This window comes from Aricia agestis, chromosome 11 (genome assembly GCF_905147365.1).
Source record: "Aricia agestis chromosome 11, ilAriAges1.1, whole genome shotgun sequence".
Taxonomy (NCBI): domain Eukaryota; kingdom Metazoa; phylum Arthropoda; class Insecta; order Lepidoptera; family Lycaenidae; genus Aricia; species Aricia agestis.
In genome coordinates this window covers 7,631,869-7,758,887 of record NC_056416.1, presented here as the reverse complement: position 1 = coordinate 7,758,887, position 127,019 = coordinate 7,631,869, and the positions used below count along the sequence as shown (strand labels likewise).

The 127,019-nt window shown below is 36.1% G+C and overlaps 8 protein-coding genes across 10 annotated transcripts; 4 read left to right on the top strand and 4 right to left on the bottom strand.

The window, feature by feature from the left end:
• Positions 1 to 10,725: 10,725 nt before the first annotated feature.
• Positions 10,726 to 35,005, bottom strand: LOC121732021 (RNA-binding protein FUS-like). Its single transcript, XM_042121763.1, has 13 exons — positions 34,858 to 35,005; positions 34,396 to 34,573; positions 31,743 to 31,824; positions 31,552 to 31,671; positions 30,937 to 31,087; positions 29,470 to 29,638; positions 27,738 to 27,922; positions 17,386 to 17,543; positions 16,682 to 17,015; positions 14,939 to 14,970; positions 13,496 to 13,641; positions 11,496 to 12,136; positions 10,726 to 11,184 (listed from the first exon to the last, which is right to left on the bottom strand). The coding sequence occupies exons 1-13, from the start codon at positions 34,920 to 34,922 to the stop codon at positions 11,157 to 11,159; spliced, it is 2,289 nt and encodes a 762-aa protein (XP_041977697.1). The 5' UTR covers positions 34,923 to 35,005; the 3' UTR covers positions 10,726 to 11,156.
• A 2,364-nt stretch (positions 35,006 to 37,369) lies between these two features.
• Positions 37,370 to 40,314, top strand: LOC121732020 (nuclear cap-binding protein subunit 3-like). Its single transcript, XM_042121762.1, has 3 exons — positions 37,370 to 37,823; positions 37,931 to 38,225; positions 39,280 to 40,314. Exons 1-3 carry the CDS (start codon positions 37,719 to 37,721, stop codon positions 40,293 to 40,295), a joined length of 1,416 nt encoding a protein of 471 aa, XP_041977696.1. The 5' UTR covers positions 37,370 to 37,718; the 3' UTR covers positions 40,296 to 40,314.
• A 2,508-nt stretch (positions 40,315 to 42,822) lies between these two features.
• Positions 42,823 to 59,786, bottom strand: LOC121731775 (MICAL-like protein 1). Of its 3 annotated transcripts, XM_042121394.1 has the most exons (16): positions 59,337 to 59,786; positions 59,029 to 59,213; positions 58,739 to 58,800; positions 58,276 to 58,609; positions 56,660 to 57,042; positions 56,366 to 56,629; positions 55,616 to 55,755; positions 55,397 to 55,477; positions 52,049 to 52,241; positions 51,597 to 51,729; positions 50,679 to 50,767; positions 50,138 to 50,225; positions 47,055 to 47,169; positions 45,840 to 45,939; positions 44,905 to 45,043; positions 42,823 to 43,357 (listed from the first exon to the last, which is right to left on the bottom strand). In XM_042121394.1, exons 1-16 carry the CDS (start codon positions 59,486 to 59,488, stop codon positions 43,182 to 43,184), a joined length of 2,634 nt encoding a protein of 877 aa, XP_041977328.1. In that variant the 5' UTR covers positions 59,489 to 59,786; the 3' UTR covers positions 42,823 to 43,181. The 3 variants fall into 3 exon arrangements, with proteins under 3 accessions (XP_041977328.1, XP_041977326.1, XP_041977327.1); XM_042121392.1 differs by having other exon boundaries at positions 56,366 to 57,042; XM_042121393.1 differs by having other exon boundaries at positions 50,144 to 50,225; positions 56,366 to 57,042.
• A 13,917-nt stretch (positions 59,787 to 73,703) lies between these two features.
• On the top strand, positions 73,704 to 75,578 carry LOC121731788 (flocculation protein FLO11-like). Its single transcript, XM_042121414.1, has one exon. The coding sequence runs from the start codon at positions 73,847 to 73,849 to the stop codon at positions 75,422 to 75,424; it is 1,578 nt and encodes a 525-aa protein (XP_041977348.1). The 5' UTR covers positions 73,704 to 73,846; the 3' UTR covers positions 75,425 to 75,578.
• Positions 75,579 to 79,824: 4,246 nt separating this feature from the next.
• On the top strand, positions 79,825 to 90,650 carry LOC121731587 (G-protein coupled receptor 143-like). Its single transcript, XM_042121079.1, has 7 exons — positions 79,825 to 80,122; positions 81,305 to 81,413; positions 83,699 to 83,793; positions 84,221 to 84,399; positions 85,129 to 85,288; positions 89,195 to 89,362; positions 90,292 to 90,650. The coding sequence occupies exons 1-7, from the start codon at positions 79,970 to 79,972 to the stop codon at positions 90,496 to 90,498; spliced, it is 1,071 nt and encodes a 356-aa protein (XP_041977013.1). The 5' UTR covers positions 79,825 to 79,969; the 3' UTR covers positions 90,499 to 90,650.
• A 1,800-nt stretch (positions 90,651 to 92,450) lies between these two features.
• Positions 92,451 to 94,395, bottom strand: LOC121731585 (A-kinase anchor protein 10, mitochondrial). The gene is made up of 3 exons (XM_042121077.1): positions 94,254 to 94,395; positions 94,072 to 94,170; positions 92,451 to 93,952 (listed from the first exon to the last, which is right to left on the bottom strand). Exons 1-3 carry the CDS (start codon positions 94,276 to 94,278, stop codon positions 92,523 to 92,525), a joined length of 1,554 nt encoding a protein of 517 aa, XP_041977011.1. The 5' UTR covers positions 94,279 to 94,395; the 3' UTR covers positions 92,451 to 92,522.
• Positions 94,396 to 100,966: 6,571 nt separating this feature from the next.
• Positions 100,967 to 105,675, top strand: LOC121731589. Its single transcript, XM_042121081.1, has 3 exons — positions 100,967 to 101,303; positions 101,663 to 102,072; positions 105,577 to 105,675. Exons 1-3 carry the CDS (start codon positions 101,148 to 101,150, stop codon positions 105,644 to 105,646), a joined length of 636 nt encoding a protein of 211 aa, XP_041977015.1. The 5' UTR covers positions 100,967 to 101,147; the 3' UTR covers positions 105,647 to 105,675.
• A 664-nt stretch (positions 105,676 to 106,339) lies between these two features.
• On the bottom strand, positions 106,340 to 107,369 carry LOC121731588 (malectin). The gene has a single exon (XM_042121080.1). It carries the CDS (start codon positions 107,195 to 107,197, stop codon positions 106,400 to 106,402), a length of 798 nt encoding a protein of 265 aa, XP_041977014.1. The 5' UTR covers positions 107,198 to 107,369; the 3' UTR covers positions 106,340 to 106,399.
• Between the last annotated feature and the right edge of the window lie 19,650 nt (positions 107,370 to 127,019).

The following is a 127,019-nucleotide window of genomic DNA, read 5'->3' as shown; positions in this document are numbered from 1 at the left end:
GAGTTGCATTTTGCGATTTTAGAAAAATGAATCATGTCATGAGTCATATCATGATTCTTCAAAGCGACCATTTTAGCCCGGCAGCCATGGAGGTATTATACTATTGGAGGGAGCCTTATATTTTGACAGTTGATAATGTTACTATTTCTAACTAACGATGCAGTAAGTTGAGTGAAAGAGAAAGCTCATATCGGTGTGTAAACCTCAAAAGCCTGTAATGTTATGTCCGACCCAGTAGAACATAACAAAGGAATCGGTCTGCATATTTCATGTTTGAAAAGTGCTAATAAAAGTGTTTAGTGAACGTTAAATGCAATATCTTGTTGGGTTTTGTGGTTCCGCTAAATAATAAACCATAAAAACGGCCAAGGAATGCTTCAAACACGTGGATTTAACTTGTCATACGTAAGTTTTCAACAACGTTTTATGGGCTTATCAATCGGTATTTTTGTAAGCTAAAAAGAAAATTTATAAGTTTAATAATCCCTTAATCATGCTGTTTATGGCATTAGTGATAAAAATGTCACATCAAGTAACAATTTGGCTACAAATATGGCATAGATTTTTACGTGTGCTTTAGGGATGCACCTTGCTTGAAGTATATATTTATATCGATAAAAATATTGTCATGGACTAAATTATGCTTTTTTTTCAGCTGGCCGATTCTGTATCGTACATTTGTGAGTTAATAACAGAATCGGCCAGCTGGATTTGAAAATGCTTCAAAATAGACGACGAACAGAAATATTTAGACGCAAGTTTCATGCAAGTTTTTAATCCTTCTCCCTTATGAAGGCATCACAATATTGGGATAATTAATCATTTCAAACGTAAGAAACAATGATTTTATTGAAATAAAAAAGTTCTAACGGAGAGTAAAATGATCAACAGCTCTTACACCTCCCCCCTGTAAGTAGTCAAATCGTTACTTGGATTTACTTTTTGAAAATTTATCCTGGCATTACTCTTTTTTAATAAATACCAGACACAATAGATATTCAGTTGTTATGCGGCACCTGGGTTCCGCTTGGGGCTTGGTGGGTTAAGTATGGAAAACATACATAAAGCATATTGCCCCGTAAACAATATTATATATACAGTATATCTTTTATAGTATTAAGTACATTTAATGACACTAAACCAACTATTTTTTTAGGTTTTTGGAATGCTAGAGTTCAATATGATGGTGATGAAGGAGAGACCTATAATGAAGATAATATTATTTTTAAGTTTAGATTATAACCGAGTATTCTGATGGTGAGATGGAGTGAGGAGGGATGGTTTAAGTGAAGAAAATTTTCGAGGCATATTAAGGTTAGCTAAAGTTTATATTTTTATAATATGAATTTAAGTATTCAATACTCATATACTCGCAGTTAAGCATTAATTGTGGATCAACCCACATTTTTTTAAGTTATGGATGCCATTTTAAATGATCTAAAGAACATGACTGCATTCATATCTCAATACGTAACTTTTTGTAGCATGATACAGAAATGCAGTCATTAAACACAGTCCAATAATTACAAAGCAGACAACCTTCCCCGTAAACCATATATAATTAACAAAAAATTAAAACCGACTTCCAAGGTAAAAACAATAATAACATCCTTATACTATGAACTAAAAAGTATTAAATATTTTTTCTTATCTAATAGTGCCTTTTTCCGAATTCGGCTAAAACTCAACTGTTTCTGTACTCAATCTTCATCATTTTGAAGTCGGTACCAGATATAGCTGAATTTTGAGTCTGCCAGAATATTTGAAACTTTTGTAACTGGCACTGACTTCAAAATGATGAAGATTGAGTACAGAAATAGTTGAGTTTTAGCCGAATTCGGAAAAAGGCACTATTAGATAAGAAAAAATATTTAATACTTTTTAGTTCATAGTATAAGGATGTTATTATTGTTTTTACCTTGGAAGTCGGTTTTAATTTTTTGTTAAAAATAATAATTTCACTCTTTTTAGTTACCTAGTAAACTATCGCGTACTATACGTAGAATAATACACGTATATTATTCTACGTATCTTATTACAAGCTCACCGGTGAGCGAGACACAATAGAATAACAATAGATTTCCAAGAATCCACGATCGAAGGATTAATCTATACTAATATTATAAATGCGAAAGTATCTCTGTCTGTCTGTCTCGCTTTCACGCCAAAACTACCGAACCGATTGTAATGAAATTTTGTACACAGTTAGTCTAAAGCTTGAGAAAGGACATAGGCTACTTTTTAACTGGAAAAAAGGGATACGAGCGGTTACGTGTGGGCAGTAACGAATCGGAATTTGTCAGTAAGAAATCTCATTCTAAGCAGTTCTTCAAACAATGAGGTGGTAAAAACTAAAATATAATAAAATCGGCCAAGTGCGAGTCGAACTCGCCCATGGAGGGTTCCGTACCGTTATAAAGCGAAAGTAAGACGGTCGCGGGCTGCTGCCGCAGCACGCTCGCTGCGCTCGCTCGGCTCCCTCTGTGTTGTGGTCTAAGTTCTAACTTAACCTAACCTACTCTTGGACTTTCTGGATTGTGTTTGTTTTTGTTTTTGCGCCCCCCCCCCCCCGTCCCCCCGCTACGGTGTAGGCCTTTTGTTAAATCGTTATCGAACCGCTCATTCCATCATTTTTACCGCATATTCATTTATCGAACCGCTCATTTCATCATTTTTACCGCTCATTCAGTTATTGGACTGCTCAATTATTTTTTATTACTGTCCATGTTTTACAGTCGCAATAGTTAATCAACCGCCTTAAAATTAAATAACTGCTCAAAAAATTAGTTCCCACATTATAATAAACGTAATTATCCTAAAACGTATATAAACTACATAATAGAACAAAGGTCTGATAAAATTTTAATAGTCTAATTCAGCTATTCCACAGAATACACATTTGTACAAGCAACTCTAATTTAACGAAATTATAAATAGTTTCTTTTAAACACATTAATTTATAAAAAGGGAATTATATCGTAAAAGAAACAAGCACGAATATTTGTTCGTAATTTATTTATTTTACAACTACTTTGCTACATATCCACCAATAGGAGGGTGTATTTGTGTACGATTTCGGACATCTACCGGTCACCGGCACTTGTATGACTCGAGCGATCTTTATACGAAATATTTCGAGTGTGAAGTTTTGAGAATACACAAACTATTAGCAACAAACTATATCGTGCAGGAAACCGGTCTCGAACGCTTCAACTCCCAAGCGGCCACATGTGGTGTACGAATTTGGACATATTCTAATAACCGTGTAAAAACAGCTACGTACAAAGGTGTGCGGCCCGAACCTACTGCCAATACAACATCTGGGCGTAAAACTGGATCGACTGCTTCTGGCGTAAATCAGTCTGAGCCAGGAAGTTTATCTGGCCAAGCTAAAGTAGTTGGAAAGGATGTTACAAACTCTTATGACACTTCCTCTCAACCTCTAACAACTGAACAACCCAATAAATCTTTGGAGAGTACCGAATGGACCGAAGTTCGGCGCAAGCGGTCTCGGTCATCATTGAACTCCGTGCTGCGTGGAACTGCTGCACCAGAAGCAACTGGTCTACGAGCTAGTGAAAAGTGGCAGTACTTACACTTATTCTACGTCCAAAAAGGTACATCTGAAGCTGAAATACGCGCACATCTTGATAATATCCTGGATGAAAAAGATGCATGCACAGTAGAAGTTCTCAACTCTCGAGGTAACTATGCGTCTTTTAAATTAGGTGTACCATCAAGATTGACTGTCAAGATAATGGCTCCTCAAAATTGGACTGAAAACATCTGTATCAAGCCATGGCGAAGAAATTTTTTAGGAACAAAGAAGTAACTACTACTACTCGCAATAAGCTTACCGTTTTTCCCAACACCAATAAAGTGAATCTGCATATCATGTACCAAAATGTTAGAGGTATCAAAACCAAACTATCAACATGGCGGTCTAATTTGTTGCTGACGGAACATGATATAGTTGCCGCAACAGAAACTTACCTGGATAAGTCAATTGAAGACTCTGAGATCTGTCCTGACGGCTGGTGCGCACTTCGTAGGGATAGAATGTCGTTGGGTGGTGGAGTTCTTTTAGCGGCGCGTTCCGGAATCACACTAACAAGATGTCATCAACTTGAAACGAACCATGGTGAAGACCTGTGGGTTTCCTTCCTCTATCATGGCACCTCGGTGCATATATGTGTAGTTTACATGAAGCCATCTGCGACTGACGACGATTATATGACATGGTTTTGTAACGTTGAAGGATTTATACTGAATATAAAAGGACATGTTATAATTTTAGGTGATCTAAATTTAAATAGTGCCTCTGTCTCTATAAAAAATTATTACTGTTATTTCCTTAGTTTTTGTAATTTATTTGACGTGAATGATGTGATGAACATGCGTGGGAGCAAGTTAGATGTGGTGTTGGTGCAGAGGGGTATTGATGCAGGTTGTGACTACGTCCCAGGTATGGAACTGGTTCCGATCGACCTCTACCACCCACCCCTTGATATTTTAGTTAATACTTTGTCAAGTAAATCTAGAGAGACCATAGAGCCTAGCAACATTGATGGACTTCGGGATTACAATTTTAGTAGAGCTGATTTTCTCCAGCTATATCACTCCTTGAATTCCACTCCATGGCACGAGGTCCTAGATTACACGCACGTTAGTTTGGCTACTGATAAATTCTATAGCTTATTGTACAACTCTTTTGATGCATCAGTTCCTAAGAAAAAGAGGCGAGTCTCAGGCAATAGCAGCAATAGTAAATAGTATTCGCTTGAAAAATCGTCTGCACGCTAAATGGAAACGTACACGCTGTGAGCTCACCTACTCTGACTTTAGATCCTTGCGATCACAACTAAAAATCGATATTCAAGCCGCGTATAACTCACACTGCTCTTCTATTGAAGAGCAGTGTGAGTTATACGCATATATAATTATATATAATAATTGAATTGTTCAAAAATCCCAAGCAGTTCTGGCAGCACATAACCAACCTTAAATCAAAAGGAGGTTTCGAACCAACAGTGTCATTTCAGGGCGCCTACTACTCCGGAACGAAAAGTGCTGAAGCATTTGCCCAGTACTTTTCGAGTGTTTTTCTGCCTCAAGTACCAAAATTGGACCCAGATTGCTTGTGTGAAGAAGGTGTGGGTTTCGATATTCCTCTTCCTTCTTTGACTCCTAATGTTGAAAGGGCGATTAATAGGCTCAAGGCACAAAGCTCTATTGGTCCTGACAGCGTACCTCCATACGTTTTGAAAGCGTGCAAAAGTCTTTTGGTCATTCCTTTATGTCACCTTTTTAACAGATCGCTCCGCTCTGGAATATATCCGAGGCAATGGAAGCTGTCGAGAGTGATTTCAATCCCCAAGTCAAGTAACACACAATCTGTTGAAAATTACCGTCCTATAGCAGTCATGCCCACTGTTGCAAAGGTGTTTGAGCTGGCGCTTCATAGTATATTGATGGAAAAGTTCACGAATTGCTATCGGATGCTCAGCATGGTTTTAGACCGGGTCGTTCCGTCAGCACAAATCTCTTGTTACACATTGATATCATTTCTGAGGCCATCGACTCCGGCTATCAAGTCGACGTTTTGTATTTTGATTTCTGTAAAGCATTTGACAGAGTCGATAATGATATTCTTCTTAATAAGTTGAGATCTCTGGGGTTTTCATCTGCCTTTGTCAGATTCTTCGCGAGTTATCTGCGAGACCGAATACACTTTGTAAGATACGGCTGCTTTGAGAGTACTACTTACAGCACACGCTCTGGTGTCAGTCAGGGATCAGTATTAGGCCCTCTTTTGTTCCTGATCTTCATAAATGATCTTCCAGCAATAATAAAGTATGCCAGATTCTTATCATATGCCGACGATCTGAAGATCATCATGGTAATAAAATCTTTGCACGATTGTTTACTTCTCCAAAAGGATCTGGATGCTCTCCACCGATGGAGTATTTTGAACAATCTGCTGTTCAATATGAGCAAATGTACTGTTATGACATATGGAAGGAAGTTACGACCTCTTGTATTTAATTACACAATGGATGGACATCCCTTGTCTCGAGTCCACAACACAAAAGACTTAGGGGTATACTTCGATAAAACCCTTACATTTAAAGACCATATTGCTGCTATTGCTAAAGATAGTTATAAACGCTTAGGATTTGTTCTCCGAAATGTTAGGGACTTTAAAAATCCCAAAGTAATTAAGTTACTGTATAACACATTAGTACGCAGTAAATTAGAAACGGATGCCTGTGTTTGGAGCCCTCATACAAGCGCATCAACACTGATGCTTGAAAAAGTACAGAAAACTTTTCTCAGATTCCTGTACAAAAGAGTTAATGGATATTATCCTTATATGTACCCCACTAACTTCCTTTTAGGTACCCTAGGATATCACTCACTAGAGGTCAGGAGGGGTGTGGACCTCGTTCTAATAATTTTAAAAGCTCTTCGTGGAATTATAGACTGTCCGGAACTTCACACCCTCGTTTGTCGTTTGTTCGTGCCCGACAATTATCGCAGGCACCGCTCTTGCCGTCGGCCCAAACTATTTGCCTTACCTATATGCAATTCTGTCGCGAGAGCCGAGTCCCCACTGTGTCGTGGGTTAGACGTGCTCAACGCTCTCCTGTCTGCCAACCCCGAGTGTGACATTTTTGCTGATAAGTGGACGGAAATAAGGAAAGTATGTGTGAAATTCTGTGAGGGAAAGTATGAAAGAGCTTCTACCGTTGTCTATTAGTTAAGTTGTTATTATTATTATTAGTTTTTAATTACTATCAATGTGTATTATTATTGTGTAAGTTTTAGGTTAATTAATGTAATTGGGGTCACCCGTTTTAATTAACTGTAAATAAATAAATAAATAAACCGGTCCCACTCGTTCGACTCGAGCGATCTTTGCACGAAATATTTTGAGTGTGAAGTTTTGAGAATACACAAACTGTGTTACGCTCGTAAAAATCTCATAATTCGGTATTTGATTCGAAGATGAATTCTTCTCACATCCTGAGAATTGGGCCCCAGGTGCGCGTGGTCTATGGCGGTTGCATACTAAGGTATCTATCTCGATGGCCGCCGCGGTCTGGCCGCTGCGGCTCTTGTATGGAAGTGAGACAGACATGTTACTAGTATTATCGAAGCAGCTTCTTCTCTGAAGTAATGTCAAATTTGTGCCTTACGCTCTGGAGTTAAGGCTGAATTTGTTATGTTCAATTTTGGTGACATTGGTGACCTTGACATGGTAATGATGATGATGATGATGAATGTAATTTGCATAGTAGCATATGGTTTCAGTTCTTAAAACAGCGCCTAAACCCCCAAACTTGTGTCTATAAGGAATCCGGAGTTCTCTTAGTATCTTCGGAACCATAGTATACCTCGGTGCAAAATCTTTGCACCGAGGTATACTATGGTTCCGAATATGGTTTGCGTTTTGGTAGCATATGCTTAGGATGCTTCTCATAAAACCAAAATCACCATATGTTTCCATATAAATTTCGAGGAGTTCCCTCGATTACTTCTGGTTCCCATCATCAAGCCCCACTTTTGTAAAAATGGGACCAAATTGGAGTAAAACCTAATACAACAAAACAAAAATTTCGAAAATCGGTTCACAAACGGCGGAGTAATCGTTGAACATACACAAATAAAAATAAAAAAATATCTACAGCCGAATATATAACCTCCTCGTTTTTTGGAAGTCGGTTAAAAATTGCTAATTTCATATTTTTTCATATAAATCTTGACATGTCCAAATTTTGTAATGTGCAACAAATGGAATACTTAAATACTTTTTGAATATTGATACTAAACAAAATATTTTTTAGGTTAAAGAAATGCTCCTAGAGATGAGGTCAATGCACAGTGTGATAAAAACCTCGATTTTGTTTCACCGCGTTTTTCTTTCAAAATACTATAGTTGATAGCTATATAAACATTAGAGTAAAACTCCGAGATCGATATTCTTTGTAGTTATTTTTTTAAAGAGTGTCAAAGTTGGCGTTTTTCCGGGTCAAAAATTTGCATAAAAATTAATAGAAAAAAAACTAATCAAGTAACATTAATTTTGTTTATACCAATTAAACAAGCACTTAATACTTGACTTTTTCTCCGAATTTGGTTAACCTACTGTGATCAAGTAGGGAGATATTTATTTATTTAGTAATTTTAGTTTTTTATTTGTTATTTCGCGATTCCTGAGTGCCTGTTCTTTTTAATGGCTATAAATAACCAGAATAAATGCCAGTGTCAAGTATTAAGGATGTATAAAACATTTACAAATTCAAATATTTTGACCTAAATTCGAAATATGTAGTAGAATAAAACATCCTGCATCGATTGATACCAAGAAATCAATACCTTACCGATAAGTTAATTGAAATAATTCATTTTAAAATTTCCATGTATCATACGTAAACGTGTCGGAAGTGTTACAATTTTTGAGAATGGGCATTGTCCAAAAAAAATCACATGTACTTTTTATATATTTTTTTCGTTAAAATAGGGTATTTTAAGAATATAAATTAAATAATTTTGAAATTCATTGGCTAGTTTTTTCTCAATAAATTTTTAAAGTTTCGCTCTGACGTCATCACCGGCCGCCAATTGACCTCTGCATATTAAAATTTCCGTTCAATCTTATTTATAATGGCTGGTTCGTCAAATGCAAGTTCTCATTGTGTGAAAGCTGATACGAGAAGCTTAAAAAAAGGTCGAAACGTAATGTTGGTCGAATTTATTGCTAATTTAACGCCATTGAAGGTCAAACAAAGGTTAAACGTATTTGTTCAAAAATATAAGTAACTAATGGGTATTTTTTTCGTTTGTACACAGAAAAACGATCACTGACCTTATTCCTCGAAATGTTTTTGTAATGAGCAAAATTAAAAAAAAATGGACAATCCCCATTCGTCAGAATTGGGAACATTGTAACAAACAGAAACTCCTAAAAAAACTGCTATCAGTTTCTTTATACGATTTGCGATTTTTTACATGATTTTTTTCATTCTTTTAGCATGACTTTTTCATTCTTTTAGCTTTGGAGGGTCCTGGTTCTTCCTGTCATTTGTTCATCCTCATTGGTAGGCGTTTCTTGAAGCTCTTCATCATCATTATCGTCTTCTTCATTAAAAGATACGCCGTTGAGGCATTTTCCTTCACAATGAAGGCATGCCGCTGAACAATTGAGCATTGCTTTTCTGCACCTACATTTGCCACTGCTACAGTCTTTTGTGCAGCGGCAAAATATTGTTTGTAGTAGTGTCTCGGGGGCTGGTGCGTCTTCAGTTTTTATGGGTTCAAGTATGTTTTGTGTAGTGTGTGGGAGTGAGCTAATGTCTGGCTTTAATTTTGCCACTGACCTCATAAAACACTGGAAGCGGTAATGATTGAGGGAGGTTGCTTTAGTTGGAGTCCCATACCATTATAAAAAGCTCCAACTAAAGCAACCTCCCTCAATCATTACCGCTTCCAGTGTTTTATGAGGTCAGTGGCAAAATTAAAGCCAGACATTAGCTCACCTCCACCAACTGAAAGTGCAGCTAAACAACATTCCCGGCGCACCTACTACCAAGTGCAGCAGTGGCTCGGAAACGAGCTGCCTCCAGAAATGTGGGGATGGAAATCTACACAAAACATACTTGAACCCATAAAAACTAAAGACGCAAAGAATGAAAAACAATCATGTGAGACACCGAATTTATAAAGAACCCGATGATCAGATGTAGATTAAAGTGTTAAAGTCCAGGTGTAGGGTAGGGTAAGGATAGGGCAGGAATAGAATAGGGGTAGGGTAGGTGTATTTACTGGTCAGGATGACGTATGCCGGGCCAGCTAATAAGTTAGAGACCATCAGCTAATAAGTTAAAAAAAACTCATTTTCGAAAAGGTGTAACTCGAAAACGGTAGGATATTTTTAGAATGTTTAAGGTGCAATTTGTAGATAATTTAATGGTCTTTTAACTATTCTGTGAAAGTTTTTCTCTAGAATGCACCAATTTTGAGATATGACTGAAAAACACAAAAATGGGCATTTTCCCCATTTTACCCCTACTTTTCGAAAAGGTGTAACTCGAAAACGGTAAGAAATTTTATAAAACATTTGAGGTATTATTTGTAGATAATTTTATGGTCTTTTATCTACTCTTTGAAAGTTTTTCTCTAGAACGCACCAATTTTGAGATATAAGCGAAAAACACAAAAATGGCCCCTTTCCCCCCCTCCCCCACTCCGCCAGTACCCCTAGTGTCCAGGACTTTTAGTATGTTTATGAACTAGTTACTCTGTACACGTTTCCGCTAACACTGACACTAGTTTTTAACTTTGCGCATGCGAAACGAACATTGCCATGACGACCATTGTTTATAATTTAATAGCGGTGGTCAAATTACATCTCAATTTTTTTCAATAATTATTAAATATCGAATAATTCCTTAAAAATCTATTATAAATAATCATTATAATTAATAATAAGTGTCTGGGTGTCCAATTTTTTACATATTTAGTACTTTCATAATTTAATTGGATGTAAGTACGGAATTTGACCTTATATACATCCTTAAATGGCGAGGAAAAAAATTTCGTATGACGTTACTCTCGGCGAAATTGACTACGTGACAAAACCTAGACCCCTAAATGGGTCACGTAGTATGGGTATGTAGCCTTATCTATTTTGCACCGTCTAGAAGTAAATAGAAACACAAGGACATTAAAAAGGGAGTTTTATTAGCGACAGTAGTTCGAGTCAACATAGAGATTAATGTTGTACAATACATAACTTAAACATTAAACACTAATTTCGACAACAGTCTCTTTGTAATGTGCTACAATGCTTTAAATGAATGTAATTGTTGTATGATGGCAGCGTTAGTTCTTCGTTCGCCACGTTCATTTAAAGCCTTGTCGATATCTAATTCAGTTACCTATTACTCAATTACATGTGCAATCAAGGACAAACGACATCACAACTAACCAAGCAAGCAAATGTCAAAATCACAGTCAATAAATACAATGCACATACATAAAGTAATACAAGTTTTCTTGAAATTAAATCTTATATTTTCATGGTCTGAATTAATTAAATCTCAGAATTAAATTTACTTAATAATACATTTAGCTTATTATTGTAACCTTATAAATTAATAGGGTCTCTGCCGGTCTCTTCCGCTGAAAAAAAAGAGAGTAAATTTGATTAGCTATTTTAACAAATAGGTTTTTGATGAAGGAATTTCAAATTAAAAAAAATCTTTATAGCTGTATATCCAGTATGTTAGTTTTTTTGCCCTGTGCTTAAAGCTTTAATGAGACTATTCATTTAATCAATCAAATAATTTCTGGGCCAAAACCTCTTTGAACATTAAAATATACAGTACATAATAGCAGTAAAAATTGCAAAATCACGAAATAAAGCTGTTCCTGAACTTGTGTGTTAATGATCATAATATCTTAAGAAACAAGACTTAAATGTAAATATTTACCCTCCGTCGCCCCTCATGGCACCACCGCTAGGGCGATCGCCGGAGCCGCGCCGGTCGCCGCTGCGGTCGCCGCCCCGGTCACCGCCGCGGTCGCCGCGCCCACCCCAACCCCCGCCGCCTCCACGCGGGCCACCGCCCCCGCGCCCCCCGCGTCCGCCGCCTCGCGGGCCCCCGCGGCCGCCACCGGGCGGTCCGCCGCCGCCGCTACCGCCGTCCGCGCCCGGAGGCTTCTCCTCGTTACATCTGTTGCAGTTCTTGCGCCACGAGAAGTTTGTGTTTCCGCAGCTGGGATTGGTGCACCGCCAGTCCCCGGCGCGGTTGCCGCCGCCGCTGTCGCTGCCGCCCCTGCCGCCGCCGCCGCCGCCTCCTCCTCCTCGCCCACCGCCGCCCCGGCCGCCGCGGAATCCACCGCCGCCGCCGCCGCCGCCGCCGCCACCGCCTCTACCGCCGCTCCACGTGTTCTGCCTTTGCGCTAGGGATACTTTTATCGTAGCACCATTGAAGTCTTTCCCGTCGAACCATTGAATGGCTGAGGAAGCAGCATTCGAGTCTTCGTAGGTGACTGTGGCTTCGCCTTTCGGTTGGCCGGTAGCCTTATCTTTGTACATCCAAACTTTTGGTCTCTGAGTCTTCTTGTCGGTCTGAGAACAATTTTTTATATATTTTAAACTATTGCAATGCACAATAAGATCTTGATTACAATAATATTATGTTACTTCTGTGATTTTTTAAAGCTTTTGTATGTAAGTATGCTAAAGCTTTTGTACCTATATAAGTAAGTTATGTTGGTTTGGGTGGAAACTTTGAACTCAATTTTGAAGTACATATCTTAAACTGATTGATCTGAAGTTTTGTATTATGCACGCTTAGTTTGAATGATAATGCATAATACGTGATGAAAACATTGTAAACCCAATATGGCGGGCCATCCAAAATGGCGGAGTTGTTATTTTTAATGCACATCTACAATATGGGAATCAAATGGGATGTGGTCCTGGATCCCAGAAGGATAAGACATAACTTACTTTCTGATGGATGAAACCATAAGTTCTTAGTAGTGCCTCGTTTACTTAGAATATCTCATCTCATATTCGTCACTTATGCCGACGTGGACGAAGTCGCGGGCAACGGCTAGTAGAAAATAAATTCTTGCAATATTGTTTTCTAAGGTGTTTTATTAGTTTATAAAATAACAAAATAAGTAAAGTAAGACTAATTTTTAGTCCACTTTGGTACCTGGTCCTGACCAGGTGTCACACGTAGAGCTACACAAATATTACAAGTTATATCACAAGTATTCTAAGTACACGAGGCACTACTAAGAACCTATGGTTTCATCCATCAGAAAGTAAGTTGTCTTATCCTTCTGGGATCCAGGTTTAATGGTTGAAACTAGCTCTAAAACCAAGAAGCTTTGTTAATTTAACAAAGCTTTTGGTATTGTAATATGAAATTATGCTTCTCTAAAACTAATATGACGTCATTCTAAATACAATATGGCGGATGATCCAAGATAGAGGAATAGTTAGTATTTTTATGCACCTTTGCAACATGGGTATAAAATGAAAGAGCGTATTGGGGGTAAATTAAAAAGAAAGCTTCAAGCTTCTTCTTTTTCTGTACACATTTCTCCTATTTTGAGGGTGAAATCCAGACACTTTAGTTGAGAGAAATTCAACACTTTAGTCATGCAGAAATAAACGAAAGCTACGTTTTAGCAAAAATTTCATGAGATAAACAGACTAAGACCGGTATAAACAGTCAGTACTTAAGATACATCTCGGTATCAAGACACGGTTCAGGCTCTGTAATTGGTTGGCTGTCGAAATTTGGACAAATCACAGAGCTGAACCGCGTTTTGAGACCGGGTCGCATCTTAAGTACTGACTATTTGTACGGGCCTAAGTAACCTAGCCAGAGATAACTTAAAAAATAAAACTTTTGTTTATGTTACACATGGCTTTTCTACAGTGAAAAATTAATGTTACTACTAATTTTACCTTAATAATGCCAATGGCACCGAAGTGTTGGCACAGTTCATCCTCAGTAGTGGATGGGTTCATGCCTTGAATAAAGACGGTGTCCTCCTGTGTGACCATGTCACCACTACCACCCCGGTCTCCGCCAAAGCCACCTCCTCCGCCACCTTCAATAATAGTACAGTGTAAGAAGAATATAATATGAAAACCATACAAAAATGACACCTACTTGGTTTTTGACCCATACTCAATGTTGAAACACTTGACAAAGTACATGTTTTAATATCTATATTGTGAATACAATTACAACGAAACCCGAATTAATAAAGACGTATTAACCACCTTTTAATATTTTACAACCATCGTGTTAAAACGTCAACCCTCCAAGTCTTTCGACTTGACGCAATATAAGTACCAACATACCCAAAATTTCAAAATGTACCAATTTATATAACCTTTCAATGAAAATAACACTTCCTAAGTACATAAAATGCAAATACGTTTTAAAATTTCAGGGCTGCCAAAGTTATAGTCACACACCTTACATCGTTGATTACAAAGATGGGTATTGAGTTATTAACCCATCTAATGTCTAAGACTATTTACACTTTGTATTGTATATTATGTAAAAAAACCATAGACTGCTGACAATTAAATTGCATCAGCCAAGCAGAAATTGCTGTACCACAGAGGCTCTTCTCTATTATACCTTCAATATATCCTTGAACCTTAACTCAAAATGCTAATGGCAACTATGAATATTATTAATACCCCGAAAACCAGATCACAATAAGTACTATTATTATTAAAAGTGAATTTTTTTTGTTTGTCTTTGCTACCAAATTTAACATATCCATCAATTGTGCTTTACATCTTACAAATGTGACACCATAAAAAGTTTTTAATTTTTGCTCTGCTTCGAATAAATCGACAACCATTAGCTTCCACATACAATTTTTCAGAATATGAAATTGTCTGGTTTTCTTCTAAGGTCTATTTTGTCAGTAAGTCATTAGGATCATGGTGAAGATATGAAACCTGTTTGTAAAGTACAAAATATGATTCAATGTACTTACAAATATCTAATAAAACTTTAAATAAATTTACTATAGTAGTCGATAACACGATCAAAATTAACACCATTGTTTTAAATACAAAATTATATACACACACCAATGTTGTAAACATGTTACTCTTAAAAAACCTTTTGCAATGCTGCAATGGAAAATATTCATTTATGTACCTGAAAATAGGTTTCTTGAAAACACTGCCACACCTAACTTTGTCATTATAAGAATTTTTCTGTTTGTGCTCTATTCATCCAACACCAGACATTTTTGTCAACAGCCGAAAAGTGAAGACGCTTAACTTAATATCGACGCAACGCATAATTTGGCAGCCCATCAATAGTAACAAAATAAAAATATGATAATAGCACCATTCGCTCGTAGCGAGGAGCTTTACCTTTATTAAAACCACCCCCCCTGCCGCCGCCACTAAAACAATAAAAACACCATTTAGTTCACTCGGGCAGGCTGGGGGCACACTGAACGAAGAGCGCAGAAACAACTAGGATCACTTTTATCAGTAACCATAGTCCGTGTCCTTGTCATTTGGGTAATGTTAAACCTCGATACCTTGAAAACCTTCAGAACAATGTTTTGTAACACTTTTACATAATTATAGCAATTTTATACATGCACAATAAATAGCTTATTGGTCTTGAAAAAGTGTCTTACAAAAAGGGGAAATTTAACATAAAAAAACCTCAGGAACTGTTTTTCAATTTCTTGATAGTATAATAATATGTATTATGTAGAGTATAGACTATATTGTAGAGTGTAGACAACACACTGTATGTATATTGTTGTAGGTATATTATTAATGGTAAAATAATATTCTAAAGACAACTTATAAGTTACAAAGAATAAACTTACTGTTTTGATCTATATTATAAGAAACACATGCAATGTTGAAACAATGCATGTGTATTGAAGACTGAAATAATGATTGGGTTGTCTAGGTATAATCAATAAAATTATGATTAAGTAAGACCACTGTTTCAAGACACAAAATTATTATTCTCTTTAAAAATGTATTTAGGATCCTTTAATTATATTATCAACATTGGTACACATTTAAATCCTGCACACATACAAAAGTTTAAAATTGTATAAGACATTTTAATATAAAAAAATGTATATATGAGGTCTCAGTATAGTTGCTATTATATTACATGTTATTCAGCACTTGTTACCAAGACTAGCGTAAAAAGGAAAAGTCAGTCTCAACATTCCTTAAGGCTACACAATTGGATGGTAAATTAGTCTTGATAACAAGTGGTGAAATAAGAGTCTTCATACTGTTTTCTAGCAATTTATATTTTTTTTATCACTGTAGTTAATTTGGAATACAAGAACTTTATACCTCTTGTTATGTTATGTTCTTACTCAAAGTAGACATATTTTAATTATAATATTAACAGTTTACCATCCTTGTCAGGGCATCACCAGTTTTTGTTAGTAGAAGTCCAATATTATTACCTCTTATACTTTAATACCACTGAGTACTTGATTTTAATCACATAGATGATTATCCTGGCATCATTTACCTCACTTATTCAATACTAATTCATATTATAACAAGTAGTTTGTGCAATAAAACATTATTAACACAACACTCTGCCTGACATTGACCTTTTTAAACCATTCATTGAACCTTTCCTCACAGAAGCCCTATTACAATGTTGTGTCATTGTAATTCATAGGCCGCAGGCATTGTTTTATACTGGTATAATTAACTTCAGTAGTTTTTTTAACAATACCAATTTTGCCACCTACTGATACACATTTATACAAGATGCTGTTCCATACCACACCAGAACAAAAAATAAAGCAAAATAGGCTTTTAAAATAAAAATCCATTGAGGTGTACGAATATGCCAAAGAATTATACAAACACACATAAATACATAACCCTCCTTCTGGCACAGTGTAAAAAAATAGCTGTTTTTTCAACATTTGTCGACTTGGCATAAAATTGCACAGGTATATTTTTTGTATACTTGCAAAAAATATTTTAGTTAAAAAAATGTTGCAGAACAAATATTTTATTTTGAAGAAATTATCTAATGATTTTTTAATGTAATTTTTAAGACAACATTAATTAATCATTAATCAAAACATTGGTATAAACAATGATGCTTACCCATAGCCTCCATCTCTGCTGTAATTTGATCTATCACCTCCACCGCCATAGCCACCCCTGTCTCCTCCCGAGTAGCCACTGCCTCCTCGGTCTCCACCGTAGTTGGATCCCCCGCGGTCCCCGCCTCCGTAGCCACCGCTACTTCTCTCGCTACCATAGTTGCTTCCGCCACGGTCATTATTGCCATAGTTGCCACTGCCTCGGTCACTACCACCAGCGTTGTAGTTGCTTCCATTATTACGGTCAAAACTGCCACCGCCATAATTTGATCCATAACTTTGATTAAAATTACTACTATCTTGTTGACCTCCACCATAGCTTCCGCTGCCTCCATCTGAAAATTGCATTCACAATAAAGTATATATTGTAGTTGTTTTTAAAGTAATGTAGTATGAATTTTTTAAACCTGCTGTTGTGTATAAATGATATATTATTACTATTATTAACATCCGTTAGTGTCCCACTGTTGGGCAATGGCCTCCCCTCCCTCTTTCCACATATAATAGAGACACTATTCTTCGCTGTATTTGGCCACTCTTTGTCTGCAGCGTCTAGCTCGTAGCGCCACCTTTACTTTTGTTTGCCCCTGTTTCGCTGACCGTTCGGTTGCCACTCCGTAACTAGACGCGCCCAACTGTCCGGGTACATGCGGGCGACGTGTCCTGCCCAGTTCCATTTATAATAACATAAATTGTAACACTTACTTCCAGCGGATTGTTGATTCCATGATTGTCCTGCGCTTTGGCCAGGGTAAGATCCAGATTGATTGTAATTTCCTTGTTGACCGCTTGCACTAAAATTGGTGTCTCCTGAACCAAACGAGGGTGGCGGCATAGAATACTGAGCGGGATATCCTCCGCCGCTATAATCACTCGAGGAATAAGCTAAAACAAGCGCCATTATCATAATCGCTGTTATACCTTTCGGAAATCGAACATCACACAAATATTTCATTACTTACGGTCACCCATTTTGTAAATTGAACTAACTCTGCTTTATATTAAAGCACATACACTAAAATTACAGTAAAGTTTAATCACTTATCACGATTCACGCACGGCGCCGCTTTGGGAATTTTAAAAATGGCCTCCGGATACACGTTACTTGGCGGCCTCTTGTCATTGTCAATTTTGAAATTTATACAAAATAAATTGTCTATGGTTATAGCGTTCCGGACCGGAAAAGGATTTTTTTTAATGATTCATAAAGGCTTGTCTACACGTGCGAGAAAACAGCAGTCTGCATTCTGCAGCCTCAGTGCCTCACTGACGCGGACGGTGACCTCTAAAGTCTATAAAGAATATATAATAGAGGTCAGTGTGCAGCCTGCAAACAGTTTTATATAGAACAGCTGCAGTACTCAACCTTTTTAGGGTTCCGTACCCAAAGGATAAAAACGGGATCCTATTACTAAGACTTCGTTGTCTGTCCGTCTGTCTGTCTGTCGCCAGGCTGTATCTCAAGAACAGCTATAACTAGACTTCTGAAATTTTCACAGATTGTGTATATCTGTTGCCGCTTTAGACAGAGTAGACAGAATTTAGAGTTCGACAAGGCTGTTGAACGTGGCGAGAAAAGGAACTAACGCTTCTATCATACGTAAAAACGTCATTTTTGACAGTTCTCCTTTACCAGCACTCAGCAGCCACTGATCTCCATTATACATGTACTAGATGTCCCGCGGGGCTTCGCCCGCGTAAATTAGGAATTTTGAGGAAACCGTACATTTTCCCATAAAAAATAGCTTATGTCCCTACTCCCTTCACTTGGTAAAACTTATTTCAGTGTTAGATAGCTCATTTATCGAGTAAGACTATAGGTAATATATTTTCACGCTAAGACTAATACGGCCGAAGAAACTCAGGAAAATGTGGGAAAAATGGGGGAAATATTAGAAATTACGAACTACTGGAGCAATTTTTATGGCAATATTAAGCACAGATATAGAGTAGTCTATATCTATAGAAATTACGAACTACTGGAGCAATTTTTATGGCAATATTAAGCACAGATATAGAGTAGTCTATATCTGTGCTTAATATTGCCATAAAAATAGCTCCAGTAGTTCGTAATTTCTAATATTTCCCCCATTTTTCCCACATTTTCCTGAGTTTCTTCGGCCGTATTAGTCTTAGCGTGAAAATATATTACCTATAGTCTTACTCGATAAATGAGCTATCTAACACTGAAATAAGTTTTTAAGTCGGACCAGGAGATTAACGCGTTCAAGCAAACATACTCTTCAGGTAGGTATAGATTTTTTAAATTATCGCTTGACAAACTCGAGTCTCGATCTAAAAGACTATGAAAAGTACCAATAACAGGGTCATTTTAGGCTCATAAGCCATGGGACGATGCATGGTATAATATGGTAGTGATTTTTATTTTATTTTTATTTTTTATTTTATTGATTTTTGGAAAACTTACAGCTAACATACACATAGAATCTAAATATACAATACAAGAAGGCCAATTAAAAGTTTCCACAGATAGAAAAATGCTAATAAAAACAAAGCAGCGTTATACAATGGTCACAATTATTTAGAATTTTAGAAAAAAATTAGAAAAACAGAACAAGAATTATTGTAATAACGTATTAAGTAATAGAATTGCGCAGGTTACAATTAAAATAGAAATTATTAAATTCTTTCTTAAAAGTTGTTACATTGGTAAAGAATAGGTCCACATCAATTATTCGAGATATTTCATTAAACATTCTACTAGCCCTGATCATATAAGAATTTTGGCGATAATTAGTACTATAGTGTTGAATATGCAGTAGGTCACGCTTTCTTCTCGAGGCTGCTGGAACGCGAAGCTGGATTTTGCTGGTGAGATCAGCGCAATCCACTGAGCTGTTGGCTAAATTAATAAGAAGAGCCAGGTCTGATACTTTCCGTCTAGCAGATAAAGGCAGTAGATGGAATTTTTTGCAGCGATCGAAATAGTTGTTCAAGTACGTTCCAGATCTGAATTGCACGTATCTAAGAAATTTCTTCTGTATGTTTTCAATACGGTTAATATATATGTCATAAACTGGGTTCCAAACAGACGAGCAGTACTCGAGATGGCTGCGCACAAAACTACAGTAAAGGATTTTAAGAGTTTTAATGTGTCTGAAATTAGCCGAGACGCGTATTAAGAATCCCAAAGCTTGAGCGGCTTTTTTAATGATATCGTCTATATGACAATCAAATAAAAGTTTTGAATCAAACGTAACGCCCAAGTCTTTTATCTTGGTAACTCTAGTTAAGGATATATCTGTAATTTTGTAGTCGTAGTAAATGAGGGTGGTCTTACGAGTAAAGCTACATACGTAACATTTGGTGATATTTAGATCTAGTTGGTTACGACGGCAGTAGTCAAGGAGTCTATTAAGATCCTCCTGGAGGCGAATAGCATCGTCAATGGTTGTGATTTGGCTTAAAATTTTCAAGTCGTCAGCAAATAGGAGTACCTTTGAATATTTGAAACATTCGATAATATCGTTGATAAAAATATTAAATAACAAGGGTCCCAATAACGAGCCCTGAGGTACGCCTGATGGTATGAACATAGGCCTAGAAGTGTAACCATTAAGAACAACAGATTGACATCTATTGTCAACGTAAGAGGAAAACCATCTAAAGAGGTTACCCCTAATTCCTATCGCAGACAATTTGCGCAGCAATGTGTGATGATCCAGACGGTCAAAACATTTCGTAAAATCAGTGTAGATTATATCGACCTGCGTGCGCTCAGACATACACTCAGACAAATAGTCGCTACAGAGTATGAGATTGGTAGCAGTGGACCGCCCACGCATAAATCCGTGCTGACACGTAGTGATAAATGGACTTAGGATAGGATACAGCTGATTATAAATTATTCTTTCAAGCAGCTTTGCAAAAAGACACAACTTGGATACAGGCCTATAATTACTAACTACGTCCTTCGGCCCTTTTTTGTGTACAGGCGTTATGAAGGCCGATTTCCAGATAGACGGCACGACTCCCTCGGTGAGTGATCTTCTATAGAGTAACGTGAGCGGAGGGGTCAGGGATTCAGCGCATTTGCGAATTAGGATCGGTGGAATGTGATCTGGTCCCGCAGATTTGTTTAAATCAATCCCTTTCAATAGTTTACATACTTCCGATTCACGCACATCAATAGTATGGATGTCAGACACACATATCGAAGTGTCATTCGAGATCGAGGAGCGTGGGTGATTTAAACAATTACTAGTGCTGGGCCGAGATAGAAAATTTGAGTGAAAGTAATTGCTAAACATGTTTGAGATATCCTCGCCGTCACTGGTACTTATGTCTCCTAATTTAAATAATGCTGGATATGCATTATTTATTTTTTTAGATTTTACATACGACCAAAAGGACTTTGGAGTTTTTAATATGTTGTCTTCAATACTCGTAATGTAATTGTTGTACATGTCGCGTTCGATATCTTTAGCGCGCTGTCGTAGTAAAATAAATGAATTATAGTCAGAAATGTTTCCGTACTTTTTAATTTTTTTATGAAATTTTAACTTCTCCTTTAGTATTTTTATTAACGGTTTCCTGTACCAAGGAGGATATCTTTGACCAGGGGTTACAATTTTAGTAGGTACGTAAGAGTCCCGAAAGTTATAAATGGTGTCATAGAAAAAGGAGACGGCACCTTCGAATGACCTCGAATTAAATTCATGTCGCCAATCAATTTGGCCAATTCTATCGTTTATCGAAGAAAAGTCGGCGGAGTAATAAACATATTTAACGTAAGATTTAGTAGGCAAAAATGGTACTTCAGCAAAGTCTACTTGTAACGTAATAGCCCTGTGGTGTGGGTCCTCGAGTACCAAGGGGTCTGTGCAGTCATTTACTTGCACTACATTATTGCAGAAAACTAGGTCCAAAAGTCTATTAGACGAATTCAGGAAAGAGTTGTATTGTAAAAAATTGCATATCGCCATGTTATCAAATAAATAATTTTGTACATTACCTTGTATATTATCTGGTGAAAGAGAAATCCCGTCGCCCGAAGCCTTCCACTCAATATTCGGTAAATTAAAATCACCGAGCACTAGAAACTTGTCTAAGGAACACGCACTAACAATGTCGAAAAGATTTTTCGAAAAGTTATAAAGCTGGGCTGACTGCGAATTACCATAGTTTTGGTTGCAAATATACACAACACAGACATGAACTTTAAACGAAAGGTTCACGTTTTTGTTATTAAAATATAGCGAGATCCACAAGTCTTCGGCACTAGAAAACCACTCACAACGGATATCACAAGCTAGTTCGCGACGCACTGCGATAAGAACACCACCTCCCATACTTTGATTGGTACAAGCGTAGTCCCTGTCACGTCTAAATACTATGTACCTATCATCGAATAGTTCACAGTCCTTAATATCTTCAATAAGCCAAGTCTCCGTCAAACAAATTATGTCATATGAGTTAATACAAACATTACGATAAAACAAGGAGGTTTTCGTGCGCAGCCCCCTAACGTTTTGATAATATGCACTAATCGGTGACATTGTTAAATAAAAAGTTAATTAGATTAATGTGTACCATATTGCGTAAAAATGTGTTAGAACAAATTATGATTTTAACATTATACGTGCAATTCAAATAAAGTAGGTAGTAACAAATATTTCTGTCACGATCCAACAAAGCTGCGCGAGAGTGGGCATTAAAGCAATAGCAATACGATCTATTATAGTAACTATTACGTTGACTAGCTATAGAAGACAAAGCGAGAAAGCGTGGCCAAGCAGATTGGAGCCTTAAATTAATACTCGGTAGATACAAAGTTAGTTTTAAATAAGTACGTAACCGAAAATCGTTTAAACAATGTCCAATGGTTCTCAAAGTGTATAAATTTTTACAAAATATAATGTTGATAAGCGACATTGACCATCGATATAAAATAAAATAGAAGTGAAAGGTTATTGACATTAACGAATAAACTTTTGCAGATCCTTTTCCGTTTTGATGTGGAATGTCGGTGATGTTGCATTCTTTTTGATGAGGATTTTGCACCCCGACACCCAGACATATAAAAAATCTTTCTGTTTAGCCAATGACTTCGTTTTATTTAGAAGAATTTTATTCTCCATAGTTAAGTGGTCGTTAACATAAATATGGGTGTCCGATTGAAATCCTAAGATAGTCGCATTTATGCCTGCTTTCAATTTTTTTGCTGCGGCCACGAAGTTGTTTTTTATGTAGCGATTGTGTACTGAGCAGATGATGTTCTTATTCTTGTCGTTGTTGCGCATTGGCACGCGCGCGATATAGTTTATTTGCTCCTTTGGTATAGTGCATCCAATTGTGTTACCGATCTTCTCGATGATAGTAAAAAGGTTTTCAGAGTTGGTCATCGGTACACCCTTAATTTCAATGTTGTTCTGCCTCAATTTTTGTTCTGACTCGTTGCGAAGATCCTCGAGCTTGGAGCAGCGTTCTTGGAGAGCAGATATGTCCGTTTTTGTTTTTTTAAGCGAGTCCATTTCGCTTTCCACGTCGGACAACTTGCTGCTGAGAGAATCCACTGAGTGGCTGAGGAATTCCACACTAGATTTAAGGGTAGTACACTCAGCTTTGAGGGTTTTTAGGTCGGCAAGTTCCACTTGAATAGCCTTGACGTTTTCAAGCAATGCAGGTAGGCTGTTGTCCATACGTGCCGCTAGGGCCTTAAGCTCCATCATAATGATGTCCATGTCCAAAGGGTTTGTAGCGGCGCGGGCAGGCGAAAGGCGAGGGCTGGAAGCTGCCATTGCCTTGCAGCCACTACACCTCCATGTATTTTTGCGATCTCCTAGTTTTCGCCAACCACCTTCGGTAATGCCGGCGCAGGGGAAATCGAATTGACCTTGACATTCGGAGCATTTGACGCCATCCATGCACTCATTTGAACAACGTTTGCAAATAAACTGCATATTAAATAAAAATAACTAAAGTTTGAGAACCGTAATCGAACGAGCACGAATGCAGACGTGCGACCGATTGGCTGTCTACCGCCAGACTGATGATGATGATGATGATGATGAATTTGATTTGTATAGTACAATAGCATATGTTTTACGTTCTTAAAACAACGCCGAAACTCCCAAACTTGAATCTACAAAGAATCAGGAGTTCTCTCAGCACCTTCCGAACCACGGTATACCAGGTATACCTCGGTGCAAAATCCTACTTGTTGGTAGCACAATATGCTTAGAATACTTCTCACGAAACCGAAGTCACCACATGTTTCCCTATAAATTTTGAGGAGTTCCCACGATTACTTATGGGTCCTTCATCAGATCATCACTTTTGTGAATATAATACCAAATTGGTATACTCTATATACCAAAAGAAAAATTTTGAAAATCGGTTAACAAACGGCGGAGTAATCGTCGAACATAAAAAAACGAACATAACACCTCCCCCATTTTGAAAGTCGGTTAAAATTGTAGCCTATGTGTTATTCTGATGTATAAGCTATATTATTGTAAAGTTTCATTAAAATCCGTTCAGTAGTTTTTGCGTGAAAGAGTAACAAACATCCATACATCTATACATCCATACATCCAAACAAACTTTCGCCTTTATAATATTAGTAGGATAGTAGGATAATGGAGGTCAGTGCCAGCAGTGCACATTGACTGACATTGACACATTCAATAAGCCTTGTCGAACTGTTACAACAAATACCTACTAAAAACAAAATAAATAAAATATTTATGGGGGGCTCCCATACAACAATCGTGATTTTTTGGCCTTTTTTGTTCGTAATCAACAATGGCAATGGCAAAAGAAGAATTGTATATATTTTACTTTAAAAGCGCCATCTGTTGTTATATACTAAAACTAAAATAGCACCTACCAAACCTAAACATGTATAATCTAGATATCATAGACATATATAGCATTATAGGTTTATGCTAGATATTATGACCTTTATTGGGTGCGAATTGGGATCTTTTTAATGTCAATTCAATACGATTTCCAACAACAACTTTGAGATACTCTCAATTTTTATTCCACCCATATTGCAGTAGCTGACGATGAAAACTCTTATGTATTAATAGAATTTATTGTTACGATTTTCGCTCGGTATGAAATGACTTTTTAAAATGAGCGCGACCTCCCCTACTATTTATTTACTTTATTGCGCTGTAAGACGTTCATCTTGCAAAACACTACTCACTTGTGAACACTGAACTGTACCTACTCGAATGAAGTACGAACGATTTTGGGGCAGAAGCGAGAATTTTAGCTACTAAAATACTGGCTACTTGACTAAAATACTGGCGGCTGGCCTAATGCGAACTAGCCTTTACGGAGTGTAGAATGTAGATGTCTACCCTCCATAGGGTTACAGTACCCAAAGGGTAAAAGGCACGAAGGTAAAAGGGACCCTATTAAAGATTTCGCTGTATATATATCTCAAGAACCACTAGTTGTCGTTTTAACAACAAAAATTAAAATTTAAAAAGAATATTCCATAATCCTATAAGTAGGTACAACAAACGTGATATTTTATTGTGTGATATTTACAAAATGGTCAATCATATTTTTTCTTTAAGGCGAGCACTTACCTCAATCACAGAATCTTAGTAGGATTCTGTGATTGAGGTAAGTGCTCGCCTTAAAGAAAAAGATTATAAATCCTACTATCCTACTTCCTACTTAATATTATAAAGGCGAAAGTTTGTTTGGGTGTAACTATGGATGTGTGGATAATTTATGGATGTATGGATGTTTGTTACTCTTTCACGCAAAAACTACTGAACGGATTCTAATGAAACTTTACAATAATATAGCTTATACATCAGAATAACATATAGGCTACAATTTTGACCGACTTTCTAAAGGTGTTATGTTCGTTTTTTTTCTTCAACGATTAGTTACTCCGCCGTTTGTAAACCAATTTTCAAAATTTTTCTTTTGGTGTATGTTTGTTTTGGTTGGTTATCATTCCAATTTGGAACCATATTCATAAAAGTGGTGACCTGATGAAGAGATCCATTAAGTAACCGAGGGAACTCCTCAAAATTTATATGGAAACTAGACGTTCCGCGCGGCTTCGCCCGCGTAAATTAGTTATTTCATAGACAAATTAGTCCACAAAAATAGCATATGATCCTTCACGTGGTCTACTTCTTATCAATGCCAAATAACAGAAAAATTGCCCTAGTAGTTCGTGAGATAATACCGTTATAATAATTTTTCACATTTTCTTCAATTCTATTTGTCTTAGCGTGATAATATATAGACTATAGCCTTCCTCAATAAATAGGCTATCTAACACTGAAAAAATTTTTCAAATTGGACCAGTAGTTCCTGAGATAGGCGCGTTCAAATAATTTACCCCCATTTTTTCCAGATTTTCCTCTATTTCTTCGCTCACATTCGTCTTTGCATGATAAAATATAGCCTATAGCCTTCCTCGATAAATGGGCTATCTAACACTGAAAAAATTTTTCAAATCGGACCAGTAGTTCCTGAGATTAGCGCGTTCAAACAAACAAATAAAAATAAAGCGGGGCTTTATAATATTCGTATAGATATGTGGTGACTTCGGTTTCGTGAGCAGTATTCTAAGCATATGCCACCAACAAGCATGATTTTGCACCAAGGTATACCATGGTTCGGAAGGTGCTGAGAGAACTCCTGATTCTTTATAGATACAAGTTTAGAGTTTCCACGTTGTTTTAAGAGCGGAAAGCATATGCTACTATGCAAATTACCTTAATCTTAATCATCATCACTACCATAAACCGTTATAGAATCATGTGTCGTCCCGTTTTAAACCTATTATTGGTACTTTTCATAGTCTTTTATGATATATCACATACAGTATAGGTAGGCACAGCACAGCTAGTATATAATATATTAGTAGTACCAACCTCAATTCCAAAATGATAACCTTCTCACAACGGAAGTCGTGTACGCATCTCAATAAGATTCATTTTAACTTAGCATAAAATTGTAGTTTCGAGGGGCGGATCTTCTCTATGTTATTTTTCATGTGTTTTTTAAATATCTTTGGAAATAAATATTAAGAAACAAAATTGTTCGGTTCAGACCTTTTTAATATAGATTCGCTAACAATTTATTCAAATAAAATGTATGACCTACTTAGTTACAATAGATTTTCAATTGTTATGCGACAGTGCCGCTTGGGGATTGATGGGTTAATTGAAAATGAACATTATAAGTTTTACATTATTTATTTCAGTACCAGTAGTTTAATATGAATATTGTTATTTAAGACTTATAAAAACACAATTGTTATTTAAGACTGCAGACCTCCTTCTAATGCCATAATATTTATATTTTAGAAATTGCTGAATAATACCTTGTGAAAGGTAGATATATCTGGCTCTACATTAGAGTTTGTACTGTAAAGTGCTGGCTTACTGCCACTTCTGGAATAAAATAAAAAGCAATATTAATAGACCAAAAAATATACGCATATACGTGGGAGAGCCATACTTCGGCATGGCTCTCCCACGTATATGCGTATGTGCGTATCCGGCCGGCTCGACCGGAGAAATACCACGTTCTCACAGAAAACCGGCGTGAAACAGCGCTAGCGCTGTGTTTCGCCGAGTGAGTGAGTTTACCGGAGGCCCAATCCCCTACCCTATTCCCTTCCCAACCCTCCCCTATTACCCTATTCCCTCTCAAAAGGCCGGCAATGCACTTGCAGCTCTACTGATGCTGCGAGTGTCCATGGGCGACGGAAGTTGCTTTCCATCAGGTGACCCGTTTGCTCGTTTGCCCCCATATTTCATTAAAAAAAAATTGGCTATAATTGCTATGCTATTTCTTTATTCAGTAAGTTTGCATCACTATTCCATCTTACAGTTTATAGTATGGCTGCTCTTTGAGGTGCAATGCCATTTCCAAACACTTTGGCTTTTTTATCAAGAGAAAGTTAACCTTTTGAGTTGAAAATAATGAGTGTCATCTAAACTTTAGATGACACTCATTATTTTCTACGTCCTTTAGATTTTAAAGGACATGTGACTAGAAAGGATTTCTACATGTTAATATATAAATTAAATTAAAATGTCACTGACCTGGAAACAGAGGCGTTTGGGCGAGGAGTAACAAGTAGACAGTTCATTGGCTGTCCATCCAACTGTCTGTTATGATACAAGTCTACAGCCCTCTGGGCATCTTCAACAGTCTTATAAATCACTTCCGCTGTGCCAGGTCTGACCAAACGAGACTCTAACATACCTCCAACATCGCCAAACAACTCCTGAAACAATAAAGAAAATCATGCAATTTTTAAATAAAATGTTGATTCTTATTATAGGTCTACCAGAATCTGATGGCAAAAAGTGAGAAAAGAATTTGACTCTAGCAATACCGAGGTAATTGGAATAACACATTTTGATCCTTTTTTTCCTTATAGCGGCTGATTCTGTGTGTGAAACATGCAAATATAAATATTTATCCAATGATCAAGGATATTTTTTGAAAATCTGCCGTCAAAATTTGCCATCAGATCCTGGTAGACCTATACTTAGGCATTTGGACAACGCCTCCGTGGTCCAGTGGTTTAGAGCGTGGTTCTTGACTCGGCGGTCGTGGGTTCGATTCCCGCGTTGGAAATATGTCATTTCTAAGTTTAGTTAGGACAATGCAGGCCGATCAACCGATTGTCTGACAAGTAATAATATAAGGCTTATAATTAACTGATCACCAGAAATATTAACATTTCACAGACAAAAATAGTAAACGATCACCAAAATACAGACCACCATTTTAATGTAAAAAGATACCAAAGATTTAACATCTCGCTATCCTATTTGTGCAAAATTATTCCAAATAAATCATTGCTAAACCAAAAGTAGTAAATGATCACCAACATCATACTAGCATTTTAATGTAAAATTATAACCAAAGTATTTTCATTTTGTTATCCTATTAAAGAAAAATGAACCTATATTGGTTCATTTTTCTTTAATAGGATAACAAAATGAAAATACTTTGGTTATAATTTTATAACCAAAGTATTTTGTTATAAAATATATATAATGAATGAACAGGACTCAAAGTATCTCCATACCAATTTTCAGCAAAATCGGTTTAGTGGTTTGGGCGTGAAGACATACTTTCGCACTTATAGTATTATGTAAAACTCTCATCATCCATGCTAATATTTTAAATTGAAAAGGGTAGGTCTGTCTGTTATCTCTTATCAGGTCCATAACTGCTGAATATAACAATAGCATGGAGTTATAATACTTCTTTGTTAATTATTATATTATGCTTACATTTTTTGTCAATCGTAGTGATTTATTTGGACAGAAATATCGCATTTATTTGCTCGCAAGGATTTGGTGATCATTTACTATATTTGGCGTTCGATTACAATTTGAAGTGAAGTCGTGAACTCGTGACTAAAATAGCTGGCAGTATTGCAATTTTAGACTTTCTTTTTTTGGTGTTAAGTATCTTTATTTTGGTAAACAAGTTTAGGGTATCAGAGCATTTTTGGTGGTCATTATTTTTGTTCCCATAATTTTATAATACATGCGTTGGATGGGCATGTAAAAAGTCGGTCCTGCGCCTGATCTCTCGCCAGTCATGTCGGTCTTCCGTCCCATCAGTGCCCAAGTGTGTGCGCAGTACACAATAGAGAGTGCTCTTGTGTACTACGCACACACTTAGGCACTATAAAAAAAACACTCTTGCCGCTCCTGCATAACTGGCCTTGTTTCACCGAAACAGGTGTGGGATTATGTATTTGGATAAGATTTCAAGAAATTACATTTATAAAAAGGTCTATACGTCATTTACCTCAATATCACCACCAGTGACGGTGTTGCGCAAATTGCTGACAATGATTCTATATTCCAATGTCGGTTTCTCTTGTTTTTCAACTTTCTCCTCACTTCGTAAAGCTGCCATTGCCCGTTTCTTAAGAATAGATGGTGGTCTGGGGGGGCTTCTTTCTTTCCCTATATTCCTACAAAGCAATCAAATGTATGGGATTCATTGTGTTACATCTTGTATTGGTATAAAAAAAACTAAGATTGTAGGAAGCTTTTAAGTAACTAAAAATTGCGAACATCACTACTTAGTATAAAAAAAGTCGCTTTTTCTGTCCTTATGTCTCTTTGTTCCCTTTAATCTTTAAAACGACGTAACGGATTTTGGTGCGGTTTTCTTTAATAGATATATTGATTGAAGAGGAAGGTTTAAGGATTGATTAAGTATAATAAACGTTAATTAAATAGTGGAGAAATACTGTTATTTTTGAGGTTTCTAATGTGATGTCGTAAATAATTACACTTTTTTCCGCTTATATTGCAAACGCAGTCTGAACCCTACTAGATATTTAATCAAAAATATAATGTAGGTACTAAGTATTGTACACAATGAAAAGGTCTACAGAAAACCTCGCTTATGGATATCCCACATTTTTTTTTGTCATTTACAAATAATGTCCATTTTTCGAAGCGATTTTAACATTTTTAACCAATGCGTTATTAATACTTATTCAATTAAATACTTTAAATACATTGTTAATTTAATATAATATATCTATATGCCCTTTACAGCATAATATTATGATTTAAATCAGGGGTTCCCAAACCTATTTTGTCTACTGCCCTCTTTGGGAACAAATTATGTTTTAGAGCTCCCATTGTTTCAATTTCAAATGCCTCCAGATGAAAAAAATCACCCCCCAAGCCTCTACACAACGCCCCCATTTTTTTTCTGGGTACCCCTTTAGACCTTCAGCGCCCACAAGGGGGCGTTATCGCCCACTTTGGGAAAAGCTGATTTAAATGAATATTTTAGAAGATTCAAAAATTGCGGGACTTAGCTTTTGCGGCAGTACCGGCCAATGCAGGTAGTAATGAATATAAATCAAAACTACTGAATCGATTTTAATATTTTTTTCAGTGATTGATATAGGCTATACTAGTATACTCCGTGAAATTTTAATTTTGGGTTCTTTTCCCGCAGTAAAATGATTCTATCTTAGTAGTAAATACAAAAGATTTGTGATTTTTTTTATTCAAAACATAAATAAAATTCGGCCGGGTCATAGCTGCTCGTGTATATTGGCATAAAGTTGCTATAGTATGTTATACAAAATATTTTTTATATAAAAAAAAAAGCTTGTATGATTCGATAGTACTACTATAGGTAAATCGTTCTGCTGCGGGAAAACAACCACTAAAATGTCATGTTGTATATTTTATACCAGTGCGATCTGCGAAGCTGGGGTGGATCGCTAGTAAGATTATAGATTACCTTTCAACATTATTATGAGTTACAATTTTCAGTTGTAGGCTAGCTTTCCTGTTGAGGCTTGTTCTTGAAAGCGGCTCATACTCCATTGGATCATCAATAATCTCAATGTCATTCTCTATGGTTCTTGTTATTGGCTTCAGAGTTGCTTTAGCTAGTTAACATATAATATGGAATTATACAATTAAGAATATGTAGGGCTACCACCTACTACTACAAAACTGTTTTGAGACACAAATAATCGGACGAGAATGCCGCGTCCTGCTCTAACAACGTCATTTCACGTTTGTTAGAGTAGGACGCGGCATTCTCGTCCGATTGTTTGAGTCTCAAAACAGTTTCATGGTACAAGGCCAGATTATAAGTTATTTCATATCCTTTAAACATTATTTTGCAATGGTACTCATCAGTGTCAAGTGACACTCTTTAAATAAAAAAAGCAAAATATCGAAAATAAATGCATTAAACTGGCACTGTTAAGGATAAGATTATAAATAAAGTATTTTAGAAAAGTCTCCTAAAATAAGTATTGCATTAAACTATGCTTTGGATTGCATTTCAAAGTCAGAAAAGATGAAGTATAAAAATATACAAATAATAATATTATAAAAGAATTACACATGGATCTTGATTGTATTGATCTGCTTTCGGTAAAGTGTTTGTTATGGTGCTTTCTGATTATTTGTTTTGAAGCTCCAAGGGGCTGAGAGACAACAAATCTCGAGGGATCTGAAAAAACTGAAAAAAATTAAATTATTAATGAAATAAAAAGATACCAGAAATTTAATGATCATTATCTTTAGACTAACCCTTTTCTCTTTGATTAAAATAAGGTTTCACAACTTTTCCATGGTTTCTGGAAACATATCCTTGAAATTTTGGCAGAGTTTGCTAAAACAACAAAACATTGGTTAATCCTTTGACTGCAGGATAAGCGGGCGCCTAGACGATAAATTATATTGAGCAATATCACATATTGTGCAATATTATTAACGGTCTAGGGTTACTATTGAACGCGCCCGCCTTTTAATCTTATTGTCAAATAAATTGTTCAATATAATTGTAGGTTTAGGGGCTACCATAGGCATAGTTTGAGTTGTGATTGACATCTGAAGCACATATTACTAGTATATATTTGATCTGAAGGTGGTATACTATAGTTTGTGCGTTATAAGATGATATGCGTGATACATTATAATTGACAATAGTAGGGAAGTTCCCTAACAAAAATTAATCGATAATTTAAAAATATAGAATCACTTCGTAAAGGAATTGCAATCGAAATTATCGATTTCGTACTGACCCTTCAGTGGTGCCGGCGATTTAAGATGGCCGCCCTTTTTATCGATTTGATTTCGGTTCAACAGTGTCAATCTCTATTGATATAGGTTCCGTTTCATGCATCTGACATTTTTCAAATGTTACAATGTAACAATAATTTTATACTTACTTAATATAATTTTATATTAATACTAGAAGTCCCGCGCGGCTTCGCCCGTAAATTACGAATTATACGGAAACCGTATATTTTCCCATAAAAAATAGCTATACTTCCTTCACGTGGTCTACTCTATAACTGTGCCAAATATTGCCATAAAAATTGCTCCAGTAGTTCGTGAGATAAACCCTTTCTAATATTTCCCCCGTTTTTTTCACATTTTCCTGAGTTTCTTCGGTTGTATTAGTCTTAGCGTGATAATATAATATAGCCTATAGCCTTACTCGATAAATGAGCTATCTAACACTGAAATAAGTTTTAAAATCGGACCTTTAGTTCCTGAGATTAGCGCGTTCAAGCAAACACACTCTTCAGGTTTATAATATTAAGTGTAGATTTTTTTGTTAGTTAAATTATCACTTGACAAACTCAAGTCTCGATCTAAAAGACTATGAAAGTAACAATAACAGGGTCATAATAGGCTCATAATCATGGGACAATGCATGGATAATATGGTAGTGATGATGAGGATGATGAATGTAATTTGCATAGTAGCATATGCTTTCCATTCTTAAAACAACGCCGAAACTCCCAAACTTGTATCTATAAAGAATCTGGAGTTCTCTCAGCACCTTCCGAACCACGGTATACCAGGTATATTTTGGTGCAAAATCTTACTTATTGGTAGCATATGCTTAGAATACCACATGTTTCCCTATAAATTTTGAGGAGTTCCCTCGATTACTTATGGATCCTTCATCCTCCTCCTCCTCAATCCTCATCCTCCTCAATCACCCCATATGCCAAAAGAAAAATCTTGAAAATCGGTTAACAAACGGCGGAGTAATCGTTGAACATAAAAAAAAACGAACATAACACCTCCCCCATTTTGAAAGTCGATTAAAATTGTAGCCTATGTGTTATTCTGATGTATAAGCTATATTATTGTAAAGTTTCATTAAAATCCGTTCTGTAGTTTTTGCGTGAAAGAGTAACAAACATCCATACATCCACACATCCATACATCCAAACAAACTTTTGCCTTTATAATATTAGTAGGAAGTAGGAAGCATTTACCAACTTTTTATTTTTATTCATTTACAATTATTATAGGAAACATTTGATTTTGTAGATGGAATACAAATAATTTATTACATTTTGATTTTTTTGTTTTCTTGTTAAAAATAAAACATACACATACTTAGACTGGGTTGCACCAGAGGCGTGGGTAAAGTTAAAGTTAAATATGGCGTCCAAACATATTCTCATACGACATCTGTCAATTTTTCCGGTTATAGTTAAGGTTAAAGTTAAAGTTAGTTGGTGCAACCCAGTCTTAGAATACCACAAAGTACTATGTAAAAAGAAACAGGAGGGTCATGCCACAATATACTATGACAGCTAACCTTCTATTACCAGAAAATCAGATAAAATGTGGTCACATAATTTAAATTGCTCCCTTTTAATAAGTGCTATCTTAGCTAAGTACCATCCAAACAAAAATAGCAATGGAAGGGAATATGCATGACTTGTTTTATTTAAATAAATGAATTTTTTTGTTTATCTCTGAAGTCAAATAAGTTTTTTGATAAGATGCAAACTAACAAACTTATAACTTAAAGTTGTCAGTTAGAAAAAGAGATTAGTGTCCTGTGACTTCTCATACAAAGTCCATTAATTTTGTTTGGTTAGAAAGAGATAGAAAACTTTTATCACATCATATTTTGTGATAAAAGTTAAATTGAAGCAAAAAGATATTTTTCTCATTCATTGTTCAACTGATATCAATTTGTTTTTGTTATTTTATTTTTAATACATATTCCCAGTTTAATTTTAATTATATTTTTATACATATACTTATTTTAACCCGTCGATCATGGAAAAACAAGATTTCTATTGTGTCTCAGTCACCGGTGACCATATGGGGCTTGATTAATTAGTAATTTGTTATAAGCATACAGACAAAGAGACAAAATATGAAGAATGTCAAGAAAGGACATGCTGAAAGTAAAAATTATACATACCCTCTTTGCTCTTAATTGTTCTAATCTCAATCTTGCATCTTTCTGTTTGGCAAGCTCCGCAAGTTTCTCACGAGCATCTTTAATTTGAATTCTCTTTTTGGAAATAATTTTATTTCTGGCATCAACCACTGGTAAGGATTTGGCAGGTTGTTGAGGATTTTTCTTCTTAATTGGACTTCTGCATATTTAAAATGTTATTTTATACATTGGTTCATTAATATGTAGTTAATTTCTATTTGATAACATAAAAAAATATTATAATTTATAACAATCAGAGCAATAGTTGAATGTAAAAATATATTATAAACTTAAGGTTAAGACAATGCAAGTAACATTAATTTCCTTAGTAAAAATATACACCAATAATTTTTACTACCAAGCACTAGCACTAATTTGATTGTTTATAATAAATATTACATACACAGTACAAAATATTATACAATAATTCTTGATGTTACTTACCGAGTATTTGATATTTTCTTTTTTTTAATTATATCATCCAAGCTCATATTTACATATGACGCCATAGCTGGATAGTTAATCAAGAAGAATCTTACAAATTATTTATATTTAGTAAATAAATCAATGTAAACTTAAAAATTGTTAAATTAGATTCATAGAGAAAATCTCAAAAACGAATCAAGATTCATGTTCACCGCTTGTCACAGATTATTAATTTAAATTTGCCCTTGTTCATTGACACTTGACAGTTGACACTTGCTTGACAGATGCGGAAAGGTAGTATTTTTTTTTTTAAATATAATGGCACTTCTGCTATAACCATGGCCAGTGTCGAGTATAATATTATGGCGGGAAAACAATATTCTTTAATACAATTTTTATATATTATCGTCAGGTCAGTCAGGTCTAAAGTCTAGTCAAAGTCTAAGTATAAAGTCTATACAGTCAAGAAGTCAAGTCGGTCGATTCAGTAAAGTGGTAGACGCGTTACTGAAACTTTCGATGGAGTTTTGGACGGAACACAAAAGACCACGTTTCTGGTTATTACATCACTTTCCCACACTTGTGCACGATAACGAATGTCTAATGGTTAATATCCTACCAATATTACACATTAAAAACCCAGATAACACAATTTTAGGAAAATAATATAATAATATAAAAACACAACATCACTCTTTCACATTTTCCGCAAAACTCCCCTTCTTCTATAATAATTAATAACTAAAAAAACTTATTTATGATAAGACTCAAGATAGCGGCCCGTGGCACTGAGTGATCCATAGATGAAGTATATCCCGTCATCGCGTGGCCATCTTGAATATTTCTATTCATCGATCATTTCGAATCACATTACAATCGAGAAAAGAAAGTCATTTAGTTTATGATATCGATAAACTATAGTTCAAGTAATGAGAATCCGTAAACACATGTAAAAAGCTATGCAATGTTTGTAGCCAAATTGTTAATTGATGTGACATTTTAGCACTAATGCCTTATATAGCACGAATCAGGGATTATTAAACTTATAAATTATCTTTTTAGCTCACAAAAATACCGAATGAAATGCCCAAAAAACGTTGTTCAAAACTTACGTATTTAATGTTAAATCCACGTTTTTGAGTCATTCTTTGGCCATTCTTATGATTTATTATTTAGCGGAACCACAAAACTCAACAATGTCTAGCATAAAATGTTCACTAAAAACCTTTATTAACACGTCTTATATTACAATAAATATGCAGACCGACTCCTTTGTGATGTCCTAGTAGGTAGGACATAACATTACACGCTTTTGACGCTTATACACCGATATAAGGCTCTCTCCCGACTATAGTACCTCAATGGATCAGTGAGTATAACTTATGAGTATGGAGGGTAGATGGAGCCTCCGTCTACCCTCCATACTCATTAGTTTTTTATTATTTTGGAGCATAGATAAAGTATTATAGTCTATAGTACCTCAATGTTTTGGAGCCGCCATCTACCATAAGTCATACTCACTGATCCATTGAGGTAGGTACTATAGACTGGAGAGAGCCTTATATAGGTTTATAAGCGTCAAAAGCGTGTAATGTTATGTCCTACTTACTAGGACATAACATAGGACTCGGTCTGCATATTTCATGTAATAAAAGTGTTAATAAAGGTTTTTAGTGAACATATTTTAATGCTAGATATTGTTGAGTTTTATGGTTCCGCTAAATAATAAACCATAAGAATGGCCAAAGAATGCCTCAAACACGTGGATTTAACATACGTAAGTTTTGAACAACGTTTTTTGGTCTTTTCAACCGGTATTTTTGTAAGCTAAAAAGATAATTTATAAGTAAATTTATTAATCGCTTATTCGTGCTATATAAGGCATTAGTGCTAAAAACGTCACATCAATTAATAATTTGGCTTTAAAAATTGCATAGCTTTTTACGTGTGTTTGCGGATTCTCATCGTCTGACTACCTACCGACCCCACCGAGACGACAAAACAAGTTCCATAGACTGTGACCAGTGACGGGCCGCGGGCGACGACGACGGCCCGGCCGCATCTGCGTCTATCGTCCGAAGCTTCGTGCTATGAGACGATACTATTGGATGATACACGCAGATCGTCCAATGGCATCGGTTTTAGCGCGAAGCACTACGCATATATGCGGCCGCGGCATCATGATAAAACCAAGAGACAAAACACGATAATATATCATTCTTCTTCTTTTAAAAAAAATGGCTAGTACACTGCTTATAGCTTCAAAACAGGAGTTTTGAGACTCAAACAATCGAACGAGAATGCCGCATCCTGCTTTAACAACGTCATTTCTCGTTTGTTAGAGTAGGACGCGGTATACTCGTTCGATTGTTTATTGTCCGAAAACGGTTTCGTGGTACGGCACCTGTTCATAAATTGTCACCTGTCAGTGTGACGTGACTCGTGAGTGTCAAGCTATGGTGTCAAGCTTGGAGAATGCCAAATGGAAACAATGACCAATGTAACATAAATTTCAATGTACAAAAAAAATCGTGTAAAAAAATAGAAAAAACCTTTTACTATACGTTTAGAATAATATTTTATTCTTAGTGCAAGCCTTTCTTCGCTGCTAAACGTGTAAAGTTTTACATAAATGTAACATTTGTAAATTATTGTACATATGACTTGATTTCTTTACGGTTTGTTGTGTGGCTACTGGTTGCTGACTGTGTGGTATAAATTGATCTACAAATGAATCATTTACAAATCTAGCCTATTAGGATATCATTAAATTTGATAGAATATTAGAGTTCTAGTAAAATAGCCCAAATATATAAACATACATCAAGGCATCTTTCACACTATCAACACTATCAACAATTACTTTGCCTTACGTAAACATGGAGCAAGAAAGAGATTTTGAAATGAGTGATGGTGAGATGATGGACACAGATGACGAAACTGAAAAAGTTGTGGAACAGGGTCCAGATCCTAAAAGTACAATTGTACGTAACTTGTTTAGTTGAACATTTAAAAATTTCATATTAAAAGTAAATAGTTACTATAATTATGTGTAATATATTATAATTACTAATAAGTTTGTTTGTTTCAGTTTTATAAGGCGGATAAAAATGGATTAATGCTAAAAGAGTTGGATAAAATTGATGCCGTCAAACTAGAAGAAAGAGCAAAACGATTTGGTATAAACCTAAGTGGAAGTAGATTAGTGACACAAAAACAAATTGATGAACTTTATAAGAATTTCGGCATAGAAAGTGGAAATGAGAGACATTTTAGATTTGATGCTCTTCACCTGAACGGTGTGCATGGCCTCACAACAAAAGACATATTTGAATACTTACAAGATTATAAACCAGTGTCATTAGAGTGGGTAGATGAAAATTCTTGTAAGTGTTTTTGTATTAAATTTTCTTTTATGGTTGCACATGTATTAAGTTGATAAGTAGTCAACTAAATTTTAACTTTTTTAAGTGACTAACTATTTTAAGTGACTTTATTTTTAAGTGGATATCCATACATATTTATTTAAGAAGTTAAGCAGTAAGCTCTTTAGTTAACTCAAGATGTACGATCAACAACATACTTCTTACATTCCACAAGCAGTCTTTCTTTAAAATTTATTATTCAACGAAATTTAGGGTGAGTTTATTCCGTCCACTTCGATATTTTACAAAAAGCAACACACAATCGAAGAGAAGACTACTAATATTTACTAAAAGGAACACGACAAATACTGAACCCGAGTGTGCCACTACACTTATGAATTTAACTAAATTGTGCTTTGATTGTGTCTGTCAAAATGTGTCAAGTGACAAGCACCGCCCGCCAACTTAACAAAAAATGTTTGTTTGTTTGAAATTAATAACTTAAAAATTAGTAAACTACTTATCAACTTATTAAGTTGATAAGTAGTTTACTAAATTATGTGTAAACCAGCCATAAAATTTATCTAATTCCATTTACGTATCTGCTATACGTGGGAGAGCCATGCTTTGGCACGAATGGGCCGGCTCGACCGGATAAATACCACGTTCTCACAGAAAACCGGCGTGAAACAGCGCTTGCGCTGTGTTTCGCCGAGTGAGTGAGTTTACCGGAGGCCCAATCCCCTACCCTATTCCCTTTCCTACCCTCCCCTATTCCCTTCCCTTCCCTACCCTCCCCTATTATCCTATTCCCTCTTAAAAGGCCGGCAACGCACATGCAGCTCTTCTGATGCTGCAAGTGTCCATGGGCAACGGAAGTTGCTTTCCATCAGGTGACCCGTTTGCTCGTTTGCCCTCTTATTTCATAAAAAAAAATCTAGACTTCTTTTTATATTCCCATATTATAACCATAAAAAATTAAAGTTCTAAGAGTATTTTAACTATATTATTAAAAGTCACTGAGGTTCCTTCTTAAATAAGTAGTATAAAATATAATACATTTTTAATTTTACAGGTAATGTTATATGTCAAGACCATATATCTGTAGCAATGGCTTTATTAGTACATTCTAGAGAAATTATCTCAGAGGAAATAAAGGACATGATTTCAAAAAGATCTTCATATCATTGGAGGGAGGGGATGCCACATCCCCAAGTAGATATGATTTTTATGCGCTTTGCAACAAATAGTGACAAAAAGAATCCAAAGAAAGTTCCAGAACAAAAGTTGAAATCTAGGGTTTTTGAGAGAATGGATGTTAATTATGGACAAACTAAAAATCCTTGGGGTGATCTATGTCAATCTTGGGGAGTTTATGATCATCAAGAAATATTTCAAAGAAGACTAGTTAATAATAAGGAAGAAAGCTTTGAAACTAATTCTGACGAAGAGAGGCCATATAAGCCAATTAAAATAAAAAATGAGAAGCTTGCTAAGAGGCTTGGGAAACGTAATCATATTCCTAGTGATGAGATTGACAGTGATTCAGATTCAGAATGGAAGTCAAAATCAAAAACTCCTAGAATGCGAATGCATGCTGATGATGAAGAGTCAAAAATTAAAAAAATATCACAAGTGGAAAAGAATGATGAAGATGAAGATGATGATGATGAGAGAGACTTTGCACCATTGTCTATTGAGGTTTTAAATAAGAAGAGTATATTCAGGCCAAGAGAAAGTAAAGTTTTGTCAGAAAAATTTAAGAGAACACCCCAAAAGATTACTGCTAGTATTCAATCACGATTAGGGGTTAAGGTTGCCACTGATGCTGACTTATCAAGTGAGGATTCCCTATCAGATTCTGATCACAATGTTATGAGTCGAGTACAAAAAGTAAAAAAAGGTCACAGCAATAGTGTGTGGTCTAGATTAGAAGTTAAGGCGAGCAATTCTACTGAGCATGATTTACGTCAAATGTTAAAAACGAAAAAAAATAAATCAAATGAATCAACAAGTCTGAAATCAAATGACCTCAGAAAGAGATTGGGGAAACCAAAAACAAATTTACGTATAGAAATCGACAATAGCTAAATAATGAAAATAATTATATAAGTAAATAAATATTTTTTTTTTAAACAAGGCTTTTTTATTGTTTATTTTATTAATAAGAAAAATATTAGAATAAGTGGGTAGGTCTAAAAAATTTAACACAAACACCTCTTAATATGTTATGTGCTCCTGATACTTCATAGTTTAAAACGAATGAGCTCCCCTATTAATTTGTCAAAAATTCATACGGTACATTAAGGGCTCTTGGTAATTTGCTCCTGATTGTTTCTACTTAATAGTAGCTTAAAAGTGCTTCCTATATTACATCCGCATACAAAAGAAACTTCATTAAAACACAAATTTAAGTTTTAAACTTTATTCAGAAATCAATTGCTTGTGCATTAACATTTCTTGGTGTGCAATATCAAATACGGTAAGTGTATTTCTTTTGTATAATCTATTGTGTAAAATATATTTTAACTGCTTTTATAAATGCAAACAACATATTTTAAAATATTAATTTTAAAACATTAACAACAATCCCACCTATTAATGTGCAATGCACAATTCATTATAATAATTGACATTTGAAACTAAACTATCCTAAAACATGTAGGATTTGAATAGGACATTTTATAATAGGCTAAGTAACGTAACAATGGTATGAAGGCGGTACATTGCAGTAAATTTGAAAATACATTTTTATATATGGAAATCTGTATTTAATATCTCTGTGTCTGTGCAACAGTAGCTCAATTTTCATCAAGAAAATAGTAAAACTATTGCTTAAAATATATTATAAATAATAATACTACAGTGATTTATTTTGGCGATAATAATATTATGGTTCATTAATTACATTCGAGATCAGTTTATGGTTACGTTCAGGACATAAAGAGATGCAATCATGAGAGAATAATATTATTATTTGTCATCATATTGCGTGCAATGCTGACGACGAGTAAGTTACAGAAACAAACAACATAAATTATTTTTATTAACTAGTGCCTGCATGTTTAAACTATTTGAGTATTATGTAGCGCATTATTTAATCAGAATTATAAACAATTAAATTAGATAAGAAATTCGGTGTAGTTGTCGCTTTAAATTAATTCGTTTAAGTGAAATATCTAATACATAAAAATAAGTCGGGTTTTCCTTCCTGACGCTATAACTCCAGAACGCACGAACCGATTTCCACGGTTTTGCATTTGTTGGAAAGGTCTCGGGCTCCGTGTGGTCTACATAGAAAAAAAATATAAAAACTTCAAGAGAAAAGCAGGAAATAGGGAAAATACTTTTATGGCAAAACAACGTTTGCCGGGCCAGCTAGTTATGTATAAATAGGTAAATCTAGTAATGTCACATTCTCTATAATGTGGAGGTATTATAAGAAATGTGAGATTCGACTATACCACGTATAATATTACCATACAGATACATGGTAAGGTAAAAATAATCAAAATTAAAAAATCATTAATTATAAATCCCGATTGAGTATTGATATAATAACATTTTGCGAGTATTGACTAAACAAAAGCAATTTTCATGTTAAAATTAGCAAATTATGTAATAAATTCGTTAAATGCGAATGTTTTTTGAGCATATACAAAAGCTTGTCTTTTTTCTTGCTTAAAATTAACTATAATTGTGTGAAAAATTAAACTATTTTATGCACATTTTAGATACACTACAAAATATATTATAAAATATTAATTTGTGCTCAATGTTAGCTCGGTATTCTAAATAGTAGTTGTTTATAAAAATTAGTATATTTGTTTATCAATATATTTGTTAGAAAAATGTTAACCAACTAATCCTAAAGTAATATAATATTATGTGTAAATGGTTAAGTATTAAATGCTGCCGAATCGGAGAAATATTTATTATATTCAATCAAACAATTTAAGTGTCTATGCCAAATAAGCAACAAAATATAGTAAGGACGGAGAATGATTTAACACAGAAAAAATCATGAGCTATCAGAGAAATAGATTATAAAAAATGCATTACTGATTACACTAACAAGGCTGTTGGCGCATGGTCAGAATGTTAACAAAATAATATGTCTCCATATCAGGTCTGGGCCTGGTATGACCGGTGACCTACCTAAGTGCGCATTCAAAATCAGATTGCCATCTGATTTTGAATCTATTTCTGTCATAGTATATTTTTGTAAAAATATAGTATTCTCTTTATAAATCAAATATAATTTTTTAAATCAAAAAGAAGATGGTTTAACAATTTATATTTAAAAAGTATAAACTAAACATCTGTTAGCCGGCGCGGCCCCTAGACGATCAATAATTGTATTGTGAAATATCACGCTTCAATTTTATTGAACAGTTTATTTGACAATTAGACTAAAGGCGCGCGATGTTCAATATCAACCCTAGACGGTCAAAAATACGTGATACTAGCTGACCCGGTGAACTTCGTATCACTTTAAAACCTTCCCTGGACTTCTACGAATATTTTAAGACTAAAATTAGCCCAATCCATTCAGCCGTTTTCGAGTTTTAGCGTTACTAACAAAAACGAAAATGCATTTTTATATAAATAGATTGCGCAATAAAATTAATCGTCTAGGGGCTTATACAAAAGGGTGGACTTCATTCTGATTACAAATACCAAATACTTTATCTACATATAACATAGTAACCAATCTTTTTATTCTTCATACTTAGTATTAAATATTAATTAAACTTTTGATATTGTGTTCTCTTTAGAGATATTTCATATTTATATAACTTATAACTATACAATTTAGTGGAATGTCTCAGTCTTCTTAAGTACTTTCCTTTGTAAGCCTTTAAGTAGTTTTTCGATTTTTATTCTACCCAGTGCTGTATGATAATGCTTTCTACGTAGCGGGCATATAATATTTTATATTATAAAATACATACATTTGTTATTAACGATATTAAGTTACTTGGGTTTCTTTTCTTTTTCCGGTTTTTCGTCAGTTTTCTTTTTCGCGATAAGTGTATGTTTCGCTTTTTTCAGTTGCTTCTTAACTTTATCCTTGACTTTGCTCTTCTTGACCGGTGACACGGCATCGGCAGATTTCATCGACGAACTGTTCGACTCACTGTTACGTTGAGCTGAAATAAAATACGATTTTAAGCAATATTCGAGATCGGTAATAAAGCAAACGTATTTTGAACCAGACGTTTCATAGGCACAGACGATTTAGAGACCGCGATGGATCAGTAAAATGGAGGGGAAGGCGTAATGTTCGATTTTTTTTTTGAAATCAGGGGGCAAACGAGCAAACGGGTCACCTGATGGAAAGCAACTTCCGTCACCCATGGACACTCGCAGGATCAGAAGAGCTGCGAGTGCGTTGCCGGCCTTTTAAGAGGGAACAGGGTAATAGGGGAGGGTAAGGAAGGAAAGGGAAGGGAATAGGGGAGGGGATTGGGCCTCCGGTTAACTCACTCACTCGGCGAAACTTGGGGGGGGGGAGGCGAAGAGTGAGTGCTACAAGTAGACCAATGGTAAGTCGAGTATAGGTTACTTTGTAAGTACGTTACTGGTAGACATTTACTTCAGATTTGCCGAGCGAACTGAAAGGGCCTCAACACACTAAGCGATTGGCGACTTGGGGGCGCAAATCCGGATGGGCATGCAGCGAACACGTCGCGGACGCGCTACGAGACGGCAGCGTTCTGCGCTTTGATACCGACCCTACCATCCCTCTGGAGGCAAATGATATATCTAAAACCCTAATTTAACCTCGACATCGCAAAATTGAAGACAATTTCTTATATCTACATATTATGTATGTATACAGTATGTAGGTATATGTCATACACGCTACGGTTTACCGGAGAGGTCTACCTACGCCGTCGACCGGAGCAATATCGAAAATCAATTCTTTCGACTGACACCTGCGCAGGTAGACCTCTCCGCTAAACGGTAGCGTGTATGGCGTATATAAGGTTACGCAGTCAGTCTGACATCAGTTTAGTCCATCAGTCTGATCCAGATTGACGAAAGAATGATCGTGTAACCGTGTGATTGACGGACTGATCATTTTTTAAGTAACACTACTTCACGCACGCTTGACTTGGGGAGTAAGCTGGCAAATGCGTGACGAAAGCGTTACGAAAAGTGTGATAGGGTGAGGCGAACGGAGAGGCGCGCGCGCACATTTTCTCAAAACTTTTGAACGCATGCTCGACTTGGGTTGGGGAGTAAGGGTCCCCGCAGACTTACAATTTAAAGTTGGCCGACTATCGTAACCACAGACATAGATCAAGATAGAAGCGCCATACGCTCGTGTTCATACAAATTAGAGCGGCATGGCGCTTCTATCTTGATCTATTTCTGTGGTTTGTACGATAGTCGGCCAACTTTAAATTGTAAGTCTGCGGTGACACTTAGCCGGTAAATGCGTGACGAGAACGTTACGAAAGTGTGATCGAACGAGGCGAATGGAGAGGTGCGCGCGAACATTTTCTTCTTCTTTCAATATACACACATATAGATGGAGTTCAAGAAGTTTTACTTCAGGTGCGTGGTCTAAAGTACACTCGTTTTGTTTTTCATGTACGAAACGGCCATCATCCTGGCGTCAGGATACTGTTGGACTAAACTGATGCCAAACTAGTCGTGTAACCCTAATCTAAGAGTTGTGTCAAGTGACCTCGTCTGCTGGCGATGCAGGCGGCGATGGCGCGGTCCTCGCGCGTCTCGCGGCGTCGCTCGGCGTCGAGCTGCTGCACCAGCTCGTCGCGCTGCCGCACGCACTCCACCAGCCGGCACACCAGCTGCTCCTCGCGCGCCTGCCGGAACAGGACATTACTTTTGTACCCTTCCATACATGCCCAGAAAAAGTGCGTAACGAAGTGCCCGCTCGCGCTCTATTTATATTCAAATAATATGTCTTAACAGCAGCCTTATTCTCGAAACTGATATCAGCAGATTGATATCAGTTTCGGGAATAAGGCTCACGAGTTTCATAACGTGGAGCGGAGAGAGTTGCGGGGTGAGAGAGAGCATTCAATTTGTTTCTTATTTTTACCTCACCTTCAATACTATTGTGAGATACTCTTAAGTTAAAAACCAGAATTCGAAGCCTAGAATCCCCTCCCCCCAAGACCTATCCCCCCCCCCCATGTAAAATCCTGGCTACGCCCATGAATAGGAACGCACAATATGCATGTCTAATACCCGGTTTGTGAGCTTTTCGGCAAGAGTTTATCTTTTAACTGGCGCTTTTGATTGGCTTACGTTGAAACACTCAGAACTTACGTAACAGGACATTAGCTGTTACTGTTTATTTTATAATTAAAAAACTATGTTTATTGCTTATCCTATCACTTGAATGAGTTACACTCAAGGCAGTTCCTATAATATTAAAGTCTCAACGGCGCGCGAGTATTCTCAGGATTACTATTTAGGGCCGGTATAAATAGTCAGTACTCAAGATGCATCTCGGTCTCAAGACACGGTTCAGGCTCTGTGATTGGTTGGCTGTCAAAATTTGGACCAATCACAGAGCCGAATCGCGTCTTGAGACCGGGTCGCATCTTAAGTACTGACTATTTATACCAGCCCTAGTTTCCCCTATTAACCTACCTTATCAGCGTCAATGCGGTTGACAGCGGGTCGGGACTGAATGACTCGTATCTCGTGCTCTATATCTGCCTGCTCCTGCTCTAACCGCTGTTGCCTTCGTCTGAAAATTTTTAATTGACTTTGTGATTTCCTATTAAGTAAATAAAAATACCCAAGACATATTTTACTGAAGACTATTTTTTTTAAGATTGTTTTCCATTATTTTAGGCAAAAGGCCTCCTCCAGGGCTAGGCTACCTTTCTCTGTTCCTCCCCAGTCAAGTCCAGGTGCTTGCTTCATATTTTATCTCATTTGCGTTTCCACCTAAATATTTTTTGTTTTAAACTGTTACAAGCTGCATCTAAATAATATCTTTATTTTGTAGTTTTTATTATTCGTAGTTATTTTAGATATTATATTGTTATCGCGCCTCACGCCGATCACGGCAGGAGTCACGTTTCGACGCATGAGGCGTGACCGGTGACACTCATCAGTCATCATACAACAAATGCAAATTATATAGGAAATTGTCATTCCAGTGCTGACGTCGTAAATGTACCGCATGTATCGTGCAAATAAATTGGCTACTTAACTTTGCACTATGTTGTTCAAGCTCCGAAGAACAAATAAAAAATATACCTACACTACTACGATACATACTACTGAAGCAAATTTTGATGGACAAATATAGAGAAAACAGTTACAAACATATTTTATCAGGGCCTAATATGGTTTCGTAGAAAGTAGAAACATTTAGCGACAAGTTCTCCTCTACTATTCTATGTAACAGGTTCATTCCTTGTTAGATCCAGTCAGTTTCTTATTATTTAAACTACAAAATGTATGCTACACGAGCATACATTTTGTAGTTTAATACAAGTATGAAATATCACGAGAATACCATTTTAGAGTCCTGCAAAATATTGTTTGTATGAATTTATATGATGTGCTAAGGCCCACTACGCCGTACGCGGCACAAAACGTCGGTGCTATGGAACGTAAAGCGTAATGTCACTCAGCTCATTGCTCGCGTTAGGGCGCGTTTATTGCAACGAATTTAGTGCATTCTTTTTGTAGCCAACTTCATACTTTTTAAAATAATGGATTGAACAAACGAAATTAAATCTTAAACACATTAAAATAAGTTTCTAAACTGCGAGAGGTCGAGTACAGTCAGGTGGCTCGATATCGAGCCGGTGGGGTTCGAGAGGTTAATAGTATAATTATTGTACTCACATATACATGAGTTCTGTCTGTTTCCGAAACAGGTCGTTCTTCTCATTGACCAGCTCGCACAGCTGGATCACCAGGTCCTCTATCTCCTCCGGGGACGCGGTGGGACCGTCCTCACCTGGGGACAGTCGAGTATGATACCTAATCCTACACATTACTCAAAGGAATTTATTCGGGCAAAAAAAAAACAAAAATAATTACAAATGTTATTTTGTTTTTCTTGTCTTTTCTTTATGTAGACAATTATTCATTTGCAGACTAGATAGATTTTGCCACATCTTATAGAAAAACCATAAACTTATATTAAAGTGAAATCTGAAGTGCTATACAGCGACGTGCATTGCTTTAAAAATGTGACGATGTGCTTTCGTGAAAAAGGAATAGAAGAAAAAGAAAAAGATCTTATAATTTTATGAATTTCGCAACATATTCCAGTACTTTCTACTTTTTTTTTTGACAAGGGTAAATGTATTTTGTATCTGTTGCGACCTGAGGTGTACCGCAGGATGAGGTTTGACGCTTTATACTTATCAAGAGGTTTACCTACTACTACTTTTAATAATTTATAATTATATTCTTGGGCTTAGCAATTGACAGCTACATAATAATATTCAACTAATAGAATTAGACTAACATACTTAGCATGACCAAAGTAGAAAGTCTCCTTTTTTAGGGTTCTGTAGTGAACCCTTATAGTTTTGGTCTGTCCGTCCGTCTGTTCGCGGTTTTGCTCAGAGACTATAGGACCTACAAAGCTGTAATATTTTGGCATGAATGCACATAATATTAATGATGCCGACAAAATTATACATGAAATCTTAATTTTTATCATGGTACCTTCCCTACACATTAAGCGGGGACGAAGTTTTTTTCGCGTCCACTCCATCGTGTTGGGTGTCGTTGGATAGGTGTTTTAAAAATATTATGAGTATTCATAGATCATTTTCCGATTTAGGGATCCATTTGTGAAATATTAAGTTTTAGTGGAAAAAATCGTTAGAGTCCAGTGTCCCCCCCTTCTACCAGCTAAACGGTGGCTTCTGGAAATGTGAAAAAATTCACGGGATTAGGAAGTATGCTGATTTTAAAAGGAAAACTATCACAGCTAAGAAGACTTCATAAGTTATTGAGTAATAGTCGATCAACTAAAAAAATGTATTCGGCGAAGTACGAGGGCTGCTATTTATGTATCCGGAACTGGCCACTTACAAGAACAATATTTAAAAAGTAATTACAACATTTGAAAATAGAACTCTTTGGTTGAAGAATACATTTTGTTTCATGTGACTGTCAATTATTTTTCCATTGTGGCGTCATTTTGAAAATTGCGTGTCTTCATTTGCCATGGATTTAACGCGTGAACGTTTTCGTGCAATGATTTACTACGATTTTCGGCGTGGGCTAAATCAACAACAGTGCTTTATTCAACTCACCGCAACTTTTGGAGATGAAGCACCATCAAAAACCACTGTTTATCACTGGTACAGTGAGTTTAATCGTAGGCGGTCTATGCTCACGGATGAAAATAAAGAAGGTCGCCCAAAAACAGCTGTTGTCCCACAAAATATAGATGCTGTGCGGGAACTAATAATGCGTGATCGTCATGTTACATATCGCGAGATAGAGGCGTCCTTAGGCATAAGTATGACGAGCATACATAAGATATTACACGAACATTTGGCTGTAAAAAAAATATGTTCGCGTTGGATTCCGCACAACTTGACAATCGATCAAAAACGGGCTCGTGTCGATTGGTGCAAAAAAATGATAAAAAAATACAACCGTGGTACGTCAAAAGCCGTTTATAATATCTACACAGGTGATGAATCTTGGATCTATGCATATGACCCCGAAACTAAACAACAGTCAACGGTGTGGGTGTTCCAAGATGAGCCGAAACCAACAAAAGTTATTCGTGCAAAAAGTACTTTGAAGCAAATGGTCGCCTGTTTTTTTGGAATTAATGGACATGTGGCTACAGTGCCATTAGAGAATCGTAAAACGGTTAATTCTGAATGGTATACGACCATTTGTTTACCAGAAGTCTTTGAAGAAATAAGAAAGGACAACCGACAACGCAGAATCATATTACATCACGACAATGCTAGCTGTCACACCTCAGCTGAAACAACTCAGTTTTTGGAGGGTCAAAAGATCGAATTGACTGGTCATCCGCCGTACAGCCCTGATTTGGCACCTAACGATTTCTTTTTATTTCTATACGCGAAGAACAAATTACGTGGTCAACGTTTTTCGAGCCGCGAAGAGGCTGTTGATGCGTTCAAAATGCACGTTTTGGAGATACCTCAATCAGAATGGAAAAAGTGCTATGAAAATTGGTTCCAGCGTATGCAAAAGTGTGTCGATCATCGCGGCGAATATTTTGAAAAGCAATAAAACCATATTAAATGATATATGTTTGTTTCTTTTTTTAATTCCGGATACATAAATAGCAGCCCTCGTATAAAGGAACTTTTCGTTCAAATTTCTTTGAAAGTAACTGAGATGATGTTGTTAGAGGTGTAAAACAAAAATTCAAAAACTTGCGGTACTACGGAACACGTACTTGGCCTTTAATCTGTTCCCAAAACTCTACAATGAGTCCTTTCGAGTAAAAAAAAAATTATAGAAATGCACACCTAGGCGTACAAATACGCACCTACGTTGGATGCATATATTCACTATTCAGGTTGGTCATAGATTTTCATTGACCTAGTTATGTGTTTTAAATGACAGTAACTAGGCCAAAATTTTTGTAATCCAATCCATACTAATATTATAAATACGAAAGTGTGTCTGTCTGTCTCTCTGTCTGTACCTCTTCACGTCCAAACCGCTGAACCGATTTTGCTGTTGGGCATGGAGATAATTCGAGCCCCGGGAAAGGACAAGGGATACTTTTTGTCCAGGAAAAATGTACGGTTCGCGCGCGATAAAACGAGTTTTGGCACAACGGAGTTGCGGGCATCATGCAGCGAGTTATAAAGCCAAAACTGTCAATATATATCATTAACATTTCAACTTTGGTCATGCCAAGCCTGCTGTAAGAGGCGGTGCTATAAGCTGTAAGGTGGTGCGGTGTTTACCCTCACACTTGTCGCGGATCATGCGCTCCAGTAGCACGCCCTGCCGCTCCAGACCCAGCTGCTGCGTCTCCAGCAGCTCCAGCTGCACCTGGTTATGGAATGTAATCATTTGTCATCACTTTATCAATCAATCTTTCAATCTGACGCGATTATTGGAAATAAGGCTGTCCAATTCATCAGTAATCAGTAGGTCGATTTTGCTGGATAATATGTAGATGAATTAGGTAAAAAAAAAGTACAGTTACCCCGATAAACTTATTTTGACGAAATTAACTTGCAGGCATCTAATATCTCAACTTGTCATTTGTGTGAAATTCTTTGCCTTACTTTTATTTTAGTATATTATAGTCTTACGATGCATCTAGTCAGGGCCCCAGTAAGGGCTACTGGCGCCCGTGTGCAAAAAAAAAGGATTTTGGCGCCCCTTTAGGCAAATTTTGGGGTCCTTGGATTTGGCGCCCATAGAGGATGGCGCCCGTGTGCATTTCACACATTGCACATAATGTGGTAGCGGGGGCCCTGCATCTAGTTTAACATTTACCTGTAGTTCTTCGGGCGGCAGTGTTAGCTTTACCTCTCGTCGCTCGGGCAGTGGGAGCCCCGGCGCTGGCCCTTTCTTCCGAACCGTACCTATGAATAAAAAAATTACAAAAATATTGCTAACCAAATCAAATAATTTATTTCATCACACACTACGATCTTTACAGCAGCGACTACATGGGTTCTGCCACAGAAATAAATCAAGATAGAACCGCCGTTCTATTTTGATTTATTTGCAAACGCGCGTGCATTGCTAAGGAATCGCGCGTGTCAATTTTTTCTTTGCTTTTAGTTAGAAGAAATAACTTATCCGTGGAAAGAAATACCTCCTTTTGACCGATTCACTTTCGTACTTCTGTTTTTACTATTAGACACTGCACAATGAGGCATTTTTGCACAACCGCTCCGGTGTAATCAAGTCGAGACGTGCGCGCTGACCGAATAAACGTTCAACGAATCTTGCCCACTTGTGCAAGATTGAAACACGCGTACTCCACCCGTTTAGCCGTTCTATCTTGATTTATTTCTGTGGGTTCTGCACTAGACACCGCCTGTGATGCCTGTCATGTAGATTCCTAATATTATAATATGTATTGGGAATCTGAGGCATGGATGCTGCAGGACAGTGCAGGATTCATAGGAATGTGGCGCCAATTGTGGGTACCACCACAAGAAAATGTCACGGGCCACGGCGGTTTTCAACATCAAACTGGCAGTATTTTACAGCGGCAATGGCAAAAGGTAATCAAATGAAGGAATTATTCATTTCATCAAGTGTACACTAGAAAAAAACTATTGGGAAGTTTACAGCCAACCATTACTAAATTCAGGAAACGGCTTCAGGCATATTTACCGTTGAATCTGCACCACCTTGATCTAAGGCAGCAGTAGATGCTGAACATTCTACAAGCATATTTACCGTCTGTGCTGAGTCGCGCTGGCGAATCCGTGCTCCGGTCCAGGCTTTCAAGTCCAGAGAGTGTGGACAGGCTGTCCGGCGGCGTCGGCGCCACGCGCTTCTTCAGCCGCGGGGTGTGGCCGCCGTATGACTTCTAAACAACAAATATAGGTACCATCGAAGAAATTCACGGACCTACGTAATGACGTAGGTCCGTGAATTTCCAACCAACCATTTTGAACCAAATGTGGTCGGCTTATGTCAATTCAATGTTAGCTGTGATCGGTCGGATGAGTTTGAGGTAACGCGACCAAATTACTTAGGTTCGCCATCTGCCTATGAATTATTACTTCTTTGATAGTACATGATGAAGTGTGGTCACAGATAATAAAAATTTAATATTTTTAAGGCCACTGGCACTATAACTTTACTACAATACTAGCTATTTGACCGAGCTTTGCTGCATATTTTACCTGATCAGAATGTATGGTGGAGTTGTGTGAGCTGTACGAGGATATGCTGGCGACGTCGTCCATGGAGGTGGAGGGGAGGTCGAGGCGCTCGGCGATGGGGGGCGGGGCGGGGGCGCGGGGTTTGCGGCGGCGCGGCGTGCCCCCGGGCAGGTTCGGCGTACTCGTCGTTAGAGGAGACTTGTGCATACTTGAGCTAAATAAAGTTATTTTTTTACATGTGTGTTTCATAATCGCAAATATGTTATTCCTACGAAATCGATATTATCGTGAGATAGCAAATTTGGTTTGCTGTAGGTATGGGTAAGGCAACCATATAGTCCGTAGTGCGAGCCGGTGTAGATTTTATTGTATTGATTTTTTTTAATAGTAGGTACAGTTCTTGCAATCTACGAGCGCGCGTAGCCTTTATTTGTAGTTGTAATTGTGAATAGAAATTTTCGTTAGTGTGCGTACCTGACGGAGCAGTCAGTAGCGAGCGAGCCATGTATGCGTGTATAGATATGGTCACTCACACAACTAAGGGCGCTGCGCACTCGTAGATTGCAAGAACTATACTAGGTACACTTTTGGATCTACTGTCGGGTTTGTCGATGACCGTACAATATGAGAAGTACCTACTGATACCTAAAATGACACCTGTGTTATTTCAATGAAACCGACACTAAACGCCCTTCAACTCCGTGCACCATCTTTCGGCCATATTACGAAAATAAGATTCAAGAATTATGTATTGCGCCGAAGTGCGTAGTTACAAGCCCAAGTAAATTGCTTACAGATGAAACAAACAAATTTCATAGATAACCTACTTTGCCATCTGCAAATGTAACTACTGTCCCTTCACAAAACATTGGTCATTAGGTAAAGGTTACCGGATCAAAGTAAGTAGTGACACTTAAATATTTAATAAAAACAATAAAAGGCCTTTAGAATTTAAACGACCTTGTTGGTAAGTAAAAAATCGGTCGAAGTTACACTACTATTGTCATTGTCGATTGCGGTAAATCACAGATTTGTTAAAAGCGGAAATGGTGTTCCACATAATGACCAACTAAATTGCGGATCTATTTTAATTTTATCATTCCTGCATATAGATGGGTAAACATCTGGGCACTTTAAATAAATAATATGTTTTATTTCTGATTTCTGATCAAATATTTTCAGAACATCCTACGTGTTGCCTACCACCGGTTGCCAAACTTTCTGCGTTATCGACATAATATACTTACATAAAATGCCCCGGGCCGGGGTTTTGGTAATTTATGTTATTGGCATTTCCGATTTCGCCTTTCTGTAAATGCCTGCATAATATTTATTCCCGGAACCCAATCCAAGCCTATAAGACGTGCAATGAGATAAAAAAACCCCCCACACCGTATTCCTTTCCGCGCCGTAGCGTATTGTGCTAAATATTTTCATTAGCGATTCGCCTTGTGAAAGTTGAAGATATCATGCGTTTGTTCTCGTGATGGACGTTCAGAGCGACGTCATTACACAAACCTATTGTATAAACATCACGTTTTCTCAACATCAACTGGGGAACGAATAGAATTCAAAGTCGTACTAGATTTTGCCCGCAATTTCGTTGCGTCTAAATTCGTTTAACGCGCAGGGACAGTACATGATTTCAAGATAAAAACGTTAAACGATCCTATGTAAGGGATAGCCTGGGACCCAAATTACTAAATTTTATCAAAAACGGTTTAAGGTCTTAGGCGTAGAGAGGTAAAGAGTTAAAGACAGACACACACACTTTTGAAGTCATAATATAAGTATGAATAGAATAATAATGTACATATGGAAGTTGTACGTATGTATTTAGTTATTGATAATGTAGACATGTTGTTTTGCACAAGATAGGAAATAGAGCTATGGAATATTTTTTTGCTTTTGGAAATGACGCAAAAACATATTCCTAAGGGCGCACAGTGGCGAAAATACCGAAAAACATGGCAAAAACTAAAAATCTAAAAGTAATCCGAAACCAGTTTCTTTTTTTGTGCGACTCAAGACAATAGACCGGGCTATCTATCTACGTTGGAGTCGACCAACATCCCTACCCCTAGCTTGTTAAAACTCGATCCAAAGTTTGACTAGTCGAAGGGCGGATGCGTTTTGTGTTTTTTCAACTTGAAGTAAAATTATTGTTTTTTGGTATTTTCCTACAAATCCTGTTAATATCTGCTGTGGATTCCATTCCTGGAGGTAAGATATATAATTAAGTTTGCCTAGAAAGTATGATTTATGACACCTATTTTTTTTTAGGGTTGCAAATGTCGTAGTGTCTAATTTACTATTAAATATTACGTTCATTGTATAAAAGTATAATTTCTTGCCATATCCATCATTGAAAATGGTCATAATAAAAGCGTTATACATCTGTTCGCTAAACCAAGGTAATTTTGAATGCGACCAAACGATACACTAAAACAAAATAATCTATATAATATTATAAAGCGGAAGAGTTTGTTAGTTAGTTAGTTTGTTTGTTTGAACGTACAAATCTCAGAAACTATTGGTTTGATTTGAAATGTTTTTTCAGAGTTAGATAGTCCATTTATCGAGGAAGGCATTAGGCTATATTTTATCACGCTAAGACTAATAGGAGCAAAGAAATAGAGGAAAATGTGGAGAAAACAGGGGGAAATTATTTGAAAGGGCTTATTTGAACGCGCTAATCTCAGGAACTACTGGTCCGATTTGAAAAATTCTTTCAGTGTTAGATAGCCCAGTTATTGAGAAAGGCTATGGGCTATATTTTATTACGCTAAAACTAATAGGAGCGAAGAAATAGAGGAAAATGTGGGGAAAACGGGGAAAATTATTTGAATGGGCTTATTTAAACGCGCTAATCTCAGGAACTACTGGTCCGATTTGAAAAATTCTTTCAGTTTTAGATAGCCCAGTTATAGAAAAAGGCTATAGGCCATATTTAATTTTTTTTTGTTAAGATAAGACGTGCAAATTTAAAATTTTTGACAAAAGCGTGGCTTTCGATTATTTACATAACAGAAAATAACCATGGCCTAAAATATGTTGTCATTTAGATTACTGAAATACTTAATTCATCACGTTTTTTTTTAATATTATTTGAATAATCGATTGCCTTGCCCAGAAAACTGATCACGTTGAGCTATAAACTATTTATTCTTATTAGTTTAAACGTTCTCATAACAAATTAATAGAATTTAGGTTTTTGCCATGTTTTTCGGAATTTTCGCCACTGTGGGGCGTCACATTTATAATGTGTCCGTGAAGCTTTGGATAAGATTATGCTCAATCTAATTTTTTTTTTAGTATTGAGACTATAGAATTATTCTTATTATAAGTTATAAGATGAGTATAAATTACCATTTTGTAGTGGTTTCTTCATCAGACGATGGCTCTTCTCCGTCAGACCAAAAGGGATTATAAGCTTTTATTAGACGTTTGCTGTAAAAATATTGTTGTCTTTACTAATCGATAAAATATTTACTGAAATATGTCGGAACTCGAAAGTTATTAAAACTGTTAATATTAAGGAAACAGTTAATTTATGGTAAAGCACTTTAAATAGTGTTGGTGACTTACACAGGTGTTGAAGTTGCATTTTCTGATGTTGCATTGTTATTTGGATGGTTCTGCACACTTTGTGAAATTGTCTCTTCTTCCTCATCACTACTTCCAAAAGGATTTGTGCTTGTTTTGACTGGCTTTTCCGATTCTTCGTTCTAAATGAGACATTTAAGATATAAAAAAAGGATATTTAAAACTATTTTCTCGTTATTTCTAAAAGATGACTTAAGAGCCTACGGTCAAAACGCTAGCCCCGCCTACACACAACGCTATCCTCCAATCGTAATACAATGATTCCATGAATCGTGGTCTCGGGCAATGTGCTTTACACTGCAGCTAATAGTGAACAATATCGCGAAACAACGGTTCCCACATTATAGCACGAAAGTGAAGGTCGTAAGTCCTAAAAATGTTTTTGATGATTACTTAAAAATTGAATACACTACTAATATTTCCTTTAGCTATTATTTTATAAAGTGTGTGATTGTAGTAGTGCAAGTTATTTAATGATAGTAACTCAATAAGTGTTACAGATATTTTTTGAAAAGCCCAGAAATATTCATAATTTCGAAAAATAAAACTATTGCGTCAAAATAAGTGAATTGTGTTTTCCGTTAGCTAAATATCAAATAAATATACTATGATTAAATAAATCTCAATTTCATTTGAGTCAATCGTCTTCTGGGATCGTAATACTTATTAGAAAACAGCAAAATTTGACAGCCCGCTCTTAATATTAAAAATTACAATATCAGAAAATATTACCTCGTCTTCGTCTTCTGAAAACGGGTTGAGGTGGTCTGGATACTCCACATTTTCGATATTTAATTTTGTCTGCGTCTTTTCTACGACTTTATTGGATGAGTTAAGTTTTTTTCTTCGAGGAGGAACACAAATTTTTATTTCTTCTTCATTTGATATATTTTCTTTTGTGTCTAGTTCTTTCGTTATAGTTATATTGTTTTGAGCTAGTCTACTATCATCTGTAATATTGCTATCGAGTTTTACATCTTTTGATATTATTTCACTATTCTCATCATCATTCATCTTTTGATATATTTGGTGAGATTTGTCTAGATTATCCAATATCATATCATTGATATGCGTAACACTTTTTTCTATACTAGTATCTGCTAATTTCAAATCTGGAATATCATCTGATAGTTGAGTTTGTAAAAAAATAAATTTATCTTTGTTTGTTTTATAAACCTTTTCATGTTCACTGTTAAAAGAATTATGAGTTTCAGAATTCAAACCTACTTTTTCTTTTACATTATCAGCTACACTAATACTTTCCGTGTTTTGAGGTCCACTTAGTATATTGACCTCAATGTTAGACTTATTTATATTATTATGATTGTCTTTTAAACTAATACTAGAAAGATTTTCATCTATTTTATTTACATTGTCTTTATCAATATTTTCAAACATATTTATTTTCTCTGAAATAAAAAAGAACAAAATTAAATCCAGTCTTAAAAAATAATTGTTAGATAAATTAGTTATTAGTTCATTATTGTATAATGTATGGTGCTAGTTATTACTAGAGATTTCTTACTACATGGGGTATATATGGGGTATACATAATATCAATAATATTATTTTATTTGTAAGCAAATCAATTAAGTATACAAAATAAATACATACTAATATTTAGACATCGGATTATATGCACGATCAAAGTGCCGAAATATGCACAAAATATGCACAATCAAAAATCACTTATTATTAAAATCTATTATTTTTTTGAAGAGTTTCCGATGGTGCCGTTAATAAATGCGCCAATAATATTCATAATTGCATCTTTTTTTGCATCAAAGGATTTCTCATTCCTCATACAGTAACAATAGTTTTCTACCAACATCTTCCGATTGCAATCTTACTGCTCATGAAAGTTTATTACCTACTTTATGCAATTTTTTCTAATGTTGTCAATTACAAAAAAAAATAGTTTTTCAATTTTACATAATCTTTGAAGTATTTCGATCTATCGTACCTCTATTTCGTGACATCGGTATGTATAGCTAGCTTATATATACATAGCTAGTTTGGAGCCTCGAGGGCATAATACGACTGAAATATTTTGGCAAGTTTTGGCTGATAGTGCATATCAACCAAAAATTGCCAAAATATGCATGAACGCCTAAAAAGTGTGATTATATGCAAATGCATATAATCCGATGTCTACCAATATTATTTTATGTTCATATCAATGATTGTGTGGCATGCATTATTACTACAAAGCATTAACCATCCTATACAGGTAAGACCAGTTACCAGAACCACTCTGTCCTCAACTTAAGTGTTTTGCAACTACAGAGTCCATAAGTAGTTGCATTAATTACTTTGCCATAAAAGGTATTACATGTCCTACATAGAACACAAGGTGATCTGCATACATTAGCCTTCAATAAAATAATTCTCATGTAAATTAATAGTAAAAACTAAAAAGGCTTCAAATTAAAACTTTCTGTTGGTAGTACACTTGTTAAACATACTTTTGCAATCCGCATAAATTATATGTTTCACACATAAAATTATTATAATGATATTTGTGAGTAAAAATAAAACCTTCAATAATACTCAAGTACAGCACAGGACGCATTCTTAAAAAGAAACAAAGAGATTTAATACATGCCAAAAAAAGAAGAAAGCTATGATGCACAATATCTCACCTAAAATTGATTGTGGTCTTGACTTTAATTTGGAAGTGTTTGGCTCTGCTTGGGATGTCTCATGCACATCATTCGTAAAAGCCAGCATTCCCATTTGATCATTATTATTTAAATATTTAGACATGTTCCTATCGTTTTTACAGGAATCACAAGAGAATTTATTTGTTTCTATAACATGAAAGTTTTTAGGATTCAAGTGTCCCAAGCAAGTGGAACAACGGAAACATCTTCTGTGATATAGCTTTTGTGAGACGATAAGTCGTTGTGCTAAATATACAGGTAGTCCACATACAGTACATTTATCGAGAGCCACTTTTCCAAATTTGATGGGAGTCTAAAAGTGAGATACAAGACAAAAATTAGGAAAAAGTCTTAGAAAAGAAATTTAACAAACAGTGCAGTGCTTAGCGTAGAATACACACAAAGCCAAAGATGCACATTAAGGTGTATTCTTTTCACTTACGCTTGTAGGAGTAGAAGCCGCTGATGGAAGCTTTGAGTCTGTTTCACTAACTTTAGTATTCACTGAAAGGTAGTATAAATATTTAGAATTTATCGATAAACAAGAATGCTTGCCTGCCTGTTGTAAAGCTGACAAGTGCAATGAAAGTATACATTATATAATGTTCTAAATCTTTTATTATGTTATTCAGTTGAGATGGCAAGTATTTCATCTTTATAATACACAAAAGTTTAAATAATAGACAATGTTCTCAATGTGGCTTTCAAACTGATTAAATTATTGATACTCACCTGTGTGTCCCAAACGTTGGTAAAACTGGGATAAATATGTCAGTATTGATAGTCTATCCGGAACATCATTTTCAACCATATCTTCTGGATCAAGAAGACTGGGTATTCCCAAATGTTTCTCAGCAATATTATAAGCCAATTGATTGTTTTCATAAATATTTTCAGGATTTAATTTTGATAAATCACTGTAATTTAGTTGAAATTTAAAGTGTTAAAATTTTTTAAGGATTCATAATTTTTCAAAATGTATAAGAATTTGGTAAAATATTTTAGGTAAGTATATAATAAAATTTCAAGTTTCAACTTACATCAAATCAGGCCTAAAGTGATGAACTAGCGCACAGAACGCTATGCCATTTCTCCAGGAAGTTGTCATGTTATCTATATGAACATCAGGACAATCCTTTACCAAGCGCTTGCACCATAGCTCCAGAGCTTTAGTACCTTTTACTTCAGACATGTTAAATTAGATTTTATTCTTCCGACAATGCATAAATTTAGTTTAAAGCGATACACATCATCTTGCATTAGTCATAATGTCATAAATGAAAGTTGTCGAGATAAGTTATGCCGCATACTGCTTAGCAATAAAATGCACTGCTGTATTGATACAATTTCTGAAAATTAACAACTCAAAACTTAAAATCAGAAACAGAAGCACAGACAGAAGGCTGAAAGACTTTGATAAAAATTGTCTTGAACGTCAAAGACTGAATAAACTCAGGCAAAAGTTGGTACTTGCTACATATATATATCTGTGGTTGGTACAGTTCGACAAGAGTGTGTCAATGTCAGTCAATGTGCGCTGTTGCCTGCTCAATGAATAAGGAACCAGATGGAAGCGACATAACTACAAAAAAGTGTGGCCGGCGCCATATTGCCAAGAACTAAACATGGCGGTCTATAGTGATAGCCGATAGGACACTCGGTTGATATTTGTCGAGGATATCGATAAACTAAGATGTTATAATTGAGCGTCCTGTTATATTATATAATACACACACTGGCAAAATTAGCGGAACATAGGTAAAAAGGGCCAAAACTTGAACTCAAGTGGGTCGGGCTGTCTGAAAGCCTTTTTTATAGCTTCTAAACTCATTCAAGAAATAAAATATTGAACAAAACTGGCAAGTTGACAGGTTTTTATAGCAATTATGCCCTAATAAGTGTTTTTCGATTATTGACGTTGTAAGTGTTCCTGATAAGAATGGCGTTTTAGCGGGGTGCAAGGTGTGCTCAGCTCATTTGATTGTTTGGTTTTTGGAAGAACACATTGCTTAGATACAAAACTAGTGATTTCCCAGCATCTGCGACAACTAGAGTTGTAACCACGATAGAGAAAGGCATAGACATAATATATACCTAAAGACCAACAAAGAGTGCGAGAGAGAAGAAAATCCTTTATGGAATTATAACATGATGAAAAGAGAGAGGCAGTCTAATGAAAATTGTAACAACTTTTATTTGACAGGTCGTCAAAAGTCGTCAATCGTTTTTATGCCCTTTCGGTATTTGCAATATATCGTATGTTATTTTCAACAAATACTATTATATATAACAATAATAACTTGTGCTGTGAGTGATTGCAGTGTAAATCATAAGAATAATCCTGAAAAATATACATTTCACCCGTAATTAATCTTCATGTCCTAATTGCTACGATGTGTTTATTTTTGCTACATTATGGTCTTTAGTTCTCTATTTCAAATAAAATATTGTGAATCCTCCCTTTTACTTTCATATTTTGCGTAACTAAAGGTACTATTGTTCCTATATTACACAAATTTTGAAGAAAAATTTTTCATCAAAATTTCTTACATATACGCTAGTGCTTGAATCAAATTTATCGATATGCTTATCGATATTTTACAATAACATAAATCTAAAATAAAAATCATTTACCTTTATATTTATCACCTTAAGCCCGGCCGCACATTATCCGAAATTTCTGATCAGAAAAATTCGGACGCCCGGCGCAACGCACTCTGTTCATACATTTTGTTGTAAACCCATCATACTAAAATAATTTCTGACGTGTCAAAATGTATGAGCGGGGCGGGGCGTCCGAATTTTAGTGATCACAAATTCGGATAATGTGCGGCCGGACTAAAAGGACATATTATCTTATTTTAACTAATAGTATATTATAATATAGCTAATATAATATAACTACTATAATATAGAGTGACTCTAAAACTAGAGGAAGGTTTATATTTATATATCATAATCATTTGTTTTACAGATTCCCTAAAGATCCTCTAATAAGAGGAAAATGGCTGAAATTAATTGGGCGTGTTGGTTGGAATCCCAAAAAAAATTCAACAATATGTAGCAAACATTTCATTGAAAATTTTTAAAGAAAAATTAAAATAAATACTATTTTGTTTAAAGAAGCTATCCCAACTTTATTTGTGCCAGTAAGTTTGACATACTGTTGCACTTGTTACTGAAGCAATTATTAAAAATAAGCAATTATAAGCAATTAATGCTTTTTAGTTCATTTAAGATTATACTTATATGAACTAAAAAGTATTAAATAATCCTTATTCTGTACTCAATCTTCATTTCGTGAACGTTCTTGAACATTTTCTGGGACCATACGTTCCCATTTGAATATCAAGGAGTCACTTCGATTTCTCATTGTTTCCATCACCAGACCACCACTTTTGTTAACATGATACCTACTCGGAACAATACAATGTACAGCAAAAGAAAAAATTTGAAAATCGGTTCATAAACGGCGGAATAATCGTTGAACATACATAAAAATATATCCACAGGCGAACGTCTAGACTCCTCCTGTTTGGAAGTCGCTTCAAAATAATTGTAATAAAATATTATGATATTTTATAATATGTATTAATTTAAGAATAAAATATAATATACTATGTGTGTTGTTTACTTTCAACGTTTACTTTCAATGTAAGGACTGATTTACCAGATAGATTTTACCTGAGTAATAAATAAGTAACTTTATAATGTGAGTGTAAATTATTTATCCCTATAAGAACCTCATGTCATAACATATCCGACGATTGAAAAATCATTCCAAAAGAAAATGTGTATCTACTTTTCAATCATCACCTTTTTTTGCCAATTAAAATTTATGATACCTAATTTGAAATACAAATCTATCAAAGTTGCATATTATTTATTTCTTATAGAAACTCAGGTAAAATAACTCGAACGGACTAAACTATCGATAGCAAAATACTATACTATCGATAGTAAAATATACATCACTAGCACACGCACACATTGACAGATCAAAAATGGTCACGCATTTTCGAGTTGTCAGGTGGTCTTTACGACAGTATATATTATGTCTATGGAGAAAGGTCACACCTACCGTTCGGTCAGTCAGGCCTTACGTGTGTCGGCTTCCGTGGTTCATCGTAACTTTCAACGCTTCAGAGAGACTGGATCTTACGTTCGGAGACGAGAATAAGGCAGATATCGGGTGACATCTACCTTTCCCACCCAGGGTATTATCTCGAGCACTCCTTTCTACCCAAAGCTGGAGTGTGTGTGTATATCAGAGATGATATCAGCTCTCGCCGCCTCAGCAATCTTGAGGTCATGGACCTATCAAACTTATGGCTCCGCATAGATTGCGACGACCACCCTCGCGTCTATGCGTGCCTATATAGGTCCCATAGTGGTGACCCCGAGACGGACCGACTCTTGGAGCACCTACAAGCTGCTTCAGATTTTGTGCAGCGGCAGATCCCATCCGCAGAGATCATAATACTTGGCGACTTTAATGCCCACCACGCCGACTGGCTCAATTCCAGTAAAACTGATCACGCGGGGAGATCTGTCTGCAACTTTGCCCTTGCGAACGACTTGACACAACTGGTTACTACGCCTACGCGAATCCCAGATGTGGATGGTCAGAATCCTTCCTTGTTGGACCTCCTACTGACTTCAAATCCTGACGGCTACCAAATATCCGTAACCGCACCACTTGGTTCATCGGATCATTGCCTTGTTTGGAGTTCTGTGCCACTTACGACGGTGTTAAGACAGCGCGCTGTTAAATACCGTCGTGTGTGGCACTATAAGTCAGCAGACTGGGATGGGATGCGGTCGTTTTTTGCATCCTATCCTTGGGGGCACGTGTGCTTCTCGCCGGATGATCTCGACAACACTGCCAACTCTGTTGCCGATGTGGTGATGCAGTGGATGGAACTTTTCATTCCAACCTCTGTAGTGCCAACTGGCGGCAGATTTCGTCCCTGGTTTGGTTCATCCCCCAAAAAAGCTTCTCGCCGGAAGCAGGAGGCTTACCAATCCTGGGCCAACGCAGTGTCTGCTCGGGATTTAAATACCAGCACATATAAAAAGGAGTACAACCTTGCCTCTAGGTCCCTCAAGAAAGAGATTACTCGGGCAAAGCAACAGCACGTCAATAGAATTGGCAAGAGACTTGAGCGCCTCCCCTCGGGAACCCGTGCATTCTGGTCTCTGGCCAAAGCTATTGAAGGAAATTTCTGCAAGCCAACCCTACCATCCCTACACGTAGGAAATGGATCGTTGGCCCAGGACGCAAAAGACAAAGCCGATCTTCTGGGCAAGCTCTTTGCGTCAAACTCGACCCTGGGTGACGGGGGGCAGAAACCGCCGACCATACCGCGATGCACGAGCATCATGTCGGATATACGGTTTCATCAGCGCTCAGTGCGAAAAGCCCTCTGTTCCCTTGATATCCAAAAGTCGAGTGGGCCTGACGGAATCCCGCCTATTGTGTTGAAAAAGTGTGCTCCAGAGTTGGCTCCGGTCTTGACGCGACTTTTTCGGCTCTCCTATTCCACTGGCATCGTCCCGGCTTCCTGGAAGACAGCCTTGGTGCACCCGATCCCCAAAAAAGGTGATCGCTCAAATCCTTCCAACTACAGACCAATCGCTATAACCTCTCTCTTCTCGAAGATAATGGAATCCATTATCAATAGCCAGCTTCTTCGATACTTGGACGGCCAGGGATTGCTAAGCGACAAACAATACGGGTTCCGTAAGGGTCGCTCGGCTGGTGATCTCTTGGCATACCTGACTCATCGTTGGGCTCAGGCAATTGAGTCGAAGGGAGAGGCATTGGCTGTTAGTTTGGACATTGCGAAGGCCTTCGATCGGGTTTGGCATAAAGCGCTGCTATCAAAGCTTCCATCATACGGGCTGCCCGAGAAATTATGTAAGTGGGTCACTAGTTTCTTAGCAGACAGAAGCATAAAGGTCGTAGTTGACGGCGAATGCTCGGAAACTCAGTCTGTTAATGCTGGTGTCCCTCAGGGCTGTGTGCTATCGCCTACTCTATTCATACTGCATATCAATGACATGTTACAAACCAAAGGCATTCATTGCTATGCGGATGATAGTACAGGTGATGCTGTATATACCGGCTCCCCTAATATTTCTCGGCAAAATGTCACTGAGAGTCGAAACGAACTTGTGTCTAAGGTGGAGAATTCATTGGAGAAGGTCTCTGAATGGGGTAGACGTAACTTAGTCCAATTCAACCCCGCCAAGACAACAACAAGTCTGCGCGTTCACCACTAAAAAGTCACCAATGGTCGTTTATCCTCGTTTCGACGGCACATCTTTAACCATCTCCCCTAGCATTGAGATACTTGGCGTCAACATATCGAGCGAAGTCCAGTTTCGATATCATCTTGAGGGTAAGGCCAAATTAGCCTCGAAGAAGCTTGGCGTTCTTAACAGAGCGAGACAGTACTTCAGTCCGGACCAACGCCTACAACTCTACAAGGCGCAGGTTCGGCCTCATATGGAATATTGTTCTCATCTCTGGGCAGGGGCGCCAAAATACCAACTGCTCCCTCTGGATCGTATCCAACGAAGGGCTGCTCGAATTGTTGACTGCCATAGTGTTTCAAACAGCTTGGACCCCCTGGAATTACGCCGAGATGTTGCTTCACTCTGCATCCTCTATCGGTTGTATCACGGGGAGTGCTCTGAGGAATTGTTCGGAATCATACCACCTGTAACTTTTCGCTATCGTCCCACGCGAAAAACATACCATCCTCATCACCTTGATGAGTGGCAGTCTTCCACAGTGCGTTTTTCGCGTAACTTTCTGCCGCGCACTGTAAAACTCTGGAATGGGCTGTCACCAGCAGTATTTCCGGACCGATACGACCTGCAAACCTTCAAGAAAAGAGCGTATACCCTCTTAAAAGGCCGGCAACGCACCTGCAGCTCTTCTGATGTTGCGAGTGTCCATGGGCGACGGTAGTTGCTTACCATCAGGTGACCCGTTTGCTCGTTTGCCCCCTTATTTAATAAAAAAAAAAAAAAAAAAAAAAAGACAATGGTTCAGGATGACCATTTTGTAAGGAAACAAAACTTAAGAAATCGACCTCAAACTGCTATGCAGACACGAAACCTGTCGGAACAGGTCCAAGATGAACGTGTAAGTGATTGTACAGTAAGAAGAAGATTCAAAGAAGTTAAATTAAACTCAAAAGTGCCAGCAAGGGCACCAAAACTTGAGACAGGACACCGAAGAGCCAGGCTAAGATTTGCGCGTGAACATCAAAATTAGACAAGCGAGTGAAATCTTGTGCTGTACAGTGATGGGAGCAAATTCTGTGTACATTGTATTGACAGGCGATAAAGAATGTGGATAAATCATAAGAAAAGCTACAGGCCATCAAACTTACCGGAAACAGTGGCCTATGATGCAGGCTTCGTAATGGTTTGGAGTTGCATATGATTTGGAGCCCGCATGGAGCTGATGATTATAGATGATGGTACTTTGACAGTACAGGGCTATAGCACCGACATCCTGGAACTGCATGGTGTGCCTTTTACACAGTTTTAGGTAGTAATTTCAATTTTATGTGCGTCCATAGAGTAAGAAAATCGGGCATTATTACCTAAACGATGCTGGCGTAGCCCAGGTGGAGAGGCCAGCGTGGTCTACGGATATGGATCCGATTGAAAACGTGTGGCACATCAATGGGTGAACGGTACGAGTTAAAACTCCAGCTCCAAAATGTGTACAGGAGCTCGAGTTAACGCTAGTGGAGGAGTAGGAGAATATCCCACAGGAAATGATTGACAATTAAAATGCAAGCATGGAATGGCATATCCAGGCCCTCTTGAGATCCATAGAAGGCATTACACGCTTTTAACATGGCATTTCTTTAATAAAAATGGAGAATTTATCTTAAAAACTTACTACTGAAATTTCAAAGATTTTCTTAATTTTTTTATTTTTGCTGATTTTTTTCTATTTTTAACGTTTTTATGCCCTAAATTTATATAAAATTTCTTTTTAATAATCAATTAGTAAATAAATAAATAAATATATAAAAATCAGTGAACAATTTAAAAAAAATTGAAAATTTTGTTATGTTCCTCTAATTTTGCCGGTGTGTTTATATTGATATCAAAAATGTTTTTTTTTTATATTAAATAAAAAAAAACATTTTTGCCTATTTTATCTCTATTTATTATAGTACATAGAGACAAAATAGGCAAATATGGTTTTTTTATATAGGAGCCTCCTTAATTTTAATAAAACTATTTAATTTATTTTAAGTTTATTAATTATTATTTAAGTTGCCATTATTGATATCGGGCAAAAGTTACCAAAAAATCGGACAAATACTAGTTGTACTCGCGCACGAAGTGTTTACAGTTTATTTTAATTTTACCATCAATTATTATTATTATTAAAGTATGTATACAACTGAGTATTTTGGGAACATTTCAAGAGCCTATTTTTTCGCGATATATCAAAATCAAAAATATTTTTATTCAGAGTAATTTTTTTACAAAAACTTAACCGAACGTCGATACTACGGTGCCTACCACCGGTTCGGGAACTAGCCCGGCGAGAAGAACCGGCGTAAGAAACTCGCACGGGGCCATCTTTTACTAAAAAGATGGAAAATTACAATTTAAAACATATACAGTACTGGAATGTACATGCAAGCATCGTAATGACGTCATCACGTCTAGTTAATTAGACTGTGTTATATAACAATATTATGACTTAGAGCTATTTACAATAGGAATTATAAAAAACTAGCTGTTGCACGCGACTTCGTCCGCGTGGACTTCAGTTTATAGCGCGCGATGTCAACAAAATTGGTGTCAAAAGCTTTTATAAAAAAAACCCTGGTACCCCTTAAATCAAAACAGCTGTGCAATGTGCATATAATATTTCATTTTTTAAAATTAAACTTTATATATTATGCCAAATTTTAAAGCTTATTTAGCCCCCCAATTACACAACTTTACCCATAAACTATTTATCATTGATAGGTTTAAGGTTACGTCACTGTATATAATACTAGCTGTTGCCCGCGACTTCGTCCGCGTGGACTTCAGTTTATAGCGCGCGATGTCAACAAAATTTGTGTCAAAAGCTTTTATAAAAAAAAACCCTGGTACCCCTTAAATCAAAACAGCTGTGCAGTGTGCACATAATATTTCATTTTTTTTAAATTAAACTTTATATATTATGCCAAATTTTAAAGCTTATTTAGCCCCCTTAACTTTACCCATAAACTATTTATCATTGATAGGTTTAAGGTTACGTCACTGTATAATGTATATTATAATATTAAGTACTGACTTATTAAATAACGTAGAAAAGAAATAACAATCGAAAAAAATCGGGACTCGAAGGTATGATGATACCACCTCTTATAGAAAGATGTTAGTCAAGCGTTAGCGCGATGTAAAAGACGCACGACGCCATCTAGTATGAATTTTTGGAACTAACTTAATTTGAACAAATTTTCGTATTTTCACCCCCTTACAACCTTTTTTTCCAGTAAAAAAGTAGCCTATGTCCTTTCTCAGGCTTCAGACTATCTGTATACAAAATTTCATTACAATCGGTTCGGTAGTTTTGGCGTGAAAGCGAGACAGACAGACAGACAGACAGACAGACAGACAGACAGACAGAGATACTTTCGCATTTATAATATTAGTATAGATTATTAAATCTGGTAAGTACTAATACCTGCTGATAAGTAGTTTGGCATGGTTTGTACCAGCGCAACGTTACTATTGCATATTTTTAGATTAAAAAGTAGTTATTGTAAGATAATAATAATTGTAGTAGTCAGACATACGATATCGCGGACTTTTACGTTGATATTAATGTCCTCTATAAGACTATAGTACATCACTTTGCGATAAGTAAGTATAGTCTATAATTTATAAAGCATAAGCAAGAAGGAATATTTTGGTAGATTTTTCACACAATAATTATTAACACTTAATACGGTTCCCTTTTTTCTCTCATTAAATATAGCCTATATTCAGCAGAAATAGTGTGGATTAAAAAATATGCATTAATACTTCCATCGTGCATCGGCATCGTGGGTATCGCAGACACAATAGATCTTCAATTGTTATGCTGGCAGCCGGCTGCCGCTATTGGAGATTTATAGTTAAAGAAATTAATGAATTATAATAGCAATCAAAAATAATAGTCATTCAAAACTTATTTTAAAAAGTTCTAAAAATACTACTTTCGTAGTCATAACTTTTAAAGCTTTTTTGAAATTAGGATTATAATAATGAAGCACGATAGTCTATATCAAATCAATAAAGCAGCACCCGGCTGTCGCATAACTATTGAAAATCTATTGTGTCTGCGATTCCCACGATCGAGGTAATATTTACGTGGACTCTCCGGGCGAGTCTGTGGCACTGATAATTAAATCTCTCCCCTAGGTACCGCACGCACACCCGCGCATCGCGCCTTGACGCCCAATTCGCAACGTGCAGCAGAAATCGTAATATTTTAATTTCGCCATAACATTAAAACCAAACGTCCAATTTTAATCATTCAAAGACCAAATATTATCTACATTAACTGTACTTAGTGATGAAATAATTTATTTTGATAAGGGTCAATAGCATGATTTAAATAAACGCATTTAAATATAGTCCAAAAAAAATTCTAGATTTTTTAATAAAAAAATGGTTATTGTGCCTCACTCAACATAGATAGGTATAGTGTGTCGCGGACTTTTTTGTAGATATTTAAAAGATCTATAATTACTTAGAACATTTTATGCCTCTATCTTTTATAGTTTAGGCAGCGTACGCAAAATAAGTAACTTTTCTGGTTGATTTTTTAAACCTTGCGTCCGAAAATCCCAAATATCTTACGGAACCTTATATTTTTCCAAAATAAAAATTAGCCTATGTTCAGCAGAAATAATGCAGGATTCCAATGGTAAAAGAATTTTTCAAATCGGTCCAGTAGTTTCGGAGCCTATTCGACTCAAACAAACAAACAAACAAACAAACAAAAAATCAAATCTTTCCTCTTTATAATAGTAGTGTAGATAGTGTAGATAAAGTACTGACTTATTAAATAACGTAAAATAATAAAAACAATCGAAAAAAATCGAAATTTTAATGTGTAATGATACCACCTGTTAAAGAAAGATGTTGGGCAAGCGTTAGCGCGATGTAAGAGACGCGCGGCGCCATCTAGTATGAATTTTTGGAACTAACTTAATTTGAACAAATTTTCGTATTTTCACCCTCTTACAACCCTTTTTTCCGGTAAAAAAGTAGCCCATGTCCTTTCTCAGGCTTTAGACTATCTGTATACAAAATTTTATTACAATCGGTTCGGTAGTTTTGGCGTGAAAGCGAGACAGACAGACAGACAGAGATACTTTCGCATTTATAATATTAGTATAGATATAGATTTACTAGTAGCCTGTAAGAACCACCCTATTCCCAAGGTGTGTTGTCGTCGATGAAATCATTGATTTTATAATAAGCTTTAGTACACAAACGTTCTTTTACTAAGTTTTTAAATTTATTGATAGAGAGATTTTGAACGTTTTCTGGGATTCTATTGTACAGGCGTATACACTGGTCTTTAAAAGATTTGCTGACTTTGCTGAGTCTGATCACTGGTATTTCTAATTTGTTCTTATTCCTAGTGTTAAAACAATGATTGTCGCTTTTCTTTTTGAAATTATTTAAGTTCTTTCTTACATACTACGTTATCCAAAACATATTGAGATGCGACGGTCAGAATATTTATTTCCTTAAACTTTTCTCTTAAGGATTCACACGATGACATCTTATAAATAGAACGTATGGCTCGCTTCTGCAGCACGAATATTGAATTAATGCCCGCTGCATTTCCCCATAGAAGGATTCCATAGGACATAATGCTGTGGAAGTAACTAAAGTAAACAAGTCGCGCTGTTTCTACATCAGTTATTTTTCTGATTTTTTAACAGCATATGCTGCAGAACTGAGCCTATCCGCCAGATTTGCAATATGCGGACCCCACCGTAATTTACTGTCTAAAGTTATACCTAGGAAAACAGTGGTGTCCACTAATTTAATTTTCTCATCATTTAATAGTACATTGGTTTGTACTTGTCTAACAATTGGCAAACTGAACTTTAAACATTTCGTTTTGTTAGAATTTAATAGTAAATTATTAGCATTAAACAATTGTACTATTTTTGAGAGAGCACTATTTACCTCGTCGTAATTATATTGTTGTTGCTTCACATTAAAAAATTTAAAAATTATCGAGACCGATATTGATATTTTTTCAAATATCGATGTATCGATATATCGATATTTTCTTTCAATTTCGACATCCCTATAATACGACACTTTGACAGTTTATGTACCTCGGAGAACCGGAACATAAAATGGCGGACCGGCCACAGTATTTTGATTTGGTAGAGACCAAGCCGAGTCCACTTATAAAGGTCAATGGCGCTACTGGTAAAGGAGAACTGTCAAAAATGACGTTTTTGTATGATAGAAGCGTTAGTTCATAAACAGCCTTGTCGAACTCTACTAGGGATGCGAATATTGTGACTTCTGAGATCATGTCAATGAGATGTCGATGTCACTGACTGTCAATAATTGTCATGTCAGTACCATTGGGCGTTTTCACAGTGTGACATGACTGCGACGATAACGACACGACACGATAGACCATAAACTTATAATGCATAAACCAACAAAGAGTGCGAGAGAGAAGAAAATCCTTTATGGAATTATAACAAGATGAAAAGAGAGAGGCAGTCTAATGAAAATTGTAACAACTTTTATTTGACAGGTCGTCAAAAGTCGTCAATCGTTTTTATGCCCTTTCGGTAACGCCGGGCTTGTACGTTGACTGTACATTATTTCAAAAAGTACAGTTGCTAGGGGCTGGGCGCCATATAACTTTTTTACCTACTCACTAAGGGCTATCTAATGGTATATATTTCTCTCTCTAATGGTATCTCTGTTAAAACTTATACTAAAATGCCCATGATCCTTTGATCCATATCATTTTCTTGAAAATAAAAAATAAAGGAGATATAGCTAAAAAAAATTGGACCTTCAAACACACACACATGGGATTTGGTCGAGTTTTTTAATTTAAGCTAATTGTGACCTCCTCTAAACACTGGTGCAAAAACATCTGATCTGATATAATTACTTAATTTAAAAAAAATCTAGTACTCTACTGGGATAATCACTACCTACCTGAGATCACTACGAATGAACTTATCAGATGTTTTATTGTGCTCTATGTTAATATATATAATATATTATCTCTATGCATCAGATGGAGTTTTATTATGTTACTATTAAGTAAGATATGTACTTACCTAAATATAAAACAAAAATATTATAAACCAACTAGCTGTCCCGGCAAACGTTTCTTTGCCATATACATTATTTTGCCCGTATTATTTTATTGAAGTGACTAAATAAGTATGTCACCATGGCAACGTCCATCGCTTTTCCGTCGCACAAACAATGGTCGCCGTCAGTCTCGAGTTGTAATTATTTACTATTTTGTTGAATAAATCAACAAATGCACTTATCAATATAAAAAGTACCCAGTAGCCGATTCTCAGACCCACTGAATATGCATATAAAATCTGGATAAAATCAGTAAAGCCATTTCGGAGGAGTACGCGGTCTAACATTGTGACTAGATGAAGCCATGTACATAATATAAGTACATATAATATCTATAATAATATAAGTACGGACTTTTTATTAGGTCTGAGGTACGACCGTTCAACATACAAGCATGAATAACAAAAATAATTGACCAATTGGTGAAGCGATGAGCGATTTACAATTGATAAGAATTACGGATTGTATCTTTGGGATTATAAACTTTTCGTACTGGGTTTAAGGTCCTTATCCCTTTTGCTTTTATTCATTTTTCAACCTTTGTATCTTTGATGTGTTAACCGGGGTAATCAACACATCCGCAATGATGCAATTACAGTAGAATCTGTGTTGTACTATGTTCATATTTATATTTTATATTTAAGAATATTTCAGTGGTATAATAATATAGAAAAAATGCTTATAATATTTAAAAATAATAAGAATATTACAGGTAATTATCATAACCTAAATTCGCACCTTTGGTGCAAACATGGGACAGTGGCTAAATATTCTAAATAATCGGCCAAGTGCGAGTCGGACTCGCGCACGAAGAGTTCCGTACCGTTATAGAGCAAAATAGGCCAAAAATGTGTTTTTTAGGGAGCCCCCCTTAAATTTTTATTTTATTTTAATATGATATTATTATTTATTATCAAAAAACACATAATATAATTGAGGATTTTATGAAAATTTCCTACATGTTGCCATTATGGATTACGAGCTAAAAATACCAAAAAAATCACGTTTGTCGTATGGGAGATAAATTAAATGTTAAATATTAACTTTATTTTGATTTTAGTATTTATTGTTGGCTGTTGCTAGTCTCATATCTGATGAATAAAATAAATCTTAGTCGTCCGATTACCGGATGATTAAAAATAATAATTCATCCGATTACCGGACGATTAGGATAATCTATTCGTCCGATAATCGGACGACTAAAATTTATTTTATTCATCCGGTAATCGGACGACTAGACACTTAGTTTATTGTTATAGCGGCACTAAAATACATAATCTGTGAAAATTTCAGAAGTCTAGCTATAGCGGTTCTTGAGATACAGCCTAGAGAGAGACAGACAGACAGACGGACAGACATCGAAGTCTTAGTAATAGGGTCCCGTTTTTACCCTTTGGGTACGGAACCCTAAAAATTTCATTAATACTACAAATATCGATGTGTTAGCTGCCATTTAATTATTATTATTCCTTATGGCTTCGCCGTAATCAGCTAAAATAATAAAATTTAATTCCTGGGTATTTATTGTTTAAATAAATTGTTGAATGTACCATGTAGGTACGGCTAGTGAATAAATCAAAATATGATAGGGAGCAAATACATTATAACTACAAGGTTGCCCACGATTTTGTTTAACGCAGGAAAATGTATGTTTTTAGCGGTAGGTATTCTATTTTGCCCGTATGAAGACACTAGAATCAGTCCGTTCACCGATGATGCCTAAAACGTTTATGGTAACATTTGTATGTGTATGGTCACTAAACATAATATCAAGCCTTAATAATATTATAATGTGCAATCTAGATAGAACTCAAAATCATTAAAAGACGTAAAAATTTGTAGTAGTTCGTAGGTACAACATTATTTTTTACATTTTTGTAATTTAAGTGCGACGAGTAAAAAGGTCAGCTAATTATAGTACAAGTTATTGATCGTTAGAGTCGTAACTCGTAACCAAACTCTATTATGCGCGTGTCAAACACGAATTCTTAAAATAGTGTACACCCTAGTGGATAATGATTTTATAGAGCACAATATACGTTGTACATCCAACGACCGCATTCGAAAAACAAGCTGTGAAAAGCAAACATATACTCTGTGAGTGTTACGGTTTATTTCTGTGTTATAATATATTTTTTAATGCGTAAAAATGAATAAGCGTCTACTGTTTACCTTTTTGTTAATATTTTATTTGACAATTAATGCTGATACGAAGAAACTATCGAGAAGCCGAAGCTCGAGTTCAAGTCGTGGATCCAGCAGAAAAACAAATTCATATCCTCAACCAGCACCAACATCGTTGAGTAAACCACAAGCTTCTGCACCTAAACCAACGCTTTTTGGGTGGCAAGAAAAACCAGCGCAAAAAACACAAACCTACTCTTCAAAACAATCGAAGCCTCGAACTTCCGAACATTCATATCCTTCAAGTAATACCGGACTTTCTGGCAATAATCAACCAAAGAAGTCAACTTATGAAGAAAATGTTCAAAGAAGTAATGCACCAGTTCAGCAAAGTGTACCTTCATCAAATAATCAAATGAGTCATTCATATCCTGCTTCTAAAGGTCTTTCCGGTGATTCTAGCCCTGGCTCAGGGTATCCACAAGGATCTGGTTTATCTGGACAAGGAACGAACCTAAATGCAAACCGACCTCAGAGTCCTTATCCTTCATCAAATGGTCTCTCAGGACATTCTTCGTCGAATATGGGACATGGACAGGTACAAGGAATGCCAAACACAAACGTAGCACCGCCTCCATATCAAGCCAATAACCCTGGAAATTCTTATAGAGCGCCTGGAAACGGAGGTTACTCGAACGTAAACAATCAATACCAAGGCGCACCATCACCGTACTCTAGTGGTAACCATTACAATCATCCTCAAGGACCCCCTCCACCTTATAATAGTGGACATAATAACTATGGTGGATATGGAAACCCCGGAAGTTCTGGAGCACAAATGCCAGGATACTTTGGAAACTATAATAGTGGAAAAGGTTTTGGAGGAGTAGGGCGTAGTGGCAGTACATTGGCTGGAGTGGGATTGGCGGGAGCCGGTATTGGAACGGTATTAACTGGCTTAGCTCTTTGGAACTTAGCGCGATCGACGGGACATCATCACCATACTGTTATTTATGACAATCGAGGTCAACCTATTGCAGTCGCTCCTGATAATAGTACTGTGCCAGTAGTGGACCCAATATTAGGAGATTTAGTCAACTGTACATTGACAATTACCAATGATGAAAAATCTGAAGTACTGGCTATACCATGTTCGATTGCTACATCTTTTACGCCAGATGCTGATGTCAAAGATCTAGGTGTTGATAGTAATACTAATAATAAAACTAAGTGTATAATCACTGTCGTAACCAAATCAGAAAAAGAATTTATGACCACAATACCATGTTCGATTCTTCTCAATACGGCTGCTGAGAATAATGTGACAGAGCCTATAATAGATCAAACAGCAAACGTTACAGATATTATTATAAGTACAACAACAGATGTCGTTCTAACGCCCAACCAGTTACTAGCAGCAGACCAACCACTAAATCTTAATAAATCCCAAGATATTCCTGATGAACCAAAGCTAGACACCAATAATAATTGTTCACCTGAACCAGGTGAAAAACGTGATCCAATAAATCCGTGTTTCGGTATTAATCACAATCTTACTGTCATACCCTTAGAAACGTCCACTAACGATACAAATAATAACTAATTTAAACTAAAACATAGGTAGCTGAAGACTAATTGGTAATAAAAAATAAGTTCCAAGTACGTTAAGTACCAATAATATAAAAGTCCCTAGAAATAATTTTCTAAGTGATATTATAATCTTTTGTCTGCATGTAGCCAATTTACTCTTTATTGATAAATAAACATATTTTATGTACACAATGATTGTTTGCATTTTTCTCAGTTACATTCTACGTATAACTATGATATTTAAATCCATACTAATATTATAAATGCGAAAGTATCTCTGTCTGTCTGTCTGTCTGTCTCGCTTTCACGCCAAAACTACTGAACCGATTGCAATGAAATTTTGTACACAGTTATTCTAGAGTCTGAGAAAGGACATAGGCTACATTTTGATGTGGGAAAATATCTTATTTCCATGAAAATATCGATGAAAATTAATTCGAATTGCGCGTGGCCAGCGCTCATCCCGGGGGTCCTGGGTTCGAGTCCCGCAGGCGGAACAAAAAGTTTTCAATGTTCCTGGGACTTGGATGTGTATTAAAATAATATTTCAAAAATCTTAAATATATTTTATGTATAATATTATAAAAAATCCAGAAATATATCGATGCAATGAACATTTTAGTTCTAATACGATTCAACAGATGGCGTTTTATTTTTTACTAACATAGAACTAATCATACTTATTAGTTATTATGTTTTTGTTTATAGTTTTTAATATGTTAGAATATTATGTTTAATAATATTATAACGTGGTATAATAATAATCAATCTATCTTATCTTATAGAATATCTTATATATTAGAAATGCAGGAGTTCTATAAGATAAGATAGATTAATTATTATTATACCAAGTTATAATATTATTAAACATAATATTCTAACATATTAAAAAGGGTTACAAAGTTTTTCTCCCACGTATTAATATAAAGATAAAAGTGTTAATAAAGGTTTTTAGTGAACATTTAATGCTAGATGTTGTTGAGTTTTGTGCTTCCGCTAAATAATAAACCATAAGAATGGCCAAAGAATGCATCTAACACGTGGATTTAACATTAAATACGTAAGTTTTGAACAGTCTGTCAGAACTGCCAATACATGTCAAAAATTACGTTTTTGTATGATAGAAGCGTTAGTTCCTTTTCTCGCCACGTTCAAAAACAGCCTTGTCGAACTCTAAACGCTTCTATCCATAGAGTAAACATTATAGCAAGCTAATGTATACTCTGCTTCTATCATACAAAAACGTTATTTTTGACATGTATTGGCAGTTCTGACAGACTGTTCAAAACTTACGTATTTAATGTTAAATCCACGTGTTAGAGGCATTCTTTGGCCATTCTTATGGTTTATTATTTAGCGGAAGCACAAAACTCAACAACATCTAGTATTAAATGTTCACTAAAAACCTTTATTAACACTTTTATCTTTATATTAATACGTGGGAGAAAAACTTTGTAACCCTTTTTACGAAAAATGGGGAAACGTAGGTGCATGAAATTTCGCACAGTTATAGTTTATATGGAGAAGGAGTGCATCGAGCCAATATTATTTTAAAATTATGCTTTTATCATACATTTTTTTAACAAATAAAACTACAACACACAATAGAAAAGATGACAGATTTTTGAGTTACAAACCTATACATACGAATTATACTCTTTTATTTATGGTTGACACACAGATAGAATAAGAAATAGTACACCGCGCTCCAAAACTGGTATTGCAGACGTCGGCATAAAAGCTGCCACGCTAAAATGGGACTGGGCGGGCCATACAAGTCGCTTGCATCCCGACCGCTGGGCAAAGATCACCACAGAATGGGTACCAGATGATGGACGACGCCGCCGTGGCCGGCCTCGAAAAAGGTGGCGCGATGAGCTTGACAAATTAGAGCCAGGTTAGCCTACGGCTGCGTTGGATCGACAGAACTGGAAGACTTTGGGGGAGGCCCTTGCCTAGCAGTGGGACAGAATAGGCTCTTAAAAAAAAAATATGGTTGAAGTCTGTTTTGTTTACCGGAGGCCCAATCCCTACCCTATTCCCTTCCCTACCCTCCCCTTTTCCCTTCCCTACCCACCCCTATTCCCTTCCCATCTCTACCCTCCCCTATTACCCTATTCCCTCTTAAAAGGCCGGCAACGCACCTGCAGCTCCTCTGATGCTACGAGTGTCCATGGGCGACGGAAGTTGCTTTCCATCAGGTGACCCGTTTGCTCGCTTGCCCCCTTATTTCATAAAAGAAAAGAAAAAAAAAAGTCTGCTGACTAAAGCGCTTATTCCACGTCTTGTCCTATTTAGGAAGTCCTAGCTAGGATCCTAAAAAATTTAGTCAAGTGGAATAACATTTAGAAAGCTAGGATCCTAAATCGGAAAAAAATGTGGCTCCTGAATGACTAAATCAGTGTTGCCAGATGGTTTCAACCTTTTATCTGTAGTGGGAACTGCTAAATCTGTATTAAAGTCAATATTTATATTATGTTATAAGATCTGGAATCCATTTGTAGGTAATTTATTAAGTCTGCTGGTTAGGATCCTAACCTAGCTAGGATCCTAGCTTTCTAAATGTTATTCCACTTGACTAAATTTTTTAGGATCCTAGCTAGGATAAGTGGAATAAGCGCTTAGCGCTATAAAAGTCAATGGCAGCGATGAGCGAGCGTCTGTTACCAAAGAGAATGTCATATACTGTGTTGCCACACCAAATTTTAGAAAATCAGTAGAAGTCATGCCAAAAATTGTTAGAATTAGGTAGACGTTAGAATCAAAAATTGGTAGATCTACCACCCTCATATCAGTAAATTTTGTAGAATAAAAAATGCGAGTATATCCATAGAGTTTTATTGATGGTGTTTAATTTTATTGGTTGTTGTGACGGCACTCGGCTCTTCGTTCCTTGAAATTGAAATGAACCTCTTCGTATGAAGCAAACACTGACCTCTATTATACAAGTAGTACGCTGCACATAAGATACCCACCTGCTTTTTGTGCCTATTTGAAGCGGAATTAGCGCCCCCAATGCCGGGTAAGAAAATTAAATCTGACGTCAATTGAAAATGGCCGGTTATTCGTAATTGGTTGTCATCAGTCATCACTAGTATAAGTTCCAAGTCCTCTCACTACTGCTATCAGCGACAATATGGCAACTTTCAAACGTCATTTTTACGTCAGATTTTGTTCTCTTCCCCCGCATTGGGGGCGCTGATTCCGCTTCAAATAGATACAAAAAATAGCTGTCATTTCAAAGGGTATCATAAGTCCAGCGTACTTGTATAATGGAGGTCAGACGTCAGTGGAAGCAAACCTTCCAATGTGTCAGTGCTGGGTCGGTTTCTCTGTCATATATTTAAATTGTTGACAAAGGAGAACAGTCTCTCAACTAGCTCTCAACATACGCACTGCTATGTGGAAGTGCAAGTAATTGTCTCACAAATCCACAAAGCAGGGGAAACATTGGGGATTGGTCTCCTTTTTTATTGTTGCAACATGTTTACAGAAGACTTCGGGCTCAGGAACAGCTGCAGCTAGTGTAGTAGTGGCCTGATTTTTTCTTAAATCATAATTGCTGTCGAAGGAAGTATTTTGCCAAGACGACTCAATGTACCAAAATTCTATCTGAGGAGTCTGTAACGCTTATTATTTGTATGTGAACAATGACATGTTGAAATTTGAAAAATAGGTAGATTTGATACCGAAGTTGGTAGATAGGTAGAAGGGAGGTGAAATAGGTAGATCTACCATAAAGTTGGTAGATGTGACAACACTGGTCATATACTACGTAACATCTGTGACGAGCAGCGGCCTCTGTGGCAACTCACCAAGCCCAAGGAGCCATTGGCCAATTGGCCATTGCCCATTATCAAAAAGAAGAGTTTTTGGACGAATGTGAAAGAGTGATGTTGTGTTTTTATATTATTTTCCTAAAATTGTGTTATCTGGGTTTTTAATGTGTAATATTGGTAGGATATTAACCATTAAATATTTGTTATCGTGCACAAGTGTGGGAAAGTGAGGTAGTAACCAGAAACGTGCTCTTTTGTGTTCCCTCCAAAACTCCATCAAAAGTTTCAGTAAAGCGTCCTACCACTTTACTGAATCGACCGACTTGACTTCTTGACTGTATTGACTTTATACTTAGACTTTGACTAGACTTTGGACCTGACTGACCTGACGATAATATATAAAAAATTGTGATAAAGAATATTGTTTTCCCGCCATAATATTATACTCAACACTGGCCATAGTTATAGCCGAAGTGCCATTATATGAAAAAAAAAAGAAGAAGAAGCAGCGCTCTCGTCAATGTCACCCATGTTCATATAAAGCCTTGTCGAGCCGTATTGGCAAATGTTTTGTTTATTTTTCTTAGATTTTGCATAACTTTATAATGTACTTCTTTTTATAATAAAAAATCTACACAATGTATAATCAAAATCTCGATGCTTTTAAATTTAAACTTTCGAGCTATTAGCTAGTTGGCTTTTTTACAAACTTCTATTTTTTTCAATGTACATATTCTACTGCAATTGATTGTGCCAAATATTCTACAAATTTATAAATAATGTCTGATCCTACAATCCAAACGTTTTGCTGTCACCATTCCGGTAATAAAGAAGATTTAGCAGTAAAAATTATGAGTGAATTCAACACTGAATCCTACAACACTGTGTGCTTGGTATCATCTTCAATAGGAATATTGGGATCGCTTTATCAGGTGAGGCTCTCTGCTCTATAAACCTCACTATTAATTTAACATTAGTTAAATCCAACACCAATAGAAAATATGTGTACTTATCATATTTTATCTTAGATCTATTTAGGAATGGATTTTTTAAATGCATAATATCTTTATATGAAATCTCGAATCAGCCAAGAAATATTGTTTGTTATTATGAAAGAAAGAAACTTTATTTGGTAAAACAGTAGATAAATATTAAAATAATCAAGAACATTGTAATATAAGTCCTACCAAATTGGCACCTACTCAGCATCTGTTGTGAACGCAGTTCGCAATGCTGGTTTTCAGTAAATTTTCAAAATAAAGACATGTTAAAAGTACTCCAGGACTCCTCTAGCATGTTGGTAATATTCTTAATTAGTAGAACCTGTTTAAGACGATCACGTTTAATACAATTTCTTGCATAATACGCCATATTTCATCAGTCCCTGCAACTTGAGACATGTTTTCATACACGTATTACCTCTTACATCTGCAACAGAGGCCGACTGACTGAACTGATGTGACGTTTTTGGAAGAAGTAGAACCCGTAATACTGCAGGGTTTTCCTGGATATTCTTCCATTGATGATAATGCAAATATAATCAAATGTAGTCAAAGTGATAATGATCAAGAAGAAGATGAGTCAACTCCGATTTTAACACACGCCCAGGTTTAAATAACGTGATAGTAATACACAACATATTTTTATGTAACATACATAATTTTTAAATGTACAATTCAATACCTAGCTCTACATCTGAAAAAACATAATAAATATTAATACATACTATGTAGTAGGTACATTTTTTATTTCCCTATATCCCGCATAATACGCTTTCCCGCATAAGACGCGTTTTTGATTGAGTCCCTGTGAAATCGTCTTAAACAGGTTTTACTGTATTATTATTGACTACTAGCTGTCCCGGTGAACTTCGTGTCACTTTAAAATCTTCCCTGGTTGTTTTTAGACTTTTTCAGGAAATTTAAAATTTTTTTTTTAGAATTTTTCTCTCTGTAAGAACCATCCTCGTACTTCAAGGAATATTTTAAAAAAAGAATTAGCGAAATCGGTCCAACCGTTCTCGAGTTTTGCGCTTAGCAACACATTCAGCGACTCATTTTTATATTACAGATGAAAATATATTATAATATATACCCACTATCATAATATTTCAGATTTTACCAAGACGTGATTATACCTCACTAAGGTTGCAAAATTTTTCAAGTTCTCGAGGAAGACATATAATAATCTGGTTAGCAGTTGCAGATTTATTAGCTTCTCTAGGTAAGGCTTGTGACTAATGTTACTTATAATTAAGTTGAGAAAATCTGATCATATTGATAAGTACAAAATAAAAGATTTAGTGTAGGGCAGCCTATCCCAAAGTGGGTGATAACGCCTTTGGGATAGGCTTATATAACGATAATGGGCGCTGAAGGTCTACAGGGGGGCGGTGCGGGACCCAGGAAAAAAAAATGGAGGCGTTGTGTAGAGGCTTGGGGGTGATTTATTTCATCTGGATGCATTTTAAATTGAAACAAAGGGGGCGCTAAAACATAATTTGTTCTCATAGTGGGCAGTAGACGAAATAAGTTTGGGAACCCCTGGTGTAGGGTTAGTTACTATTAATAAAAAATATAATTTCACTTTAGGTAAGTAATTAAAAGCTTTCTATACGCATTTAAAAAAATTCAGTTATTAATTTCGCTAAAGTAATGTCATTGAATTACAATTTTTTCAAGATTAGTACATACTAGATGTTGCCTGCGACTTCGTCCGCGTGGACTTTATAGTTGTTCCCGTACATCGAATTGAGTCGTTTACGCGCAAATCAGAAAAGTATATTGTGTGGGAATCCCACATTTTTCCGGGACAAAAAACATTCCTTGTCCCAGATTCAAATTAGTATCTCCAATCTCCATGCCAAATTTCATCAAAATAGATTAAATAGATTAGGCGAGAATCATAAAAGTTTATTGTGCGGGAACCGTATATTTTCCGGAATAAAAAGTATCTCTTGTCCTTTCCCGAGACTGAAAGTATTGCCAAACCAAATTTCATCAAAATAGATTGAATAGTTTAGACTTTAGGCGATAATCATAAAAGTTTATTGTGCGGGAACCGTACATTTTCCGGGACAAAATTTGTATTCCTTGTCCTTTCTCAAGACTCAAAGTATCTCCATACCAAATTCCATAGATTGAAAAGTTTACAGGCAAATCATAAAAGTATATTGTGCAGTAAACAGTAATTTTTCCGGGACAAAATGTATCCTATGTTCTTTTTCGGAACTCAAAGTATCATTATACCAAATTTCAGAAAAATGGGTCCAGCCGTTTACGCGTGATGTCGTGACCACGCGAAATATAACATTCCGCGCAGCTTCGCCCGCGTAAATTAGATATTTCACAGACAAGTTAGTCCACAAAAAATAGCCTATGATCCTTAACGTGGTCTACTTCTTACCTGAGCCAAATAACAGAAAAGTTGCTCCAGTAGTTCGTGAGATAAGCCCTTTCAAATAATTTGCCCCGTTTCTTTCCACATTTTCCTCTATTTCTTCGTTCCTATTAGTCTTAGCGTGATAAAATATAGCCTATAGCCTTTCTCGATAAATGAGCTATCTAACACTGAAAGAATTTTTCAAATCGGACCAGTAGTTCCTGAGATTAGCACGTTCAAATAAGCCCTTTCAAATAATTTCCCCAATTTTTACCACATTTTTCTCTATTTTTTCGCTCTCATTAGTCTTAGCGTGATAAAATATAGCCTATAACCTTTCTCGATAAATGGGCTACCTAACACTGTAAGAAATTTTCAAATCAGACCAGTAGTTCCTGAGATTAGCGCGTTCAAATAAGCCATTTCAAATAATTTCTCCCGTTTTTTCACACACTCTCCTCTATTTCTTTTCTCCTATTAGCTTTAGCGCAATAAAATATAGCCTATAGCTTTCCTCGATAAATAGGCTATCTAACACTGAAAGAATTTTTCAAATCGAACCAGTAGTTCCTGAGATTAGAGCGTTCAAGTAAGCCCTTTCAAATAATTTTCCCCCGTTTTTTCCACACTTTCCTCTATTTCTTCGCTCCTATTAGTAGTAGCGTGATAAAATATAGCCTCTAGCCTTCCTCGATAAATGGTCTATCTAACACTGAAAGAATTTTTCAAATCGGACCAGTAGTTTCTGAGATTAGCGCGTTCAAACAAACAAACAAACAAACTAACAAACTCTTCCGCTTTATAATATTAGTATATATTAAGCATTTTATGGCTTATTAAGATTGTACTTGTTTATTTGCATTATATGCTAACGTGATATTAATTAAATTTCATTAGCAATACTTAGCAGCCGCCAGCCACCTTGTAATAAATATTTTCTGTTTCATTTTTACTTCACTTTGTCATTTGTAAAGATTATTCAGATAGTAAAATTTAAGTTGTTTAACTACCTACTTCAATATTGTATTTATGTGTTCTGTTTTTTGTTCAGGCCGTAAACGTTAAGTAAAAAATCCATGTTATATTATGTATAAAATAAGTATGTCAATAACATGCTTTGTTTGCAGGTGTTTTAATACGATCATCACTATGGTTACAATTCAAAAATATTATGCCGATGCCTGATGATGATGTCAGTGTTTTATTTTGCACTTTAATATCAGTAAGTAAAAATATTTAATTGTTTAATTAGTTGATAAACGAAATAATTTATTTTAGTAGGAATAATTACAACCTAAATCTCAGGTTCAGGAGCCAAAGCATAAATGATTATGGAAAAGTACTTGTATTGTTTAATGTTTATACATAAAAAGATTTTTACATGTTTATTATATTATTACCTATGTAAATAGATTTTTAATTTTTTTGTGCTATTTGCTAAAAGGGTAGCTAAAGCATAATTAATAATAATTAAGTAAGTGGAATATCCTTTACTTTCAAGAAGGGTCAGTGACCTGTAAAACTTGTTGAGCAACTTCTTCTGTTACGAATTTTAGATTTATTAATCCAATCTCTTAATTTTATTTAAAACAAATAATGGATAAATGTAGCACAAAAAGTTTTAAATAATAAGATGATGACCTTTGTAGGCATGGACGCAATATTTCTACACGGCAACCTGGTTTTGGACGCTATTTTACGCAATAGACACGTGGAACGCTATAAGGAACTATGAGTTTAACGCATTCAAATATCACACATTCGCGTGGGGTATACCCGCGATTACCACAGGTGTTGGATTGTCAATACTGTACATTCCGGATGCTACGTAAGTTTTTCCAATGTTATTTCTAATAATAGAAAATATTATTAGAATAATATACTAGCTGTTGCCCGCGACTCAGTCCGCATTTCCACGACAGAGTTGCTTCCGCGGTAGGCTTACTTCAAACTCCAATGTTTACAGACAAACAGACACGTCACACATAAAACGCCCCTCTTTTTGCGTCGGGGGTTAATAACTGGGGTCGAACATTAACTCTTCTTAATACTTAAAAAAACATGAATGGATTCTTCATCCTCACCACGTCTTATAAAAAACACGTTTGAGTTAGCGCTTGTGCAATGTAGGTGACGTACAGCGCCATCTATTATGAATTTTTGGATCTAATTTAATTTAAACAAATTTACGTATAAACACCCCTTTAAAACCCCTTTTTCCAGTTAAAAAGTGGCCTATGTCCTTTCTCAGGCTTTAGACTATCTGTGTACAAAATTTCATTACAATCAGCTCAGTAGTTTTGGCGTGACAGCGAGACACACAGACAAATACTTTCGCATTTATAATATAATAATATTATAAATGCGAAAGTATCTGCTACTAGCAGGCTATAGAGTAAAGACAGTTTTCAAGTTGCACTTGTCTCCTTAGAAAAGTCGTAATGGCTAACTGTATGTATTAGTGTATGTTTCGCGACGATACTCTATCGCTCGGGATTATATTCCTATAATGTCATACTTCGGTCTCATAAGATCCTCATGTGTTTTCTGTTTTCAGTTGCCATAATCTTACTTCTATAACGAGTGCTGTGTACAGAATTCTTCCTAACTATTGTGCTACATACCTACCTATCGCTATGGTTATGATAGTGAACCCTATTATTTATATGTTACTTAGCAAACATGTTGAGTTGGCTGTGTCTATTCCGATGGCTCAGGTATGCTTTTCTGCTTAGTATGTGCTCTACTTAATTATTATTTATTACTAGCCCGCGACTTCGTCCGCGTGGACTTCAGTTTATAGCGCGCGATGTCAACAAAATTGGTGTCAAAAGCTTTTATAAAAAAACCCTGGTACCCCTTAAATCAATACAGCTGTGCAGTGTGCACACAATAAGTACTTCATTTTTGTATATTAAACTTTATATTTTATGCCAAATTTTAAAGCTTATTTAGCCCCCCAATTACACAACTTTACCCATAAACTATTTATCATTGATAGGTTTAGCCCCAATTTCACCAACGTCTGTTAGTGTTAACAGCTTGTTAAAATGTCCTGTCTTCTCTTTCATTCATATGAAAAACGAAACAGCTAACGTGATACTAATTCGAGCATTAACTTTAACAGTCGTTGGTGAAATTTGGTCTTAAGGTTACGTCACTGCCTGCACAGATAAAGTACTGAGTTATTTAATACCGTAGAATAGATATAACAATCGAAAAAAATCGAGACTTAAATGTAAGATGATACCACCTCTTATAGAAAGACTTTTGAGCAAGCGTCAGCGCGATGTAGAAGACGCACGGCGCCATCTATTATTAATTTTTTGAACAAATTTACGACCCTTTTTTTCCAGTAAAAAAGTAGCCTATGTCCTTTCTCAGGCTTTAGACTATCTATATACAAAATTTCATTACAATCGGTTCGGTAGTTTTGGCGTTTGGCGTGAAAGCGAAATTGACAGACAGACAGACAGACAGACAGACAGAGATACTTTCGCATTTATAATATTAGTATAGATAGAATGGCAGCGGCGAGGCGAGCACTTTCAGCGCTGCCATTCCGGTGTAGCGCGCTGCGCGGCCCTAAGAGGGGTACCACTTACCAGGGTTTCAAAAAGTTTTTAAATTTGACACAAATTTTGTTGACACCGCGCGCTATAAACTAAAGTCCACGCGGACGAAGTCGCGGGCAACAGCTAGTTATGAATAAAAACAATATTATATAGTAAAGTAGGTATGATTAGTTCTGTTACAATAATAAAGTAAAAAATAAAACGCCATCTGCTTTCATATATTAGAATTAAAATGTTGATTGCATTGATATATTTTCTGGATGGAATATAGGCCAACACGGTACACTCGAACTAGGGTTGCTGAGGATTCCTCTTCCGCTTCCTCAAAATGAGGAAGTTCCGCAATATTTTGGGTTCCTCAACCGCTACCGCATCCTCATAAATAAAAATTAAAAAATCCTCTTCCTCTATCGCTTCCTCAAAATTTAAGAGGAATTTATGAGGAATTTCACTGCGCATGCGCGTCGCGAACACGTCAGAGCCAGAGAATTGTATCATTCACTCATCTTTTTTTTTGTGTGCGTTGTTGTGTATGTTTAGTTTGGGAAAATTAAGGAATTCAGACCGAATAATTCGTGTAGTTTTGAAAGTTGGTACAGTTGTTCCTAAAGGTGTCCAGATGAATATACTAAAAGTCTCCGAGGGTGGGACAAGAGTCGGCGCGCGGTGGAATCAGGGGACTACGTTACGCCGATTTACTGTATCTGTCTCTAGGTACAGTTAATCGAGGTAACGTATTCCCGTGATTCTTCCTTCAAAGTTGATCCTATCTAAATTTATTCTTTTTAAATATCTTCAGGAAGAATGAGTCTATACCACTACGTTTTTATTTTATCGTAAACATCTTTCAAATTTATTTTATGGTCGGTCGATTGGCGGGGTACGGGGCATTATTTTTTATTTATTAGTAAATTTAGAAAAAATCTAACGTAGCTTTAACAGATCATAGTACTTATTGTATAAAAATCATTTGTCTAAACGCCTGGACAATGGTCCAGGGAGTAAATTGGGGAATATATTTGTATGGAAAAACAGCGTGAGCGTACCCTTTTAATACTCTGTATTTCCTAAAGTAATGATCGTTTGATCGTACAGTTTGGACGTAATTTATAGTAATGTAGATAATTAAGGTCTGGACACCTTTAGGAACAACTGTACCAACTTTCAAAACTAAACGAATTATTCGGTCTGATCGTCGATTTTGAAACTAATTTTCTTAGACTAGTTACTGAACTCCTCCTTAATTGTGGGACGGATTTTGATGATTCTTTAGTGTGTGTGTTTTGAGAATGATTTAGATTCATAGTTTGGTCCACTGGAAAATGCCCTTTTAATTAATTTTTGTGTAATGTACCTATGTACCTAGTTATGTACAGACAGGACAAAGACTTTTGGGTTGGGTCCGCTAGTATTTATAATTTCCTATCATCCTCTTCCTCATCCGCTTCCTCATCCGCATCCTCTAAATTTGCGCGTGAAAATTCCTCTTCCTCCTCCTCTTCCTCATAATCACTTCCTCAACAACCCTAACTCGAACTCCTTTATTTTAGAGCGCCTTCTGTTGTCAACTTGTCACATATATTAGAAATGCAGTAGGAGTTCTATAAGATAAGATAGATTGATTATTATTATACCAAGTGATTATATTATTAAACATAATATTCTAACGTATTAAAAACTATAAACAAAAACATACTAACTAATAAGTATGATTAGTTCTATGTTACAATAAAGTAAAAAATAAAACGCCATCTGTTGAATCGTATTAGAACTAAAATGTTCATTGCATCGATATATTTCTGGATTTTTTATAATATTATACATAAATTAATACATTTAAGATTTTTGAAATATTATTTTAATACACATCCAAGACCCAGGAACATTGAAAACTTTTTGTTCCGCCTGCGGGACTCGAACCCAGGACCTCCGGGATGAGCGCTGGCCACGCGCAATGCGAATTCATTTTCATCGATATTTTCATGGAAATAAGATATTTTCCCAGATCAAAATGTAGCCTATGTCCTTTCTCAGACTCTAGAATAACTGTGTACAAAATTTCATCGCAATCGGTTCAGTAGTTTTGGCGTGCAAGTGAGACAGACAGACAGACAGAGATACTTTCGCATTTATAATATTAGTATGGATATCGCTCTCATGCGTGTTGCAAAATTCTCATAGGATCACGTTTTTGGCATAAATCGTGAGGAGTCACGGCCATTTAGAACATCGTAATCAATTATGAGAACTTTATAATATGCTGTGTTTTTATACAACTAATTAAATGCATAAAGCAGGAGCCAGGAAGTATGATACTATAAATGTTTGTTACGGAGTATTTAAAGTTCTATTTCCTTGTGCTATTTATACACTTAGACACAACGCACCATACATAACGTGACCATTTATTTTTTTGTCAGAGCGGGACATCTACGGAACCGGGACCCCCCCCCCCCCTCCCCCACAAATAAATTTTATTTTCATTTATTTATGAAATTTCATTAAAAAAAAACCTTTTTATGAAATTATAGAGGTAAATACAATTGATTAAGTATTTTGTGAATGTCTAGCTAGTGCCTATCTCTATTATTAGCAAAATATGGCAGAAAAACCACATATGTTGTTGTATGGCAGTGCGTTACCTCCAGGCATTTCAAACATAAAAAATAAAAATACTTTTAAATTGTCGTTTGGTCTGTTTGCAAAAGCGGGACAGACTGCCTGAAAGCGGGACACGGTGATGTATGGTCACGTTAACCATACATCACGGATAGCAAAGGAATAACATGGATGTATCTACTACATAGAAAATTCGATGTATTTTCATTAAGAGATTCAAATTTTCGATCATTTCTCTAACTTTGTTACATATAGATGGTTATCTGCCCAAAGTGCATGAACCTTTACATATTTCTCATAGAAACTCGTAATAATTCAAAATGGGTTGTGGATTATACTGCTTTACTTTCCTCACGGAGCTATGCCAGAGGCAGAGGGAATTTCGGTCTGTGATGATAACTTTATTTATGGATCCTATTGTTCTTACAGTTTACGAGCAAAGAGCGCAGGTTGGTGGATGCGTTGAAGCTAAAGTTCTTTCTTATCAATGGTGCATTTTACCTGTGCTGGCTCCCAAACCTTATTAACGGACTGCTGTTGTGGACGATGTGGTTCAATATGCCTGTGAATGTTATCATCACCATATGGTATATAATGGTTAGTATTTTCGGTAATTTACCTACATTCATCTGAAGGTTTCACTAAAACCATATTTTGTTAATACTTACGTCGCACCGCTGCTGCTGTCTAGTTAGGCCAAGTGCATCTCAACTTTAGGGAGATCGCAGACGGCACACTTTTTGTGTGATCGAGTCTGCGGCGCACATACAGTCGGCATGGCCGCGCCATCTCCCTTATGATCGCAATAATTAATAATATATTTGTGTACTATGGTATGGTACCGATGACGACGTCTACATTTGCTTAAACTATAGTCCGCTTTCGTATACCTTTGAGGTACAGAAATAGCGAATCCACTGTTTATAATCGTTTCGTGAAGCATTAAGTAAAATATTGAAAACTATTTAATTTAAAGTCTGTAAAAGGAAAATTATAAGGTTCTTGTAGGTATGAGTTATGACCCATTTTTGAGCCAATTTGATCCAAAAGTAAATAAATATAACAATGGGACACATCATGGGCGTACCCAGGTTCTGAGCCAGGAGGGGCAAACTACCCAGGTTCTGGGCTTTTCCTAGTCGCAACGACTTGTAATTCGTATCGTAATAATAATTATGAACATAATATTATTATAAAGTGTGATTCATAATACATTGTGATCTAAGGAACGTACGTACATACTTCAACGAAAATAAGGAAAGATTAGACTGTATGGTGTACCACCTAGTTCACCTAACTCATAGTGAGCCATGTGTATTATCTTGTATTTCTAATTTCCTTCTCAATAAGAAATTCTGAACCGGTGGTAGGCCTCATGTAGACGCGACGTTTCAAAAGTGTTAACTTTGTTAACCTACTTAGAAATAAATATTTTTCATTTCATTTCATTTCATTGAACTAGTATCGGTCCTAAATAGATTTCTAAGCTTTTATTTAAGTTGCTCATGGACTTTTTTTGGTTTCAGGCTTTCTTAAATCCAATGCAGGCCTTATTAAATGCGATTGTTTATAGAAGATGGACGTTGAGTCAGCAGAAACCAAAGTCGGTGATGTCGAGTCCGGAAAACGAGTTGAACTTCCCCGACGAACAGTCTCCGTTGCTCGGCTCAGAGCCACCCCGACTACCGATGACGCATATAGCGCCAACCATTAACATTTATTCAACAATGTGAAAAAAAAAACTTGTTTTTAATATTAAGTTTCAACGGCGCTCGAACAATTATGCTTTGAATGGTTTTTCCTGCTTAACTCAGATGAGCAGATTTATAAAATTTAACCTAAAATATACAACAAATACCAAAATGTTGAGTACGATCAAATAGTATTAGGCAATTGTTAATGTTTTTACTTATATAAAACTATTTTTTATGAATATTTTAATTGTTATAGAAAATATATCATATTTTTATATCAAACTATTGAGTTTTTTTAATATTACCACTATAAACAAACCTTGATAAAATTATGTAAGTTCTACAATTACATATCTTTGGCTCGATTTATTATGCTTCCGCCCGAACGCGCGATCTGGCGGCTACACCGCGAGATATTGTGTGTAGATAACATCGCGACAACGTCGCTATTAAAATAATCAGCCAAGTGCGAGTCAGACTCGCGCACGAAGGGTTCCGTACCGTTATAGAGAAAAAATAGGCTAAAAATTGTGTTTCTTGTATGGGAGCGACCTTGAAATTTTTATTTTACTTTAATCTTATTATTAATTATTGAAGTAGACACATAATTAAGGCCTTTGTGAAAATATCAAGTTCCTACCTGTTGCCGTTATTGATATCGAGCAAAAAATTCCAAAAAAAAAACACGTTAATTGTTGGGGAGCCCCCCTTAAAAATTAATTTTATTTTGTTTTTAGTATTTGTGAAAATTTCAGAAGTCTAGCTATAGCGCTTCTTGAGATACAGCCTGGAGAGTGGAGACAGACAGACGGACAGTAGTTAGATATGTCGCAGTCATCTGGTTTAATCTGCGATTCGATTGAATGACTAGCGCATTCATTGAACGACACCATCCATCGAATGACTGACAACAAGTCAAGACGTTGACTGCGACGTTTAACGTCTTGACTAAAAGTCATATAGTGAAGTCGATAAATGGGACGCTATAATTTTTTTTAAGTAGCCGTTGACGGGTATTATGGGTAAATTCACGCTCTCATATTATTTTATTACAAGTAAAGCACTTTAAACTTTAATTAAAGTAAATTTAATCGACAAAATATCAACACAGTGCTATCAGCTGCGTTAGCTGTTTGACGCCATATTTGTTTTAGTGACTACTAGCGCCGCAGTGGGAAAAAAATGAAATACGTTCAATTACCTGACTGATTTTATGTCCGCTATATTCAAATTAAAATATGTTACAAATTGCTAACTAGTTGGACGTTGAGTGACGATCGTTCAATCGACGTTGGGCCGAGTCATTCAATTGAATGGTGTCATTCAATGAATGCGCTAGTTATTCAATCGAATCGCAGATTTAACCAGATGACTGTGTCATCTGGTTAAATCTGCGATTCGATTGAATAACTTTTTCATTTGCTTGTGAGTTGTGACCTGCGTGCGGTGTAGCGGCCAAACCGAGCGATCGCGCGGACACAACGTATATAAATCCAACCTTATTAATATTTAGTAATTAGTATTATATTTGGTACTTGTTATAAAATTATTTATTATTAAAACTTTTATTTATTATTAATTATTAAAACAACGCCTCCGTGGTCTAGTGGTTAGAGCGTCGCTCTCGACTCCGGAGGTCGTGGGTTCGAATCCCGCGTTGGAAACATGTTATTTCCAAGTTTGGTTAGGACAATGCAGGCTGATCACCTGATTGTCTGACAAGTAAGATGATCCATGCGTCGGATGGGCATGTAAAAAGTCGGTCCTGCGCCTGATCTCTCGCCAGTCGTGTCGGTCTTCCGTCCCACTGGGTTATGAGAGTAAAGGAATAGAGAGTGCTCTTGTGTACTGCGCACACACTTGGGCATTATAAAATTACTCCTGCGTACCTGGTCTGGTTTCAATGAAACCGGCCACCGTCACCGAAACCGGTGTGGGGAGTATTATTATTAAAACTTTTGAACATTTATGTATAATTTATTATTAGTATTTTACAACATTGAACATAATATTTTAATATATTGGTTATATACAAAATTATTTTATAAACAATTTATATCACATTACTCTTGATAATTTTCCGGTGGTGCCATAGTTAGATCTGTTACATCTTTGACTATCATGTGGGCTATCTGCCACGCCATTTCCTCTTTGACATCAGAAGAGTTCGCAGGAACAAATTTGCTGACCATTTTTCTCAAAACAGATTTATTTTTTTTATCAGGGTCAGGCTCAAATTTAGACTCGAACCTTCCTAAACTATTTATCCTTCCTAAAGTTAAACCATCGTGTTTCTTTCGTTGCCATAAAGCATCTGCATTGTAGAGTTGGTGAGAGTCAATTGTCATATCAGGTACAGAATGATTACGTTTTTTTCTTAAATAGACATCCCCCATTGCCAACAGAGTATTTTGTGTGCTAACACTCAGCTCGCTGCTGCAGTCGGAATGTGCTTTGCTTTGAGAAGTCATCTGATCTACAGACTTGATCATCTCCGAAAGATAATTGTAGTATATTTCTGATTCTAAAAATATTTTAACATAGCTAGTGAGAGTCCTAAATACGATTCTATAAGGGATATCAAAACATGTGCCTGCAGGGCCCAATTCACTACAAATGTCACTTTCTACTTTCAATCGAATTTCAGTTGGGAACCCAATTGGACTGGTAGCTTGTAGAGAGAAATATTTATCGTAAAGAACAATTGCATCACTTTGAGTCTCTTCTACTGTTGCATTTTTACCACTTGCTAGATTGTCTTTAAAATGAGAAACAGAAATTAAAAACTCTAGAAGCACACTACAAGATTCCTGTTCCAAATACTCTGTAAAATAAAATAGTATAGTTTCATTATATAAAATATCTTTAAGATTTATCCTACTGCTAGTTAGTATATCTATTTGCGATTTTATAAACTGGGGGCTACTTTGAAAGTCACTAAAACATTTTGTTATTTCACACAGTAAAGTATCTTGCACTGGCTTAAAACAATCTTCCTTAATTTTTCCATCTGGATTGCAAATGTTAGATATCACAACTTTCCTTACTTCATCTGTTAAATTAAGCTTATGTGGAGCTTCCAAAGCTATATACTTCTTAAACAAATTTATAGCTTGATCTGTAACATTTGATGATTCATTTTTATGTACCTCAGATTTAGATTCAAGCTTACTCAGGTTCAAACTGTTGGAGCTTGACATCCAGCTGTTCATTTGTGACATAAGGATATTTTCTGCATCTGTTGCTGATTTTATTGAATTATAATCAAAACTTTTAGAATGATTCATTTTACTATGACAACTTTTATTGGTATCATCTGGTACGCTTTGCAACTGTAACCGGTACTCGTCTAGTTCCAACCAACAGTTTATAAGTAGTCCCTTGTCTATACTTTCCATAAACGATATAAAATGTTTTATACATTTTCTTTCATACAAAATATCTTGTAATGTTAGAGACAGTTGAGATTTCTTCTCAAATATATTATCGTCCCCTAAAACATTTTACGTTTTAATAAATTTTGATGTTAAAAATACAAAGCTGTTATGCTATTTTGCATAATATTAAAGTTGATACTTATTTTATTAGTTAAATAAGAATAATTATTGTTACCTTCTTCAGCACTTGGATCAGCAGACAAGAGTTGATATCCCGGATTATTTAGCGACTGCGACTCAGGTGGTCGAACAGGACACCCAGATTTCCCTTTTGCTAAAAAATAAAACAATAAAAAGGTTTCCGTTAATACAATGTAGACTGTTGTGATAAATTTCTTACTTTGATAAGTTGTTTACCTGCACTTTTCCAAAACTTTATCATGCCTTAAATAACTACACACAATCAAATTTTTACGTTTTAAGTAAAAACACGTAGCTAGTTAATTTCTCAGGGAAATGTCCTTTTTTTTGTTGCACTATTTGTAAATATTTCGGTTTTTGTTTGGCAAATAACGTCATTTGACGGTTGACGTAAATCATGTAAAATTGACATTGACATTTTTGATTCTTAATATGGCGCTCGGCTTTTTAACCATGGCCACAGGCCAGTGTCAATTAAAATATGACGGGAGAAAAAAAAAATCGTAAAATGTCTACAAAATATTAATATAAAGTCGTTTTTCAAGATTGATGTTTCGATGTTTCTTAGATAGATGCTGATTAGATCCAAATTGAGCCGCAGCCCGATCGTGCGCTATCATAACTATCAGGAATAGCAAAGTCCATTTAGGTTGAATTAGTTACAAACCGATCCTCAGCACGATCGTGCGCTATTTTAGAGTGGAGAGGAGTGGGGTCCCATCCCCACTCGCACGTGAACCGCGCGCGACGCCGCGGAATTTCCGCGAAACGTGAGCGTGGATCCCACAGACTACTTAGGGATACTACGTGGATCCGGTTCGCATATTTTTCTCACTTCGCGGCTGGTTCCCCGACCGCATCCACACTCGGGCGCGAACCGTGCTCGACGCCGCGGCGCCACGAAATTCCTGCGAAACATGAGTGAGAGATCCGATTCGCATATTGTTTCGCACTTCGCGGCCCGTTCCCCGATTGTTGTCGGTTTTCTGTCCCGCGACAAAGAGATTTTTTTTAAATCTTTATTTTATTAAAGGCTTTTGCCATACAAGACATGCCAGCATTGTTTAGTGAACAGAATATAATTAATCCTACTTTATACTTTATTACTTTATACTTTACTAGCTGTTGCCCGCGACTTCGTCCGCGTGGACTTCAGTTTATAGCGCGCGATGTCAACAAAATTGGTGTCAAAAGCTTTTATAAAAAAAACCCTGGTACCCCTTAAATCAATACAGCCGTGCAGTATGCACACAATAAGTATTTCTTTTTTTTATATTAAACTTTATATTTATGCCAAATTTTAAAGCTTATTTAGGTCCCCAATTACACAACTTTAGGCTGCGTTTCCACTGAAGCGGAGCGGAGCTTTCAGTGGAAACGCAGCCTTAGCCATAAACTATTTATCATTGATAGGTTTAAGGTTACGTCACTGCACAGATAAAGTACTGAGTTATTTAATACCGTAGAATAGATATAACAATCGAAAAAAATCTAAACTTAAATGTAAGATGACACCACGTCTTATAGAAAGACTTTTGAGCAAGCGTCAGCGAGATGGCGCACGGCGCCATCTATTTTGAATCTTTGGAACTAACTTAATTTGAACAAATTTATGCATTTTCACCCCCTTACAACACTTTTTTCCAGTATAAAAGTAGCCTATGTCCTTTCTCAGGCTTTAGACCATCTGTATACAAAATTTCATTACAATCGGTTTGGTAGTTTTGGCGTTTGGCGTGAAAGCGAGACTGACAGACAGACAGACAGACGGAGATACTTTCACATTTATTAGATTAGTATAGATTATGTGCACACTGCACAGCTGGTTGTGGGTATTTTGATTAATTAAGGGCCGCGCTACACCGAAATGGCAGCGGCGAGGCGAGCACTTTCAGCGCTGCCATTCCGGTGTAACGCGGCCCTAAGAGGGGTACCACTTACCAGGGTTTTAAAAAGTTTTTAAATTTGACACAAATTGTGTTGACACCGCACGCTATAAACTAAAGTCCACGCGGACGAAGTCGCGAGCAACAGCTAGTTATGAATAAAAACAATATATTATAAAGTAGGTATGATTAGTTCTGGGCCTGTAGACAAGTGGCAAAGCGCTTACGCTAACGCTAACGCTAACGCTAACGCTAACGCTAGCGCTACAAAATGTATACGATTTGACATAAGTCATCGCTTCGCTAGCGAATACTAATGTCAATTCCATACATTTTGTAGCGCAAGCGTTAGCGTTAGCGTAAGCGTTTTGCCACTTGTCTACGGGGGCTGTTACAATAATGAAATAAAAAATAAAACGCCATCTGTTTTCATATATTAGAATTAAAATGTTGATTGCATTGATAATATTATATTTTCTGGATGGAATATAGGCCAACACGGTACACTCGAACTCCTTTATTTTCGAACGCCTTCTGCTGTCAACTTGTCACATACCGTATATTAGAAATGCAGTAGGAATTGAATAAGATAAGATAGATTGATTATTATTATACCAAGTGATAATATTCTAACGTATTAAAAACTATAAACAAAAACTAAATAACTAATAAGTATGATTAGTTCTGTTACAATGAAGTAAAAAATAAAACGCCATTTGTTGAATCGTATTAGAACTAAAATGTTCATTGCATCGATATATTTCTGGATTTTTTATAATATTATACATAAAATATATTTAAGATTTTTGAAATATTATTTTAAGAGGATTCCACACCGCCCTTTTTTCCATACAAACGCTGTCCCCTGTTTCCTCCCTGGATAATGCTAGTAGAGTTATAATTTTTTTCCTGAATATCTACGGCCACTAATACAATGTCCCTATGTTTTCTTTTTTTTCATAATTTAATTATTAAATAAGATATGAACGTTCAAAAACCCAAAAAAATGGCCAGATTTTCCGCTGTGTTCAAACGTCCAGAAAACAGATTTGGCTAGATTATACAAAAAAAGCAAAACATAGGAACATAGCTCAAGCCTTTTTTTAATCTTTAATGAAAAAAGTACTTAAATCGGTTAAGTTTTGGAGAAGGAATCAGGGGACAACGAATCGTTGATTTTCTGGATTTTCTGCAGTTGTCTCTATCGCGTTCTGCGGTATAGGCTTGAGGTAAGGGAGACAGCTATAGATATTACACGTACTTTTTTTTCATTTCTCTAGCCCCTGGTTAATACACATAATACACATCCAAGACCCAGGAACATTGAAAACTTTTTGTTCCGCCTGCGGGACTCGAACCCAGGACCCCCGGGATGAGCGCTGGCCACGCGCAATGCGAATAAATTTTCATCGATATTTTCATGGAAATAAGATATTTTCCCACATCAAAATGTAGCCTATGTCCTTTCTCAGACTCTAGAATAACTGTGTACAAAATTTCATTGCAATCGGTTCAGTAGTTTTGGCGTGAAAGCGAGACAGACAGACAGACAGACAGACAGACAGACAGAGATACTTTCGCATTTATAATATTAGTATGGATTTACTTAATAATATTATAAAAGCGAAAGTTTGTTTGGATGTATGGATGTTTGTTACTCTTTCACGCAAAAACTACTGAATGTATCTTAATGAAACTTTACAATAATATAGCACATCAGAATAACACATAGGCTACAATTTTAACTGACATTCAAAATGGGGGAGGTGTTATGTTCGTTTTTTATATTCAACGATTACTCCGCCGTTTGTGAACCGATTTTCAAAATTTTTCTTTTGGCGTACAGAGTGTCATTTCAATTTGGTACTATACTCACAAAAGTGGTGATCTGATGCTGGGAGCCATGACTAATCGAGGGAACTCCTTAAAATTTATATGGAAACATGTGGTGACTTCGGTTTCGTGGGAAGTAGTCTAAGCATATGCAATCAACAAGTAAGATTTTGCACCAAGGTATATCATGATTAGATTGGGAAGGTGCTGAGAGAACTCCTTTGCATTGCTTTAAGAACGGAAAGCATATGCTACTATGCAAATTACATTCATCATCACTACCATATTATACCTTATAAAGTTATATGCATCCCATGATTATGAGCCTATTATGACCCATTGGTACTTTTCATAGTCATTTAGATCAAGATTCAATTTTGTCAAGCGATTTATTAAATATTTATTTGTTTGATTGAACACGTTAATCATAGGAACTATTGGTCCGATAAAAAATATTTTAGTGTTAGATAGCTCATTTATCAAAGAATGCTATAGGCTATTTTATCACGCAAACTAATAGGACCGAAGAAACAGAGGAAATGTGGTTAAAACGGAAAATTATTAGCAAGGGTTTATCTCACGAACTACTAAAGCAATTTTGTATATTATTTGGCACAAATATAGAGTAGACTACGTGAAGAGAGATAAGCTATTTTGTTGCGAAAAAATGTACGATTTCCGTAAAATTCCTAATAATTTACACGAGTGAAGCCGCGTGGGACATCTAGTTTATAATATAAAGTAAGATAAATTTGGCTCAAGGGCGCAAAAGGTCAAGAAAGTGAAGAAATTAAAAAGTGGCAACATTGCGAACATGTCGCGAACTTTGCGAGTGTGGATCAGTAAATTTGGCAGAATGCGCGATCCGCGGCGCGTTGTCGCGCGCGAGTGTGGATCGGCAGTAAAGGGGATATTAGATTATCATATATGTATATTGGATCCGAGATCATTGAATCAATTATATTGGATAATGTAATATAGACATATGATTCATTTCTTCCTTGATCATAGATTTTTGACATTTGCTGAGAGATTGGATCCAATACGGTCATAAAAATAGGTGTTGCCAGTTATTTAATATAAAAAAGAGTTTTTAATTTCTTGTTCGTTAATATGTTTCAAATAATGTAAGTAATGTAATTATTTTTCTAATTGTATACTTCGATTTATACGTGGGAGAGCCATGCTTCGGCACGAATGGGCCGGCTCGACAGGATAAATACCACGTTCTCACAGAAAACCGGCGTGAAACAGCGCTTGCGCTGTGTTTCGCCGAGTGAGTGAGTTTACCGGAGGCCCAATCCCCTAACCCCTACCCTATTCCCTTCCCTACCCTCAACTATTCCCTTCCCTTCCCATCCCTCCCCTATTACCCTACTATATAAATCCCCTATGCCCTCTTAAAAGGCCGGCAACGCACTTGCAGCTCTTCTGATGCTGCGAGTGTCCATGGGCGACGGAAGTTACTTTCCATCGGGTGACCCGTTTGCTCGTTTGCCCCCTTATTTCATAAAAAATAAAATCTTGCTGAAATAACAAAAAACAAGCCATATTAATAATGACGATGTTTTTTGACAAATGGAATTCTCTGAGATCTAGTAACCTTGACGTCAATACCTGTCAGCGTTAGCGCTCTCCATTGGCTATTGAAACCACATATGACGTAAAATAGGATCAATGAAATATGATAATGTAATAAGCAGATATGATCAAATGATCATTTAATTCATTAAATTGGATCCTATATATGATCATAGAAATGATCCAATATAAATGATAATGTAATACCTTCCTAAAGCATGTCTAAAGTGTCAAAAACCGTTGAAATATAAAATCAAAATCAATATCAGTTTCGGGAGTAAGGCACCAGGGGCCTTACTCCCGAAACTGATATCGATTTCGATTTTCGATTTCAACGGTTTTTGAAATTTTTTAGACATATTTTAGATAAAAACCGTTGAAATCGAAAATCTAAATCGATATCAGTTTCGGGAGTAAGGCACCTGGATTAGTTTATCCCACAGCCGTCACATTACGCGGAGTTTGATGGTTGTCAAATTGTTCCAAACTGCTAAATCGATTTGATGGGTTCAGGGCCCCGCGCCCCGGAAAAGTCACATTTATAATTTAGTTTCTTTGAATACGATATGTTTCAGTTTGTACATAATGTATATACAGTACGGTTCCACGAGATATAATTTACTTCATTTGTATAATATTATTAATTATTATTTTAAGGGTGTGCGTGGGTGCCAGCTGCCAAGTGCCAAAATCGAACCTCTTTACCTACCTACTTTATAGGTAGTAAACATATAAAGAATTGTTATTTTCCTACGTTAGGGGGCGTCCACAAATTACGTGAGGTGTTTTTTCTAACATTTTCTGACGCTCCCTCTCCCCTGGTGAGATTTCGTGAAATTTTATTCAACCCCCTCCCCCACCCTTATTCTCACGTGAGATTTTTCAAAATGTAGGTTTCTAATGGAAAAACGCGTTGGATTGGTTGACAGTCAGTATTTAAAGTAGTCAGTAGATGTATAACGTTAAAGTATGAACGAAATTATTTTCTTTCGAACGAATTATTGAATGATCTTGATCGTATTACGATTACGCTTACGATTAAATCATAAGCATACCTACATACTTACTACGATGGCTCAGCTCAGCGACCCAAAGTGGTTCTTGGCCTCCGGGCTCCGACACAAATTTGCGCCACCAGTCGCAGTGTTGCGCAGTTTCTTGCCACTCTGTGACTTGAGGTCCAACTCCACGACATCTAGCCACCGGTTGGTACTACCGTACTAATATTATATTATATTCTGTGCCACCGGTACAGTGGACGACCGACGGGCGCGGCCGTCGCCTGATCGGACGCCCAAGGAGCGCCCAAGCATACTTACATTAAATCGGGATGAAATGGACCAAACTAGAACATTTGTTTTATAAGAATCAGAAAAAATAATACGTGAGATGCCAAAACCCTCCCCTCCCTCCAACGTAAGATTAGATGAGATTTGTGACCCCCTCTCCTCCTTAAGCACCTCACGTAATTAATTTTGTGGACGCCCAATAGTCTTTACATTCGATAAAATAACAAAATTTTAAAATTAATTTTACCATGTGCATGATACGACTATAGTCCGTATGTTATAGTATGTGTCTACTATGTACATTACAAGCTTATAAGCTTATTCGCGACCTTTACGCAATGATTTGACGCGGTGCAATAGCAAAGGCTATCGACCCTCCGCGGTTACTTGAAATAACTGTTGTTCTGTTGGAAACAAGCATCACAAGCGGGTCTGGAACAACACGGCCAGTCGTGCTGGTTTGTGGGACTCGTACGGACTACGCATTTAATTATATTAGCAAAAAATATTCGAAGTTCAAAATGTACCGTAACATTTACATTTTTACAAGCATACTCTGCGCGTATGTGGATTCATTGAGTTTTGATCAACGGCAGAATGGCGATTTTAATGTTCAAGTTGATGTCAAAGATGTACAAATTATTGCCGTTTTAACCGGCGATAAGGAGGAGTATGTGGTAAGCATTTTTATGTCACATTAATTAGAAGTTTAATGTTATGAACTTATGAGCGCAAAAAATCCTTGGCCGAGAGTTCAATATAAAAAGTACCAAACTGTACTTTTGGTAAACCTAGCTATATATATCTGTCTAACCTAATCCTGTAAATTTTATTCCAAGATTATTTATTAGCTTCTATCTAAATGTATTTATAACTAAGTACAGCCTACAGGCTAAACTATATACACCGTTATTTAAATGTACAGATTAGGTACACCGTACGTAGAGTCAACAAAAAAATATTTTTTTAATGGCAAACATGAAAAATTACCTACAATTATCGCTAGAATTATTAAAACTGAATAATTGTATTCCAGGATTATGACTACGCTTATGATTACTCGCAGCTGACCATAAAACCTCAAAATCGAACTACTCCCAGGCCTGGTTCAACGACACCATTGATATCAGAAAATTTGGCGAACTTATCCGATTCTACGACTGTAGCCGCGACAGTTTACGAGGAAACAAACGGCACAGCATACGATATGAAAAACACAACATTGTTAGAAGAGAATAGCACTGTGTCCGAATCAGAAGCGGTTACATCAACAACGACGAGGTTTGTGATGGAGGGTGCAAGTCCTGCGCCGACTACTCTCTCAGATCCTAAAGTAAACACAACACTTACTACGAGTCCAAGTCCAGATGTTCCAATTTGTAGAAAAGGTTTCGTTGTCAATAGCAATAAAGAATGTCAACCAAAAAGCAATACTACAGAAAATGCGTAAGTATTTAGACGTACCTGCTAAACTAGGAATATCTACTTAAATTTTAATTTCTTCCTTCTTCTAGGTACAACCTATAGGACGGGGACATAGACTTATTTATATTATACTGTCGTAGCTGCCGCACTGGCGTCACAGTTCAATACTATATAAGGGGGATATTAGATTATCATATACATATATTGGATCCGAGATCATTGAGTCAATGATATTGGATAATGTAATATAGACATATGATTCATTTCTTCCTTGATCATAGATTTTTGACATTTGCTGAGAGATTGGATCCAATATGGTCATAGAAATAGGTGTTGCCAGTTATCTATTATATAAAAATGAGTCGCTGAATGTGTTGCTAAGCGCAAAACTCGAGAACTAATTTTAGTCTTAAAATATTCGTAGAAGGGCAGGAAAGGTTTTTAAGTGACACGAAGTTCACCGGGACAGCTAGTTTAATATAAAAAAAGAGTTTTTAATTTCTTGTTCGTTAATATGTTTCAAATAATGTAATGTAATTATTTTTCTAATTATATACTTGGATAATCTTGCTGAAATAACAAAAAACAAGCCATATTAAAAATGACGATGTCTTTTGACAAATCGAACTCTCTGAGATTTAGTAACCCTGACATCAATACCTGTCAGCGTTAGCGCTCTTCATTGGCTATTGAAACCACATATGACGTAAAATAGGATCAATGAAATATGATAATGTAATATGCAGATATGATCAAATGATCATATATATTGGATCCTATATATGATCATAGAAATGATCATATATAAATGATAATGTAAAACCCTTCTTAGGCCGAACAGTAATAACCTCATTTTTTGAAGTCGGTTAAAAACAATTTTACTTAACTACGGCAAAATATACAGTAATCGGAAATATACAATAGTCGCACTCGCGCACGTAGGGTTCCGTACCGATAAAGAGCAAAAATTGTGTTTTTTGTATGGGAGCCCCCCTTAAATTTTTATTTCATTTTAATATTATTATTAATTATTGAAGTAGACATGTGTGAAAATAACAAGTGCCTACCTGTTGCCATTATTGATATCGCTAAAAGGGCCAAAACACTCACGTTTCTTGTATGCGAGCCCCCCTTAATTTATATTGATTTTATTTTGTTTTTTAGTATTTGTTGTTATGTTGTTATATTGGCAACAGATATACAAGCTGTAAAAATTTCAGAAGTCTAACTATAGCGGTTCTATTCACAGGCAGACAGACGTCAGACAACGAAGTGTAATAGGGTTCCGTTTTTACCCTTTGGGTACGGAAGCCTAAAAGCGTATGCATATCTTTAGGGTTCCGTACCCAAACCTATCTATTACTGAGATATCGATGTCTGTCCGTCTGTCTCCAGGCTGTAACTCAAGAATGGTAATAGCTAGAGAGTTGAAATTTTCACAGGTTATGTATTTCTGTTGCCGCTATAACAACAAATACAAGAAATAATATAAATTAAATATTTAAGCCCCCCTTAAATATTTAATTTATATTATTTCTTGTATTTGTTGTTATAGCGGCAACAGAAATACATAACCTGTGAAAATTTTCCCATACCTACTACTAACGTGATTTTTTAAACATTTTTTGCTCGGTAATCGGTATCAATGATGATATAGGTTAGGCACTTGAAATGTACACAAAATGCTCAGCTGTATTTATACTTTAATAATTATTAATAAAATTAATAATTGAGGGGCTCATGGGAGCCCAAGGCCCAAGCCCGAGTTCAAGGGATTTATTTTAATATTACCTATGTATGGATTAATTTTATTATTTTGTATGAACAATAAACACAATTTTTACTATTTTTGCTATATAATGGCAAGGAACCCTTCGTGCGCGAGTCTAACTCGCACTTGGCCGATTTCTTTTGTTTTTTTTTGTGTAGTCTATGTAGTTATGTATGTTTGCCTTGGGCGAGCTTGTGCAACTCTATGCAACGAAGAAATCTCGCCCAGGGCGCTGCTGCGCTGGTAGTGCTAAAACCGGCACTGCTACCATACAATATGTTTATAGGGATCCGTAGTCAACAAGAAAACCTTATAGTTTCTTTGTAACCCGTATTACCATGCCGTACAAGGATAGTTCGTAATGTTTCGGCACTAAATGTTTTATGTTAACGTAAATTATAGACAGTCACTGCAGTTGTTCGTAAAAAGTAAAAGAAAAGAACAGAAAGAAAAATAAAATCTGCACTGCAAATTTTTTCTGCCGGCGCCCATGCCATGCTACACATCAATGCGGGGGTGATGTTTTTTCGCGTCCATCCCACCGTGTGTGGTGTCGTTGGATAGGTTTTTTTTAATATTATGAGTATTCAAAGATCATTTTTAATCCGATTTAGATCCATTTGTGAAATATGAAGTTTTAAAGTGGATAAAATCGTTAGAGTCCAGTGTCCCCCCGTTCTACCAGCTAAACGGTTGTTTTAATTAAATGTGCATTCAGTGACCATACAAAAATTATAATAATCGAGTCGGACTCGCGCACGAAGGGTTCCGTACCATTATAGAGCAATATTAGGCCAAAAATTGTTTTTTTTTTGTATGAGAGCCCCCCTGAATTTTTATTTTGTTTTATTATTATTATTAAATATTAAAGTACACATAATATTATAACTTATGAAAATACTTTGAGAACAATTTAAGTACAGCTACCTGTTGCCATTATTGATAATTGATATAGAGCAAAAAATAGGAGGGATATTAATTTTATTTTGTTTTTAGTATATTTTCTTGTTATAGCGGCAACCGATATACATAATCTGTAAAAATTTCAACTCTCTAGCTATTACCGTTCTTGAGTTACAGCCTGGAGACAGACAACGAAGTCTTAGTAAGGGTCAATTTATACTAGCGCAGAGTAAGTATAATAAAATTAAAATCTTAGATGAATGATTGGTCTCACGCTCGCGGTCGAACGCGCGCGCGAGACCAATCGTTCATAATTACGTGGGAGAGCCATGCTTCGGCACGAATGGGCCGGCTCGACCGGAGAAATACCACGTTCTCACAGAAAACCGGCGTGAAACAGCGCTTTCGCTGTGTTTCGCCGAGTGAGTGAGTTTACCGGAGGCCCAATCCCCTACCCTATTCCCTTCCCTTCCCATCCTTACCCTCCCCTATTACCCTGTTCCGTCTTGAAAGGCCGGCAACGCACTTGCAGCTCTTCTGATGCTGCGAGTGTCCATGGGCGACGGAAGTTGCTTTCCATCAGGTGACCCGTTTGCTCGTTTGCCCCCTTATTTCATAAAAAAAAAAAACATTTATCTAAGATTAAAATATTTAAGGGGTCCCAAACAAAAACATAATTTTTGGCCCATTTTTGTTCTATAATGGTATGGAACCCTTCGTGCGTAACTCAAACTCGCACTCGGAAGATTTTTATTTTTTTCCTAAAATATTCATTTTGCCCTATGGGCTATGAATGGCGAACCCCCTACAAAAACCACTTTTTAAAATATAATACTTTATCATTGTTTCAGGTTAATCAAACTAGTGAAACTATCTCAAAAACTGAAATTAAGAAGAGAGAACAAGAGTAACAATAATTAAGTTGCACATATTTTGTATGGGCTATCTATGAATTATTAAGACTGTATTACTACATACTATAATAAATAAGATTATTTTAAATTAGTGTTTTCCTGATTTTCCCAAGGAAGGTAACAATTTCTATGCATTTATGTAGGGTGAAAGGTAAATATATAATTTTTTTTATTTTTTTTTTATTTTTATACTTTGACATCAAATTATTACATCACCACTATACAAAAAAATATCATAAATAAACCATCCAAAAATGTATGGTTAAGCATAACTGCTGTGAATTAGAGGCTACTGTTTTAAGAATAATAATATCTACTTTATGTCTATGGGTAACTTCAATTAAAAAATCTCTGAATAATAAATAAGAAAAACAAAATTGCTGCAGTCAATATTACAACAGACTGCTATTAAATCTATTAAGTTCATATTAAATGATAATAATTAATAATAATTGACAAAATATTGACAATTAGGTGTAGCCTTTATATAGGAAATGTTATGGCTGGCCATAAGTTAGGCACAATATAATGTCTAGGACGGGCATTTGTACATAGATTTCAACATTTAAGACTGACACATAATATAATATTAAATGCGATTTTTATAGGTACTTGAAGGCATTTAATAGAATCATGTAGCATTAAATATTTGTACTGTCTACATCTGACTAGCAGTACTTGTGCAAATCATATGAAATCATAAAAAACCAACATAGCATTTTAATGTTCATAACAACCACACAATTGCAGACATACAACATTATAGCTTACACAAACAGAACAATAAAGGAATAAAAGCACCAATGGTGATGAACACTGGGATGAGAACAGAACTGTCATCCATCGAGTAGGGGTCGGGCTGTTTGGGGCCGCTGGCCCGTCTCGATTTTGTGCTCTTCTCTTCTATCTCTTCTCTCGGTTCTTCTGCTTCAGTTTCAGGCCATACAATCGGTGGGAGTTTGGGAACTTCATCTATACTACCTCTCATAACATAGAGAGCGTTTATCTTAGGATTATCCCTGTAACCCTTGATAAATTCCACCTTAATCTTCCCACCACGGATATCAGACTCCTCATCATTGTAAAAGAGTTTACCGCCTCTTATTGAGTACGGAATATATTCGTCGTGAGCTACGCCTCTTCCCACCTTATCAAATATGTCTAGATCAGCAACTATCGTGTGGTCGCCGTTCAATACTACATCGAAAACTTTCATATTGGGGGCATTAAAGTAAACTTCACTAAATTTAAGCACCAGCACGTAGTCTCCATCCTCTCTGGCTGGTATATCGTATCCGAATGTGCTGTGGTGGTACCGCTCCGTTTGATATAATATTTCGTCTTTTGGGTTGACTCTTCCGATCATGACTAATTGTTTTCCATAGTCAGAAGCTGTGCCGACTCTTCCTTGTAAGGGATCTTTCTCATATTGAATACCGTATATGTCGGTGTGTGCCGGTCCACCAGCATTAATTGCATAAATAATCTCTCCTAGGCCGGTTGCACTGTTAAATAAGCTTAACGCGATAACTGCAGATGCGATTGCCCAGCGCGACATTGCGTTAGGACAAGTTAGGTGAAACAATTTAAAAACCAAATTAGGTAATCTGTGGGTTAATACATAATGTTTTTATTCAATACTTTTCTAAATTGAATTTTATACAAGTAAAGATGCTAAATGCCAATAATTTATAGATTGCCTAGCCCGAATCGGAATTCGGAACTTGCTGTCTCTGAGAAACGCAGTGTTGCCAGACGGCCAACTCGGTTTCTCCCCAAGTGTTCCCCGAAATCCCCCCAAAATTCGGGATTTCAAGAAAAATCCCCCCAACAAATTATAAAAGAAATTTTTTGTTCATTATGAATGGGAATTTCACAAATGGATACGATGAATGTACACTATTTCGGCAATAGCGTCCAATCTTTACAGAATCAGCATCTTCGCGAGCTCCTTGATCATTTTTATGGTTCCGTAAGTCGTAACCTAAGGGTAAAAACGGGACCATAGTACTTAGATTTCGCCGTCTGTTCCCAGATTTTTTCCTCCAACAATCCCCCCAAAAAATTGTTCCCCCCAATTTTCCCCCCATCACCTAAAAAAACCCCCAAATTTGGGGGGATTCCCCCCAATCTGGCATCACTGGAGAAACGTCACTTTGACAGATATGTCGCGAGTCATGTACATGTCATGACATTTGGGGTGCGTTCTCTTACTCTAGTCGTATTTGATTCAAAAAGAATGAAGTAAAAGGATAAAAATAATATTAATATAATACAAAAAACTAGTGTCCAACCGAAACTGATTTTTCAGCCGAAACCGAAACCGAACTTTCGGCCTTACTCTTAGTTTCGGCCGAAACCGAAACCGAAACTTGGTAAAACATTCAAAATTACGATTATTTACTGAAATTTATTGATTTTTAACATAAATTACAATTTTTTAAACTAAAGAAAAAATACCACATTGAATTTTTTACTTTTTGCGACATTTCTTACCATAAATATTATTATTCTTAGACTCGAATAACTTTTTGTACTCTATTCCGTTTTTTTTATACGATTCCAAGTAGATGCGTTTCGTCTCATTCACAGCAAATCCGATTTTTATCTTCTGAACGCCCAATATTCGAGTTTTAACTTCTTAAAACACATTGTCCTGTCCTGTGATCAAAAAACATAGGCGAAAAAATTGTTAAGTTGACAGTTTTCACAGATATGCGTTTGGTTAGCTTATTTATCCCTTCTTGCTATTTGTTACTAAAACAACGTGACAAGGCTCAAAGATGATAAAAACGTATAAAAATCATCAATCAAACGTATAACGTAAACTTAGATTCATTAATCGCGATTAAATGAAGAATGTAAAATCTATTTGAAACAAAACGAGATTCACGTCGCACTATAAACGCATTCATTGTTCATTTAAGTGTGATTGGTGAAATTCCCCTTAATGTATTATAACGAAGGATTACCCTAAGAAACAAGAGCAGAAGTTATTTGAAGTCATTTTATTTAGGTGCGATTCACCTAAGAAATAGAACGCGCTTAGTGTACACTAAATTGGTTCCACACGTATAAACGCGTTTATAACACCAAATTGCATTTCACTAACATAAAGTTTACACAACAAATCCGAGTTTTATCTTCAGAACGTCCAATGTTGCACGGTTAAACTTCATTAAAGCCGTTAAAGTCCTGCCAGTGTAGTGTCATGGCGATTCGAAAATCATAGACGAAAAAAAAAAAACGTTTGGGTAGTTTGTGTATCGTTTCTTGCTTTTTTATTGATCCCCGTAGGAACGCGTTTAATGAGAACTAAGTTTTATGAAACGAAGTTGTGCGATTGGTGAAATCCTCCCTTAGACATACTACTGAACGACGTACTACTGAAAACAAAATCAATAATTGCAGTATATTATTTTTATGGGAGACATGGCCACGACCGATGTCGGAGTTCAAAACGAAATGACTAAGCAAACTTGCAGTTGACGTCACATTTTTTTCTCTAGTTTAGTGGCAAAACGCCTTGTTTTGCCACTAAACCTGAAAAATATACTGAGGGCCGCAAGAGTGAAGCTTATGGGGAAGTGGGCTAGATAAGATTCTAGCAGGGTAGGAACGGTCTAAGTCCTAAAAGATTGCGTGTCCAAAAAAAAAAAAGACTGAGGCGACATGATTTACTAGATAAATCTCACAAGATATATCCTTAGATATGCACGGGTTCCCGAGGGGAGGCGCTCAAGTCTCTTGGCAGTTCTATTGACGTGCTGTTGCTTTGCCCGAGTAATCTCTTTCTTGAGGGACCTAGAGGCAAGGTTGTACTCCTTTTTATATGTGCTGGTATTTAAATCCCGAGCAGACAGCAGACACTGCGTTGGCCCAGGATTGGTAAGCCTCCTGCTTCCGGCGAGAAGCTTTTTGGGGGATGAACCAAACCAGGGACAAAATCTGCCGCCAGTTGGCACTACAGAGGTCGGAATGAAAAGTTCCATCCCCTGCATCACCACATCGGCAACAGAGTTGGCAGTGTTGTCGAGATCATCCGGCGAGAAGCACACGTGCCCCCAAGGATAGGATGCAAAAAACGACCGCATCCCATCCCAGTCTGCTGACTTGTAGTGCCACACACGACGGTATTTAACTGCGCGCTGTCTTAACACCGTCGTAAGTGGCACAGAACTCCTAACAAGGCAATGATCCGATGAACCAAGTGGTGCGGTTACGGATATTTGGTAGCCGTCAGGATTTGAAGTCAGTAGGAGGTCCAACAAGGAAGGATTCTGACCATCCACATCTGGGATTCGCGTAGGCGTAGTAACCAGTTGTGTCAAGTTGTTCGCAAGGGCAAAGTTGCAGACAGATCTCCCCGCGTGATCAGTTTTACTGGAATTGAGCCAGTCGGCGTGGTGGGCATTAAAGTCGCCAAGTATATCGCGAATGATCTCTGCGGATGGGATCTGCTGCTGCACAAAATCTGAAGCAGTTGTAGGTGCTCCAAGAGTCGGTCCGTCTCGGGGTCACTACTATGGGACCTATATAGGCACGCATAGACGCGAGGGTGGTCGTCGCAATCTATGCGGAGCCATAAGTTTGATAGGTCCATGACCTCAAGATTGCTGAGGCGGCGAGAGCTGATATCATCTCTGATATACACACACACTCCAGCTTTGGGTAGAAAGGAGTGCTCCAGGTAATACCCTGGGTGGGAAAGGTATGATGTGTCACTCGGAGATGATATCTGCGTCTCGGTTAAAAAGAGCAAAGCCGGCTTTGCCGTCTCAAGGTGGTAATGGACGGCATTAAGGTTGGAGTGTAATCCCCTGATATTACAAAAATCCATGTTTAATATCGAGGGGGGTGCCTTTGTGTGTTTGCTCTTGCCCCGAGCAGAGTCTCGGTTAAAAAGAGCAAAGCCGGCTTTGCCGTCTCAAGGTGGTAATGGACGGCATTAAGGTTGGAGTGTAATCCCCTGATATTACAAAAATCCATGTTTAATATCGAGGGGGGTGCCTTTGTGTGTTTGCTCTTGCCCCGAGCAGTTTTGCCCTCCCAAGAATACGAGGGGCAGCCTGGACGTCCACGTTCAGTTCCAGGGGTTCCTGAGCATGGACGTCCAGAGAGGAATTCTCCAACGCAGTTGGTACCCTCCTGGGGTAACAAATTGTTTTTCAACTGCGGCATTTCTAGGGGGGTAGGGGATTGGGCCTCCGGTAAACTCACTCACTCGGCGAAACACAGCGCAAGCGCTGTTTCACGCCGGTTTTCTGTGAGGCCGTGGTATTTCTCCGGTCGAGCCGGCCCATTCGTGCCGAAGCATGGCTCTCCCACGGACAGCTAGTACCAATTTAACTGGGAGTAAATTGATATTATTTTATTTTAATAAAATTAAATACTGACAGATTGTTAAGTCTCGCGACAAGCTTTTATTATCATGCAAATTGTATAATATATTGAGGTTATAACATAATAGTTAGAATTTTTAAGGAGAAATTTATTTTCTTCTTTTTACAGTATTTAAATAAAAGCTTTTTTTCAAAAAGTTTTTTGCTTATAATTTATTTATTATATCGTTTTTTAAATTACAATATACCTATTATTATACATAATGAAACAATGATATTAAAAATAATTTGCACGTAATATTTTAGAAATATTCATGCGAGATTTAGATTTAAGCATGATTAATAATCGGCATGTTGATTTCGATATGTTTCCTAATTCCGTCTCAGAAACGAATAAAACGTTAATTCACGATTCGAAAATTGGGAATTTTTGCACACTCCATTTATGTAATAAAACTACATTTTTCAAATTGTTACTTACCGTCTTCATCAACTCATTTCTTCAATTATAATCCCTTAGCTTCCTAGACGACGACGTAAGAACACTTAATGCTTAAGGCTCAAGGAAATACAGTGGAAACGCATCACAATGTGATAAGTGATAACTGCGCGTGTAAACTGATAAGCGTCGAGGCAGCAGTCACGATGAGCGCGGCTGAGGCGTAGCACGCGCCGCCCGCCCTCCGCGCTGACACCACGAAACGTTCGACTGACAAATACTGACGAATGTTCCCAACTTTAACCCACGCACAATTTAACTAGAGTGGTCTGGAGATTATCCTACTGTTCTAACTTTTAAGTGATACGGATTGCATGTTACGGTAAGTTTATTTCGATGCAAGTTTCGTGAAGTTTGAAAGTATTGAATAGTGTTTTTGATCTACTTCTTTTTAAGTTTGTGAATGAGTAACAAGGAATAAACCAAAATATAATGATATTGTATACTAAAGTATTTATTACTAGATGACCCCCGCAACTCCTTTACGCCAAGACTAGTTTATCGCGGGAACCGTACATTTTTCCGGGACAAAAAGTGTTCTATGTCCTTTCCCGGGACTCAAAGTATCTTCATGCCAAATTTCAGCAAAATCGGTTCAGCAGTTTGGGCGTGAAGAGGTAATAGACATACATACAGACAGACAGACAGACACACTTTCACATTTATAATATTTGTATGGATGTATGGATGTATGGAAGTATGGAAGTATGGATTGAAGCTTAAAAAAAAGCTTACCTAAAATGCAGTTAGTATATAATATAATATGTACTTAATATAATATGTAGTAAGTATACAGTTTACTGAAAATACGAGTTATTTGTATAATCTAACAGTTTGTTCAAAATTTGAATGTTATTATATCCAAGGTTTTAATAATTAAACTAAATATAAAAATCTACTTTACTACAATAATTAAATAAAAACTTTATTGACTTAATCCTGGCCGTCTTAATGAAGGGAATTATCTTCAAGAGGTAGTTAATTAGATTGCAGCGCTTTTCTAACAAATTAACAATTACATTAATTCGTTTCCTTCTTTTGGTTTGCGAACTTCTTTCTAATGATATAATTGAGAAGTTTATGTTTCTTTGAAACGAAAAGTATAAGACTTTTTGCTCATTATTTTCTGTACTTATTATTATTAGGTATAGAGAATTACTTATTATCTTATATCTTTAAACGAGCAATTCTTGTATATATGTATATAATTGGAATCTCGGAATCGGCTCCAACGATTTTCATGAAACTTAGTATATAGGGGGTTTTGGGGGCGATAAATCGATCTAGCTAGGAATCATTTCTAGAAAATGTCATTTTATTCGTGTTTTATCGAATACCGAGCAAAGCTCGGTCAAAATATGATGTAATAACGAAAATACGAGTTAGAATTATTTTTAAGTTTAGAATTTGAGTAGTTAATTTCTACTTTTCCACAATATGTTAATGTAGTTGCTTTACTTTCGTTGCTTTTTAGGGTTCCGTAGTCAACAAGGAACCCTTATGAAGCGGGGATGATTTTTTTTTCTCGTCCACCCCACCATGTGGGGTGTCGTTGGATAGGTTTTAAAAAAATAATACGAGTATTAATTGATAATTTTCTGATTTAGGGATCCATTTGTGAGAAACAAAGTTTTAGAGCGGAAAAAATCGTTAGAGTCCAGTGTCCCCCCCCATCTACCAGCTAAACGGTTGCTTCTGGAAATGTAACAAAATTCACGTGAGTAGGAAATATGCTGAATTCAAAAGGAAAATTATCACGGCTAAGAAGACTTCATAAGTTATTGAGTAATAGTCGATCACCTTAAAAAAATGTATTCGGCGAAGTATAACTTTTCGTTCAAATTCCTTTGAACGTAACTGAGATGATGTTATTAGTAGTGTAAAACCTTGTAAAACACGTTATATATGTACATTAATTGACCATACAAAATTATCAAAAACTAGCAGTACTACGGAACCCTATATTGCGCGTGGCCCAACACGCATTGGCAAGTTTTTGTTATTTGTATGGGCACTGGGGCAAGCTTACCAATTTTTATTCATGTAAGCTGGTAGGACACTCAAATGCTAATAGTAGGCATGGTCATCATAATATTTTGAGGAAGAGTAAAAATATATAACTACTTAATAATAATAATATTATGTAGAACCTAATAATCAAAAGTAAGAAACTAAGCAAACTGTATTAATAGCTATTAATACAGAAAGTATGTATTGTTGCTCCAATCTAATATAATATATTATAAAATTCTCGTGTCACGTGGTGCGTGGTTGAATTTCTCTGAAACGGCTCGACCGATTTTCGTGAATCTTAGCGAGCATATCGGCTAGGGTTGAGAATCAGACAACATCTACTTTTTACATTGATACGTGCATTTGTCGAATAAATAATAGGTAGTAAATTATTACAACTCGAGACTGACGGCGACCATTGTTTGTGCGACGGGATAGCGATGGACGTTGCCATGGTGACATACTTATTTAGTCACTTCAATAAAACAATATAGGCGAAAATCGAAATACTTTAAAACAACATTTTCCGGGACAGCTAGTTTTAAAAATAATTTTCTTTTTGAAACCCGGCTAAATCGTTTTTTTCCCATGAAGATACAACCGTTATCGAGGTACAAAGAATATATTATTTTATAATATAAAATATTATCTCGCATAAAGTACAAGATAAATAAGTAAATATAGTTGTTTCAGTTGACAGCGGAACCCTAAATTATGCGTATCTCGACAGGCCTTTCCTTTTGTTTTCGTCGTTATTCTGAGAATCCTGATGTGCATTTCTATGTTTTCAGAGTATTTTTTATCATTATTTTATCAGAGAAACGTAAAACCCGCCTTACAAGTGGTCTACTTATTGTTTCAATGGCTTGTTATCCAAGATTTTACTTGAGTTATTTTAAGTTGCGACCTCAGAACAGGAAAATAAGGTTGCGACCTTTTTTCTACGAATATAAAAAAAGTGGGTGTTATAAGTTTGACATCAGACATGATACTCTCTACCTGTGTATGTCTGTTCGTGGCATCATGACACCTAAACGGGAGGAACGATTTTATTCTAGATTTTTTATTTGAAAGTCTACACCATCGAGATTCTTAGCAATAGCTTATCATTATCAGCCCGCTTTTTTTTTGTGCTGAAAAATTTGGTTTAAGTAAAAATTATTCTAGCATGACACCTCTAGTGATCAGGGCCTAGAGACAAGTAGGGCTGACTTACTAGACAAGTGGCAAGCCATTATCGTAAACGCCAACAAAATGTATGCGATTTGACATAAGTCATCGCTTCGCTAGCGAATACTTTAATGTCAAATCCCATACATTTTGTTGGCGTTTACGATAATCGCTTGACACGTCTTGTCTCTAGGCCTTGATCGGTTCAATATTTATGTTTTGATTCCTGGCATTTATTACAGTTTTGAAATAGGAGTTGTTTTTAAATTTCTTAATTTGATAGCATGTTTTGTAAATTGTAATTTGTAGAGCTTCTCTTTATGGCATCGGCTCAATGATTCTGATCCTAGCAACCTCTCCCATTGTACTTCGACTCAGGGAATTAAACTCAATATTGAAAAGCTTTCCGAAGCTTTACCAAACGAAATATCATTTCCAAGGAAACATGTTTTGAATCAGATAAAAGCAAGGATTCGAGGTCGTTTTTTTAATTTGATAACTTGTTCGACGAAATAGATTGAGACTTGATAGTTAAGATCCTATATTTTACTTAATATTGTTGGTAGCTTACTTATAAGTAAATTCCCGACCACCAAAGGCGGGATAATCGGATTTAATAGGATTTAATAGGCTTTAACATCTAAATATTTAGAACCCAATGGTATACGCTCTATCAGCAGAAAACAACCCAGTACCTACCAGAAAATTTTGAAATTTCGAGGTCATATTTTCCGAAATAGGAATCTCAGAAGTGTAATGAATAATTTGCATGACAAAATAAATTGTGTATGTAGGTAACGCACATAACTGGTTAACACTACCAAGGTTACGTGGAACTTGGTTACGTAAGTTATTAAATAAGTGCAAGCGATTTATGATTGTATTAAAAATATTTAGTTAAAGGTTAACAATTTACTTTAAGCTTGGGTGTGTGAGTGAAGTGAATTGATAAGTAAAAAAATATATGCAGAATATAGAACCTCCCCCTTTTTTGGCAGTTGGTTAATTAATTGAGTGTACGTCATTTTTTGGTCGATCGAAGTTCATGTTCATCTTGTAAGTTGTAACAAACAATTTTTTTATGCATTTTTTTACAATACTTTATGATAACAAGACCGGTTTTGAATACATGCTATATAGTCAATTTACACCTTCCGTTACTCGAAAAAGATCGTGTTTTAGATTACTTATAAAGTTTTAGAAAATCTAATAGAAAAGTGTATAATAAATTGTGTTTTAAGATAAGTGTTAAGGTAAGGTATGAATGTAATAGTGGATTTATCTACACTACACTGCATGTAGTATGTGTTATGGTAGGTTTAATGAATTGTATTCCAGTGCCATTATTCCAGTAGCACTCCAGCGCTGGATTGGACTATTGGATTGGAATAATGTACACCCACCTATTGTGAGTTAAGCACCGCTTCATTCCTAGTTCGATCATGTCCGTTTCCTATCAAACTACAAAATTGTATTATTTTAAAATGTCAAAATCGTTTTCGTTTAAATAGGACAAAAAATTGCTGTTTAATCTCATTGACATAAGAAACTATTGGGTCCAGAAATGAAACTTTTATATAAATCAGTGTTTTTCAAACTTATTTATGACATGACAAAATATTGGCTTTTTTTAGGGTTCCGTAGCCAAATGGCAAAAACGGAACCCTTATAGATTCCTCATGTCTGTCTGTCTGTCTGTCTGTCCGTCCGTATGTCACAGCCACTTTTCCCCGAAACTATAAGAGCTATACTATTCAAACTTGGTAAGTAGATGTAGTCTGTGAACCGCATTAAGATTTTGATACAAAAATAGAAAAATTATTAAAAATTTTAGGGGTCCCCATAGGTACAACTGAAACAAAAAAATTTTTTTTTCGTCTAAGCTATGCATGTGGTCTATCTATGGATAGGTCTTAAAAAATCATATTGAGGTTTCTTATATCAATTTTTTCTGACCTGAATAGTTTGCGAGAGAGACTCTTCCAAAGTGGTAAAATGTGTGTCCCCCCCCTCTAATTTCTAAAGTAGGGGCATGATAAGTCTAAAAAAAAATATATGATGTTTATTACTATAAAAACTACCAACGAAAATTGGTTTGAACGAAATCCAGCAAGTAGTTTCTTTTATACGTCATAAATCGTAAACCTTAAACCAACAAAAAAAAATTTTTTTCATCTAACCTATGCGTGTGGGGTATCTATGAATAGGTCTTGAAAAATCATATTGAAGTTTCAAATATATTTTTTTTCTAATCGGAATAGTTTGCGAGAGAGACTCTTCCAAAGTGGTAAAATTTGTGTCGTCCTTCCAAAGTGGTAAAAATTTTGCCCTCTAATTTCTAAAGTAGGGGCATGATAAGTCTAGAAAAAATATATGATGTACATTACTATTAAAACTACCAACGAAAATTGGTTTGAACGAAATCTAGCAAGTAGTTTTTTTATACGTCATAAATAAATATGTCATAAATAAACCTTAAATTAACTTTCATTAAATCAACTGAAACATAAAAATAAATCAAAAACCTTTTAATTTCATAGAATAATGGGTGAGTCTAACTCGCACTTGGCCAGTTTTTTTATCATGTATTTATTTTTGAAGATTTCCTTCTGTTAATTTCCTTCTTAATCTTTATTTTTTTTAATAAAATAGTCCTTTTAACCTCTGGCGACCCCCGTTGCGCTTCGCGTCCCCCCTGGGGGTCGAGACCGGCAGTTTGAAAAACACTGATATAAATGATGAATTATAACAATTTATTTATTTATTTATTTATTTATTTATTTAGGACCAAAAACAGTTTTGCATAAATTACAACATTAGGTTTAGACATTAGAAATACACGCTACATACAATAACTAATTACAATTGGTCACAGCATGCAATTACATTAAAAAGTAAACGGTAAACACAAATAGAAATAAAAATAAGATACATAAAAACATCTATAAATATGCTTTTACAATAAAATACAGATTTAAAATTAAGAAAAAATAAAATAATGATACAATTCATTAACTTACAATACTATAACTGACAACAGTAGACTGGTTAAACATTGAATTAGAAGCATTGTAATTTAGACTAGTTCATTAAACAAGTAGTATGAATACAGAATAGGAAAAACATAATAGCTCTTAATGCTTAACAAAATAAAACTGAAATTAGAGAAAACGTATATCGGGTCAGCTTGTATTCAACAAAATAGATGTTCGTTTTCCAAATTGTTATTAAGATGCAGATGGTAATAAGGCAATTAAGCTGACTACATAACTCAATTTCATTTGATGTTCCTCCTAAGTAATTTACGTACATCATTAAGGATTCTTCTCTTAATTACTGTAATGAGCTAAATTTAGTTAATTACTTTTTGTAAATTGCTAACATTTTAGTACCTATGCACTTTCAAAAACAATTTATTTTATTTATTGGCATTTATGATTTAAACGTAATATAATGTAAAATCATCTTGATACAGTAAACCTTAAGGTGGCTATACACGGGACAATTATCGTAACGATTAATCGAACGACAAATTGTACGTGTGTAGCAATATCGCAAACGATTTTACGTTCAAAAGATCGATTGGACGATTTTCTTGACGATCGATCGAAACGACAAATAGTCCCGTGTAATGTGTATCCGTGGCACCTTTACTTAGCTATGCGCTTCTTTAAATATTGTTTTAATCTATATATATTATATAAAAATGTATTTTCAATTGTGTTAGTAACGCTAAAACTCGAAAACGGATTGGGCTAATTTTAGTCTTAAAATATTCGTAGAAGTCCAGGGAAGGTTTTAAAGTGACACGAAGTTCACCGGGACTAATTGTACTAACGGCTAGTATTTTTTGTAACTGATTTAGGCATAATTAATACATCGTACCGTTAGGGTACCTACTACTAATATGTATTCTGTGCCGTTAGTCCCGGGCAAGGAAATTGGATAGTTTGTTATGTATGGCAAAATATACGGTCCCCGCGCGATAAATTTCTACGCGACGAAGATGCGGGTAAAATCTTGTGTCGCAAATCAAAATCCAATTTTTTTTTCAAATAATAAGGCTAAATTATTTTTGCATGACAAGCATTATGTAAAGTTGTTTTCTAGATGTTTACTGTTTTCGGCTAAACAGATTCTGGCGGTCCGCCAACAGTAGTAGGCCAGTAATTCCCAAAGTACGTGTTACGAGTAGACCCCCCCAGGGTCTACGAAAGACTCGACGGAGGTTGTGTTTAAAAAAAGTTGGGGGTCCACAATCGTAAGCTCGTGAAAATGTAATACTAAATACTTATTAAAAATACTAAACTACTAAAACTCAAAGTTTAATCGTAACCCAATATGTTAAAAGCTTAAAGGCTTTTAAAGTGGTTTATACTTTATACAGCAAAAGAATTTGGGAACCTCTGCGCTAGGCCATTAAAATATATATTATTATAAGGGGCTCGCGATGGTCCGTCATACGCGACCCCCACTTGTTATTCATTCCAAGTTTATCATTATTATAGTATTATGTCCACTATAATACGCTTTCGAGTCGTAACTGTGGGGTTTCACTGGGGATTCTACGATTGTTTTTTTCGTTAGTTATAAATCGTCATATTTTGCTAAGGGAACTACGAATTACTTGTATGTAGCATATCATTATTTGATTTTTGGGTTTCTAAGCATTTTTTTGAATATATAGTAAGATATTTTTTTTTACAAAACATGTACCATAGAAAAGTAAATGTAGCTTTAATTATGTGTACCATGGAAATATAACTGTAGATTTTATGTCTCGTTTCGAATGGTTCCGTCTATCTTGATTAAAAGTGAATAAGTGTAAACTTTACTTTCAGCTCGAAGTCCGAGGCTAAATAATGACATTAGCAAGCTAATAGGGTGATATCTCTGCATCACTCTGTAGCCTATAATCGAGTGCATTACGTGCGCACTCGATGCAATCAGCTATGCCGTTTGTAGCATACTCCATTAGAGCAAAACCTTCATCAACAATTCCTCATTCGCCCAAACAAAATATAGAGTACATTTCCCGCTAACGGAGTCCGAGGTGCTTCAATGTTGTACTACAGAATGTAATTAACATTTTTAATTCCTAGCCACTTTGCTCGCTCGCAATATTTTTCGCAGAAAGAACAACTGTGCCTCGGAAATAATTTCATACTGTTCGTGTGTCCCTACGCAATTAAAGTTTGCCTCACATGGCTCCGTATAATTTCCGCAGGGACGTCGTCGATAGCGTTCGATGATCTCACGGGTTTTTTTTTTATATTGACGATATCTAGATGGGGGCCAAATGTTGGTCTACGGCGTAGGAAAATAAACACCGATATATACTGAGCGGACGAATCGAATGAGCTGAAAAAATAAATATCGCTCTGATGTACCCAATACGCTATTTCTAATATTATGGCATTTCTCAAACCAGTGTAAAATAATGGCAATATTATAATATATTATACCTTCTTAGTAAATAAATAAACTTTTAAAGTATTTACACATCTGCCTAGGTGACTGGCAGATAATTGTGTATCCTACAATATACCAAAAGGAAAGGCTTTTTCGGAAATTGAGACATCAAAAATATAAACTAACATTATAACACCTTTAGATGTCTTGTAACTCTTATATGATTTACATGAGTACGTACAATACAAACTCATTGTTATAACACTAAAATGAAGCCAATTTACATATTATTATAATTTTAAATTCGCAAATTGGAGGAGTTAATACACACTACGAGTGTTAATATTCGAAAATGTAATAACATCTCGAAAATGAATATTTATACTATACTTATTTTAAGAAAAATAATGCGAATAATTATAACTTATTTTTGTTCAATATAGAATATATTGAGATAATATTATGATGTTAATCGAAAAATATAATATAAAATAAAACATTTAAATTAACTTTTATCTGAGACTTTTAACTAACGTAAACACAGGAATGTTAATTTAGTAACTACTCAAAACAATATCTATAATAATTTATAAAGTACATAATATTATAAACATCATCAATCAACCGCAAAATCCATGAACCATACGACAAACATTAATAATCCACATTTTATAATAATGTTTAAAACATGCTTTTCACAGACTACTACCTACAGCAGCGTAATGAAAAGTACAAATAATGTACCGCAGTAAATCCCAGGACGACTATCGAACATGCGACATTCATTTATTGTACCTACAGGACTCTCGAACTTGTCTAATGTCGCTGAGCGGCGGAAAATTTACAATTGTCATGTTATATGGCAGGAATCCAAGTTTATGGCAGAATGTCTTCTCTAGGGCACGGGCTACGTCTGATAGATTTTCGGTTTAACAATATAATATTAGTAATATTAACTAACTCCTTACTCTGTCGGATTTTTCTTTTCACAAGAACTAGTTACAGAACATTCGTTCTCGCGAAAAGAAACAACAGGTGCAAAATTCTTGAAGAGTTCTGTCACTACAATATTTAATAATATGTATTTTGAATACTGGAAGAGTTTTTTTTTATTAAATAAGGGGGCAAACGAGCAAACGGGTCACCTGATGGTAAGCAACTACTGTCGCCCATGGACACTCGCAACATCAGAAGAGCTGCAGGTGCGTTGCCGGCCTTTTAAGAGGGAATACGCTCTTTTCTTGAAGGTTTGCAGGTCGTATCGGTCTGGAAATACTGCTGGTGACAGTTCATTCCAGAGTTTTACAGTGCGCGGCAGAAAGTTACGCGAAAAACGCACTGTGGAAGACTGCCACTCATCAAGGTAATGAGGATGGTATGTTTTTCGCGTGGGACGATAGCGAAAAGTTGCAGGTGGTATGATTCCGAACAATTCCTCAGAGCACTCTTAAAAAGTAGTATAAGTACTACTATATTTCTGTAGAGTTTCTAGAGTTCCTGCTAGAATGTCGTCTCCACTAGTATTTTACTGCTTTTATGTATGGCAGAAGTCACAAAAGTTGCCCGGATTTTAAGACAAAACAAATGACTACCGAGTACCGATACTGCTTTAAAAATAAACTTCACAAATGGTTCACGAAACTTCTATCTCAAATGCTTTTAGTGTTTATCGAGGCCACGCTTCATTTTATTAAATGACTGTCGATTATTCTCCACTAATGTTTCGAAAATGGAGTTTTCTTTTCGTACTGCTAAGATTGGTATAATAAAGATTTATAAAGGTATGTATTTAGTGCTAATTTTTTTTGAGAGTAGGCCACTTTATTTCCGCCGCCCCATGTATGTAATGTATAGGGCAGAGGTCACCAAAGTGCGGACCGCGGTCCGCATCCGAATCGCCGACCCATTGTGTGCGGACCACCGACGGGACCAAACATTTTCGAAGATTAACTTCGTTTAATTGCACCAATTTCACTTCAAACTTCAGACAGATAATTAGCAACAAAAATTATCACTTTTCTCGTTGCTATGTAAATATATGGTCGCTGTTAAGCATTAGTGTCCTAACCCACAATTTTTTTGTCGTTAAATTTTGAATGCAGTCTTGTTCTAAATCATGTAAAGAACATAACTGCATTCATAACTCAATACGTAATTTTTGTGTGGGTTAGTACACGAAGATTATAATACCCTTGTAATTTCTGTAATTATTATTTTTTAAATATATTTATAAAATGTGCTGACCGTGAAGGTCATTTCATTCCTTAAAACGGACCCCGAGCGAAACTAATTGGTGACCCCTGCTATGGTATCTATGGACGCTGCCGTCCCTAGGCCTATAACGGCCTATAACGGCCTATTTATAAATCCGGGCTATTTGTATTGTCATTAATTTCTTGGCTTCAAGCGCTTGGTTTGAAAAAAAAGTAAATACGTAGCTGCCGTAGACCAGCTGCTATGTTTTTCAACCTTTTAAGGGTTCCGTAGTCAACAAGGTACCCTTATAGTTTCGGTCTGTCCGTCCGTCTGTCCGTCTGTCCGTCTGTCCGTCTGTCCGTCTGTCCGTCCGTCTGTCTGTCAGTCTGTCTGTCTGTCTGTCTGTCCGCGGTTTTGCGATATTAAATATAATATTTAATAGTCGATTAACTAAAAAAATGGCGAAGTATAAAGGAACTTTTCGTTCAAATTCTTTTAAAAGTAACTGAGATGATGTTGTTAGTAGTGTAAAACACGTTATAAATATACATTCATTGACCAATAAAAAAATTTAAAAAACTATCGGTACCTACTACGGAACCCTATAATATTGCGCGTGGCCCAACACGCACTTGGCCGTTTTCTTTATGATGAAACCTGATATGAAAAAAAATTCACGACCTTTGACTTTTTACCATGTATTTTTATAAAAATTAATAAAACAATCGGACCTATAAGTACCATAAATTGCCATAAATAAAAGAGTACAGTTCGTGTGTATAGGCTTGTCAATCAAAATCTCCTAGTGAGTGTGTTGTAGTGTGTGTAATGTTTTATTTGTTAGAAAAATGTATGATGAAAGCGTAATTTCAAAATAATATTAGCTCGATGCACTCCTTCACCATATAAACTATAATTGACAACATTTCAAAATTTGAATATGGCTTTTTTATTATTTTATATGAAAGTAGACTTAAAATAAGGCAACATGTGTTTCTTGCTTTTTCAAAATTATGTTTTTATGATACCTAAAAAATAGACGTCAAGTGACGTCATACTTACGTCTGAACGGTTAATTCCATTACACTTTAACAAAAGAAAAAATCTGTCAATGTCAGTTTGTTACGTTTATTATGACGTCTGTCAATGTCATCGTCAACCTGGAGGATAGGTAACCAATGAGGTAATGTTATTTTTTAGAAATGTCATTGTTGACAGTGGTTGACAGTGACGTTTTTGTTTTTATGCTTCATTTTGTTTTTTCAAAACTATTTTACACCAGGCAAACAAACTGTATGATATTATGCCGTAAGTATGACGTCACAGCGTATTTTTCAGTTTTTCTTTATTTTCTCAGTAAATAAGCAATAAGTATAAAAAATTTTTGAATATTTTTTTATATCAGGAGGAGAAACTAAAGAAACGGTATTTTTTATTTTAAAGCTTAAAAATTTTGAAATGTTGTCAATTGTGCAAAATTTCAATCAACTACGTTTCCGCATTTTTCGTCAAAAGGGATCCAAAGTTTTTCGCTCGCGTAATAACATAATATTATAGCTTTATAGATAACATTATGACTGTAGCTTTTCCCTATGATCATTATGTAAACTGCCCAAGGAAAACAGTTCTAAATATTATTATTAAGGAAAATTACCAAAAAAATAAAGTCGCAGCCAACAACTTGTCTTATATATTTCGATATTGCAGGGATAAATAGACGAATTGCGAGGGTTTGGCTGTATAAATCATATTATAACGAGCAATAAGCATTTTTCTATCGCCATTTGTCTGCGTCGGTGACAATAATATATCACGGATATTATTTCCAGTAATAAATCCGTAGACACTGAATGACACGATGGAATTAACACGTAGTGAAGTATTCCACTCGGATATCGATATTATTAGATATGGTGTTCACATTTACGATCCGATCGATTCAATCCGATCGTTTCGGCTCACATACACCTTCCAGTTCTTAGAACATCTCGCAAATACCACCCTGCTGAAGCCACATCCACATTTTTGCACAATTTACCGCTTGTCTGCTCGCTGAGAACTCCAAGATTACAAGTTGAGCGAGAAATATTAGTCGTCTTCGTAGCGTACCTGCTTTACGTAGAGGTAGGTTATAGTAGATTTTAAAACTATTATTTATAATATGGTCGCTGTTAAGCATTCGTGTACTTATTAGCCCACATTTTTTTTGTTGAGTTACGAATGTAGACTAGAGAGAAAGAGAATATGTAGAGAAATGATCTAAAGAACATGACTGCATTCATAACTCAATACGTAATTTTTTGTGGGGTGTCACATAAATGTTCAACAGCGCCCATAATAATTTTAGGTACCGTACATTTACTTCTTGTCAACTGAGTTTATTCTTAAAGCTATAAAGCAGTATAACCGCTGTCAGTGACACGCCTAGATTTTGTGTAGCAATTGGATCAGCATAATTTATACAGGTAGTTTTTCTTCTTCTTATATATAAAATTCTCGTGTCACAATGTTAGTTACCGTACTCCTCCGAAACGGCTTTACTGACTTTTACCAGATTTTATGTGCATATTCAGCAAGTCTGAGAATCGGCTACTGGCTACTATTTATATTCATAAGTTCATATTTTGTTGAATAAATAATAGTAAATTATTACAACTCGATACCGACGGCGACCATTTTTTGTGTGACGGGATAGCGATGGACGTTGCCATGGTGACATACTTATTTAGTCACTTCAATGAAATAATATGGGCGAAATCAATGAAGTTTTTATAATAAAATATCACTGGGCGAAATACTTTAGATGGCAAAACAACGTTTGCCGGGACAGCTAGTAGTTATATAAATTATTAGTAACCTACAGATATATTTTATGAATGAAACGTAACGAAGAGCATAGACAATAGAGCTCCCGCATTATCAACTATAACAATGTTGACTCTAATTGAAAGGCCAAATCCCGAAATTTCATATTGTCAGTTCCAAGTTAATAACACTACACGAAGCGGAGTTAGCAAATTGCTGTTTACTAATGCCATTTGCTTTCCTCGGTTAAACAATAAGCTCACTGATAAACAATAACTCTCCTATCATTACTACCACACACTACGAGAGATTACTCAGAAATAGGAGTCCAAATAAAATTATACAATTAAATTAATACTAGCTGTCCCAGCAAACGTTGCTTTGCCATAATATAAAGTCAAGCCCAATCCCCTACCCTTTTCCCTTTCCTACCCTCCCCTATTTCCTTCCCTAACCTCCCCTATTACGCACCTGCAGCTCTTCTGATGCTGCTAGTGTCCATGGACGACGGAAGTTGTTTTCCATCAGGTGACCCAATAGCTCGTTTGCCCCCCTTATTTCATAAAAAAGTACCTATTTCGTCCCGGGTATCATTTTATTGAAGTGATTAAATAAGTATGTTACCATAGCAACATCCATCGCTATCCCGTCGCACAAACAATGGTCGCCGTCAGTCTCGAGTTGTAATAATTTAAGTACTAAACACACCGGCAAAATTAGAGGAACATAACAAAATTTTCAATTTTTTTTTAATTGTTCACTGATTTTTATATATTTATTTATTTATTTACTAATTGATTATTAAAAAATAAATTTATTATAAATTTAGGGCATAAAAACGTGAAAAATAGAAAAAAATCAGCAAAAATAAAAAAATTAAGAAAATCTTATAAATTTCAGTAGTAAGTTTTTAAGATAAATTCTTCATTTTTATTAAAGAAATGCCATGTTAAAAGCGTGTAATGCTGGTGTAATGCCTTCTATGGATCTCAAGAGGGCCTGGATACGCCATTCCATGCTTGCATTTTAATTGTCAATCATTTCCTGTGGGATATTCTCCTACTCCTCCAGTAGCGCCAACTCGAGCTCCTGGACTCATTTTGGAGCTGGAGTTTTAACTCGTACCGTTCACCCATTGATGTGCCACACGTCTTCAATCGGATCCACATCCGTAGACCACGCTGGCCTCTCCACCTGGGCTACGCCAGCATCGTTTAGGTAATAATGCCCGATTTTCTTACTCTATGGACGCACATAAAATTGAAAATAACTACCTAAAACGGTGTAAAAGGCACACCATGCAGTTCCAGGATGTCGGTGCTATAGCTCTGTACTGTCAAAGTACCATCATCTATAATCATCAGCTCCATGCGGGCTCCAAATCATATGCAACTCCAAACCATTACGAAGCCTGCATCATAGGCCACTGTTTCCGGTAAGTTTGATGGCCTGTAGCTTTCCTTATGATTTATCCACATTCTTTATCGCCTGTCAATACAATGTACACAGAATTTGCTCCCATCACTGTACAGCACAAGATTTCACTCACTTGTCTAATTTTGATGTTCACGCGCAAATCTTAGCCTGGCTCTTCGGTGTCCTGTCTCAAGTTTTGGTGCCCTTGCTGGCACTTTTGAGTTTAATTTAACTTATTTGAGTCTTCTTCTTACTGTACAATCACTTACACGTTCATCTTGGACCTGTTCCGACAGGTTTCGTGTCTGCATAGCAGTTTGAGGTCGATTTCTTAAGTTTTGTTTCCTTACAAAATGGTCATTCTGAACCATTGTCACCCGATATCTGCCTTGTTCTCGTCTCCGAACGTAAGATCCAGTCTCTCTGAAGCCTTGAAAGTTACGATGAACCACGGAAGCCGACACACCTAAGGCCTGACTGACCGAACGGTAGGTGTGACCTTTCTCTATCGTGGTTACAGCTCTAGC

What these genes read in the sequence shown, in the direction of transcription:
- LOC121732021 (XM_042121763.1), bottom strand. Translation starts at nt 34,922, where the DNA reads ATGGCGTCATATGTAAATATGAGCTTGGATGATATAATTAAAAAAAAG. An exon ending in AACAATTAAGAGCAAAGAGG is followed by an intron (nt 31,825 to 34,395) that starts GTATGTATAATT and finishes TTGTTGTTTTAG; the next exon opens with CAAACTCTGCCAAAATTTCA. An exon ending in GCCATGAGGGGCGACGGAGG is followed by an intron (nt 11,185 to 11,495) that starts GTAAATATTTAC and finishes CTTTTTTTTCAG; the next exon opens with CGGAAGAGACCGGCAGAGAC.
- LOC121731788 (XM_042121414.1), top strand. Translation starts at nt 73,847, where the DNA reads ATGAATAAGCGTCTACTGTTTACCTTTTTGTTAATATTTTATTTGACA.
- LOC121731585 (XM_042121077.1), bottom strand. Translation starts at nt 94,278, where the DNA reads ATGATAAAGTTTTGGAAAAGTGCAG. An exon ending in AAAGTTTTGGAAAAGTGCAG is followed by an intron (nt 94,171 to 94,253) that starts GTAAACAACTTA and finishes TTTATTTTTTAG; the next exon opens with CAAAAGGGAAATCTGGGTGT. An exon ending in TGATCCAAGTGCTGAAGAAG is followed by an intron (nt 93,953 to 94,071) that starts GTAACAATAATT and finishes AAAATGTTTTAG; the next exon opens with GGGACGATAATATATTTGAG.
- LOC121731775 (XM_042121392.1), bottom strand. Translation starts at nt 59,488, where the DNA reads ATGTCTGAAGTAAAAGGTACTAAAGCTCTGGAGCTATGGTGCAAGCGC. An exon ending in CCAACGTTTGGGACACACAG is followed by an intron (nt 58,801 to 59,028) that starts GTGAGTATCAAT and finishes ACTACCTTTCAG; the next exon opens with TGAATACTAAAGTTAGTGAA. An exon ending in CCACCATACATTCTGATCAG is followed by an intron (nt 51,730 to 52,048) that starts GTAAAATATGCA and finishes TTTGTTGTTTAG; the next exon opens with AAGTCATACGGCGGCCACAC.
- LOC121731587 (XM_042121079.1), top strand. Translation starts at nt 79,970, where the DNA reads ATGTCTGATCCTACAATCCAAACGTTTTGCTGTCACCATTCCGGTAAT. An exon ending in TATTGGGATCGCTTTATCAG is followed by an intron (nt 80,123 to 81,304) that starts GTGAGGCTCTCT and finishes ATAATATTTCAG; the next exon opens with ATTTTACCAAGACGTGATTA. An exon ending in TCACCATATGGTATATAATG is followed by an intron (nt 89,363 to 90,291) that starts GTTAGTATTTTC and finishes TTTTGGTTTCAG; the next exon opens with GCTTTCTTAAATCCAATGCA.
- LOC121732020 (XM_042121762.1), top strand. Translation starts at nt 37,719, where the DNA reads ATGGAGCAAGAAAGAGATTTTGAAATGAGTGATGGTGAGATGATGGAC. An exon ending in CAGATCCTAAAAGTACAATT is followed by an intron (nt 37,824 to 37,930) that starts GTACGTAACTTG and finishes TGTTTGTTTCAG; the next exon opens with TTTTATAAGGCGGATAAAAA. An exon ending in GTGGGTAGATGAAAATTCTT is followed by an intron (nt 38,226 to 39,279) that starts GTAAGTGTTTTT and finishes TTAATTTTACAG; the next exon opens with GTAATGTTATATGTCAAGAC.
- LOC121731589 (XM_042121081.1), top strand. Translation starts at nt 101,148, where the DNA reads ATGTACCGTAACATTTACATTTTTACAAGCATACTCTGCGCGTATGTG. An exon ending in GCGATAAGGAGGAGTATGTG is followed by an intron (nt 101,304 to 101,662) that starts GTAAGCATTTTT and finishes ATTGTATTCCAG; the next exon opens with GATTATGACTACGCTTATGA. An exon ending in AGCAATACTACAGAAAATGC is followed by an intron (nt 102,073 to 105,576) that starts GTAAGTATTTAG and finishes TCATTGTTTCAG; the next exon opens with GTTAATCAAACTAGTGAAAC.
- LOC121731588 (XM_042121080.1), bottom strand. Translation starts at nt 107,197, where the DNA reads ATGTCGCGCTGGGCAATCGCATCTGCAGTTATCGCGTTAAGCTTATTT.